At 40.4% G+C, this 128,698-nt stretch overlaps 3 protein-coding genes and 1 long non-coding RNA gene across 6 annotated transcripts; 3 read left to right on the forward strand and 1 right to left on the reverse strand.

Annotated features, from left to right (window-relative positions):
• The first annotated feature begins 8,498 nt into the window (after positions 1-8,498).
• LOC145534503 (uncharacterized) lies at positions 8,499-16,704 on the forward strand. The gene is made up of 3 exons (XR_014074669.1): positions 8,499-8,638; positions 9,113-9,245; positions 15,198-16,704. It is a non-coding gene; the product is annotated as an uncharacterized LOC145534503 (long non-coding RNA).
• A 6,163-nt stretch (positions 16,705-22,867) lies between these two features.
• ME2 (malic enzyme 2) lies at positions 22,868-74,551 on the forward strand. Of its 2 annotated transcripts, none has more exons than XM_081562119.1 (16): positions 22,868-23,110; positions 31,543-31,666; positions 38,079-38,212; positions 40,795-40,944; positions 43,313-43,388; positions 45,043-45,204; positions 45,496-45,599; positions 48,202-48,311; positions 48,409-48,506; positions 48,802-48,915; positions 51,282-51,396; positions 53,778-53,920; positions 59,513-59,615; positions 68,791-68,861; positions 69,339-69,437; positions 74,124-74,551. In XM_081562119.1, the coding sequence occupies exons 3-16, from the start codon at positions 38,082-38,084 to the stop codon at positions 74,289-74,291; spliced, it is 1,644 nt and encodes a 547-aa protein (XP_081418245.1). In that variant the 5' UTR covers positions 22,868-23,110; positions 31,543-31,666; positions 38,079-38,081; the 3' UTR covers positions 74,292-74,551. The 2 variants fall into 2 exon arrangements, with proteins under 2 accessions (XP_081418245.1, XP_081418244.1); XM_081562118.1 differs by having other exon boundaries at positions 31,543-31,662.
• LOC145534502 (uncharacterized) lies at positions 67,901-85,340 on the reverse strand. Its single transcript, XM_081562131.1, has 4 exons — positions 85,111-85,340; positions 83,603-83,901; positions 77,096-77,175; positions 67,901-68,224 (listed from the first exon to the last, which is right to left on the reverse strand). Exons 2-3 carry the CDS (start codon positions 83,887-83,889, stop codon positions 77,127-77,129), a joined length of 336 nt encoding a protein of 111 aa, XP_081418257.1. The 5' UTR covers positions 83,890-83,901; positions 85,111-85,340; the 3' UTR covers positions 67,901-68,224; positions 77,096-77,126.
• Positions 84,864-100,954, forward strand: ELAC1 (elaC ribonuclease Z 1). 2 transcript variants are annotated; one of them, XM_081562121.1, is made up of 5 exons: positions 84,864-84,916; positions 86,378-86,649; positions 91,596-91,760; positions 97,477-97,944; positions 99,569-100,954. In XM_081562121.1, exons 3-5 carry the CDS (start codon positions 91,604-91,606, stop codon positions 100,033-100,035), a joined length of 1,092 nt encoding a protein of 363 aa, XP_081418247.1. In that variant the 5' UTR covers positions 84,864-84,916; positions 86,378-86,649; positions 91,596-91,603; the 3' UTR covers positions 100,036-100,954. The 2 variants fall into 2 exon arrangements, with proteins under 2 accessions (XP_081418247.1, XP_081418246.1); XM_081562120.1 differs by lacking the exon at positions 86,378-86,649.
• Positions 100,955-128,698: the final 27,744 nt, after the last annotated feature.

The following is a 128,698-nucleotide window of genomic DNA, read 5'->3' on the forward strand; positions in this document are numbered from 1 at the left end:
GAGGGCAGAAAATACTGGACTTCAGACTTTTACAAAACCTCCCTTATCTCGTTTGATCCTCACAGTAAGTACCCTAAGAGTTGAGTGAGATAAAAGGACGGTGAGCAGGTTCATCTACAGGTGAATAAAATATTTCAGGACCCCACCCCAACAATAAAGTCCTCGAACCAATCTTGACAAGCCCCCTTCTGCACCTTTAGGCTCCTGTAATTTGTACTGGCTTGCTGCTGGTGCTGGCTTTACTCGGCGAATGCCTGGATTCCAGAAAGATGAAGAATCTAAAAATAACAAATAAAATATTTGCTAGATTTATGGCTTGAAGTTCATTGCTTCTTCCCACTACCCTGACATGGGGGCATAATGTGACAAAAGTGTTGATTTTGGAAGATATATTAGACAACCTTTAGTGAGATGGAGGAGCTCTGGGAGAGAAGGGAGACAGAAATGTGACAGGGTGGGAGTTGTGGCAATTCCTGAAGGCTAGAGAAGGCAATATAAAGAGAAGGAATTGGGTCTTAGTGATAACTGGATTATAGGAGATGAAGGAAAAATAATATTCAGATTCCACTGTTATCTATTGAGCCTTGATTATATTTCTTGTTTTACAGTTGGGTAGGTGCTTTCACATGCCCATTTAATTTGCTCTTCAGAACAACCCCACAAAAATAAGTTTTATAAGAGATATTGAGGAAATCACCATGGTCCACGGCTAGAAAATGATAGAATTTGAATCTTGGTGTCTTAACTCCGAGTTCCATGTTTTTTTTAAGACATTATGGATCTATGGGACTTCCCTGGTGGTCCAGTGGTTGGGTATCTGCCTGCCAGTGCAGAGGACACGGGGGTGATCCCCGATGCCAGAAGATCCCACATGTCTCATGGCAACTAGGTCCATGTGCCACAACTACTGAGCAATCCGGAGTCCACATGCCACAACTGCTGAGCCTGTGTGCCGTGACTGCTGAAACCCATGCACCCTAGAGCCCATTCTCAGTAATATAAGAAGCCCATGCATCGCAACTAGAGAAAGCCCTCACATGAACAGAAGCAAAGACCCAGTGTAGCCAAAAATAAAAAACAAATAAATTTGTATAAAAAGACATTATGGATCTAGAGAAGCAGGATTTACAGCTGGAGGGGCAGCACACAGAAGGGACACACGCTGGGTTTGATTCTGGATCCATGAATGTGAGCTGTGGTGGGACATTCTGGAGATGTTCAGTGCTGATCTGGCTCACAATCTTGCTTTCCATCCCCACTCACTTAAACTCAGCCCCTCCCCAGAGCCCAGGGCTCCACTGCACCTCTTCCCCAGGTCACATTGGATGCAGCCATTTCAAGCAACTGCTCCACCCAGTTACCCTATCTGCTGCCATGACTGCTGAGCCTCCCAGGTCTGCAGTTTTCTCATTTCCATTCAGTTCAGTTCAGTCACCCAGTCAGGTCCAACTCTTTGTGACCCCATGGACTGCAGCATGCCAGGCTTCCCTGTCCATCACCAACTCTGAGAGCTTGCTCAAACTCATGTCCATTGAGTCGGTGATGCCATCCAACCATCTCATCTGCTGTCATCCCCTTCTTCTCCTCCCTTCACTCTTTCCCAGCATCAGGGTCTTTTTCCAAGGAGTCACTTCTTCGCATCAAGTGGTCAAAGTATTGGAGTTTCAGCTTCAGCATCAGTCCTTCCAATGAATATTCAGGACTGATTTCCTTTAGGATGGACTGGTTGGATCTCCTTGCCATCCAAGGAACTCTCAAGAGTCTTCTCCAACACCACAGTTCAAAAGCATCAATTCTGTGGCGCTCAGCTTTCTTTATAGTCCAACTCTCACATCCACACATGACTACTTGAAAAACCATAGCTTTGACTAGATGGGCCTTTGTCAGCAAAGTAATGTCCCAATACATATGCTTTGACTTTCTGGCAACATTGGTCCCTTGATCTTTTTAATTTATTTTTCTTTTACTCTTCTTGGCTCTTCCATCTCCTTAAATCACCCCAGACTCCTTGGCTGATCATTTAGACCCTGCGCTTATCAGCACCTTTTATTCCCTTGCACCCCCTTCCTCTGTAGCATCTCAAACAACACTTCAAGCCTGGCTCAGTGTTACAATCTACTTTCCTGCTTACTTAATTACTAGAGAAAAATGTCTCAATCTTGCAGAGAACACTTAAAAATCCTCCAGCTTCAGCTGGGCCCTCAGCAATAGCCTCAATCCTTTCCCTGCCTGGTTCCCTGTCAGTTGTTGTTGTTATTTAGTCACTAAGTCATTTCTGACTCTTTTGTGACCCATTGGACTGTCGCCTGCCAGGCTCCTCTGTCCATGGGATTTCCCGGGCAAGAGTAACTGGAGTGGGTTGCGATTTCCTTCTCCAGGGGATCTTCCTGAGCCAGAGATCAAACCCAAGTCTCCTGCATCGGCAGGTGGATTCTTTCCCACTGAGTCACCAAGGAAGGCCCTCCTTCTCGCTCGCGTCCTGTGTTACAGAGAAAACCTTAAGAGCGCCGTGTGTGCTCTCCCTGTCACCCTCCCATCTAGAAATGTATCACCACCCACTCCCTTCCTTACTGTGTTTCCTCCCATGACAGAGAATGGACTGTCCCTTCTGCCCAAGGCCAGGCCCCAGCCTCCTCTGCTCCCTCACAAGCTACCCGCCATCTCTCTTCCTCGGCCAGCTCCTTTCTTTCGGCTTCTAAATGTGCTCCAGCTTCTCCTCTTAGACCTCCCCTGTCCCCACCGTCCCCTTAGCTGTTGCCCAACTTCTCCGCTGCTCACCCAGACTGCTCGAGAGTCAGTCTCCACTTCCTCACCTCACACTTGCCCCTCAACCCACTACAGCCTTTCACCTCCAACCACTCATAAAACAACGTTCTGAATTGAGAGAGAGAGAGTTTTTATCTTCCTGGACCTCTCTGCTCTATTCTGTGTGTGTGCGTGTGTGTGTGTGTGTGGCAAAACACACATAACATAAAATGTACTGTCTTACCATCTTTAAGTGTATAGTTCAGTAGTGTTAAGTAAATGCACAGTATTGTGCAACCATCTTGTAAAACTGAAACTGTGTAACCGTGAAACAACTCCCCGTTCCCCTCAGCCTCTGGCAACAACCATTCCATTTTATTTCTTTAAATCTGACAACTCTAGACAACATATATAAGTGTGTGTGTGTGTGTGTGTGTGTGTGTGTGTGACTTATTTCACTTAGCATAATGTTCTCAGAGTTCATCCATGCTATAGCATGGGTCAGAATTTCCTTTCTATTTAAGGCTGAATACCATTTCACTGTGGGCTTCCCTGGTAGCTCAGATGGTAAAGAATCTGCCTGCAATGCAAGAGGCCTGGGTTAAATCCCTGGGTTGGGAAGATCCCCCGGAGGAGGGCATGGCAACCCACTCCAGCATTCTTGCCTAGAGAATCCCCATGGACAGAGGAGCCTGGTGGGCTACGGTCCATGGGGTCGCAAAGAGTTGGACACAACTGAGCATCTAAGCACAGCACAGCACACCATTTCATTGTATGGAGAGACCACAGTTTCTTGATCCATTCATCTGTTGATGGACATTTCAGTTGCTTCCACCTTAGACTACTGTTTGTTGCAAATACAGGTTTAAAATTTCTCTCTGAGACGCTGCTTTCCATTCTTTCAGATACCCAGAGAAGTAGGATTGCTAGATCAGATCATCTGCTCCATTTTCAAAGCCTGTCCTTTCCTCCTTCCTGAAGCTTTCTGCTTCAGTGTTTCTGTGAGACACCGCCCTTGTTCTCACATCCAGTTCTCTTTGTACCCTTCTTTCTCCATTTCCTTTCTGGCTCTCCCTCTGCCTGCCCTCGGGGTCTGCACCCATCAGAGTCCATTCAGAAAAATAGAAACTGCCTTTCAAAGAGAGGGTCTTTGATGCAGAAAGATGGTCGGTTACACAGTCAATGGAAAGTTGAGAGGATGTGAAGGGGGATGTCGAGGTAGCCCAGCTCAAAAGCCACAGGAAGGCACTCCCACTCTCAGAACTGGGGAACAAAGGAAGAGATGAGGTGAACCCTCATCATCATTGGGGTTCAGGGTGGGCCACCCCAAAATTTGCCACCGTGGCATATTATTTTGAATTAAAATTACTTAAGAAACAGCCTATGGGGACGTCCCTGGTGCTCCAGTGGTTAAGATCCATGCTTCCACCGCGTGTGGGTTCGATCCCTGGTCAGGGTACTGAGATCCTGCCTGCTCCAATGTGTGGCCAAAACAAGGACGGAACAGCCTATGAGAGACACTTGGACACTCCTCTGTCTCTCCCTAAAAGCAGGAAATGAATCTCCCCTGTGAAAGGTGCCCTCTTTGCACCTGGAAGAAGAAGGACACCCTCGTTGCCAGAGCTGGGAATTCAGGCAGACAGGTCTGTATACACAAACCCTATTACTTCTTTAATGTACTACCCCAAGCCCAAACTCTGTTTAGATTCTTCACTAATTATGTACCTGAAGTCTAGGTTTCTTTGTCCTGTCAATTCTTCGCAAATTTATCATTTATCTAAAAAGTATAAAAGTGTTTTGACCATGTCTATAAGACCTCCATTTATAAACTGAACCTGTTTTCTTTTTTTTCCTCCTGTTAAACTATGTTATATCCATTTTAATTATTGGATCAGCCGAAAGTGCACAGGAAGAGTAAGGGAGAAATTTCCCCTCCCCCACCTCCCCAAGGGGCAACTAGAAGTTCTCAGAAGGCCCCTTCCATGCAGTCCAGCTGGTACCTGGACCCTCACCCGGGGTGCTCAGTGCTGAGACTTGAGTGACAATGGTAACAATTATAAGCAGGAAGAAACTCCATTCTGCCCCCTTCATGCCTCCCTGTCTCCCTTTAGTGGTCTCCCTAGCAGAAGCCAGCAGGAATCCAGCTGGTAAGGGAGGCGGGGGACCGGAAGTCCCAGCTGCAGCCTCAGCAAGCAGAGTCTAGAGGGTGGATGTGGAGCTGGAGACATTGTTCAAACACTGAGCCTGGGGTTCTAGCCTGGACCCACCATTCTCACTAAACACACTTGAGAGGAGGGTTTTCAGTTTTCTAGGAGTAAACTCTTAAGTGCTGTCATGCCAAGCTAAGTTGCTTCAGTCATATCTGACTCTTTGCAACCCAATGAACCTGTAGCCTGCCAGGCTCCTCTGTCCATGGGATTCTCTGGGCAAGAATACTGGAGTGGGTTGCCATGCCCTCTTCCAGGGGATCTTCCTGACCCAGGGATCTAACACGCATCTCTTAAGTCTCCTGCATCGACAGGAGGGTTCTTTACCACTAGCGCCACCTGGGAAGCCCCAGTAAACTCTTATGGTGACACCCAAACTAGTATCTTTCTACTGAACTTCAGACATGTTTTTTCTTCAGTTGCCTGGTAGAAATCGCCAGTGCGGTGGCTCACAAATTGAACAGGCTACAAACTGGACTTGTCATCTTTCCTCCTCAGCCTGCTTCTAACCCTGCATTCTTTGCCTCCACCAGGCCCCACCTAAGCCCATTAGCTCATCCAGAAGCCTGCAGGCTCCTTCTTTCAATAGCTTCTTTGCCTCTCAGATATCTCTTCAGATCCTCCCTCCCTTCTGCTCCATCTCTGCTCCATGGTCCCAGTTTAGGCCTCCATTCGGTCCCCCTGGAGGATTCCATAAGCTCCTCAATGTTCTGTTTCTTCTTGCCCCCCTTAAACTCACACAGCTGCCTAAGTGGTCCATTCAAAACCCATGCCTCTCCCTTCCTTTAATAAACTCTTCGGTAGCTCCCACTGTCCTTCCCTCCTCTGGCCCTGCCTCCTCTCCAGCACCATCTCTTGCCCCTCCCCATCCTGTACTCTGCTCCAGCAATTCTGAATTGCTCGAGCTATGCTGCTTCTTGGGCTTCCCAGGTGGTGCTAGTGGTAAAGAACTGCATGCATGCTATTTCTCATCTTTTATTTCCTCTGCCTGGAAAACCTTTCCTCCTCCATGGCCCCTTGGAGCTAAGGCTACTCATTTAACACTCACCGCAAGCAAACAAACTCAGGGCAGATGCCTCCCCCCGAAACCCTTCCCCAGCACTCAGAAGATGCTCGAGTCGTGAGGCATGACAAGTGGCGAGGCAGGCAGAGAGGTATCTCCACCCCCCAGTCACTGGTCCCCAGGCTGCTCCACCCCCACTGTCAGAGCCGGAGCCACCACTGGACTCCCTGGTGGCCCAGTCATGCGGAGGTAGATGGACAGGCCTGAGGCTGAGCAGCTGCTGATGCTTCAAGATGGGATACCAGCAGGAGCACTGGCCCCGATTGGGTGCAATCTTGTGGATTTCCCTGCCCAACACTTGTGCAGAGAAGCCATCAGTATAGGGGAAGTTCCTAAAGGAGGGGGAAGATGCTAACTGGAAGCCATCTTGGTTGACAGATGCATGCTCACACCAGGGCCAAACCTGGAGATGACTGGCTAGAAAAAAACTCAGAAAACTGCCCCTATATAAGCAACCTAAGCCACCCTTATTGCAGGCAACTCACTCCAAACTCACTTGTGTGCTCTTCCACACGTATTTTGGGTTTTTTCCACACGTACGTCGCTTCTTCCACACATACTTTGCTTCTAACAAATGCTTTTATCATTTTCACAATTTTAGTCTCTTTGCTGAATTCTTTCTTCAAAGAGGACAAGAGCTTAGGCTCCTCTTTCAGTTTTTCACCTCCAGAATCACGGCACCCTGTCCACATCCCTCTCTGTACCCCCAGCATCCCAGCTCTTCCAGGTTGTTCCTCTACCTTCTTGTCAAAGCAGATTCTCCTGTGAGGTTTTCTATGTACACCTCTACCTTACCAGCAACATCCAACCTCCAGACTCTAGAGTTTCTCCCTCCGACACACGTCTCAAATCTGAACAGTTCTCCAGGAACAATCTAGAAGACTGTTAATAGCCTCTCTTCTCACTGGTTCCTGCCTCCCTCAATCTCTTACTCTCTGCGGTCAAACTGACCTTTTCAGAATGGAAATCTGATCTTGTCAACCAGCTGTTTAAAAACTGTTGGCTGGTTGATCTTTGTTTTTATATAGTAATTTGTCTTTAAAAATTTAAAGGCTAAATTATTTAACTTCAAAGTCCTGCAAATCATCTTGGGCTTGTCCTTCTCATCTCATCATCTTCGTATCAACCAAACAGTCCTCCTTCAAAGTCTCCTTCTGCTGGGTCATCATACACCCTAAATACTCTTTCTTCACTTTGCCCATTTTCTACTCCGCTTCAGGCCTTAGCATAAATGTTTATTTCCCCAGGAAAGCCTTCACTGATTCTTTTTAATTTTGGGGGGGCCACACTGTGTGGCATGAGGGAGCTTAGTTTCCCAACCAGGGCTGGAACCCGTGCCCCCTGCATTGGGAGCATGGAGTCAACAGCTGGACCGTTAGGGAAGTCCCTTCACTGATTTCTAAGCCAGTTTACCTCCCCGTCTTAAACACTCTCTGGCACTTTGTGCTTCTCTCTTTGGAGAAAATATCTCAATTATAAAATTGTATGACTTGTTTAATGTCTGTTTCTCCCACTTAGTAGATGGCAAGCTCCACAGAGGCAAGGACTAGGCTTGTCTTGCAGTCTTAGTGCCTGACTTGATAACCAGCACGTAGTAGGTCCTTGCTATGGTTTGTTTCTTGCTACGGTTTGTTGAATGAATGTCAATTAATGTTTGAATTACAATTAATGTTTTCCTTTAATTTAATCTCTATATGAGATGATGGATGTTCATTAAACTTATTGTGGTAATCATTTCATGATGTATGTAAGTCCAGTCCTTATGCTGAATGCCTTGAACTTATGCAATGCTGTGTGTCAACTATATCTCAGTAACACTAGAATAAAAAACAATACGACACAATTAAATGAAATTAGTTTCCTCACCCTTATCCCAGATGGGTTAGGTGTGTCCTCTCTGTGTCCCCATTATACATGGTTGTTGTTCAGTCACTGAGTCATCTCTGACTCCTTGTAACCCCATGGACTACAGCACATCAGGCTTCCTTGTCCTTCGCTGTCTCCCTTGGCTTGCTCAAACTTGTGTCCATTGAGTCAGTGATGCCACCCAACCATCCCATCCTCTGTTGTCCCCTTTTCCTCCTGCCCTCAGTCTTTCCCAGCATCAGGGTTTTTTCCAGTCCCTGGGATCACAGAGAGTCCGATGTGACTTAGCGACTGAGCACACACACAGGCCCTCAAGAAAAATGTTTACTGAATGAATGGAGCCTCTTGAGGGGAAACGAACAGGATCAAAAGTGGGAATTCATCGTAGGACCCAGATCTGTGCCTCATCTCAATGGGTTACACTTAAGATTGAACTTTGGGGGTCAACCTTCATTGAGGGCCAGGAGGCAGAGGAGATAGCAAAGGCAAGGCCAGAGATCCAGAGGATTACTGTGCCAGGGACGTTAAAAAAAAAGTTTCAAGAAGGAAGGACAGGTCTACTGGGTCATATTTTGCTGAAAGAATAAGGAAGTTGAGGACTGAAAAAAAAAGGGGGTGGGGGGTTGAATTCCTCTAACAAGAGGAAGTTCTGCACAGTTTTTAATGGAAGCCAGATTTATGAAATGAAGAAGGGAATGGTTTCCCAGGAAAGAGCAGAGACGTGGGCTGTTTCTTGAAAGGGCTTGGCAGCATGGAGGTGAGTCCGGCTCCCCTATTTGGATAAAGTAAAAGGAGCTCCAGAATACTCCTTCTCATGTTTTCTTCTCACTTCTCCTTTCTGCCCTTAGAAGTACAGACTGGGTTGAATTCATGACAGAGAGTTCAATTTCCCATTTCTCGCTGTTAGCATAATGTTTATTGAATGTTATTTTCACAGCTGGCATAAAATAACATTCCATTCCTTCCCCAAACTTACATAAGGACTCTGGTGGCTTTTCATGTCTATTCAGAAATTGTGAATGAAGTCTAAAAGCATAAAGTCATTTTTTTTTTCACAAAAGGCTTTAACATACATTTTTCTACCAAGAAAAAAAAATTGAAAATGCTTTTTAAAAATATCTTCATGGGCTCTTTCAAAAACATATTCTAGAGCAATTTTACTCCAAGAGTAAGAATGTCGAGGATAAATTACTTTCTTAACATGTCTAACAGTATGTTCCTCTGGCAACAGGGAGATACGTGAACAAATGCCTCTTAAGAAGGATCAGAAGATGACTAACAGGAGTTTTCTAAATTACTCACCTTGGAGGCTGGGAAATTTAGCCAACTTTCAACCTGAAAGCAACCCCTGCAACGCTAGCCAGGTAAATCTCCTTTGTGTCATAAGGCTGAATCACCAGACTAAGGGAAAGCCCAGGCAACACTGTTCCAAGCAATGCTCAACAGGTTAAAATGGAGGGAAATTTACTGAAAGTCACAAAAGACCTTTTGACAGAGAATGTCTCAACATAACTGTGAAATTGGAGCTCTGATGAAAGAAATTGCTACAGGAGACTATTTTCCAGTAACGAGAGTTGAACTCATAAATTGCCAACAGGTGGAACAAGGTTCTTAGCTGAACTCAGACAAAAACAGCCTAGTACAGGGAGTTGTTACCCGCAGGTCATATGTGAACTTGGACTGCAAAGTATTTATTCATTTTCAGTAAACTCTACCTGGAATTTAGTATTCTCTTCAATTATGGATGTAGGTAACAAACTGCTAGGATTATAGAAACTATGAATTTTTGTACTACCTTCCAGTTATTGCAGGTACTATGTAACATGATTTACACTCATCACTACTAGTTATTCAGCCTATCACTAGATTTTTATTTAATGCATTATAAAGTAGCATATGTATCATTATGCCAGAAATTTAAGGCTTAAAAATATTTTGTAGCTTTATTTCATTATAATTAGATCTTCAGTGATTCCATGTATTTTATGCATTAAAAAAAAAACATTCAGAGGAGTCTGTAAACTTCACCAGACTCTCAATGATGATCATTACACACAAAAGATTAAGTACCCTGGTCTGGTACTTTATGAATAAAGCTTATGGTTCATCATTTCTAGTTGCAGGCACAAAGATATGAACAAGGTTTATACCATTTGGTGCCTTAATAAGTTAGAATCCAGATATAATTTTTGCAAGGTTGCGTTGTTTAGGACTAATCATTTACTCCATGTTGTTCTGTGAAACTTAATTTTGATTCAAGTGTAATAAAGGAAAGATGTTCTACCTCCCTTTGGATGCCTGTTAAAGCAGAATGCTCCCAATTAATTGCTGGAGCTGGTGTAGACCCTGACATGAACCATCAGAATGGAATCAAACCTCCAGAGAGGTCCTGGAGTCCCCCCAGACATTCCTAAGGCAATGAATGGCTATGGAAAGAATATCTAGAATTCTCAGCCCAGGATTGCAGCTTGGTGCTGGTGGTGATTTATTCTGGGAAGCATTTCAGAATGCTAGTAAGTCTAAGGTCTAAGCACTGGAGGAGAGGCAACTAGGTTTCCTTTGTGGTTAGACCACATCTTCTTGATGTAAAAAAGGTGAAATATCCAACTTAACAATGTCAGAGCTGTTTTAGGTTTCTGATATTCCATGTACCGAGTACTCACCATTTATTGCTCAGTAGGAAAACATATTGGATAATCAAACTCTCTTTATGAATTCAGGTTCTGTAGTTACCCTCTTGGCCAGAGAAATCTTAAGCACTTCATAGAAATATGTCGCTGTACTGTCCCCAAGAGATAGAACCGCAGAGCTAGCTTTTCATCCCATGTAGTCAGAGAAACACGAAGCCTGCCTGGTCTATTAAGGACCTGTATACAGAGTTATACTCAAGATACCAGGAACACTATTTGGATAATCAAGGCAAACATTCCTAAGATTTTGTTCCTAGACATCACTCAGAGCTTTTGCATGCGTCCTATTCCGTGCAAACATTCCACCTGGTACCTAGCTCATAACTACACATCTGGAGAATTAACAAAAAAATTGCACTGCTCATGATTTATGCATTACAAATCCTCACTATGAGAAGGAAAGAATAATTGTGTTTTCCCTGGCTCAGGAAATTTTTGAAGGTATACAAAGTAACACAGGCTTATTCTTCTATACTTAGAAATAGAAAAGCTATGATAAACCTGGGCTTCCCAGGTGGCACTAGAGTAAAGAACTCACCTGCCAATGAAGAAGATGTAAGAGATGCTGGTTTGACCCTGGGTTGGGTAGATCCCCTGGAGGAGGGCATGGCAACCCACTCCAGTATTCTTTGCCTGGAGAACCCCATGTTCAGAGGAGCAGGGTGGGCTACAGTCCATAGGGTCGAAAAGAGTCGACGTGTCTGAAGCAACTTAGCTCGCATACATTCATGACAAACCTAGACAGTGTATTAAGAAGCAGAGACATATCTTTGCCAACAAAGATCCACATAGTCAAAGATATGGTTTTTCCAGTAGTCATGTATGGATGTGAGAGGTGGACCATAAAGAAAACTGAGCAGCAAAGATGTTTTCGAATTGTGGTACTGGAGAAGAATCTTGAGAGTCCCTTGTATTGCAAGGAGATCAAATCAGTCATTCCGAAAGGAAATCAACCCTGAATATTCATTTGGAAGGTCTGATGCTGGAGCTGAAGCTCCAATGCTTTGGTCACCTGATGCCAAGAGCCAACTCATCGGAAAAGACCTGATGGTGGGAAAGACTGAAGGCAAAAGAAGAACGAGTTGGCAGAGGATGAGATGGTTAGATAGCATCAACAACTCAATGGACGTGAATTTGAGCAAACTCCAGGAGATAGTGAAGGACAGAGGAGCCTAGCATGCTACAGTCCATGAGATTACTAAGACCCCCCATTCACAGCAACATGAGTTCACAGGATCTAGGACTTTAGGAGTCTTCTGTGCTTCTCAAGTGCCAATGTGCGTGGAACCACCTGAACCTGTTCTAACAAGCTCCCAGGTGATACAAGAGTTGCTATTCCTAGAGTCCTCCCTTAAGGGTTTATAGACAATGATGGTGCCAGGACTAGGATTTAGAATAAGTAACACCAAGCAGCCCGTTCAGGAAGATCTTAGGGGCAGCCTTAGCAAGACAGAATCACTTTGGATCACTCAGAGGGTATTTTCACAATGACAATAGTGAATTTTTGCCTTACTCTTTCCAGGTTACTTGAAAGCCCTAGAGAAAAATCAATTGTGATACAATATCATCCATAAGCATCAAAATGCTACTTTTCCTTGGGGGTAAAAGTTCTTCTATTATTAATAAGCCTATGATATTAACCTCTCTGTTCTTCACAAAAATTTCCAGAACTTTCCTTAAAATATTTTGGTAATGAAGACACTGCTTATTATGGTATTAGTTGACTCTTTCAGACAGTCTGCAAAGTTATATTTATTTTAATTATGTAAGGAGTTGTTAGCACTTTTTTGGAGGTAATTATCATCATTAGCATGTCACTGTCTTTTGGGAATAACAAAAACATTATTGTTTCTTAATGATAGTATTTACCTTCACCAAATGTTTTTATGTCTCACTCCCAGACTAGGCTAACAGGTTTGTTGCTACAGTGTCTAACACAAATATCTTTTGTGTTATACTGTTTACTTTCTCTTGTATTTTTAAAGAGTTTGCATTTTTAATAACCTTGATTTATTGAAGGATAACTCCCAGCGCCACAGTCAACATTCATTATTAATACTTCCTATTCTAAGGCAGATAGAGTTGTGTAAATCTAAATATAGTGATTAGGACAGTCTGCTTTTGCTATAGATAATGTGCCAACCTAAAACCAATGATCCTGCTCATGTACATTCTCATTACAAAGAGACTGATCTTCCATAATTCTCTGGAACCTCAATAACATGGATTTCCATTACGGAAACATGGGCTTCCCTGGTGGCTCAGACAGTAAAGAATCTGCCTGCAATGAGGGAGACCCAAGCTCAATCCCTGGGTCAGGAAGGTCCTCTGGAGAAGGAAATGGCAACCCACTCCAGTATTCTTGCCTGGAGAATTCCATGGACAGAGGAGCCTGACGGGCTACAGTCCATGGGGTCGCAAAGAGTCAGACATGACTGAGCAACTAATACTAACACTATGGAAACACACTGTGGTGTTTGGATGAAATCAAGCTGCTCTAGAGAATACCCTGGCAGTCCAGGGTTAGGACTCGGTGCTTTCACTGCTGGGACCTGGGTTCAATCACCACTTGGGGAAAGATGCTTGGCATGGCCTAAAAATAAGTAAGTAAATCAAGCTGCTCTATTTTCATGGCATATTTTTCCAAGCATTTTTCATTGATTTGGAGAAAGTGGGCAAATGTGTATCCATCTTGAGACAACTGGCTACACACCTCCTTAAACTCTGCCTAAGGAAGAATTTTACAGGAAAGTCATGTAGCTAGGTGTACACCAGCAGCCTGTCCCTTTATAGCTCCTCCCGCTTCACAGGTTAACCAGCCAAACCAAAGGCAAACCCTGAGATCCCAGCCTCAATTCCCAACAGCGCAGGACTCACACAAACCAATCCCCACCTACATCCTTCTCTATTTGTTCGGTGACCTAGCCCAATAACCTATTTCCTCCTCCTTGTTTCCTGTTGATTTGGGCCTTGGCACCTTGTTTTACCTGATCATCTGCTTTGTAATTTACCCTTCCATGAAAAGCTTGTGCCTTCTTTCCAGGCTCAGCATCTTTTCTATTTTCTGCATGACTACTTTTTTCCGGCTGCTCTGCAAATCTTGTGAGATCTCATTTCCCCTACCAGGGACTGAACCCAGGCCAAGGAAGTGAAAGCATGGAATCTTAACTGCTAGGCCACCAGCGAACTTCCCTGCACGGCTATTTTGACAACCCCACAAGGCCTGGTGAGCCACATTCTGGGCAGCCAAGAATGGTCCCTTCCTTTTTCTCAGCGCGTCCAGTGGAGGACAAGGAAGAAGCCTAGAAGAAAGGTATTAGATCCACAACAGAGTTTCCATGGGGAAAGTCTGCTCCAAAAGAAACAGCAATGCATAATGCAAATAGTTTATTTTATGATCCCCCGGAGAAGGGAATGGCTACCCCCTCCAGTATTCTTGCCCAGAAAATTCCACAGACCGATGAGCCTGGCAGGATACAGTCCATGGGATCACAAAGAGTCAGGCAGAACTGAACGACTAACACTTTCACTTTCATTTTTTTGAACATGTATTTGTTGGAGTGGATATAAAATTCGTGCAGTAAGGTGTATAAGTTATGTCATTCAAATCTGACAAATGTTTATACATGTATACACTTGTGTAGCTCCTGCCCAGACTGTGATAAAGAATGTTCCCTTGTGTCTCTTTTCAGCCAACCCCCGTTAAACCTGTTTTACTGGCTTCTATCATCAAAAATTTCTCCTTAAGGAATTCCCTGGAAGTCCAGTGGTTAGGACTCCATGCTGTTTCTGCTGTGGGCGTGGGTTTGATCCCCAGTTGGGGAACTAAGAACCCATAAGCTGCATGGTGTGGCCAAAAAAAAAAAAAAATTCTCCTTAAAAGCTAATTTCTTACAGCTCATTCAATCAGTCATTTCTGTGCTCATAGCACCAAGTAAAGTGTCATGATTGTTTCTCACCCACACTAAGTCTAGCTTTTTAAGTATTATAATAAGCAGTATTAAAGTAAAAAATTATTTGCTTAATCCCAGCAAAATCGAAATTAAGAACTACACACAGCCTTTCCCTAATTTCTTGTTCCATAAGAAGGATTGCACTTTGAATGAAGTGCTTCGAGCCAGCTGTGTCTCAGAATCTAGAAACTTTGGGATTTGGGAAAACATCCCAAGGAGCATACACTGTATGTTTTATAATATCCTCAGTGGGATCTGAAGTAGTGCCATAAAAATATTCATATTACTGAAGAGAAATATATGAATACTTACATCATGTTGGTGAAACAAAGACTATAGACAGATGTGACAATTTCTTATTTGTCACCAAATAAATTCTGACACCACCAAAGTAACAGAATCCCCCCAGATGGGGAAAAAATGTTTTGGGTTCTAGAATTATGGATAAGAGTTAGTGAACTTGTATGTAATATATTAAAAAACTTCTCTGCTTAAATCAAGATTCGCTCTTATGTTGCATCCTCCACCAAGCCTTCTAGGTAACATAAGTTGAAGAAATAATTACTTCTGGGAATACCTCTCTGTTTGCCAGATGAGCTGCTACCTGATGCATGAATAAAGCCAATTAGATCTTCTAATTAACTCAGTTTTTTTTTGTTTTTTTTTTTAGCAGATTGGAGACAGTGATGGGCTCCAAAGTGAATTTCCAATGGCCTTTGGAGACAAGCAAGGAGAAACATATGAACGGCACCCAAGAACTCTGAGTTCACTGTCTTTTTCACCGTTCATGAGAGTTGTTGAAGGAAAACGTTATTTCCTAGTATAGAGGAAGCCAGTCAGCAGTAGGGGCAAGAGGATGTGCGCAGGGTGCGATGGTTACCCTCAGAAGCTTCTCACACTAGCAGCCTATCTCTCCCACCAAATTAAGTCAGCCCTGCACACATGACCTCTGCTTGATCATATGGACACATGCAAGAGATCTCATGCTAGAAGTTGCCTGCTTCAGAGCTACATTAGGCTTCCCTAGTATCTCAGACAGTAAAGCATCTGCCCACAATGCAGGAGACCCAGGTTCAATCCTTGGTTCGGGAAGATCCCCTGGAGAAGGAAATGGCAACCCACTCCAGTATCCTTGCCTGGAGAATTCCATGGACAGAGGAGCCTGGCAGGCTACAGTCCATGGGGTCGCAAAGAGTTGAACACAACTGAGCGACTAATACACACACGCGCGTGCGCACACACAGAGAGCTATATTACACAATTCCATCGATGGTAATGTCGATGAAAATAATCAATGAACAATTTATGAGAAGAACAAAAAAAGAACTTCATCTGAGCCAAGCTGAAGACTATATCCCAGAGACACAGATTTGAGAGGCACTTGAGTTATGTTCTGCCAGACTACAAAATGGGGGAGGCTTATAAAAGGCAAAGCCCACAAAACTGATAAGTTGTTTGTCAATAATTAGGGTTGGAGCTGGCAAAAATTTAGTTTGCTTATTCAGCGAGGATTGGTTGGGGTTCAAAATGGTGACATAGTTATGGGGGAGGCGTTGAGACCATAAAGTTGCAGCTGGAAGCTGCTAGCAGCCATTGTTTTGAGAAAGGCGGGTGGTGTCCTTGAGTCTGATTACAGTTCCAAAACCTCAGGTTCTCAGTAACGCAGGCACGTGTCTGAAACCACATCCACAATGGCCATCAGACTTCGTTTTGAACGCCTGAACCACAGTTATCCCATTTTGATTTTTCAAATGCATTGTTTTCTTTCAAGGTTAAAGCATATGTTCAATGCACATTTAATAGGCCACAAAATAGGCTGTTCTAGGTAGCATAAGGTTTAAATTAAATCAAGTTCAAGCCAAAATGACTTTCTCATACCTCAGTGTGAACATTTCTTCCATCAGTAACAAAAAGGAAATATTTTTTAAAAGCTCTTCATTGTGTTTAGATAAATGTGAAAGCACTTTTGTTTAAATTTATTACAAAAGTCTTCAGAAGGGAAGTCAAATTAAAATTGCCATTGCAGAAACAGACAGCTGGGATGTTATATTTTGGAAAACTTAGAGAAGCAGGAAAAGAATTTTAAAATGTTCATTTTGAGTTAACATCTCAACATTTCAATTTATGAGGTCATGAATGCAATTAATGAAATAAAAGAAGTAATCACTTCTTTGAACTACTACAATGCTTTGAGCTTATTCTTTACATATTGCCTTTAAACTTTTTTATAAGGAAATGTTCAATTACACACAAAAGTAGAGAACATAGTATAATAAGCCCCCTTAAAGACATGACTCAGTCTTAACAAATGGTGACATTTTGCTAATCTTGTTTCAACTATCACCATTTTTCTCCCTAGAAAAATGTAAAGGAAACTCATGACATCATGATTATGTCATTTCATCTGTAAATACACACCTAGCAACAAACTTCTCTTTGAATTCACCCATGTGAAAAAATGCTTTATTTCCATATTATAAGGTAGACTCCTTGAGGGCAAGCAGTGTATCTTTTTCATTCCTGTTTCCCAATTAGCTCATCTCAGAAGAAACTTTTTTAATTTAATTAATTAATTAATTTTATTTTTCGGCTGCACCGGGTCTTCATTGCTGCTCTCGGGCTTTCTCTAGCTGCAGCAAGCAGGGCCTACCCTCTCGGTGCAGTGTGCAGGCTTATCGTTGCGGAGGCTTCTCGTTGCAGAGCACGGGCTCTAGAGCCTGCGGGCTTCAGTAGTTGTGATGCGCAGGTCTAGTTGCCTTGAGGCATGTGGGATCTTCCTGGACCAGGGATCGAACACGTGTCCCCTGATTTGGCAGGCGGATTCCCAACCACTGGACCATCAAGGAAGTCCTCACCAGAAACTTATATACACACAAAATAAACTGTACTCTGAGGATTGCTTAATGAACGCATGGCCTCAGACAGTGGTTCTTAAACTTGAGTATGTATCCAAATCAACAGGAGGGCCTGGCAAAACACAGATTGCTGGTCTCCAACCACAGAGTTTCAGCTTCAGTTGGGTCTGGGGTGGGGCTTGACTACCTGCATGTCTAACAAGTTCCCAGGTGATGATGAGATGACGATCCAGAACCATGCTTTAAGAATTCTTTCATTAGAACAAAGACAACGTCAATGGTCTAAACCTGCCCACTAATTATTCAAACATTAGTCATATGTGAGGACTTAGGAATACAAGGAGAAATGATTTTTATAAATCCCCACTTTCATGAAGCTTATATTGGATGAACACTACTTTAAAAAGAAATATAGGCATGAGAACTATTAAGAAACACAGGCGCTGAAGTCTCACATCAGAAGATTCTTATGTAATTATTATAGTGAAGGCAATGCACTTTTCTTTTTTTAAGCTCGAAGGTAATTCCATTGTGTATTTACATACTATTACACCAATGCTCGGGCTTCCCCGGTGACTCAATGGTAAAGAACCCCACCTGCAATGCAGGAGATGCAGGTTTGATCCCTAGTCGGGAAGATCCCCAGGAGGAGGGCATGGCAACCCAGTATTCTTGCCTGGAAAATCTCATGGACAAAGGAGCCTGGTGAGCTATGGTCCATAGGGTCACAAAGAGTCGGACATGACTGAAGAGACTGAACACGCCCACACGCACGCACACCAGAACTCACTGAAGAGACTAGAGTTTGAGTTATGAAAGAGATTGTAATAGTTTAAGTGGGGAGAGCCTTCCAATTTTCCAGGTTGGGGGTGGGGGTGCCATTAGTTCCAGATGCTCTTTCTGATCTTTCCAAGACAGTGAACTGCACATAAAAATACTCAAGAGTATTCAGACTGTACACAGCATAATTTGTTTCTCTCTTCCACTTATTAGTGGTACCCTTGGGCAAGTCAACCTGTAACTCCTGGTTGTAAAATGGGGATAATAATTATACCTACATCATAGTGTTAAGACAATTAAGTCATTTTAATATATACACAGGGAGACTCAGAGCCATGCTTAGCAGATCATAAGTGCTTAGTGAATAATTATTTATTGAACATCATCTACATGACTGGCAGAGAGCCTGAGAGAGAGTGCTGCACTTCTATCAGTATCCTTTTAACTTTACAAAGCCCTTGCTTATTTTTCATCACATTTCCTCCATTCAGGGGCCTTTGATACAGGAAGGGGGAGTTTAATTTTGTCCACCTGACAGGAGAAAGATGTTGAGTGATTTTTCAAGAATGTGATAGATAGAATCGTGTGTTCAAACCTCCTGAAGAGTACTCTTTCTTTTGCTATAAATAAGCAAACCAAAAACAAAAAAATTGAAGAACTGAGGAATTTGTTCAACTACTTTGCAGCTACACCTTCCTGTACACACATACATGATCACAGGGATCTCGACCATGTTCTATCATTCCTAGATGATCCATAAATGGGATGTCTAATCTATCGATAATCTATATTCTACTTGGAGTTCTATTTCTCATTCAGCTGTATTTCCAGTCAAGGACTGTCAGCTCCTAACTCCATTTTCTGAAGAGAATTCTACACTTCAGAGAGGTCCTTTCATTCTCTCAAGGAAATTCAGAAAGTGGAAAACGTAAAACAGGTTTGAGTAAGAAAGTCCTCTTCTGCGACACACACATGCATACTGAAAGTTAATATAGCAACTAACATGTTCCTTTCATGTCACAGGTACTTGGAGATAGGTTAGATATATTCTGCTTCTAGATAATGAAAGCATAGGAAAAAGACAGATGTAATTGGAAAACATGAGTAATCATTAACAGAGACATAAAATCTAAAACCTTCCAAACTTTCTCTGATGGTTTCTATTAGCAAGGACCACACCAAAAGATACAACTCCTGTAATACACTGGTTGTTATTCTGTAATATGTTGTTATTCTGTAATACACTGTAATACAGTGGTTGTTATTCTGCAACCAGTGGGGAATTTTCTGTATGACTGCAAACAAATATGTGGAAACTCATTCCAACACTTTAAACACAACAATCCTCTTAAGCTTTGAAAAACACTGTGCTCTTTTGAATTTACCTTTTTAGCCTCTATGCAACATTCTTGCTTGAATTAAGCTGTTTCATCTGTAAGTGATGCTATTTTGATACAGTAACAGTTAAAGTGAGACACTAAGATGTCTCAGTTCAAATTTAAAAGGCTAAGTGCGATCACATACCACATCCCTAGGTCTCCAGAAATAATTTAAGCGTACAAACAAATTTCAAGTATAGAATTATTTTTAAATGAATTTAAAGGTCCAGTATCTAATATAGTAGGTTAGTGGCACACAAAATCAAAGCAGTAATATTATCATTATTAATACAGTAATAAAATTTTAATATTAATACAGTAGTAAATATTAATACAGTAGTAAAATAGCAACTTTAGATCTGGGATCCTCAATTTGACCTAGTGGGAACTGTGAGCTATCCTAAAGAAGCAAGTATAAAATTAAAATAATATGACAAGACTTCTGTGTATTTTAGCAGTAACTGGTAGATGTTATTGTTAGTCCAAACAACAGAAAACCTTATTTGAGGTGATTCATACAAGCAGAGGTTTATTTCACAGAAAAAAAATATGGAATAAGAATCAAGGCGGAATGTGGCTCAGTAATACTATTGGGGATCCAGGTGCTTTGATCCTGCCAATACACTTACAGGCCTTCATCTTCTTGCTTGTCATCCTATGGGCCAATAATGGGTGCCAGGACTTCAAACATTTCTGGTAAGAAGTGGGTGTGAAACAAAAGGTACATGCCAATTGAGTCTTTCTTAAAAAGCCTTTCCTTCTTTTAAAAAGGGCTTTTCCAAAGTTCCATCCAACATATGTGTGACTCTAACAGGGTCCTCTTAGACCAGCACTGTCCAACTGAAACATAATGTAAGCCACAAACTGGAGTTGTACATGTAGTTTTAAATTTTATGATAGCCATGTTAAAGAAGTGCAAAGAAAGAGATGAAATTAATTTAAATAATATATTTCACTTAACCCAAAATATCCAAGATATTATTTTGACATGTGATCAATATTTTTAAAATTGAGATATTTCACCTTTTTTTTTTGCACTGTTTTGGAACTCAGTGTGTATCTTAATTTAGAGTTGCCATATTTCAAATGCTCAATAGCCATATATCACTGTACTGGGAGGAAGCCTCAAACCATTCCCCAAAGTGACTAAGGAGAAGAAGTGAATTGGGGTGGACCAGTAAAACAGCACTGCCTGCTTCTTTGACATTAACAGACATTTCATTTACTAAGGAATGAGTTGATCTCAATTTAACCAAAAGAAATCCCATCCATGATAAGCTCTCTGCAACCCTTCAAGCTGGGATGATTCTACTGTAGGATGGACTGTCTTTCAAAGACAAAATAATTTTACCTCTACTAATGAAGCATTTATAATGACACATAATTTTTAAATTTTCTGAATTCAGCTTGAAGCAGCTTGACAGTTTCTGGCAAGCAGGGTTATTTGAGGTCATGCTTATTTTTAAAATAATTTTATCTATTTATTTTTGGCTGTGCTGGGTCTTCCTTGCTGTGCGCAGGCTTTCTCTAGTTGCAGAGCGGCAGCTACCCTGTTGCAGTGCACAGGCATCTCATTGTAGTAGCTCCTCTTGTGGAATACAGGCCCTAAGCACGGGGGCTTTAGTAATTGCAGCAGGCAGCCTAGGTAGTTGTGGTTCGCAGGCTCTAGGGAACGAGCTCAGTAGCTGTGGGACACCAGCAGAGTTGCTCTGAGCCATGGGAAATCTTCCTAGAGCAGGGACAGAACCCGTGTCACCTACATTGGCAGGTGGGTTCATACCCACTGTACCAGCCAGGGAAGTCCCATGTTTTTTCTAGTCTCTCTGTTCCAGAGGTGGTTACTATAGCAGCCATAGTTACCATTTATCCTCTAACTACTAGGAAATGGCAACCCACTCCAGTATTCTTGTCTGGAGAATCCCATGGACAGACAAGCCTGGCGGGCTACAGTCCAGGGGGTTGCAAAGAGTCAGACATGACTGTGCCTCTAAGCACACACTGTTTCCCCAACATGCCCCACCCTTGGATGCTCAGAGAGGCAGGGATGCTCCAAATTTTACAGAATCGTCAGAGTTTAGGAGGCGAGAATCCACTTTTCTCTACTTCTGCTCACTATCCTACATTTCTATCACTTAATGTTCTCATTCCATCTGCCTTGCCTCTTTTTGACCCTTTACATCTTTAAAATTTTTATTACTACACTTTAAAAGCACGCAAATTGGATTACAGTAAAGCATTTTTGGTGACCACATTTTCTGAAGTAAGGATGAAGAACTATCCTCCAATATCATAACCATGGGTGAATTATACATATATTAAGGTAGGATCACGCTGCTTTCACCATGACCATTTAGGGTACCAGTGCCTTTTTCTGAGAGAGAATATTCGAATATCAATTTATGGGGATGGTGATGACAGTAAATTCCCCACGGTCAAAAGTTGTGTCAGCCCATGGCTGATTCATGTGAATGTATGGCAAAAACCACTACAATATTGTAAAGTAATTAGCCTCCAATTGAAATAAATTAATTTACAAAAAAAAAAAAAAGTTGTGTCAGTAACCAGGGAGAGCAGCAAAGAATTTGGCAGAAGAGCAACTCGAAGGCAGACAAAAATTGCTCAAAAATATGAAGATGTTCCTCAAGGGCAGAGGCTTCACATTTCCCAGGCCCGCTTTCTTCTGCGTGTCCATTCTCCTGGCTGGTATCCTGATCTTCGACTCTCTGCTTTCCTCTCCCTGCCTCCACAGGCAGTCCTGGAGGGCACGCCCAGCCTTCGTCGCTTCCCGGGTTCGGGTCCTGGTACCCCGCGACCCGTCCCACCCCGCCCCATCCCCCCCATCCCCCCCCACCCCCCATCCCCCCCCACCCCCCCATCCCCCCCCACCCCCCCCATCCCCCCCACCCCCCCCATCCCCCCCACCCCCCCCATCCCCCCCACCCCCCCCATCCCCCCCACCCCCCCCCCATCCCCGGCCTCGCCCGCGCCTGCGCAGAGCCTCTTCTCGCGCGAACGCGCGGCCATCTCCCCCGACTGACCCCAGCGCCCGCCGCCGGGATGGCAGGTCTGCGGTTAGCCAGCCCCAGCTCTTTCCGTGGGGCGGCAGCTGTCCTCTGCGTGTCCGGACTCTTCCCACCCTACACGCCTGCGGGCTCACTCCTGGCGATCGGGCCCCTAAGGGCACCCGCCAGGGCCCCAAACAGTTACCTCAGGCTACGGGGCAGAGGAAGGTCCTTGGAGGCTGGGACGCGGACGCGCCGGCGGCGAAGCCCCGCCCCTTAAGGCTGGCTTCCTGCCTCCGCATTGGCCTGCGCGCCCGTCAGTCTCACCCCCTTCATGGGGCCGCGGCCGCGGTCTTCCCCGGTCTGTCTCCTTACTGCGCGGGTTTACTGGCTGCCTCGGCTAGAGTCCAGCAGAGCCGGCCAGTCGGAACCTGAGCTGGCGCCGGCTCCCTTTGGGAAGCCTCGAGAAGGAGAGGGCCGCACTCGGCCGGAGCTGAGCATCGTCCGGGTGACCTGCGGGGCCGCGGCCTCTCCGTCGGCAGCACCACCTGTCGCGGGGCGAGAAGCGGGGTAAGGGCTTCGCGCGGCACGTGCCCGCGGGCCCCCGGGGCCGGGAGTTCCGGGATGCGAGCGGACGCCGGCCTCCTCACCCCGGCGGGCGGAGCCGCGCGTCCGGCCCGCGAGGACCCGCTGGGCGGATGGGAGGGAGGGGTGGAGGGAAAGGAGCTCGCCGAGCTCGGGCTGAGAGCTCGGGGAGCGGCGACACCCTCTCTGACCAGGGACACCTCTTCCCTTGCGCACGGTTTAGGAACGCGGCTTAACCGAGCGAGATTCGCTGGTCCCAGGGCGCCCCCCTTCCCGACCCGGAGAAAGGCCCGGTGGCCTCCTTAGCGCGAGCATCTCTTCTACCCTTTATTCCCACTTCCCTTAAAGACCGATTCTGTGGCTCTGTATCCCTTTGTCAAATAGTTCTCTTTTTCTTCAGGGATGGATTAATGGCAGGAGTGAGACACTGTGTGTGTGTTTGGATCGTTCCTCGCTTTAAAGGAAGTTTGCGGCAGGCTAGAAAGTTCTAAGATTGAAACGATTCTGACCGTGTGAAATGACATTTGTGGACTAGGATTGGCAGGTGTTTCTTTGACGCAGGTGATATCCATTTCTGCTTGTGTGATGTTACACAGTGAGGTCCTGGATTTGACTTTCTTGGCTCCGAAGATAATTCTAGAAAATTTCCTTTGCCGTTTGGTGAGAAGAAGCTTAATCCAAATAACGAATCTCGACAGAAGTGCTTCCTTACAGAACACGTTCTCTCCTATCTGTTTATCTTCTTAATGTTTATGGCAATCACTTCAAAGCAAAACAGTTGATAGCACTGTAATTTGTTTTAGTGTTGCAATCGATAACAATGGAAGCACGTATTAATTGTTAATTAATTGTTAATTAGAGGCCGGCGCTGTTTTTTGCAAGAATTATCTCAAAATAATGCCCTGAGGTTGTTACTCTTTATTATCTCCGGTTTAGAAAGGAAGGGAAGCTGGTGGCTCAGTGGTAGAGAAGCCACCTGCCGATGCAGGACCGCAGGAGACACAGGTTCCATCTCTGGGTCCGGAAGATTCCCTGGAGGAGGAAATGGCAACCCACTCCAGCATTCCTTCTTGGAGAATCCCATGGATAGAACAGCCTGGTGTCCATGGGGTCACAGAGTCCCACGTGACTGAGCAACTGAGCATGCATGCATTACAAAGGAAGATTAGGAAGGTTAAGTAACTTGCCCAAGATCCCAGGTTTTAAGTGGCAAAGCCTGGATTCAAACTCAGGCAGTCTGACTTAATAGCTTCAGCCTCCTCTTAACCTTGTATGCTCCTGAAACCTTGTTCATGTTGTAAAGCTAATTGCAGTGTTGTGCTCCTAAGTTTTGATCTTTAGTTGCCAAACTTTCTGGATATTAGAAAACAGCCGTTTCCTTACCCCTCCCCATATACACGTACACTGTAGTAGTTACACAAATGCTAGGTAAATATATATTGTGTAACTACTATAACTAGTTAAGTTACATGTTATATTACATGGTTTGCAGAAATAAAGGAAAAAAGTTTAGCATTTTCTTCTAGAAGTGGACCTTTAAATAGTCAACTTTGAGCACTGCTTTGTAACCTGTATCTGATTCTTTTATGGTAGCAATAAAGACTTGAAAGTTAAGCATAGAGGGAAGAAATGGCGGATATATCTTTACCATATGTTAGAGAGAATGTTGGGCTATGCTTTTGTAGAAGTTTTGCATTCTCTTGAGAATTAAAACTTCTTCGTCAATGGTAGTGATTTAGTTGATAAGTCATGTCTGACTCTTGCGACCCTATGGACTGTAGCCTGCCAGGCTCCTTGGTCCTTGGGATTTCCCAAGCAAGGATATTGGAGTGGGTTGCCATTTCCTTCTCCAGGGGATCTTCCCAACCCAGGGATTGAACACGGGTCTCCTACATTGCAGGTATGTTCTCTACCACCTGAGCCACCAAGGAAGCCCAATAGTTATTCTTGCTTAATAGTTACTCCTAAAAAAGAACTGCTTACAGGTTTCACTCTTAGAAAGTGTTTGTGTATAATGTTTTTGTCTTTCAATATATTTGTTATGAAAACACTTTAAAATTCATAAAGGAAATACCCATTTACCACTTGAGAATATCTTTTGTAAATTAACTCTTACTATGAAGCTGTGCATAAATTGTATTTAATTTCATATAAAAAATAAGCTATTTTAAACTACATTACATTTTATATTAAACTAAAATTATAATCTTTTGGTGAATTTCAGGCCAACTCAACAACCATATTTTAAAACATAACACTAAAATGTGTAGTTGTTTACTAAGGATCAATATTGGAGAAAATTCATACTAAATATCAAAGTTACTCCACATTTGATTTAATGAAATGGTAATCATTTTATTAAAAGCTATTTGAAAGTAACCATTTTGATTATTATACCTGCCTATTACACCTGCCCTGATCAATGTATACAAATTTTTTAAGTTATCAAAAATATATTGATTATGTAGATATTGTTTAGGATAACATTTGATATTTGCTGGGATCTGTATGCCATCCAAATTCTCATTCTTGACCTAATGATTTCATTTGAAATAGTTTAAATAAATGTTAGCCATGATTATCCTCACAGTGGTCATGTATGGATGTGAGAGTTGGATTATAAAGAAAGCTGAGGGCAGAAGAATTGATGCTTTTGAACTGTGGTGTTGGAGAAGACTTTTGAGAGTCCCTTGGACTGCAAGGAGATCCAACCAGTCCATCGTAAAGGAAATCAGTCCTGAATGTTCATTGGAAGGACTGATGCTGAAGCTGAAACTCCAATATGGCCACCTGATGCGAAGAGCTGACTCATTTGAAAAGACCCTGATGCTGGGAAAGATTGAGGGCAGGAGGAGAAGGGGACGACAGAAGATGAGATGGTTGGATGGCGTCACCGACTCAGTGAACATGGGTTTGGGTGGACTCTGGGAGTTGGTGATGGACAGGGAGGCCTGGCATGGTGCAGTCCATGGGGTCTCAAAGAGTCGGACACAACTGAGCAACTGAACTGGACTGAACTGATGATTATCCTCATAGCCTCATGTTTTTAAAGTTATATAGGGGTTCTTTTTTTAGACAACTTTTTATTGAACTATCGTTAATATACAAACTTTGTATCCTCTTAAAATGGATTTCACTTTGGAAGATGATTCAGAAACAGCCTTTTAGAAGGCACCTTCTGACCTCCTTAGTTTATTACTACTAATAACAATAATACTTAAATAAATAACATAGAGCACTTAGAGGGCACTGTGATAAGCATCTTACATGGATTATGTAATTTTAATCTTAAAATGGCCCTATTTAGTAGATCCTGTTGTTTATCATCCCTATTTGACTGATGAGATAACTGCAGCTTGAGGAGATTGAGACTTAACTGTGACCTAGTCAGGATCATGGAGCTAGTAGTGTCTCAGGGGCAAAGCTAGAATTTAAGTCCTGTGGTTTGATCGTAGAGCTTACTTTTGACCACTCTGCCAGATTGCCTGGGTGTGGATCTTATTGAATGAACCAAGTGAAATAGTCAAGCTCTTTATGTTGATGATAAAGCTCTAAGGGGTTGATGCTACTGCTGCTGTTTAGTTGCTCAGTCGTGGCCGACTCTTTGCAACCCCATGGACTATAGCCCACCAGGCTCCTCTGTCCGTGGAATTCTCCAGGCAAGAATACTGGAGTGGATTGCCATTCCCTTCTCCAGGGGATCTTCCTGACCCAGGGATCGAACTTGGGTCTCCTGCACTGCAGTCAGATTCTTTACAGTCTGAGCCACCTGGGAAGCCTTGAGTGCTTGATACTATATTTAAATATCATCATAACTGCACACAGCTGCATAATAGTTTCCCTTCCCTATTTTGTTGATGAAGGTTAGGGGTTCCCAGACTTTTGGACTTCATCAGCAAGTTTAAAAAACAACAAAAAAGAAGTGTGTGTGTAGGTGGGCAATTGGGATCAGATGTAAGATCCCCAACTTTTAATTCCATCGACGTTATGGACCTTTTTTAGAACTATTACAATCTACCATCCCCATCCTTTAAAAAAAAAAACAAGTTTTTTTTTTTTAAACCACGAAAAAGGGAGGAAGATGATAATTACAACATGAAAACAGACAATAAATTCAGTGTTGTGAAAAACTATATCGTCCTAGTTTTTCTCATTTGGTTATAGGTCAGTGAAAAATGTGTTCCAGATTGACATCAATTCAGAGCCCATTTGGGAATGCTTGGGTGACACAATGATTCCAGACTGGTAATTAGCTGAGTCCAGATTCAGACTGACTGCAGAGCTTTTGCTCACTGCACCTGGTCATGAGGCGAGAGGGTATGCTCAGGAGCGTCCGCCTCTGCGACTGCATGGGCTGTACCCACCCAGGCTCCTCTGTCCATGAAACTTTGCTGGCAAGAATACGGGAGCATGTTGCCATTTCCTACCTAAGGGGATCTTCCCAACCCAGGGATCAAACCCTCGTCTTTTGTGTCTTCAGCCTTGTCAAGCGAGTTCTTGACGACTGCACCATGACTTCTCTCCAATTGAGGTCTCTATTTCATTGAACTTCTGCTTTTTACCCCTAGCTAGGGAGCTGGGGAGAGGAATCTTCAGCAGTCAGTGACGTAGCAGTTTCAGTCCCAGTCGAGTTTAGAAATACTTGTGAACTCACTGCCTCCCCACCCCCACCCCCGCCCCCCACAAAGCAAGGTAAATGACACACCGGTGGAAGAAACCACAGGCAGACCTCAACATCCAGGAAACTCGTGAGTAGTAAGCAGCTTGATTTCTCATGTTTATTCAAAACGGGAAGCCCCACGTTCTTTTGTTTCCTGTTTTTACTTCACTCATTCTTACAGTTCTTTCATCCTATCTTATAATATGAGGAGTTCAGGTGTGCATTTTCCCCCTTTTATCTTGTTGCCTCCAGCTGGTATTAAGCCTATTGTCTGTCTCTCTCTCTCCTTAGTCCTTAGTTCTATTTTTGGCAGAAATGGGATTTTTTTCCTTAAATTGTTTTTTGACTGCTGCCTACTTGTTTTAAAGACATTATTATTAAAGTTACTTTTTTATTTTACTCTCTATCACTTAGTAATAAAGTAATAATTTGAGTGCTATGACACCACTCTGTAAGTCTTTAATACTTTTCTGCATCTGTTCTCTCATTTGATCATTACAGTTATCTATGAGGTAGATTTGACAGGTAGTCTTTATTTTACAGAATAAATTCAGTATTTGATGGAAGCAAATTTTTAGCCAGGAGCTGAAGATAGAAGATTTTATAAGTCAGAAGGTTGATCTTAAGTACTGAAAGGAAAAACTGTTGTTTCTTCCTACTCACAGGTTCAGTTCTTGTGGCCACCCAGTGTGTTTTTCCCCACACCCAGAAGTTCTCCCCTTCTAGGCAGACACTGCCTGGGTGTGCTTCAGCTGATTTCTAACACTCTCTACCTGGAGATAGCTTCCAAGGCTCACTTCAGAAAGACTGCCCTCACTTCAGATGCCAATCAGAAGTCCCAGGTTTTGACCCATACATCTGACCAAATGGCTGTAGATCAGGGCTTCCCACACCCACCTCCTCAGGTTAGATAGTTTGCTCTCCTGGCTCACACAACTCAGAGACATTTCATTTGCAATTACTGGTTTATTATAAAGGGATACATCACAGGAACAGATAGATAGAAAAGATGCATAGGTCTAGATATTGGGGCTGGATTCAGGAGGGCATGGCGCTTCTTTGTCCTCTGGGCTTGTCAACCCCCAACACCTAGATGTGTTCACCAACCTGAAAGCTCATCACCTCTCCGCGTTCAGCAGTCTGTATGGATCTTCATCTCTACTGGTCCCACCCCATTTCCCCAGGGACTTGGAGTGGCACTGCAAAGTTTCCACTCTAATAATTACTTGGTCTTTCTGGTGATCAGCTCTGTTCTGAGGTTATGCAGTGGGCTTATCCTAAGTGAGTTCAGTAACATAAAGTCAGGTGTGGTCAAAAGGGTCTCCCTATGAATAGCACAAGATACTCCTGTCACTCAAAATTCCAGCGGCTTTTAGGAGCTCTGTGCCAAGAACTGGGGACCAAGACCAACTATATTTTATTATACTTGTGGTATGACAAAATGTTTCTTTTTTTTTTAATAGTCTTTGATTTTAAATTTAAAAGTTTTTCAAACACTGTTTTAGATTTGCCTACATCACCAAGTAGACTGCAATACTAATCCAGTCTTTTGGTACCAAAGTTTTAATTGTGATAAATAATGCTTTCTCTCCTGGAAGACCTACTGAAACATCAGTGCTACAGTTTCAATTTCTGTCTTTTCAAAATTTATTTTCTAATAATTTGAAAGACTTGGTTGTATACATTATACTTCATTATACTTCACTGTATATTTTTAGAACAGGGATACCTCTAAATATGGTTATGGAACTCAGAAAGTTTTAAATTATGCAATAGTTATAAAGTTATAGTATATTTTCCAATTATGCCAGTTATCCCCAATCATGTCTTTGATAGCATTTTTTGGGATCAGATTTTGCATTTAGCTGTCTTATCTTTTTAGTCTTCTTTGAATTGGAGTTGTTACTTAGTGTTTTTCATGACATTAATATTTTTGAAGAAAACTTGTCAGTTATTTTATGGTATGTCTCTCATTTTTTAAATTACTATATTGAAATATATTTGACATAAAACACTTTGAAAGTTTAAGAGGTACAACATGTTAATCTGATACATTTATATATTGTAATATTGCCATTGTACTGATAATTAGCACCTCTGCATGTTACATAATTATAATTTATTTTCGGTGATTGGAATAATTAAGCTCTAGTCTCTTTGCAAGTTTGATTGTTGCCTGTGTTCACTAGGCATTAGATCTCTAGGACTTCTCTCTTAGGACTCTTGTTGGAAGAGTCCGACATTTATACCTTTAAACAACATCTGTCCTGTCCCTTACCCTCATTCCCCTCTCTCATGATTCTTGATCATTTAGATTGCTTGTTTCTGCAGCCATAGTTAGATACCACGTTTATATAAAATATCCAGAACAGGTAAACTCAATACAGAAGGAAGATTGGTGGTTGCAGGCACTGGGGCAGTGGGGAACACCGCTCATAGGTGTGGTGTTTCCTTCTGGGATGATAAAAATGTTTAGGAACTAGATAGAGGTGGTTGTGCAACATTATAGATTTTCTAAGTCCCTCTGAATTGTTCATCTTATGTGATGTGAATTTCTGCTCCGTAAAAATTAACTTAAAATCCTAATGTAGATGATTTTGCTGCACTCCCCATATACAGCCTGGATTTCTCCACAAATAGAAATTCCATTAAAAGCTGTTGCATGGAGGTTTCCCTGGTGACTTAGTGGTAAAGAATCTGCCTACCAATGCAGGAGACACGGGTTTGATCCCTGGTCTGGGAAGATCCCACATGCCGCAAGCAGCTAAGCCCGTGCACCACGACTATTGAGCTGTAGAGCTGTAGAGTGCCGGAGCCGAAAGTGCTGAGGTCCGAACCCTCTAGAGCCTGTGCTTCGCGATAGGATAAGCTGCCGCAGAGAGAAAGAAGCCAGTGCACTGCAACTGGAGGGCAGCCCCTGCCCACCGTAACCAGAGAAAAGCCTGCACAGCCAAATAGATAAAATCATGTGAAAAAGCTGTTGTATGATAATTACAAGGGTTTATGATGATGAAAGAAATGAGCATGTAAATAGATTTTTAGTAGAAGAATTGATACACAGAAGACTCTTATTATATATTCTCATCAGTAAATATTTAAGATTTAATGTATTATGTAGTTTTCCATTTTGAAAAATTCCCATAATGTTTGTGATGAATGTGAAAGGACAAAAACAGGTTTTCCAGCCAATTTGCATGATTTTAAAATAGTCAGTAATAGGTTTTCTAAAAACAAAAAACACTTTAGTACATTGAATTTAAATATTGACTGTATTTAGTACCTTAAAATTTGAAGTCTAGATTAAGAATTGGATAGTTTCTCTTCCTCTGAATGTATGTATTCCAGGCTTTTTTCTATTATTTACTTTTCTACCTTCAACCTAAATTCTCCCACACCTATTTACATTGAACTTCTATGTAAACACTCACTGTTTAGATGTTTCATACCCTGCCACACTTGTGTGAATTAGAGAAAGGGTAAATATTTGGCTCACTGTAGTAGGTAATATGTAAAGAGTAGCAATGATTATTGTCATCAAAGGACTTAGTTGTTGTCAGAAAAAATAAATCTTTGCCTTCACCCTGTTGCTTACTCTTTTACAATCCCTTCTATCTATAGAAACATAAATGTATTTTGAAAGACTTTTTCATTTGTGGAAAGTGAAGCTTTCTAAATCTGCTTTTGAAAACTCATCCCTGATATACCTACAGTTCTATAATAGGTTTCTCATTATCTTTATTTGCTTTGTTTTTCCCAGGTGAGAAAAAAGATGTTGTCCAGGTTTAAAATAGTTGCCACTCCTTGTACTCTGGCATGCCGCCATTTGCACACAAAAGAGAAAGGCAAGCCACTTATGCTGAATCCAAGAACAAACAAGGTTAGTAACATTAACACTGTCATACATTTTCTCTCTTCCTGGTAAAGGTTTGATATATTTTAGACAGATAGAGTATGAAAGATTTGTATTGTGTGGCTTTATATTAAAACTATTCGGAAGTGGGCTTTTTTTTTTTCCCCTCTTTTCAGGGTTGCTTTATACCTTCCAAATTTCACCCTCTCAATTTCTACCACCCGGAAAGAGTTGACTTGATTTCCTAGTTCTAGCTTAAAAAAAAAAAGCCAAGAATAGCAGATTGATGAAGACTTTTGGCCAAATGCAGTATATTTAGATTGACTTCATTTAGTCATATTATTGTTTTTATAAATAAATGAATGAATGTTCTATAATTTCCTAATCCCTGGTGGATCATTCATTCTTACTGTACTTGGAGGCCTTTTCTTTTCCCCCTACTATGCTTACCTGCACAATGAAGAGTCTCGTTAAGGGATTTTTATCAATATTGTATCTGAAGGAAGATAACTCAGGATCAGCTGAAAGGGGTGCACTTCTACTATGTAAATCAGAAGGGCATTGTTGTTGTATCGATGAGCAGAAGACAGGTTTGGTGAAACAAGTGGCGATGAAAGACAGAAAAGAGTAGAAGGGCAGGTGAGAGGGAGGTTGTTTCTGCTTTCAGGGCATCCGTTTTAGACTATGTGACGTTCACTTACTAACACCAGGCCAGCAAATTTAAGAATTTTATCAACTCTTAACATAAATGCTCAATACGTAAAATTATTTCTTTAATAATCATTTTGATTTCTCCTGTGCATTATAAATAAAATGGCTTTGAGTGTCCCTTAAATCTAGGGGCAGATTTAAGGTAGAAGATAGGCGGTAAAACCTTGTGTGGCCAACTCATTTATCTTTAGCAATAGGATAAACATTTTTAAATGAACTACACAGTTCATTTAAAACTACATAAAAACTCAGGGGTTTTAACTCCGTTACATTTCTCAGTCTTAGATAAAATCTTATAGGGAGGAACATGACACACAAAGAATTTTGTGATTTGACTTTTTTTTTTTCTTTCTCTAGGTTCAACAATTTTATAGGTCTTTTTCAAAGAACCAACTTTTGGTTTAATTTTTAATTTTTCAGTTATTTTTTCTATTTATTTTCACTCTAATCTTTATTATTTCCTTCTTTTTTGCTTCAGGTTTAGTTTGTTCTCCCCCGCCACCCACTTTCTTAAAGTGAAAGATTAAATAAATAATTGATTTGAGATCATTCTGCTTCTTTCAGCTACATCTACAGCTACAAATTTCCCTCTTAACATTATTTTCACTGTATACTATAAGGTTTGGTGTGTGTTTTAATCATCTTAAGGTATATTCTAATTTGCCTGTGCTTTCTTCTCTGCCCAGTTGGTTTTTTTAGGAGTGTATTAAGATTCCCCAAATAACCGTTTATTTTTAATTTCTAATCTTGTTACATTGTGGTTGGAGATCATACTTCGGAAGACTTAAAACCTTTTGAATTTATTGAGACTTGTTGTATGCCCTGACGAAGGGACTGTCTTGGAGAACATTCCTTGTACAGATGAAAAGAATGTGTAGCCTGCTTCTGACGATGGAGCGTCTGCTAGGTCTAATTGGTTTATGGTGCTCTTCAAGTCTTCTTTTTCCTTGTTGATTTTCTGTCTAGTTGTTTTCTCCATTGTTGAAACAGATATTGAAATTTTCAGCTTGTTGAATTATCTTTCTCCCTAATTCTGTCAGTTTTTGCTTCATGTATTTTGGTCCTCTTTTGTTACAAAAGTATGTTTATATACTTAATGGAGTGTATCTTCTTAACTGGAGTGACCATTTCAGCAAAAATGGTCTCCTCTAGAAATGTTTGTTTCAAAGTGTATCTTCTCTGTTACTAATGTACCTCTTCTAGCTCTGTTTTGGTTACTATTGGCATCCTGAATCTTTTTCCATTCTTTTACTTTACACCTGTTAGTATCTTTGAATCAACATGTGTCTCTTGTAGTCAGCATATAATTGGATCATGTTATTTTATCCCTTCTGCCAGTCCTTTTAATTTTAGAATTTCATCCATCTACGTTAATATAATGTCTAGTAGGGTATGATTTATGTCTGCTATTTTGCTATTTGTTTTAAAAGTCTTATGTGGTTTTTGTTCCTCTGTCTTCCATTGTTCCCTTCGCTTCTGTTAAATATTTTCCATTATACTATTTAAATTCCCTTGTCTTTTACTGCCTATTTCTGAGTTATTTTCTCAGTGGTTTGCCCTGGGGACTACAATTACCGTTTTTATCACAGTCTAGTTCAGTTTGATACCAGTTTAATTAAATAGTACACCAGAACTTTGCTCCTGTAGAGGTCTATCTCCTTTTGTGCTGCTTTTTCACACAAATTATATTTTATGCATTGCATGACCGTCAACACAGATTTATAGTTATTAGCTTATGTAATTGTCTTTTAAATTGAGTAAGAGGAAAAAACCTACAAAAAATACATTTACACCGTTTTTTATATTATGTAGTCATCTTATCCATGTTCTTTATTTCTTTGCATGGATTTGAGTTACTGTCTAGTGTCTTTCATTTAGGCCTGAAGGATTCCCTTCAGTATTTCTTGTGAGACAGGTCTGTTAACAGTGGATTCTCTGTTTTTATTTATCTGGGAATGTCTTAATTTCTTCGTTTTTGAAGGATGGTTTTGTAGGATTGAGAAGTTCTTGGTTGACAGTTAATTTTTCTTTCAGCACTGCCTATGACTTCCATGGTTTCTAATAAGAAATTAGCTGTTACTCTTTTTGAGAATTCCCTGTATGTGATGAGTCACTTCTCTTTGCTTTCAGATTTCTCCTTTTGTTTGGCTTTTGACAGTTTGAATAGGATGTGTCTGGGGTAGAGCCCTTTGTGTTTTTCTTGATTGGAGCTATTGGGCTTCTTGTGTGGATTAATGCTTCTCATCAAATTTGGGAAGTTTTTGGCCATTGTTTTTTCAATTATTTTTTATCCTTTTCTCTCCTCACCTCTGGTACTCCTGTTATGTATATGTTGGCACTCTTGATGGTTTTTAGGTCTGTTCATATTTATTCCTTATTTTTCCTTTCTCAGACTGGATTATCTCAGTTGACCCATGTTTAATGATTTTTTTTCTTCCACCACTCAAATCTGCTTGTTGAACCTCTAATGAAATTTTTATTTCAGTTGTGTATCAATTCGAGAATTTGTTTGGTTCCTTTTTATAGCTTCTCTGCTTATCAGTATTCTCTGATAAGTGGGGTGTTGTTGTCATACTTCCCATAGTTTGTTAGACAATGGTGTTTTTTAGTTTTTTTGATATATTTATAGTAACTAACTTTTTTCTTTTTTTTTTAGTTGAAGTATTGATTTACAGTGTTTCAAGTGTATAGCAAAGTAATTCATGTTATACTTTATACATATATATACTTTTTCAAATTTTTTCCTTATAATTCCCTGTGATATACAGTATGTCCTTGTTGTTTATCTACTTTATATATAGTAGTGTGTTAATTCCAACTTATCCCTCCCCTAGAACAACTAATTAAAAGTCTTTGTCTAGTAAGTACAATACTTGGACTTCCCCGGGGGCAATTTCAATTAACTGCCCTTTTTTCTTATATACGAGTCAGACTTCGTGTGTTTTTGTTTGTTTGCCTTTATGATTTTTTGCTGAAAAAAATCATTCCTCCCAGGGTTTGTAGTGTTGCTGTTGTCTATTTAGTACCATTTTTGAATTCTTTCTTGTTATATTTGCCTACTAAAATCTCTGCTTTGTTAACTTAGTAATCAGTGGATGATTAAGCAGAAACTTAGGTACCTGGAACCATTCTTTGCCAAGGAGCTCTGTGTATCTGTGGGGGTGTGCCTTTAATTTTCTTTCTTGCATTCTCAGTCGTGTCCGACTCTTTGCTACCACATGGACTGTAGCCTTCCAGGCACATGGACTGTAGCCTTCCAGGCTTCTCTGTCTGTGGGACTTTATTAAGGCAAGGAGAGGGTACCCCAAGGAGACTCCTCCAGGGGATTTTCCTGACTCAGGGATGAAACCAGTATCTCCTGCATCTCCTGCATTGGCAGACAGATTCTTTACTGCTTGAGCCACCTGGGAAGCCTGGGGCGTGCCTTAAGTACTCAGCTAAGCGGTTTACAGGGCTTCCCAGGTGGCGCTGGTGGTAAAGAACTCACCTGCCAGTGCAGGAGACAAGCAGGTTCCATCCCTGGGTTGGGAGGATCCCCTGGAGGAGGGCATGGCAACCCACTCCCAATATTCTTGCCTGGAGAATCCCATAGACAGAGGAGCCTGGCGGGCTACAGTCCGTGGGGTCACAAAGAGTTGGATACCACTGAGGCAACTTAGCACAGCACAGAAGCAGTTTACAGCTATGTGTCAGCCTTCACTTCCTGTTTACACAGAGCCTCAAGGCTAGCCAGAGGTCTGTCGCAAGTCTTTCCTGCACATGCTTACAGCTATGCATATGACTGTCTAGGTTCTTAAGAATTCAAGTCTTTCCTGCACATGCTTACAGCTGTGCATATGACCGTCTAGGTTCTTAAGAATATGTCTCAGCTTTTCAAAGTTCCCCCTGAACTTTTCAGTTTTCCTTTTCAGTTTTTTGGTTAATCTGTTGTTTGCCCCAGATGTTATTATCTACTGCCTTGGGGAGATGCTGTGTTAAATAATTACCTCTGTTTACAACAAACTGTTCTAGGGGCTGGGGGAGAAGGCTGTTCACACTGCCTGAGCTGCAAGTCAAGTCAAATAAAGACAGCCTTGCAGATAGGGTCTTGAGGTCAAACAATGACAGTTTCCTGGATACTGGGCTTTAGAAGACTCTCCAACCCTTCCTGCCTTTCTCCAGTGACAGCCAAGCTCTAATTTTCAAAGTGACTGCTTCACAGTGTTTGCTTTTTCAAGGTTACTGTGGAGCTGGGGAAGGGAGAATAGGAAGAAGGAAAGTTAAAATGCCATGAAGCTTTCTGTTCTTACTGAAACTCGACAGTTTTTCTTGAATAAATGCTCTCTAGTTGCTGAAACCTTTGGTTAATTTCCAGAATTCTGAACTTTTGGCCAGGTCTTGTTGCTTTTATGGAGGAAAATATCTTTTTAGAAGTCCTTACTCTGGCATTTTTACTGACATCTCTTTGATAACAAAATATTTAACCCATAACTGAATACCAGAAATTGAAAAATAGTTTATTACATAGGTTAATTTTTAAGTATCATTTCTTCTTCCCTCCTCCCTCTGTTCAACCTCATTCCTGTCTAGTCATGGTAGCCTCTTAGTTTGGTTTGTATTCTTTCAAACTGTTGCTTTCATTTTTAATGTGTGCGTGCATCTGTACATAACATGTAGTTTATGGGGGTTTTCTAAACATAATAATAGGGAGTTTGTTTTGATTCTCAACTTTTTTTCCTAACTGTGTATCTGGCAGGTCTTTCCACTATACACTTAAAGGTATATGTTTAACTGTATGGAAGTGTCATAGGTTCATAATTCTTCCATAATTGATGGACTTTTAGCTTGTAATAGACAAGAGAACTAGAAACAGTGCTACAACTAATCTCTTCATATGTACCTCTTTGTTTATGAATATTTCTCTAGAGTAGGTAGAAGTAGAATTGCTATATGTGCATTCAAGATAGGGAAGCAATCTAAGTGTCCATCAATAGATGAATGGGTAAAGAAGATACACACACACACACACACAAAAAAACAATGGAATAGCACTCAGCCATAAGAAAAGAATGAAATTCTGCCATTTGCAACAGTATGGATTGACCTAGAGTATTATGCTTAGTGAAGTAAGTCAGACAAAGACAAATACTGTATGATATCATTTATGTGTGGAATCTAAAAAATAAAATAAGTAAATGGATATAACAAAACAGAAACAGATTCACAGATATTGAGGACAAATTAGTGGTTACCAGTAAGGAGAGACAAGGAGAGAGGGACAAGGTAGGGATAGAGAATTAAGAGATACAACTACTTTGTATAAAATAAATAAGCTACAAGGATATATTGTACAGCACAGGGGAATATAGTCATTGTTTCATAATAATTTTAAATGGAGTTTAAAGAAATTGAATCACTATGTTGTATACCGGAAACTAACATATTGTAAGTCAATTATACTTCAGTTAAAAAAATAAAATATGTGCATTAAAAAAATCTTAAAATACTTTAAAATTGGCTTTCAAAAAGCCTAGAGCAGTTTATATTCCCAGCAATGGTATGAGAGTAATTCCTTTACTATATTCTTACCAGTACTGGATATGATCAATCTTACAAATTTTTGAAAGTCGGGGCCAAAATGTTATCTGGCTGATCTTTTTAATTTTATGTTTAAATCACATTTGGTAGGTTACATTATGTTTGCTACCCCTGTAATTAATAATTTTTAATTCTTTTATTTTTTTCCTTTTTAGGGGATGGCGTTCACATTACAGGAAAGACAAATGCTTGGTCTTCAAGGACTTCTACCTCCCAAAATAGAGACACAAGATATTCAAGCCTTACGGTTCCATAGAAACGTGAAAAAGTTGAATGGCCCTTTGGAAAAGTGAGAGTTGATTAGAGTTTCTTTTTTTTTTTTAATTGATGTTTTGATCAAAAAAATTGGGAGTACTATTACGATGGCATGAGAAATAAGTCTCATAATGAAACTTGTACTTTAGTTGATTTATTTTATAATGATTATATTTCCTTCACTTCAGTGAATAATTCCCTTATTTTCACTGTAGTAAAACTCAGCAGGAATCAGTTTTTTATAGTTAAAATCACAGAGCTTTAAGGTTTGAATTGAATGGTAGAAGCAGAGACACCCATTCTGTTCAGCTTTTATTGATCACCTACTTTGTGTGCTGTTGCTAGCCATTGAGGATATTAAGTGAGGAGTAGATAGGGTGGCCATATAATATGTCATCCAATCCAGGACACTTTGGGGAGTGAAAAAGAGGTAAATGAAACTGTCCCAGGCAAACTGGAATGTATGGCCACCCTGGTAACTCACAGCCTGCCTCCTAGGAGCGCATCCATAGAGAGTTATGCTGTGACTGTCATTGTAGCTGTACTGCAATGTGCAGGACAGCGAGGAAGAGGGACGTGCAGAGTATGTTCTGAAAGCATGAAGAGGGATGCCTTCTGCAGCCTGGGAAAGCACTTCCTGGAGGGAGTGATGCCTTAGTTGAATTTGAAACAGTATGTTACAGGGAGCAGGCAAAATGAGAAAGAAGGGCAGGGTATTCTGGGTAAAGGGATCAGTCTGACTATAGGACTAAAATATTCATTTGGTTTGTAAAGTATAGGGGATTATTGGGTACTGGTGACAAGTGAGACTGGTTTCTTTGACATTATGGGGCATAATGTCAAATGAGTGAGTGAGTGAGAGACTATACGCGCGCGCACACACACACACACACAATACATACACACGTGTGTGAGCTGTGCTTAGTCACTTCATCTTTGTGTGACCCCATGGACTGTAGCCTACCAGGCTTCTCTGTTCATAGGATTATCTAGGCAAGAATACTGGAGTGGGTAGCCATTCCTTCTCCAGAGGAATCTTCCCAACCCCAGTCTCCTACATTGCTGGAATCTTTACTGTCCAAGCCACCAGGAAAGCACATGTACGTACGTAGGTACATGTGTACGTGTGTGTATAGTCTCTCACTCATCGTGGAGGGGAGAGAAAGTCAAAAAGTGTTGTGAGGGTCACAGAGGGAGTAGGGGGTTATGGGACCTGAAAATCGGAAAATCTAAAATGTATATATGTGTGGTGGAGGGCGGGAATGACAGACCCCAGAGAGTGTGCCACCTCAGCTGCATTTGGAGAGCAGGGGTAGAGAGGACTCTGCCTGGATAGGGGGTGTTCCAGGCAGCGGGTGTGTCACCGTGTGCTGCAGTGCCAAGGTGCGAGTTCTGGTGCGTTTGAGGAACTGAAGCGAGTTCAGCACAAAGATGAGGCTGAAAAGTAGTCAGGGAAGTCCACTTAACTATTCTAAGAGCTTAAGCCTCTTAAACTGGTGGTTGAAAGCCATTCAAGGAGAACAGAACTGATCAGAGGTGTGTTTTTAAGAGAATAGATTGGAGCAGGGGAACAAAGTTGTCTGTAAAGAGACTTGTTAGAAAGGGAGGAAACAACTATGTGAAGGGTGTTTAGCAAATAGTCTCTGTGGGATCTGTGGATTTATTAGGTTGGGGTAGGGGAGGGTGGGAGAGGAAGAATTCGGTAACGGACTCCAGATGGATTCCCATTTGATCAGATGGTAGCAGGAGGAGAAACAAATGAAGGGAAAAAACGAGTCTATTTTATATTTAATTCAAGGTGATAACTGATTTTTCAGCCCAACATCTCCCTGTTTTCTAAACTTTATTCTTTAAAAGCTGTTATTTATAGGTTTATATGAATTAACCATTGCCTCCTTCATGCTACTTCTGTGCGCTATAATAGACTTAAATGCTTCTAAGTTTCCTGGATTATAAACTCCATGAGAACAGGAACACTTCTTATATCTCTGGAGTTTACAACAGTGCCTGGCACATATTTAGTATTTAGTGAATATTTGAATGAATGCCAGTTTATTTTGTTTTCTTGTTTACATGTCAATCACCTTGAAGATTAGCTCCTTAAGGGTGAGGTGTGGTTTAGTCACTCAGTCGTGGCTGATTCTTTGCAATCCCATGGGCTATAGCCCACCAGGCTCCTCTGTCCATGGGATTCTCCAGGCAGGAATACTGGAGTGGGTTGCCATATCCTTCTCAAGGGGGATTTTCCCAACCCAGAGATTGAACCCAGGTCTCCTGCATTGAAGTCAGATTCTTTACTGACTGAATTATGAGGGAAGCCCCTAAGGGTGGGGGCCTCATGGTAATTTTTGCATTTCCAGTGCCTGGTTCAGAGCCTGACTCACAGAAAGGGCTCAATAAATGTTAGCTGTTGCTTCCGTTATTATTCTTTTCATCATCATCATCTACCATTTAAGTGCATTTTTATTTTTTAGTCTTCAGTATTACATAAGGATATATAGAGTTTTGTTTTCCAGGGGGAGGGGATCCTCAATTGTACATGTGTAGATTTCATTTCAAAGGCTAAAATCTTTAATGCTGTCTGATGTAGACATTATTTACTGTGCTCGATTTCAGATACATCTATATAATGGGAATACAGGAAAGAAATGAGAAGTTGTTTTACAGAATACTGCAAGATGATATTGAAACTCTAATGCCAATTGTATATACACCAACAGTTGGTCTTGCCTGCTCCCAGTATGGACACATCTTTAGAAGACCTAAGTAAGGCTTATTTTAAAAATATATTTGCAAGTTACTATTGTATAGGAAAAAAAAATCATAGCACCGATTACATTTCTATTTTTTGTGTTGCAGTCTTATCTAACCACAGTTCCCTTCCTCACAAAAATGTAATTTGGACAAAAAAGGATTCATAAAAATCTAATGTGTCATATTCTTTATTTTGTGGAAATAGCATCATTCATTCCTAACCTTCTTTAAGTTTTGATTGTTAGAGGAATTGTGCATTTTTGTACCAAAAAAAAAGTATTCTCCATTTTGGTAGCATATTCTGCAGAATAATCATAAAACTTTTTGACAGTCTGTCTGACTAAGAGTAAATCTCATTTTTTATCAGCTTTATTTCTATTGCTTGTTCATTTTTATGATCTTACACAAATTTTAATTTCAAATAGTTCGAGCACCTCCAAATATTTTAAGTGGAAAGGATGCTGGGGTGAGTGTTGGCACAAGCCTTTGAGTAAGTAAGTTACTTTATCCCTCTGAATCCATTTATCATAAAATAGGGATGCCAGTACCTTTCAAAGAGCTGCTGAGAAGGTCAGGTGAGGAAATTGATGTGACAGTTGTTTGTAAACTTATAAGCGTTGTGTACGTGCTATTTTTACTTAATTTGAGTTTTCTTGTCTTGTTCCTCTAACCTGTAGTCATTTCCCACCATCCTTATATCTTTCCAACGTCCTGCTTGCATCCTGATACAAATGTAGTGATTCAAACACCGTGTGACAGCATTTGTCCTCAGTCTCCTCTCCTCTGGTCTGGTGGCTCTCAAACTTTGACGTGCATATGGAAACACCTGTGGGACTTCCTTAAAGTGTTGATCCTTGCCAACTTTTCCTCTCCTTCCTATTCCCAAGATTCTGCTGAAACAGAGAAAGGTCTGGAGGTCCGGATGGTAACGAACGCCGTCGGTGACGGTGCTGCCGGTATTTCCCCGAAGACACTTTTGAGAGCACTGTCTGTTCTGTGCCATCAGTTAATGTGTCTAAACATTCCTGTGATATGGCCCAGCTGTTCAGCTCTTTTCTAGTTTCATTTTCACTTAGAGTAGTAGCATTTCTCAGTTCAGACTAAAGGACAGAGGGAAAACAAAAAGATCCTAATGCCCTGCTCCCCTCCACCATACACACAGAGGTTCTGACTCCTTTAATCTAGAGTTGGGCCCAGGTACTGCTGTGTCATTAAAGCTCCTGGTGTGATTTTGTTTTGCACCAGAATTAAGAACTCACATGAAACATAAAGAGCTTTTGGATGAGGCAGATACTGTGTATCATTTATGCAGTGACAGTGGGTTTTTTTGTTTTCTTTTTTTACATAGGAAATGGTCAGTAAGTCTTGGTTGGTTAATTCCAGGCCAGTTAAATCAGAATCTCTGGGGTAGAACCCTGGCATTTTTAAAAAGCTCATCAGATGATTCTACTGTACTAGGCAGCTATGGTTGAGAAACTGTTTAAACTGCTTTGGGCTAGGATAGTAATGCCAGAGTTAAGATGTCAGTGAGAAGAATGGATAAACAAGGTCCTACTGTATCACTGAGGGAACTGTATTTATTGTTCTGTGATAAGCCATAATGGAAAAGAACATCAAAAAGAATGTGTGTGTATATATATATACACACATATGTATTTATATAACTGAATCACTGATGTACAGCAGAAATTAACACAACATTGTAAATCAGCTATATTTCAATAAAACAAAAATTTTTTAAAAAGATGTCTATGAGAAAGTTAAATATACGAACCTATTGGCCCTCATCTCTTCTTGCCCTGTTGTCCAGAACCTATGTTTCTTTCTCTCTCTTCTTTCCCTTCTCTCTTCCTTTTTTGAAACCTGGATTAGTTATCTCAATTGGATAACAACATACTGTATTTAGAATAACTTTTTCCTTTTTCCTAATGCTTCAAGGATGTATTTTTTATTTGAAATTACTTTAGTTTTCTTCTCTCCCTTCCTGCTTCTTCAGATTTCAAACTTTCAGTGACTTTTAACAGTAGTTTACTTAGTGCTTTCATGTTCTATTGCATTGATGGGATGTCTGTATATTGATTTTTATGGAGGTATATTGAGTTTATTTGAGCAGGAGATATGGATACATTTCTTCTTGGGTAAAATGATCATATCATTTAGTAGAATCTTTGTTGCAGCTACTGTGTGGGCAGTGCAATTACAGCTTCAAGTAGCTGAAAATATTTGAAAATAAACCAGTGTCACTTAGCTAAACCTGCTTGGAAACTACACTGTGTCTTAATGTTTTTATTAAAATATCTAAATATTCCAGTTATGAACAAAAACTTAGAAAAAAACAAAAACTGTCGTGAAATGCAAAGGTGTTTTTGTTCTGTTGCAGGGGATTATTTATTTCAATCTCAGACAGAGGTCATGTTAGATCAATTGTGGATAACTGGCCAGAAAATCATGTTAAGGTACTAATAGCACAACCTTCCTTTCACAATGTTTTTTCTTTCTATGTAAGTTAACTTTCAATTTCCAAGAACAGTTTTTTTCATTGTTGCTCTGTTTTACTTTATACTTACATACATGCAGATTTAGTGCTCTGAGAAAATCATGATGGTCTTTACAAGAGGGGTTGGTATAGAGTTTGCCGTGGGAAAGCCATTGTAGTGAGTAAGGTGAGCTTGCTCACTTCAGTACCACTGGTACCTCCTGCCTTCAATTAATATTGTTCTAGGTAAAGAAAATACATTGAAACGCCCTAAAAACTTCTATTCTGGTGGGTGACGAGGAGGATTCATTGTGTCTTTTTTCATATAAATCCAGTAGATTTAGATCCTTAATCTGGCTGTCTTTCATAAAACAAAAACTAAGGACTTATTTAAGATCTTTTGGTAGGCTTTAGTGTTTATTATAGGCAGTAATCTTGCTTGCCTTTGTTGCATGTCTTCCTCACCAAAATAATCTTTGAATTATCATTTGTTCAAAGAGCCTAGAAAAAATTCGGTCAGATCATTAAGTTCACAGTATCATCTTAAAACTTTGTAGGTAAATTTTTTATTTTAGATTTTTTTTTTTCACCATTGCTGAGGTTTTTCTTGTTTGGCTTCAGTTGTTGTTTGGAGTAGCTTGTGATTTCTAAACTCCAAATGGCAACCCACTCCAGTATTCTTGCCTGGAGAATCCCATGGACAGAGAAGCCTGGTGGGCTACAGTCCACGGGGTTGCAAAGAGTCAGACACGACTGAGCGACTTCACTTACTTACTTATTTTTCTCTTGGGATTAATCCTTATTAGAAGTTTGTTCCTCCCTCCCGTTTAGTCATTGTGAACATACTTAAGTTGATCCTCTAGTCAGGGGGCTTCCCTGGTGACTCAGACAATAAAGAAAGAATCTGCCTGCAATGCAGGAGGTCCAGGTTCTATCCCTGGAGAAGGAAATGGCAAACCACTCCAGTATTCTTGCCAGGAGAATTCCAAGGACAGAAGAGCCTGGCGGGCTATAGTCCATGGGGTCGCAAAGAGTTGGACACGACTGAGCAACTAACTAACACACAACACTTTCTAGTCAGAAACATTCTACTCCTAAACCAAAGATGGGGAAATCAAATCTAGTTAACTCTCCTTTTTACATCTAGAGTCTAGAAATCCTAGAATTTTAAGTATTCTTGGTTGGTTTATTTTGAAAGTTAGTTAAGAAACAATTTTATTTTTTAAAGTGAGAGTGAAAATATGTGAAGAAAATCTTTTTTTTTTTAGTTTCTTTTTTGTTTTAATAGCTTTTTTGAGATATGATGCACGGACAATGCAAATCACCAGCTTAAAATGTAAATTCAGTAATTTGTAGTATATTCGGAGTTGTGCACCCATCATAACTTAGAAGACTTTCATCACAGCTCCCTCATCCCCACCCGCCAGAAAAGCCCTGTACCCATTAGTGGGCATTCCCTTCTCCCCAGCCCTAGACAACCACTAATGTACTTTCTTTCTCTGTAGATTTACGTATTCATGTGAATGGAATAATAGAATACGTGCTATTTTGTGATGAAGAGAGTCTTTTAAAAATGCTTTTGTTTAGTGCTCCATTTTGGACAACTTTTAATTGATACTTTTTTTGTGATTAAGGCTGTCGTGGTGACTGATGGAGAGAGAATTCTAGGTCTTGGAGATCTGGGTGTCTACGGAATGGGAATTCCAGTAGGAAAACTTTGTTTGTATACAGCTTGTGCAGGAATACGGCCTGATAGATGTCTGCCTGTGTGTATTGATGTGGGAACTGATAATCTGGTGAGTAAAGTTACTTTCCCTCTCTGATCCTTCTCCCACAGCTTTATTGCATCCCTCTTTTAAAGATAAGAAGAGAAAATTCTGTGATTAGATGTTAGCCTTTGTCTTAAACTTCTTTTAATATCTGTATGAATAACAGTAGATTAATACTATTAAAAGTTTTTTGGAAGAAGAGCAATACAGTTTTTACAGTTATTAATTTTTTTACTTTACAATTTCTGTTTTACACAATATGTTTACATTGGTTATGTAATAAAAAGCTTTCACATTTATGTTTGTTTTGTTTTATAGGCCCTCTTAAAGGATCCATTTTATATGGGTTTATATCAGAAAAGGGATCGATCACAGCGTTATGATGACCTAATTGATGAGTTTATGAAGGCCATTACTGACAGGTATTTTTTCTAAAGTTTGAGTATATGAAAGCATCTTAAAAAAAAGGAACCACAGTTTTGTTTTCCTTTATCTCTTGTGAAGATAGGTAGAGGAGCTTAAATGTTTGAGAACTTTGGTTGTTTCCTGCCCAGTTCGATGTGGTGATATGTGGTAATGCCCTCTACTTTGCTTTCCTCAGTTATCTGCCATCCTGAGCACACTGAAATCTTGAAGTCTGCACTCACTGCTCCTAAGTAATACCCTCACTGTGCAGTTCTTTTAGCCCTCGGCATCCGGGCTCACTTCACCATTCCAGTGAAATTCTTGTGCTGCTTTCATATTTTAAATTTTGGTCTTCTCTCTCCTCCTCTCTGCAGCATGTGACCAGGTTTTCCACCGCTACATCCTTGAAATTCTCTCTTCTCTTCTCTTAAACTAAAAGACTTTCCTGACTTAGTCTTTCTCCAACCTTTTTTGTTTCCTTTGTCATCTCCACTGATTTTTTTCTTGTTCTCTTCTGTTAAATGCGGGTGAGTATATAGTTCTTTTCTCTTTTGAGTCATGTAACCTATGACCTTTATGCTTGTGACTCCTCAGCCCATGAAAACCTATCTCTGTAGTCCCACCTTCCTCTGAGGCTTGCATTTCCAATAGCTGGAATCCTCCCTTTAGAGGTTTTGTTGCTATCTCCTTCCCTTTCTAAATTTCCTGAAAGTGAAAGTGAAGTTGCTCAGTCGTGTTGACTCTTGGCAACCCCATGGACTGTAGCCTACCAGGCTCCTCTGTCCATTGGATTTTCCAGGCAAGAGTACTACTGGAGTAGGTTGCCATTTCCTTCTCTGGGGATCTTCCCGACTCAGGGATTGAACCCAGGTCTCCCGCACTGCAGGCAGACGCTTGACCCATTGCCTATCCTCAATAAATCTAGCCTCTGTAGCATAGCTCTGGCAGTAGCATGCACCCTCATCACCAAACCTTTGATCTTGGTCTAATCTTTGACTCTTCCTCCTCTTCTGTCAACCTCATAGAGTGTCATTCAGTCCTCACATCCAGTTGATACCCCTTATAAGCCTCAGAAATACATCTTTTCTTTTCCATTGCCACAGCCTCTCTGCAGATCCTCATGTCTCTTTTGGATTCTTCAGAACCTTCCTCCACCTTCTCTCCTCTCCCTTTCCTTTCCACCTTACCACCAGATTAGTCTTTTAAAAACATGCTCTTTGTTATGTCATTCTTTTGCTTAATTTCCTATTGCTGAAGGGTAAAGCCTAAACTTTTTATGATCTAGACCTGCACTACCCTTTTTTTTTTTCCCTGGCTGCCCCTGGTGGCATACAGGATCTTAGTTCCCCAACCAGGGCTCATACCTGTGCCCCTTGCAGTGGAAGCATGGAATCTTAAACACTGGACTGCCCAGGAAGCTTCCCTGCCCTACCTTTTAGATTACTGGTACATGGAATATCCTAAAAATTAACTCCTTTTCAGAGTCAAAGTTGTAGACATATCTAAAACTAAACTTTTTATCATCCCAGACGTTGCCACCTCCTCTCCTTCCCCTTTTTAGTCATCCAGGCTGCCTTGGCATTTCAACAGCTTTTCCCTCTTCCCACGTATGGTCCTCATCATCAAGTTCTGTTTGTTCATTCTGATGTCTTATAATTGTCCCTTTCACTTCCTGTGGCTTCTGCTTCACGTCTTCTTGTCCTCATGCCTCAGTACCTTCCTGGCTATTTTCCCTTCTGTCTCATCTCTCCATGCATTTGATATGTGCACCGCCTCACTGGCAGCTTTATCCTTCCTCCAGGGAGTCTTAGATGAATTTTTCCCTTCTCAAGCCTTCAGTGATTCTACATCAGATACAGAAAAAAGTCCCCTTCCCCAGTTTTGCTTTCAGAATTCTCCCTTATCTGGCTCCAACCTCCTTTAACCAACTTCTCCCTTATACTTTCATATAAACCCTGAAATATGTAGCCAGATTTGAAAATTCAGGGACAGCAAAATAGACCTTGTATTTCTTCCTACCTACTTTACTTTCTGTTGTTCTTTTGGGACCCAAATAAAGTTCCACCTCCTTTCATGCCTCCCCATACTTCACCTCACCAAGATGATTGATATCTTTTTTTGAACGCCAGTGAACTCATACAGCAGTTTGTTTTTTTTTTAACTGCTTATTTAATATATACTTTACTGTGTTGCTGTTTAACTGTGAATGTAACGAAAATTCACATATCAAATACATTCTTTTTGAGACTCAGAGACAGAAATCTCTTCCTTTGTAGGAAGTTATTTGCATATATGTGCTGGGCACCTTCCTGAATGTGAAAAGTGAAAGTAACTCAGTCGTGTCCAACTCTGCAACCCCATGGACTATACAGTCCTAGGCACTTGGAAATAGTTTGTACAGATTAGTATCCCTTTGGTCCATCATGGTGCTACATTCGTTTTAAGCATCCCATAAATTTTTCAGAATGAATAATAGATTTTTCTATATTTTGAGTCTTGTCTTTCACAGACTCTAAAAATTGTTAGTGTGGCCTTAAGTGAACTAACTTAGTATATTATTTTAAAAATGTTTCAAAGTGGTGTTTCTTCACAACCATAACGGGCTTTGCTGTTTTTTAGATATGGACAGAACACACTTATTCAGTTTGAAGACTTTGGAAATCATAATGCATTCAGGTTCTTGAGAAAATACCGAGAAAAATACTGTACCTTCAATGATGATATTCAAGGTAAAGCAAAAAAAAAACTTAGGTTTTTGATTCCTACTTAAAAAATTTTTTTTAGTGTGCCCATTTTTTACTTTACCATGTTTTACTTTTCTCACAGGGACAGCTGCAGTTGCTCTGGCTGGTCTACTTGCAGCACAAAAAGTCATTGGTAAACCAGTCTCAGATCATAGAATCTTATTTCTTGGAGCAGGAGAGGTAAGTTTCTGTGAGCTTTTAAGTTTGAAAACCAACACTCTCCTTTAGACTGGAAAATGGGGCATAATGAACTTCTAATTTTGTTGAGATAGAGGGCATAAATTCAAGATCTCTGTTGTGAAATAGGTAATTTAAAATCTTTGGAAAGAATATCACAAAGAATCAAGTTTTTTGTGCTTCATAAGGGAAGAATAGACCCAGTATTTCTCATACCATATAATTCTCATATATAAAGTAACTTAATATCGCATCACACTCTAATCTTTGTTTTTGAAATTTGTGTTTTGTTGGACAGGCTGCTCTTGGAATTGCAAATCTGATAGTTATGGCTATGGTAGAAAATGGCCTCTCAGAAGAAGAGGCACGAAAGAAAATTTGGATGGTTGACAAGTTTGGTTTATTATTTGAGGTAAGGTATTTTAAAACTTGGAGAAGCAAAAGTATGTTGTTATAGTGATATTTTTAGAGTTTTCTTTTCATATTCAAATCATAATGTCTGTGTTGGCAGCAGATGTATTCTTTCTTGCTTTGTTTTCTGACTCCTGACTCTTCTAAACCTAGTGGCTTTTAATGGGTAGTCAGAAGTTCCTAATTAAATTGTTAGCAGGACATCTGATATTTGAACAGAAATCCTTTAACCCTTTGGAGATCATAATCTCTTGTAGCATTCTAATAGAAATCTATAGACCTTTTCCCCAGAAAAAGACATGTATTCCTAAGGTGAAATGATGGATGATAGGTTTATCCCAGGTCAACTTGTTATCCTTTGTTCCTGCCCACCTTCCTATCATCGATCGCCATTTCTAGTACCTTAAGAAATGCCTTGTATCTTATACTGTGTAACACATCAAAGCATAGGTAAACTGTTTCATAGTTGAGCTTATGCAGTATACAATGCTGTTATATTTTTGTGGTGTTTATTGATATATATAAACTCTTGTCATTTACATCTTTGGAGTAAGCTTATGTCATTTACTTTGCTCTAGTTCCTGAAATCTTTTCTTAGTTAGTACCAGTATTCTATTAGTACAAAAAATGAAATAAAAAATTGAAGTATATGAGTGAAAAATCTTGAATGTTTAAATTTTAAATAATTTTTTAAGTATTTAAAAAATGTACCACACATTGTGATTAACTTATTTAACCTTTTTTTTTTTCAATCTCATTTGATCTTATCAAAAATTTTATGAAATTTTACAAATTAGGGAAGAGGTTTAAAAAGGTCAGGTCATTTTTCCAAGCTTGTAAGTCATGGAGGTGGGATTCCACCCAAGTAGCCTGACTATGAATCCTATGCTGTTAGTCATTCAACTGTGCGTCCTCCCAAAGCTATAACTGCCATATTTGCTTGTATGTCAGACGCAAGGATTATTAAGACCTTGTACCTGGAAGACCATTGGAGAGTGTATATATTTTTGCTAGTACACAATGAGTTTGGTGCTTCTGTTTGTGATGTTTGTTTTCATAAATGTTTTGATTCTTCATCGTGTTTGCAGTAATCAAGTCTAGGATGAATGTATGTGCACCTGCAAGTTCAGGGTATGTTTTTCCTTTAGCATGAGTTTTAGGTTTTGTATCTCTTCTTGGGACCCAAAACCCTGCCCTCTTTTTTGAGACTTGGAGAGTTTCCCATTGAAGCCCTCATGGAAGAGCTGTGGTCTTCTTGGGAGCAAGCATGTGAAACCAGTCTTCTGAGAACTTGGATCTATTGAGGCTGTATTTAAGTCTTTCAGTTAATTCCCCAGCCAAGTGATGTTTTGCTTTTCCTAGCCCCTGCTGGTCCTCACCTGGGGCTTGTCTGGAACTCTGATGTAAAAAGTCACCTTTGCTGGGGGAGGTCTTCTCTTTTGCCGAAATAAGGATATGGATTTGTCATCCTGGTTGGTTTTTGCATCCAGCATGTTTTTGTTTGCTTTAAACTATTGAGAAATTCATCGCTGTTCTAACATGTCAGTGGTACATCTCCCACCCTTGTGACACTAACAAGGAGTTTATTTTGAATGGGTTTTGACCTGGGATTTGGTGAGGAAAGCATATTACTTCATTCAGCTATCTTAAACCAGAATTCCCCTTTCCTCTTGTTTCTGAACTCTTGGTAGTGTAAGTCCATAATGTTTATCTGAAATTCTGAAATCCCTCAGTTTTTCCTGAAATTCATTTGGTAATAAATCTGACAGACCTGAAATTACCTACTAACTTTAGTAGCAAGACCAAAGATGTATTTCTGATTTTCACCTTTTGTACCTGATGTGACTATTCATAACTTCCATTCAGTTGTGGAGTGCCCACTGGGAGGGTCTTTGTGATATATTACACACTCTAGTATTCTTGCCTGGAGAACCCCATGGACAGAGGATCTCGGCAGGCTACAGTCCATGGGATGGCAAAGAGTCAGACGTGACCAAGCAACTAGCACTTGTAATATATTATCTTAAGACATTTCTGAAATATGAAATTCTAAGCTCTAAAATGTAGCTAGCCCACATAAGGAATTGTATGCCTTTGTGCCCTGTTGGATTTAGGAAGACTTCACAGAGTAAATGAGTTTTTGAATGGGATTAGAAATTTTCGGTTATAATGGAATTTGATGCATGTTTTATATTTAGGTTTATGGGCAATATGAAGAAAGAATTGGAAGATAATGAGTTGAAGAGAAATGTAAATGAAAATGAAATATTCTTAACTGTAGTAACAATATGTGACTTATAATGATGTCTTCTCAACTAATCCTCAATAAGCATTTACTAAAAAATTGTATTTTACCTAAAAATACAGGGACGGAAAGCTAAAATAGAAAGTCATCAGGAACCGTTTGCTCACTCAGCTCCAGAGAGCCTACCTGATACTTTTGAAGAGGCAGTAAATATACTTAAGCCTTCAGCTATAATTGGTGAGTAAAGTTGTTGCCAAATCATTCTGTTACTTACCTGTATAATGCCAGGCATAACTTCCATGCAGGATTACTAAAAATGAAATGACATATTTTACCTAGCTTTCTGTGATAGCTTTGTTTTTTAAATTGATCTTTATTGGAGTATAGTCGGTTTACAATGTTGCATTGGCTCCTGCTGTACAGCAAAGTGAATCAGCTATATGTATGCCTATATTCCCCCTTTTTTTGGATTTCCTTCCCATTTAGGTCACTATAGATGTGATAGTTTTTTTTTAACTGAAGTATACTTGATGTGCAATATCATATAAGTGACAGCTGTACAGTGTAGTGATTCACAAATTTTAAAGGTTATACTCCATTCATAGTTATTAGAAATGTTGGCCGTGTTCCCTGTGTTGTATGTGATAGCTTTTAGGTACAGTGTATACAGTTCTGTTAACAGATGTTGCTTGTACTTTTAACTTCTAGAAGCTGTGTGATTGCTCATGCTTTGCTTTTAGAGTTGGTATGACTGGTGGGCTCAAAACCTGAAAAAGACCAAGGTTATTTGACAGACTGTACCAAGAAAATCCTATGCAGAGTCAAAGATTTTCATTGACAACAAAGCTGAAAGCTTTTGGTATGTTTTAAGAGTTAGGCATTTAATAGCTAACATTAGACTGTGTAACATGGCATTAACAGAAAATGTAGTCTTTAAAAGAGGGACTATTTCATTTCCTATACAGCTATAAGATTTGAATGTATCATTTTTCTTGTATTTTACCAATTTCTTGGAGGAGCCCTATGGAATTTTAAATAGTAAGCTGTTTTAAGTCACGAACAGTTTTTATGGTTAGGAAAAGGATATCTGTATTAGGTTCTTTACTGATTGAAACTCACAGTTTTTTAGAGTGGGAAGTAATCTTTAAGATTGTGAGTACATTTCTGTCAGAACTCAATTTTTTGTTGTTGTTTAGTCGCTAAGTTATGTCCGATTCTTTTTTGATCCCCACAAGACTGTAGCCCGCCAGGCTCCTCTGTCTATAGGATTTCCCAGGCAAGAATACTGGGGTAGGTTGACTCAATATGGAAACCTAAGAATCTGTCCATTGACTCCAGCCCTGGAGGATGAAGGAAATGAGAAAAAAAATGTTTCATTCTTTTAGAACTCATGGATTCCTAAGAATATGTCCACATACCTCATGTGACCACATGGGAAAACACTGAGTATACATTCCTTTTTTACATGAGAAAAACGAGCACAGAATTGTTAAACAACTTGCCCAAGATTTTGTGAGTATTTCATATATATAGCCAGGCGTGACAGAGGAAGCACTAAAATTCTGGTCTCCAGATCAGTATTGCTCTTTATTACATGTCAGTTTATAAAATGGAATTTAAAATTTCTTTGACTGTTGAATTAAGTCTTTTCATTGGATGAACTACATAAGCGTTCAGCTGAGGCATTACTTGTCACCCGCGGTTCCCGCTCTGGGCTGAGTATTCTTCCTTCAGCCACGCCTCTGCACACTGCACACTGGGCACCTATGACCGGTCTTCTGATTGTCTGTTTACTCTGTTTTTTTCCCTCTCAACTTGTAAGCTGCCTGCATTATACTCAGTTTATATCTCAGTGACCTACATACAGTGTCTGAGACATTGTAGGAGCTTACTAAAAGTTCATTAAACTGATCTCTATCAAGAACGTGGATGACTATAGTGAAGAAGATCTTTTTTTTCCCTTCTAAACTCCTATTATTTTATAATGAGTAACATAGAGTTTAACAAGTTAACATTTAGAGATGCAAGTTTTTCATTTAAAAAAGAATTTTAATTGTGGTAATATATATATAACTTAAAATTTGCCATTATATCCATTTAAAAGTATACAATGAGGTAGTGTTAAATGCATTCACATTGTATAGCCAGTTTGTGGAACTCTTCCCCTTTTAAAACTGAAGCTCTGTGCATATTAGACAACAATTACGTGATGGAGGTAGTCTTTTTTTTTGTTCCTGCTGCACCGTGCAGCATGCAGAATCTTAGTTCCCTGACCAGGGATCAATCCTGTGCCCCCTGCATTGGGAGCATAGAATCCTAACCACTGGACTGTCAGGGAATTCCCTGGAGGTTGTCTTATACTCTTTTTTTTTTTTTGCTCACAATTTACTATGTCTGGGATAGATAATAAATATTTAAGTAGAAATTTTAGTGTTTTTATCGTTTCTCTTTTCAAATGTAAGATTGGAATTATCTTAGCAATGCAAAAGCTTATCTTTGTAATGGGAGTTTACCTGTGCTTTTGTTATGTTAAACCTATTGTAGAAATGCTGTTGATGGGAATGCTATATTTTACTTGTAATGAAGTTGCTTTTCTGTTCCCCCTTTATTTATTATAGGAGTTGCAGGAGCTGGCCGACTTTTCACTCCTGGTGTAATCAAAGCAATGGCTGAAATCAATGAAAGGCCTATAATATTTGCATTAAGTAATCCTACGGCACAGGCTGAGTGCACAGCTGAAGAAGCATACACACTTACAGAGGTATTAATAAATATGAAATGGTTATGTCAGTTATTTTCCCTCTATTAGGGAGAGTTTAAATTTTAGTCTGTTGAATTCTTTGCCACTGCCACTGGTTTATATCCCGGTTACAGGTATCTGCTTATATACCATTGGAACAGTTGGATTTTTCCCCTACTCTTCCATAGGGATATAGTTGTAATCTCCACAATGTAATCACTTTCTGTATTGTTCTTGCAAGTGACCTTTAAGAGGCTCTAGGAAGTGGGTTTTTTTCTTTTTAATTTGGTTACAAAATTGTGTTAGTTTCAAGTATACACCAAAGTGATTTGGGGTTTTGGTTTTTTTTTTTCTTCAGTTTTTTGTATTCTTTTCCATTATAGGTTTTTACAAGATACCGAATATAGTTCCCTTTGCTATGCAGTAAATCCTTGTTGTTCAGGAAGTGATTTTTAAAACCTTGTTTAACAGTGATATATAGCAGTAATTATTGAGTCATGCCCTTAAGAATAATTCATACATCTTAATTTTTAGTGTTTTGTCTCTATTAAAAGTTTTTTTATTATGGAAAATTTGAGGTATATACAGAAGTAGAAAGAATGATGTAATTTAACTCCCATGTACCAATGTTGTTGTTATTTAGTTGCTAAGTCATATCTAAATGCTTTGTGACCCCATGGACTGTAGCCTGCCAGGCTCCTCTGTCCATGGGATTTTCCAGGCAAGAATACTGGAGTGGGTTCCCTTCTCCAGGGGATCTTCCCAACCCAGGGATTGAACCCAGGTCTCCTGCATTGTAGGTGGATTCTTTACCAGTGAACCACTGGGGAATCCCATCATGTACCAATATTCTGCTTCAGAAGTGGTCAGCTTATTGCCAGTCTTGTTTCTTTGACATCCTACTCACCTTAGATTAGGAAGCCAGCCTCAGGTGTATCATTTTATTATTAATATTACAGTATATCTCTCAAAAGTTAAGAATTCTTTTAAAAAATATAATCACAGTATCATTATCACACCTCACAGTTTTTTTTTTTTAATTTTAATTGTTTCTTTATTTTTGGTTATGCTGGGTCTTCATTGCAGCTCATGGGCTTTCTCTGGTTGTGCAAATGGGGGCTACTCTGCGGTATGCGGGCTTCTCATTGCTGTGGCCTCTCTTGTGGAGCACAGGCTCTAAGTGCATGGCCTATCACACGTCACAGTTTTAACAATTTCTGAATGTTTATTTGATGCTTTTGTATAGCTCTTGGTTCTCTACTAAAATTTTGTCTTGTCATTTAATTTCTTGAATATATGAATTATAATTAAAATTAGTATCTGATGGTAACAGATATCTCGCTCTCTATCAATCCATTTCTATTATGTGTTTTGTTTTCTTCTTGGTTATCCAGTTCTTGTCTTCATAAGCCGACTTTTGCTTTTCACTTCCTTGTTGAGTGCTAGGTAGTGCAGATAAAGAATTGTAGCAATAATTTGAGGCTCAAGATGAAGTTAGCTTCCTGCACAGGGACTTTACCTATCCTTCTGGAGACTGTTTGTCTGGGGTGGTGGTTGTTGGTGGTTTAGTCACTAAGTCATGTCCAGTTCTTTGTGACCCTCTGGGCTGTTGCCTACCAGGCTCCTCTGTCCATGGGATTCTCCAGGCAAGAGTACTGGAGTGGGTAGCCATTTCCTTCTCCAGGAGATCTTCCCGACTCAGGGATCGAACGTGTTTCTCCTGTGTCTCCTGCTTGGCAGGCAGATTCTTTACCACCAAGTCACCTAGGAAGCCCTCTTTTCTGGGGTAGCTCCCCATAGTTCATTGGGATGTAGTCCATGGGAGGCCTCATCTGTTTTCACAGTTAACCTTTTCTCTAGAATATGAGTCAGAAACCCTGGGGTATTTATTGGCACCCCACCCCCACCCCTAGTGGTCTCTAAACTTTACTTTTTCTCTCTCTGTCATCATGAGACTCTTGATATCTTTGCTGTTCAGGCTCTCAGACACAGATTTTCCTTTTGAAATCACTCACCTGAAGGAGGAGAGCTTCAAATGCTGAGTTCGAATGTCTTGCTCTCCTTTTTTTTGAATCTTGACCATCTCTACCTCCAAACCTTCCCTATCAAGGTAACACTCCTACTTCCTTGAAACATATGTTTAATATATTTAATAGAGTTTTTCTCACTGTTAGTAAAGGGAGAATTGGTGTGAAGCAACCTAGAAGACTATTCCCAAAGTAGAACTCTGTCTCAGAACTTTCTGAACTTCATATTCATGCTCTTGATATATTTAGCATTATTTTTCTCATTGTTATAAATTTTATTTTGACACATATATTCTCTCAAAATTCCTTCTGAGTCTGTATTGCCATTTTGGTTCAGTTCAGTTCAATTGCTCAGTCGTGTCTGACTCTTTGCGACCCCATGGACTGCAGCATGCCAGGCTTCCCTGTCCATCACCAACTCCCGGAGTTTACCCAAACTCATGTCCATCGAGTCAGTCATGCCATCCAACCATCTCATCTTCTGTCGTCCCCTTCTCCTCCCACCTTCAATCTTTCCCAGCATCAGGGTCTTTTCCAGTGAGTCAGCTCTTCGCATCAGGTGGCCAAAGTATTGGAGTTTCAGCTTCAACATCAGACTTTCCAATGAATATTCAGGACTGATTTCCTTTAGGATGGACTGGTTTGATCTCCTTGCAATCCAAGAGACTCTCAAGAGTCTTCTCCAACACTACAGTTAAAAAGCATCAATTCTTCGTTGCTCAGCTTTCTTTATAGTCCAACTCTGACGTCCATACATGACTACTGGAAAAACCATAGCTTTGACTAGATGGACCTTTGTCGGCAAAGTAATGTCTCTGCTTTTTAATATGCTGTCTAGATTGGTCGTAACTTTTCTTCCAAGGAGCAAGGTCTTTTAATTTCATGGCTGCAGTCACCATCTGCAGTGATTTTGGAGTCCAAAAAAATGAAGCCTGTCACTGTTTCCATTGTTTCCCCATCTATTTGCCATGAAGTGATGGGACAGGATGCCATGATAATTTTTGAATGTTGAGTTTTAAGCCAGCTTTTTTACTCTCCTCTGTCACTTTAATCAAAACTAAAGGTTATCATCCTCCAAATTATCAATTAGTCTTATACAATGCCTATTTGATACGTATACTACATGTATTATGGGCCTTGGCATTTGCAAAATACAAAAAACTTAAATGTTTTGGGTGATAGTAGTGTATCAGTAGAAGACTGTTCAAACATTTAAGAATTTTATTTTTTAAGATGTACACTGTTTGAATGAGTGAAAACTCCCCAAGGAGACTGGTTTGATATAGTCTATTCCGTTAGTTCTCAGTTGCAAATTTTTACATAATTTTTTCCTTAGTGTTACATAAAATAATGATGTAAATATATATATTTGTAGTTACTGCTTAAATTTTTAGTGTCCTTTTGTTTTTGGTGGATGGATGTTTTGGTGTTCCTCTAACTCCCTCTGCTGCTTAGTGAGAAAAATTCTTAAAAAAAGTTTTTCATATTTTATTGGTCAGTTGCTGCTAGAACAAAGAATAGGATAACAAGGACTTCAGAATGAGAGTTCTGTTAATAAGTTCTTGCCACTATAGGTTGATTATGAAAGAAGAATTTTACAAAGATGGCCTGGAGAAGATGAACTGCAGTTGAATCTTGCCATTCTAGAGAAGATGCCCAAGATCTTTCTAAATCTCCAATTTACTGATGCCTTGAGGACATAACATTTTTACCATGAAGAGCTATATTGTGTAGCCCACTTTATAAGTCTATTAAAATTAATAGTGGCACAAAAATAACCTATTATACACATTATGGTAACACATATGGCATTAGCCATGAACTAACCTTAATCTGGTTTCCTTTGTGGCTCAGCTGGTAAAAAATCCACCTGCAATAAGGGAGACCTGGGTTCGATCACTGGGTTGGGAAGATGCCCTGGAGAAGGGAAAAGCTACCCACTCCAGTATTCTGGCCTGGAGAAGTCCATGGATGTCACCCCACTCCATGGGGTGACAAAGAGTCGGACACAACTGAGCGGCTTTCACTTTCACAACCTAAATCTTCAAAGAAAAAATTTTTTGTCACAAATAAAGCTATGCTTAGAACAGGTAGAGAATGGGCATAGCTATAGCTGTCTGAATTTGTAGGTCCAAGACAGTCACCTGGGCCCACCACTAGCACAGTTGACTTGTTTCTATACCTAAACCTGAGATCATTGTGAAACTGCAAGTATGTCTTGTAAAAGTAATAATTACTACACATAGTAGATCTTCAGATTGTCCAAAGGGTCAAATTCTTGAGTGCTAAATCCACTAGGGTCCACTGTATTTCAAAGAATACTAACTCTTGGTAAAATACACATCTTTGTGTGTGCTCGTCCTCAGTCATGTCCGACTCTTTGCAACCCATGGACTGTAGCCCACTAGGCCCCTCTGTCCATGGAATTTCCCAGGCAAGAATATTGGAATGGGTTGCCATTCCCTCCTCCAGGGAAATCTTGCCAACCTAGGGATTCAACCCACGTCTCTTGCACCTCTTGCATTGGAAGGTGGATTCTTTACCACTGCGCCACCTGCGAAGCCCAATACACATCTTGTAGGGAGAAGCAGACAAAGCATTATCTAAACACTTAATGTGTTATGGACTTGCCTGGTGGCTCAGACGGTAAAGCGTCTGCCTACAACATGGGAGACCTGGGTTCGATCCCTGGGTCGGGAAGATTCCCTGGAGAAGGAAATGGCAACCCACTCCAGTATTCTTGCCTGGAAAATCCCATGGACGGAAGAGCCTAGTAGGCTATAGTCCATGGGGTCACAAAGAGTCAGACATAACTGAGCAACTTCACTTTCACTTTTAACATATGACATGACATTATAGAGCACAGTACTAAAATTGATGGATATAACAATTTTGGAGATTTCCTTTTCTTCAGAAGACAATATGCCATTGTTTTTGGAGTGACTGTGATTATACCATATGCCTGTTTTATAAACTGGGGGGCATTGTGTAGCATAATAGAAAAACCGTGCGTTTTAGAGTTATGAAAATCTGGGTTCAATGGCTACAGTTGGGATGTGTGACTTTTTACAAAGTATTTGGAAATATTTAAGCCTTAGCTTTCTGAGATTTTTTTAAAAATACATATTAGTGAAATAAGATGATGGTAATCTTATAAGCCTTTTGTGTGGGTTAAATTAACTGAGTTAACACATATAAAGCACCTGGTACAGAGCCCAAAACAGCAGATATACGGTAAATGGTAGCGATATAATTTTTGATGTTTCCTCCTCATTCACAGATGTTTTTATTTATTATTAGGGATGATGTTTTCTTGCCATCTACATTTTTAAAGTTTTAAGGGAAAAAGGAGTATCAGGTTTTAAATTTATTAATGGACATTTTTCAACTTTATTTGAATGCATGCTGTGCATAAAACAAACCTCATTCTAATAAGAATTTTAATAAAAGGATTGTGTTCTAAAGTAAATTGTGCCTTTTGCAGGTAATTTGTTGGTCTACTACAGAGGTTAATTTTGTTTTCATTCACCTCAATTTTCTAGTCTACATAAAGGGACAAAATTGAGGTTATTTCATTTCTCAACAGGGAAGGTGTTTGTTTGCCAGTGGCAGTCCATTTGAGCCAGTGAAACTCAGTGATGGGCAAGTCTTTACACCAGGTCAAGGAAACAATGTATATATTTTTCCAGGTAAGTGCCATCATTATGTTAGAGTAATCATTAGTTACAGAAAAATTCTTCTTGAAATTCTTTAGAAATTAATATTTGAAAAACAACAGTATTTACAGGATTTTGCTATAAATGTACAGGAAAAGTCAAGGAATTCAGCAAATCCATTGTGCTCTATTTCCCCTGAAAATTTATTTAATCATCCTGTTCATTAAATTTGTTTTTATTATAGAAATAAAATAGTACGTGGTTCATAAAAATGCAGAAGGAACAGAATGTTAAAAAATTAATTAACCCTCTTTATCTCCCCTTGATACCTCCTTATCATACTTACAAGCTATAACTACTGTGGTTTCCTTTGAGTCTTTCTGATGGTTACCATCATAACTGGCACACGTATCTTGCCTTATCTTGATTCTTCCAACTCTAGACTGATACATGTGAACTTCCAACTGTGACATCTAAGTAATAGTCCACACATACCTCCTATTACCTTGCTTTCTCTCTACTCTAAATTTCTGTCACTACTTTCAGTTTTCCTAGTAGTCAGCTTTATCTCTACATAATGAACTTAAAGAGCTTTTGTAAGCAATTTAAGATAGTTTTTATTAGCTTGCCACAGTGAAAAATGAAAAAAAAAAATCTGGTATTTAGCTTCCTTATCTCTTATTTCATCTCTCAACTGTAGTTGGATAATATTTCTATTGTAGGGAAATTCTTGAAATTTACACTGTATCTTGTTTTCCATGTTTTGTCTTTGGATTGATTCTGAAATTAACTGATTATATGTTCAGTTCAGTTCAGTTGCTCAGTCATGTCCAACTCTTTGCAACCCCATGAATCGCAGCACACCAGGCCTCCCTGTCCATCACCAACTCCTGGAGTTTACCCAAACTCATGTCCATCGAGTCGGTGATGCCATCCAGTCATCTCCTCTGTCGTCCTCTTCTCCTCCTACCCCTAATCCTTCCCAGCATCAGGATCTTTTCCAATGAGTCAATTCTTCACATGAGGTGGCCAAAGTATTGGAGTTTCAGCTTCAACATCAGTCCTTCCAATGAACACTCAGGACTGATCTCCTTTAGGATGGACTGGTTGGATCTCCTTGCAGTCCAAGGGACTCTCAAGAGTCTTCTCCTACACCACAGTTCAAAAGCATCAATTCTTCGGCACTCAGCTTTCTTCACAGTCCAACTCTCACATCCATACATGACTACTGGAAAAACCATGGCCTTGACTAGATGGACCTTTGTTGGCAAAGTAATGTCTCTGCTTTTTAATACGCTATCTAGGTTGGTCATAACTTTCCTTCCAAGGAGTAAGCATCTTTTAATTTCATGGCTGCAATCACCATCTGCAGTGATTTTGGAGCCCAAAAGAATAAAGTCCGACACTGTTTCCACTGTTTCCCCATCTCTTTGCCATGAAGTGATGGGACCAGATGCCATGATCTTAGTTTTCTGAATGTTGAGCTTTAAGCCAACTTTTTCACTCTCCTCTTTCATTTTCATCAAGAGGCTTTTTAGTTCTTCTTCACTTTCTGCCATAAGGGTGGTGTCATCTGCATATCTGAGGTTATTGATATTTCTCCTGGCAATCTTGATTCCAGCTTTTGCTTCTTCTAGCCCAGCGTTTTTCATGATGTACTCTGCATAGAAGTTAAATAGCAGGGTGTTATATGTTATTCATGTCTAAACAAGAGTGTGGTTTGATAAATACAGTAAAACATGCAATTCTATATCACAAAATTTTTGACATTCACAGTCTTTTAAGTGTCAGGTGTAATGAATCCTCCTCTAATTTCTTGCTTGCTTTCTTCATTTCAGCTAATCCTACCCACAGTAAATCATTTCTGTAGTGGTTCTCTTGCCCATGTACACTATTCCTTTCTATTCCTTCGCTGATGTTAGCCTGAACTATTTAAATTCCACTTGGTTTTCTTTTAAATTCCTTTGTTGTTCAGTTGCTAAGCTATGTCCTACTCTTTTGTGACCCCATGGACTGTAGCCCACCAGGCTTCTCTGTCCATGGAATTTCCCAGACAAGAATACTGGAGTGGGTTGCCATTTCCTTCCCTATGGAATACATCTTTGAATGAGTTTTTGTTTTTGTTTTTAATACAGCGTGGATGAAAACTGAGTTTTTATGTATATGAAATGTCTTTATTTTTTTCTCTCAGTTGGTTGGGTAAAGATTTGCAGATTCAAAGTCTTTTTCTTTTTAGTTGTGCTGTGTGGCTAGCTGGGTCTTAATTTACTTCCCCGACCAGGGATTGAACCCAGGGCCCCAGCAGTGAGAGCACTGAATACTAACCACTGGACTGCCAGGAAATTCCCTCAAAGTCATTTTGTCAGACCTTTGAAAACATTTCTTCATTCACTTTTAGTGGCCAGTGTTGCCGACGGAAAATCTGGTGATGAGATTCTCATTCCGTTATACATACTAGCTTTGTGTCCCTGAAAATGTTTCAGTGTTCTCTTTACCTTTAGGATTTCTGAAAGATTAGTAAAATGCATTCAGGTTTGGGCTTTATTTCCGTTTATCATGCATGTCTGCAAGTGAGCCAATTCACTATATCTTCTTTTCCAAAGGATTTTTTTTTTTCCTGTTTTTATTTTTCCTCATTAATTTCCTTCCATTATTATTGTTCTTCCCTTATGGAACTTGGGTTAGACGACCATGGTCAAATCCCTCTGTTGTCCTTGACTTGTAAATTTTATCCATATTTTCGCCTCTCGTCTTTTTTGTTCTGTAATATGGGGGATTTCTGTGGTGTTCATTCATTCATCTGTATCTATTTTGGTTTTTAGCACTTCTAGTGTATGTTTTGTTTCAACAGTCTTCTTTTTTTTTATTATGGAAAATTTCAAGCATATACAAAAATAGAGGGAAGAATGAAGTCCCATGTTGCCTTCTTCCACCTTTTGGCAGTTATCAACTGGTAGCTGGTATATTTAATCTATATTCCTACCCATTCCACCTTCACTGGGTTATTTTAAAGCAAATCAGAGACATCATATAATTTCATTAATAAGTACTTCCGTATGTGTCACTGAAAAAGTGAAAACATTTTTTTACTTAAACATAACCATAGTACTGGTAACACATCAAAGAAAATAAACAATAATTGCTTAATAGCATATCAATTCAGTAGGGTCAAATATTATTTTTTTATTCCCAGTAACCTTTTATTCATAGAATAACTCTTTAATGGCCACTTTTCTTTTTAAAGCTAGTAGTGTCCTTTCAGATCGCTTCTAGAGTTATTAAGATTCTTTTAAATATTTCTTCCTTTGTGTTGTTTTATTTTCCAGCAATTTCGGGTGATCCTTCATTTATTCGTTTTAATGAAAGAATCATGTCGAGTAAAATAGTGACTTGGCATGAGTTTCGTTTGCACCCGTGTCTTTCTCCTTGTGGGGCTCTCCCTGAGGAACTGCAGCCAGCTGTAAGATTTTATGACAGGTAGAGCTATAGCATGCAAAGGCTGGCATCAAGGCAGCATGTTGTTATAACTCTTGCTAAAATAAAGATTTGGGACCTGTGAATATTCTGGTGCTCTGTCCTCCTTTTCCCCCATGTAGTTGTGGTTGTCTTAGAGTTCCACTCTGCTTGTCTCTTGAGAGACAGCATCTGTACCAGAAATTCTCCCATCATTGATCATCTCTTTCTAGAACTTGATAATGTTCAGAATCAGTCTGTTCCATCCAACAGTATTTCTCTAGCATAAAGCCTTAAAAACATGAATACTTTTCTGTTGACTTACCAAAGCCATTTTTAATATTGCATTTGACCAGTAGAGCACTTGACAGTTGATTACTTTTATATAACACTTCCCTGTCCTAACTTAACAATAACAGTTACTAGGACTGTAAATATAGACATAAAAATGACTTGGTAGCAGAGGTTAAAATGGATTTAAAAACAAGATTGGCCAAAAGAGTGTTCATGAAGCAAGTAAAAACTTAAGGCTCTGTTTGAATTGTGTACTCTAGTAGCTGTAATTGGATGAACAACAGAAATAAATCCTGAAAAGGGACTGAGGTTTCCCAGTGAGGAAGTGGCCGAGAGGTAAAGCTGTGCTTCTCAGAGAGTGAGGACAAGAGCTGGAGTCTGGCGCCTGTGAAGGGTGGGCTGCTAGTGAGCCGTCTCCTCCTCTGGGCCGAAACCCTGAAGGACTATACCTTGGAGTGTGGGTATAGTTTACCTTAAAGTTACCTGGAAAACCTCAAGCCTTTGTTTTGGCCTGCCAGTGCCCAGAAGTGCCCAGCAGAAACAGACGGAAATCTTCTCTGGTACAAGACAACACTATCCTGCTCCTCAAGTTACAAATAAATCTTCAACTTCAACCCCAGTTAAGAAATAAAAAAGAAATGAGGCACATGAAGAGACAAGACAAACATAAGCCAAAAGTAACAGATACAACAACAAAAAACCCTCTGGAACTCTAGATATCAGACAAGTGCTGTGAAACAAATAACGCTTACTATGTTTGGAATAAAAGCATTCAGCCAAGTAACACTAAATTCTAGAATTGAAAAATACAGTAAGTTAGCTCAGTTAATGAGGCTTATAGAGATTAGACCAAAGAAAATTAATAAACTGGAAGACCAGAAGAAACAATCAAGAGACAAAAAAAAGATATAGAAGAACAAGCTAAGATATATACCTTTAATTGAGGTACATTTAATTGAGGTACATTTAATTGAGGTCCAGAGGAAGCTGAGAGTAAGAATGAAGAAGAGGCAATATTTACAGGCTTCATGGCTGAGAATTTCTTAGACCTGACAAAGAACATCAATACACAATATTCAGGAAGCTCGGTGAAATCCACATGGAATAAATAAAAAGAAATCCACATCTAGGGACATCATCATGAGGCTTCAGAAAATGACAACAAAGAGAAGACTATGCATGCAGCCGGAACAAAAAAGTTTCCTTCAAGGGAACAATTGTTAGACTAACAACTGACTCCTCAATAGCAGCAAGATGCCAGAAGGCAGTGGAGTGATCTGTGTAAGTGGCTTTTACAAAATACTTGTTAAGCTCAAGCTCCTTACACAGTGTAAAGGTCTTTCAAGAATGAAAACAATGAAGATTTTTTAGAAGGAAAAAAGAAAAAGGATTCACCATCTGTCTGCAGACGTGTAAAAATGTAAAATAAATTCTAAAGAGTATTCCTTAGACTAAGGAAATATAATTCCAGCTAGAAGTGCAGAGATTTAGGAAAGAGTGAAGAGTAAAAAAGCTGTGATTATTTGAGTTACACAAAAGGAATGTCGTATATATAGGGGAAAGCAATAATGATATACGGGATTTTGAAAAATACATAGACAAAATACACAATAATAAGAGCTTATCGGTTACATAGAGTTAAACTGTTAAGGAGATACTTCCATTGCCTGGCAGGAGGCTAAATTAAAAATTAGCATGAAACTTTTGATCAGGATGTATGTTACAAATTTGAGGATAACCACTAGAAAACTAGGAGAAACTTCCAAGCTATGATAAGAGAATATGAGGGGAGAAAGTGAAATGATTTTTTTTTTAATTGCCAAGGCAAGAAAGAGGAAAGGGAACATGGAATAGACAAAACAATATAAGAAGACAACAGATTTACCCCAAGAAATTTCAAGGAGAGAAAAGAGAAAAATGGAGGGAAGGAAATTATCAAAGACTGTTAACATTTCCCAGATCCAGATTTCCAAATGGGAAGGGCCCACCTACCAAGTGCCAGATATGGGGGGTGAGAGTAACACACCTCAGGGCACATCATTGTGAAATTACAGAACATTAGGTACAAAAGTGTCAGACTTTATTTTTTTGGGCTCCAAAATCACTGCTGATGGTGATTGCAGCCATGAAATTAAAAGACGCTTACTCCTTGGAAGGAAGGTTATGGCCAACCTAGATAGCATATTTAAAAGCAGCGACATTACTTTGCCAACAAAAGTCCGTCTAGTCAAGGCTATGGTTTTTCCAGTGGTCATGTATGGATGTGAGAGTTGGACGGTGAAGAAAGCTGAGTGCCGAAGAATTGATGCTTTTGAACTGTGGTGTTGGAGAAGACTCTTGAGAGTCCCTTGGACTGCAAGGAGATCCAATCAATCCATCCTAAAAGAGATCAATGCTGGGTGTTCATTGGAAGGTCTGATGTTGAAGCTGAAACTCCAATACTTTGGGCACCTCATGCGAAGGGTTGACTCATTGGGAAAGACCCTAATGCTGGGTAGGATTGGGGGCGGGAGGAGAAGGGGACGACAGAGGATGAGATGGTTGGATGGCATCACTGACTCGATGGACATGGGTTTGGGTAGACTCCGGGAGTTGGTGATGGACAGAGAGGCCTGGCGTGCTGCAATTCATGGGGTCGCAAAGAGTCAGACACGACTGAGTGACTGAACTGAACTGAGGTACAAAAGAAAAAAAAGATCTTACGCAATTCCAGAGATGCAAAAAAAAAAAGATAATCACAGGAAAAGGATCTGGAATCACATTGTCACCAGACTTAGCAACAACAATGCTGGAAGCTGGAAGGTATTGAAATCATGTGTCACAATTCTGAAGGAAAATTACTTCCAAACTAGAATTCTAAATCCAGACAAACTATCAAAAAAGTGGAAGGTAGTAAAAGTGTGCATGTGTGTGTGTGTTGAAGGACCGGTGGGGGCTCTTCAAAAATGCAAGATTTAAAAAAATGTATCTCCCATGCACTGTTCTTTAGGAAACACTGGAGAGTATAGTCTACCAAAAAAGGGAGGAACAAAAATACTAGGAAGAAGTGAGATTTAGGAAATGGACTCAACTTAGAAGCAAAGGGAATTGCATGAAGATGAAGAGTTTCCAGGAATAGCTCCATATCTAGGATGGAGAGCACCTAGGCCAGATAGGAGCTTCAGCAGATTTATTCTGGGGATGAAATGAGAGAAATATGAAGTAGCTGAAATTACTAGATGCCTGAGACAACTAAATGAATGAGAGTCTCAGCATAAAATAATTTTAAGTGCTCAAAAATCAAAGGGAAAGCAAAAAGACAGTCACTTCAGGGAAAACAAAGTTATGAAGAAGAGGAAAAGTTAAGATACAGTGTTAATATGTGGCCGAATTGTTAATAGCACTTATAAAGGAACTCATAATAATATAAACACTGAATATTGATTCAACCAAAATTACGCTGTAACTCTATTTGGAAGAAGACTGGAAATGTGCCAGAAAGCTAAATATTTCTCTGTCACAGGAAGGAGTCCGTGATCTCCAAAACTAAAAGTCAGTCAGAAGAAATAGAGGCAAGCTGTGAGAGAGAGCAATCTTATTAGGTTAGTGAGAAAGCAATTGCGATTTCCGACCGTGGATTTTAAATCATTGTAACTAGGCTCATCATGACTTCCCTGATGGCTCAAGCAGTAAATCGTCCTCTTCCAATGCAGCAGCAGACATGGGTTCAAGCCCTGGGTCAGGAAAATCCCCTGGAGAAGGAAATTGCAACCCACTCCGGTATTCTTGCCTAGAGATTCCCATGGACAAAGGACCCTGGCGGGCCACAGTCCATTCGGACACAAAGAGTTGGACACGGCTGAGCGCACATGCACATAACTAGACTCAAGTACATATTTATTAGTCAAAATAGAAACCACTACAATAAACACATTTTTGCCAGTGAGAAGTTTGTTTATTCTTACAGCATAAAAATCTGTGCTTCAGGATTTGACAAACCCTTAGAAAGCATTTTTTGCCTCCTGCTGGTTATGGAAGCTGGCTTTCTCTGCAAAAAGTTATTGAGATGCTTGAAGAAGTAGTAGTCAGTTGGGAAGAGGTCAGGAGGATATGGTGGATGAGGCAAAACTTTATAGCCCAATTCATTCAACTTTCGAAGCATTGTCTGTGCAATGTGCAGTTGGGCATTGTGAGAAAAATTGGGCCCTTTCTGTTGACCAAGGCTGGCTGCAGGCGTTACAGTTTTTGGTGCATCTCATTGATTTGCTGAGCATACGTTTCAGATGTAATGGTTTCACCAGGATTTAGAACCCTATACTGGATCATACAGGCAGCAGACCACCAAACAGTGACCATAACCTTTTTTTGGTGCAAGTTTGGCTTTGGGAAATGCTTTGGAGCTTCTTCTCTATCCAAGCACTGAGCTGGTCATTGCCTGTTGTATAAAATCCATTTTTCGTGACACGTCACAATCCAATCAAGAAATGGTTTGTTGTTGTTGCATAGAATAAGAGAAGGTGACACTTCAGAGTGACTTTTTTTTTTCATTTTTGGTCAGCTCAGGAGGAACTCACTTACTGAGCTTTTTCATCTTTCCGATTTGCTTCAAATGCTAAATGACCATAGAATGGTCGACATTGAGTTCTTCAGCAGCTTCTTGTGTAGCTGTGAGAGGATCACCTTCGATGATTGCTCTTTGTTGGTCGTTGTCCACTTCTGGTGGCTGGCCACTGTGCTTCTCATCTTCAAGACTCTTGTCTCCTTTGCAAAACTTCTTGAACTAGCACTGCACTGTACGTTCATTAGCAGTTCCTGGGCCAAATGTGTTGTTGATGTTGTTGTTTCCACTGCTTTACGACCCATTTTGAACTCGAATAAAAAAATCACTTGGATTTGCTTTTTGTATAACATCATTTCTGTAGTTTGAAATAAATATAAAATAAACAGCAAGTAATAAGTCATTAGCAAAAAAAACATAAAGCAAAAAATGTACATTAAAACGATGTATAACATGACCACATTTATTTAAGAATGTATTCCAGTATCAAACAGCAAAATTCAACAATGCAAAACTGCAGTTACTTTTGCACCAAACTAATAATCAGCTAAGAGAATTAAAAATAGTCACCTCTGTAGAGCAAGAAATAGAGGATTAAAGATGGACGGGGAATTAATGTTTTTGTAACAACTGTTGATGAATTATATGCATTTGTAAATTTGATAAATGTGAAAACTAAATTGCAAAAAGCCATTTGATATTTCTAAAATTATTTCTTCTAGTAAATGAGAATTGTAATAGTTAAAGATCATTTGATTTTAGTGCTCATATTTCTGTTTTCTCTTGGCTGCTTTTGTTTTTTCAGAGAGGCTTTTGGGGGGAGGGATGGCTTACCATTAATTTGCTTTAAATCTAGGAATTTACTTCACTCCTTTCATAATTTGAAGTGACCTTCCTAAAAAAACTATTTTAAATGTATTTCAGGTGTGGCTTTAGCTGTTATTCTTTGTAACACCCGGCATATTAGTGACCATGTGTTCCTAGAAGCTGCAAAGGTAAGTGTTTTAAATATTGTTTGGTTATGTTATAAAGGATGAATTATAAAAATGAATGGATCTTAAAAACAGAGAATGAGTTAAATCTGCCTTATGAATGGAAAGGAAATGACTCATCCATTTTTTTTTCTTTACCTTCTCCTTTTACATTAAATTAATTTACCATGATTTTTCCAGTGTGAATCGTTTCATATATACTTTGCCTGTATTATACATATCTAAAGGTTACATAATTGTGACAGCACAGATAAAATGTCTTTAAATCTGATAAAAAGTCTTTAAATAAATCTGATTATTTATTTACTGTTTAGTGGAAAGCAGTTTTAATTTCTGCAGTGGATTAAATGTATTCCTGCTAGAAATGAGAACTACGTTACCTGAATTATTCTCTGTTTCCCCAACCCTTTTCCCATTTCATTAGTCCTTATTACTCTGTTATTTAAGCAAACAAAATGAAATTCTTTTTTCTCTCTTCAGGCTCTGACAAGTCAGTTGACAGATAAAGAGCTGGCTCAGGGGAGACTTTACCCGCCACTTGCTAATATTCAGGAAGTTTCTATCAACATTGCTATTAAAGTAAGTAATAATTTATACCTCTTCACAGAAATTTTAATGGTGTTTTTACACAACTAATACAGGTTTGAGAAAAATTGGGAACGTTTAGAGAGTGCAAACAAGAAATTATAGGTTGCTCATATTCTTACTACCCGAATGTAACCCTCTGATGCCTTCTAGTCTTTTCTTTCTTCCCACACACATATAAAATGCACACATGTGCAGTCACCTGTGCCTATTTTTAAAACTGGTTTCTCACTGCATTTTTTCCACTTAATATATTGTAAGTGTAGTATGTAAATCAATAATAATTCTTATGAGCATTAATATTTGTGGAATTCTCTTTTTTGTTAGATCATAATTTGTTTAACCATTTCTCTGTTTTGGGGGACATTTAAGCATCTTCTGTTTCATTAGAAATAATATAGTGAACATCCTTAGATAATATTATAGTGAACATCCTCAGATAATATTACAGTGAACATCCTCAGATAATATTATAGTGAACATCCTTAGATAATATTACAGTGAACATCCTCAAATAAGTCTTTATATGCATTTGTGATCATTTTTTCTTAAGGTAAATTTCTCATCATAAGAACAAAAGGATTGACACGTTAAGGCTTCTGATAAACATTGTCAAATGATTTTTCAGAAAAAAGTATTGATTTATACTGCCCTATTAGATAGGAATGTATTCTGCCAATACTTAGAATTATTTTTTTAATTGCACATGTTATTTTCATTTAAAGCATTTACTTTATTAAATTGAATATTTTTGTTTTTATTGAACAGTAGTATTCCTTCTGTATTTGTCTTCTACTTTCTAACAGTAGGCTCTTTTAAACATTAAGGGTAATGATCCTTCTGTTTTCTGTGGTATAGGTATTTTCCCCTTTGTCATTTATTTTAACTTAGTGCCATTTTTCACACTTTTTTAATGGAATGATCTGTTTATTTAATGGATTGTTTTCTTAGCTCCTGTGGATGTTAATGCCTTCTCCCTCTCCAGAGTCATAAACATCTACCTGCATTTTCTAATAACATAAAACTTTTTAATCCCTCTGAGATTTTAGTGTATGATATGAGACAGAGAAACATTCTTTCCTGAATAGTTAACCAGTTGTCTCAGCGCCAGCTTATTGGGAATGCTACTCTTGTTAACATAAAAACATTGATTCCTTTACTAGGAGTCTGTTCCTGACCATATTTGCCTATTATTAGGCACTGTTTTAATTTAATAATGTATGCTATTTGATACTACACATTATACATACGAAACCATCATTATGGTTTTTTCAGGATTTTCTTTCTATTCTGACCTTTTTATTCTTTTGGATGAATTTTTGAGTCAGTTTTTTAAATTCAAAACCCTGCAAACTGTGAGACTATGTCATATTTATAAATTGGTGAAATTGAGTCTTTCTGTATTGACTTTTCCCTATTTGGTATCTCTCTCTCCATTTACTAAGGTTTTTCTCTAAGTTTTTCAATATAATTTTGTTTTCTTCATCGAAATGTGGCATGTCTCCTATTACTTATTTTCATAGATATTCAAAATTTTCATTATCCTTTAAAATAACATTTTCCCTTTCCATATATATTTCTTCACTGGTCATTTCTAATATATAGGGAAGGTATTTTGATAAATTTATTTGATAATAGGGTTCTTTGTTGAACAAAGTTAACTCTTTTGGAATTGTTGAGTTGTGAATATCTGAAAATGACTTTTTTTTAATATATATAACTCACTTTTTCCCTATTTTACTAAATTACTAGCTATGTAAGAGCAGTTTTAAACAATTGAGTTGATAAGGGCACACATCCTTGTATTTTAATAAGGATTGAAATAACTACTTTTAAAATCTTTTTGAAGAGGTAGGCTTCTGTTCTTACTATTTACTAAGATTTTCTTTTTTATTTTTGGCTGCTCTGCATGGCTTGCGGGATCTCAGTACCCCAACCAGGGAGTGAACCTGGGCCTCAGTTCCACTAGGCCACCGGGAAGCTCCCAAGATTTTTGTAAATATCAGGATTAGATGTAGAATTTATTAACTGCACTTTCAACTTAAATACTGATGATCATAAGATTTTACCCCTTTGACTATTAATGTTATTGTTGCCTTATATTAATACTCATAAAATAAGCAAAGATTGGGAATAGATAAAGAATGATATGCCTAGGAAATAATTCAGTTGACCTGGAGGCTGGAGTATACATAGGAAAAAGGCATTAGGTAAGATTTGAAGTTAAGACAGGCTGTACAGATACACAAATGCCAGACTTAGGAATCTGAATACCTTACTATTGTAAAACAGCTGAAGAACTTAGAGCCCAGCATTTGGATGAATAGAGTTCAACTTTAGAATGTTACAGGTGGGACAGATTTTGGAAGATAGCAGTCAATTAGATTACTAGTATGTCCACATGAAAGGTAGTATGTGAGGGAAAAGAAGATCTGTGCTTGGGGGTGGTATGGGAGCAGAGACCCCAGGATTGTGTCTCTTCCCCCTCCTCCTCCTTCTGTGCCCTAAGGTTTTTCTTTTTAGGAGCCAAGGGATCAGGAGAGTAGACAGTGCTTTGTGTCTGTCCCGCAACACTACCCACAGCCACTGGGCAGCTTCACACAGCTGCTGGTCACCTGCTGGATATCTGTGCACCCAAGGAGGACTTGATCTCAGGCCCTGCCCCCAGTCTTTCCAGTGGATACAGACGTGTTTCCTACCATAGACTAGACAATACAGGTGACCCTTGAACAATGCAAAAGTTAGCTGCTGACTCTGCACAGTTGAAAATCTACATATTACCTTACTGTTGGCCCTCAGTGTCTGAGGTTATTCATCCACAAATTCAACCAACTGGGGATCACATGGTATATATTTAGTAAAAGAAATTCACATATAAGTAGACCTGTGCAGTTCAAACCCTTGTTGTTTGAGGGTCAGCTGAGTTGGACACATTTTCCATCACAAAATATCATGAGAGAGCTCCTAAGACCAAGGATTACCTTTAATAACCATCATTTTTCCTTGTTGTGGTCCTTTAATGGACCAGAACCTGGTGGTCCGGAGTCGAAGATAAGAAAGTGAAAGAGAGAAAGACTGATATTCCCTGGTTTACGCAGAGAATCAATAAAACCCTAGACACAGGGTTTGCACTGCTCACGAAGGCACAGGGCGCCCTCTCGAGGAGGTCTTGAAAGCCCGGGCAAGAAAGTGAGCTCAGTGGATTTCTACACTCCAGAGAATTAGCCTGAGGGAGAGAGAGAGAGAGAAAGACACAGGGACCCAAGCCTCTGGTGGAGGAAGGGTGCTTTAATGATCTCTCTGTGAGTATATATATGCTATTGTACAAGAAATTTCTTTCGACAATGATAAAGATCAGAAAACCAAATGTACAGCAACCGTTAACAAGGGAACAAGGGATTAATAATGGTCACAAGGTCAGGAGACAATCCATATCTCAAGAAAGAGGATCGAGACTAAGCAGTTTTGTCTTAAGGAGAATGTTTACTGAAGGAGATTCAAGCCTGTCTCATCCTATGACCTCACTCCTGGGAGCAGCATGCAGTTCCACTGATAAGGAACAGAGGATTTACGAGAAACAGCATGTAGGAATCCTCCTGTTAAACATTCCCCGATAATTCCTTAAATATTTCTTTTAGAAAACTGAAAGAACTAATAGTAATCATCATTTAGAAGAGGTGACATAATTGTTTGAAAAAAAAATTTTTTTTCTACCATGTATCACTATGTTCTTTTTAAAGTTAGACCATAACTTGAGAACTTAACTATATGACAGACACTATGCTACCCTGTGAGGAAGCTTTTTAATTCTGCCTCATTTTACAACATAACCAAGACTCAGAGGGTTTATCTTCACCACCAGTCATGGTTTGTGGCTTGCTACAAAGATCAGAAATTCATTCAAGCCAGTTTAAGTGGGAAATACCTAACTTAACTTTTTAGGGTGGTCTGCAGTCTAGTCTCAGAATGCTTTGGGTTTGAAACATATTTCTCACTTTAAATACCTTGGGCAAGTTACTTAAACTCCTCAGACTTTGTTGTTATCATGTATAAAATGAGAATAATAATAATAGTACTTACTCATAGGTTTCTTGGGAGGATTAAATGAGATACCCATGTAAAGCACATAAAAACATGCCTGACACTCTGATGGTGGTGCTGAGTTATTACCATGTACAGGCTCCAGCCCTTACTTTACTTGACCTTATAGTTTTGGTGTCCAACACCTGATCTGTAATAATTTCTGTGTCCTTTCGTCGAAATTGTAGAGCAAAAACACCTGGCTCACTTGGGTTAGATTTTCACCCTAGCCCCGTCAGCTGTGACCAGGAAGTTGAGTCTCCAGCACACGTCTCAGCAGGGCTGTGGGGAAGGACACAGGCAGGGCAGGCCACCCAAGCAGGTCTGCTGGACCCGTACACAGTAAAGCGGAAAGTTAGTGCAGTGTCAAGGAAATGTTGGTATTTCAGGGTGAAGGGGACTTTACAGTCACTTTAAAACATCAAACTTATGGTGAGAGTGCAGATACTTTTAATAGTAGCTGAATGTTTTGAAGTGAGTCAAATTTATTTTGGGAAAAAGACACCATCCTTCCAAAGTCATTACTTTGTGTTTTAATAATACCTTTTCTCTTAAATAGGTAAATATTCAGAGCCATACAGTAATCTTACTATTTTTCAGGTTACAGAATACCTGTATGCTAATAAAATGGCTTTTCGATACCCAGAACCTGAGGACAAGGCCAAATACATTAGAGAAAGAATATGGCGAAGCGAGTATGATTCCATGCTGCCGGATGTGTATGAGTGGCCAGAGGCTGCCGCGCGCCCTCCCCCGATACCAGAGTAGAAGCGCACCACTGATACTTCCCATGCATCAGGGAGCTCCTTTTTTCAGACAGAGATAATGTTCTCAGATTCATGTTTTTTTCTGTGTTTAACCCCCCCTCCACTTTATTTTTGCCCATGAACCTACACTTCTGTACGGAGGTGGATCAGTTGACTCTGTTAATGCCCACCTGCACCCTACAGTCAAATGACCATAATGCTTTCATTCTCATTTGTAGCTCATGTCACATCAGAGATATTAAAAATGTTCTTGTGAATGTCTTCACTTGTGCTCTTGTTCACTCTTGGCAAAATATTTGCTAGTTACTATACTACTACAGCTAAAAATCTCTCGTCCAGTTCTAAGGCTACTAAAATAGAAATTTACTTCTGTGGATGTGAGTACAGAATTTTGAGAAGAAGCCAAATTTAACCAAATTCTAAGGACAAGTTGTCAATATCTAAAAATATCCTTTTATATCTGCTTTATTTGACCTTCATCCTCTGAAATGCCTTTCCAGTAGACAGACACAGAAAAATCTACCCTATTACTTATTTTCTGGGACTAAACTGAAGCTTAATTGTAAAGTGAAACAGGAACTATTGGTGCCTTTAGACAAATTAAATAGTCATTGTTTTCAACAGTGTGTGAAAATCACAGTGTAATTTTGTAAAATAAAGGTAATATCTTAAATTTAATTGCTTTAATTATGCTATTTTTATTGCATAACTAGAAATTTAGGTTTGCTTATTATGAAAAACACATTTTCATTTTCTCCTGGATGATTCTAAAGAACGGGGTATAGGTAGACCTCATAAGTTATGATTTTTGACAGATTTTTAACAAATTGACCATATATTTCCCATCTAAATGAGTCACATTTAGACTCATCTACATGAATCTATACCCTTATTCCAGTAGTGATGGTCTTTATTGAGATAATTTTGGAATGTTCCTATGATACATTCCTTTAAATATCGTTAGTAGTAATAACTAACTCCTTCTTCATTGAAGATGGATTTAATTTTTTGAAATCACCAAAATTAATTTAGAGCTAAGTGGGAATGAATAGGTGTTCAGACCAGTAAATGTCATTTTTAGTCCTAGTAACATGGGTAATAACTAGCTAGTGAAATCAATTTTCTTATGTGGCTTACACACTGGAGAATTGTAAAGGAAAATACCAAACATTTTGAGAAGTAGTCTTGCTATATATAACCCTAGCATAGTTGCTTTGGGGCAACAAACAAAACTTTAAAATGCCCATTCTACAAGATGAACTATAAAAAATTATTCATAGCCGCCTATCAATGTGCACATTATTTGATGTTTCCCTCCACAGTCCTTGATACGTGAGATGATATTCTGGAGGGTGATAAAAGGGCTTCATTTTTGTGTTCCTGTTTCCTGTTACCTAATAGGTAGAGATTGATTGATTCATAGTGATTTTGAATATAATTCAATGTTTTAAGAATGCTCAAAATGGCATTGCCATTTGGAGTATGGAAAAATGCAGTTGGTTAAATATACTTAACAGATGAGTAAAATCAGAGGTATGTTTTATCTGTTTGGTAAAATAAACAATCAGATCACTGTTTATTTTCCTCAATTAAAGATGAAAGGCTTACGGTTTTCATGTTACCTTTGTCAAAATCATCCACAAAAATACTCTGTGTGAAATCTTGATTTTAGTTTAACATTACAAGTCAAATAATTACAAACCTGTTTTTTCACTCAATTCTTCTTGAAGACAGGAAAATGCAAAATTAATTTTACTCAGATGTTTGCTTATTCAAATGTGTCTAATACAGTATACATGGAAATATTTTAAGGAAAAAACAAGGCTAAATGGCATATAGCCTGCTTATTTAAATAAGACAGAATAAAAGCTGTCTACTCTCATTATGTGTTATTTACCAACCAGAATTTCAACATGTAGCAATTTTTGGCTGTAAATTAAAATGTTTTATTATTTAAGCTAAGAATACAGGCAGGAACTATCATCATGGTGGTAGGGGGAGGGGTGGCATCATGGCAGCAAATTGGAAAAGAAACAACATTTGATCCTAATAGCAATGGACAGTTAATTTTGTTCTTTTGAAGAGAGAAGAAATTCTGTAGATCAAGCTGTCAAATTATTTAGTAGGGAAAACTTGAGAATATGTGTTTTTCTAATCTGGAACTACCTACCACCTGTACTGTGAAACAAATTGGATAGCAAGTGAGGGTAACAGTTTATTGACTATAATGGGAAAAGTGTCAAAGATTTTAGTTAAAAAAAATTTTAAGGGATGGATTCTTAACCAGGAGTGGCCACTAAATTACTGTGAAGTTTTAAAATGCAGATGCCTCTGGCCCCTCCTCTAAGGGCCCTACACCACCACCACCACCAGGAGCTGGGTTGTCGTGGGGAGCTAACCGACCCTCCTGCTGTTGCAGCGGGCCTGAGATTCTGCACGTCTGATAATCTCCCAGGTGTGCCCATGCTGCTGTACAGAGGACACACATGTGTGACACTACTCCGGAGTCCTGAGTGTGGTGTGTGTTTAAGTGCTCAGATGGTATGTGCTCTCTGTGGAAAAGAAAACTGAAATTCTGTTCTTACACCAAATTTGTTTCATCTGTTTTTGTTACGTATAACCTATATAGGATGCTCATAAGAACAAAAATACAAAACTTCTTCTGAAAATACGTAACTAGAACACTGTTCAGTTCTTAATTAGATTAATATACTTTGTTAAGTAAAACCTAGCAACTAGTTTTCATTTATAAAAGATTATCAAGTAGATATTTGTTCTCATTATTTTTTGTCTTATATAACTTACCCTATCTTTCGTCTTTTTTTTCTCTAAATTATCAGCCTCTGGAGAAATAAGATTCCACATTTTCCTTTGCAAAGGAGTTGCTAATGAATTAAGACCAAAGCATAATCGTTATTGAGGGGCATGGAGCATCATTTACTCTCATGTTACTGAGAAAGCCTGGGGGCGGATGGCAGGGTAGTGGGAAGACTCTTGCCTTAGGAGAAACACTTCATCTAGATGCTGCTCTTGCTTTCCCCAAGCCCATTCAGTATCCCTCAAAAATAACCTCTTCAAGCCCGGAACAGCTCCAGGGTTCTGTTAAATTCACCGAATCAGAATCAGCTCTGCTGAGCATACAGAATACTGGAGAACATTAATATAAAGCTCAAAGCTCTCTACTGGGATTCCACTTAAAGGGACCGTCCTAATGAAGTAGCACCAATATCATATTTCCAGCCAAGATAGGTACACGCATATTGCTGACTTTATAGAAAACGGCAGAGATAACTCCTTGTCTACTTCGGCTCTCAACCGATTTATGACTGGCATTTCGATGTTCATCCAGATGTTAAAAAGAGATCAGTCCTCCACAGACAAGCTAAATAAAGTAACATACATAATATTTAAAATGGTCACGACAGTTTTACTACAGAAACCTTACCCCTCATCTGAAATTAAGATGTTTTAATAGAAGTGGAGAAGAAGCTCAGTGCTTTGTTCCAAATTTTACAAATTCAACTGGGCCTAATTAGGACACGATTCTTATTGCATAATTCCCTAATCCTTGCCAGGAGTTACTCAGATAAACCAATGATTAGATTTTAAAACAATAATTATTTTCCTTACATGGATACAGAAGACAGTGCCTCTCAAGGAGAAAAAGGTCTGGAAATGTGTGCGTAGTTCAGTGATAGAAAATACACAAATTTAAGTCACGTGACTTGGATGCTTTGCATCTTTCTGTAACAGCTTTTTGCCAGTAAACTGACTCTTTGATGTGGCTATTTAATCAACCCTGTTTTTCCCAAATAAAGATGTATTTGCTACTTTGCTTTATGGGAAATTACCCCTACATTCAGCACACTTTTAAGACGAAGGGGAAATTAATGGGTATTTATTCCCCAGTTTTCAGTATGTCCTTTTATGTTCTGGGAAAACCGTTCTCCTTGACTTTCCTAATTTTAAGTGTCATTCTAGCAAATCGTTGATTCCTACATAGTCACTGAATTATCACCAACACATCAGATATGTTCAGTTAGCAAATGATGATAAACTAAATTTTATGGATAGCACCTAGTCTGCTGGGCATTGTTCTAAGCGTCTTACATGAGGCAGCATACTTAATCCTCATGACCACCTTCTGTCACTAGCCTCTTTCTCAGAGGACACAGATGCACAGAGAGATTAAAAGATTTGCCCAAGTTCTCTGCTGGTAAGAGGCAGAGCTATGCTTCACTTCAGCCCTTTGTGGGGAAGAGGGGCCTCTGTGACAGGCGATTTTATCTGGATCTTAAATACTTTACCTTTAAGAATTGTTATTTCAAGTGAAAAATTTTCACCTATTCTCGTAAGATTAGTCTTAGGTCCTTTTTAATGTGTTTTACTGGTTCATGTGATTTTTTTAAACTTTGTTCCCATTTATAATTCAAATACAGTATAAACCTATTTAATCCATTAGTCTTAAGCATTTTAAGTACTGAATGTAAACAAAAGATCTGGTTTTGAATTTGATAAATTATACCAAAACTTCCAGCTCACTAACATCTTTTGATTTGGTAATCTTCCATAAGGGCTTCCCTTGTGGCTCAGCTGGTAAAGAATCTGCCCGCAATGTGGGAGACCTGGGTTTGATCCCTGGGTTGGGAAGATCCCCTGGAGAAGGGAATGGCTACCCACTCCAGTATTCTGGCCTGGAGAATTCCATGGACTGTATAGCTCATGGGGTTGCAAAGAGTCAGACACGACTGAGTGACTCACTTTCATTCACAATTTCAGCTGCCAATCTTCAAAAAACTACCAACTGCTATCACTGTTTCAGTAGCACTTAAACACTCTATCTTGTTTTAACTTTCTTTTTTAAATTGAAGTATAGTTGCTTAACAATGCTGTGTTGGTTTCTGCTGTACTACACTTTGTATCGACATCTGCCAATGTCAACATGAATTGGGAATTGTAAGATGTATTTTTAATGATATCTATTATATGCATGTCTATAACTTCTTCCATTAAAATGTCATAATGGAAAATATTGATAGTAGCATCAAATGTATGCGGAATAAGGACTTTAGGAATTTCTGAAGCCTATTTTAGTTAAATATTTGACACTAACATTTCTGCCTAATGTTTTATTAAACTTTGCCTAATCACCTTTAAAATTAACTGAAATTAAAACTGTTTTTGCACTGATATTATATTTCCTTTGGTAACATGTGAAGCATTCATTATTGATTTGAAGAGAGCTGCACGTAGCAAAAGTCATTGCTTACCCTTTCTCACCTTTGTATTTGGAATAAGCAGTGTTGTGGTAATAGCCTATGGAAATACCAGTTTAAGGAGAAAGCCTGTGTAGAGTGTATTATACCAGATTGACATATTCCAGATGCTTCCAAGAGTCAGTCTAAAAACTTCCTAATGGTATGAACTTTTTTTTCTCATTTGTGATATATAAGTTCTACTGAGATGTGTGTATTTTCTTTTTTAAATTGAAGTATAGTTCATTAAAATGTGTTAGTTTCAGGTATACAGCACAATGATTCAGTTACATATATATATATATTCTTATATATATATATATATATTCTTTTTCAGATTCTTTTCCCTTAGAGGTTATGACAAGATATTGAATATAGTTCCCTGTGCTATACAGTAGGTCCTTATTGGTTATCTATTTTACATATAGTAGTGTGTATATGTTAACCTAAAACTCTGAGATGTGTGTATTTTCTTAATAAAATTTTGCTATGTATCAAAAATGTGTTATGATCTTGTTTTTAAAGGCAGCTATAAGGTATTATCTTGGTATTATCTTAAACCTTAAAACACACATACTTGGTATTAAACCTTAAACGCACTCCAAAATACTTGATCCCCTGGGAATATGCTATTAGACTGAAGTTCACTGTAGACCTAGTGAGTCTCCTCATCTTCTCATTTCCTTCTGTTTGTTTCCTTACCCTCTTTCTCTCCTTATTTTGTTTCATCAGAGGAGTAAAAGAATGATTTCTCACCTCTTCCCCCACCACATACACCTTCCCAGGCCTTAGTGTTAAAATACTAAAGCAGAAAGGCTGTTGATTTTGTGATTAAGGGAGAAGATGGCATTAGAGCTCATACATGTTCAGTTCAGTTCAGTCTAGTCGCTCAGTTGTGTCTGACTCTTTGTGACCCCATGGACTGTAGCATGCCAGGCCTCCCTGTCCATCGCCAACTCCCAGAGTCTACCAAACCTCATGTCCATTGAGTCGGTGATGCCATCCAACCATCTCATCCTCTGTCATCCCCTCCTCCTGCCCTCAGTCTCTCCCAGCATCAGGGTCTTTTACAATGAGTTGGCTCTTTGCATCAGGTGGCCGAAGTATTGGAGGTTCAGCTTCAGCACCAGTCCTTCCAGTGAATATTCAGGGTTGATTTCTTTTAGGATGGACTGGTTGGCTCTCCTTGCAGTCCAAGGGACTCTCAAGAGTGTTCTCTAGCACCACAGTTCAAAAGTGTCAATTCTTCGGCGCTCAGCTTTCTTTATAGTCCAACTCTCACATCCATACATGACTATTGGGAAAACCATAGCTTTGACAATATGGACCTTTGTTGGCAAAATGATGTCTCTGCTTTTTAATACACTGTATAGGTTTGTCATAGCTTGTCTTCCAAGGAGCAAGCATATTTTAACTTTGTGGCTGCAATCACCATCCGCGTTGATTTTGTACCCCAAGAAAATGAAATCTGACACCGTGTAGACTATCATGTCTATACACGGGCAAAACCTGAGTATCATCCAAACCACAGAAATGACCTCCCTCTGCACTCAAAGTGATCCTTTTGTTAAAAACTAATAAACAGGGGCTTCTCTGGTGGTCCAGTGGTTAAGACTTCAAGCTCCCAATTCAGGAGGCCTGGGTCTGAGCCCTTGTCTGGGAACTAGACCCCACATGCCATAACTAAGACCTGGCACAGCCAAATAAATAAGTAAGAATAAATATATATTTTTTAAAAAACACATTGAGGTATCACTTAACACCTTTTAGAATTTGTTGTTCAGTCATTAAGTCATATCCAACTCTTTGTGACCCCATGGACTGCAGCATGCCAGGCTCCTCTGTCTTCTACCATCTCCCAGAGTTTGCTCAAATTCAAGTCCATTGAGTTGGTGATACTATCTAACCATCTCATCCTCTGCCACCCTCTTCTCCTTTTGTCTTCAATCTTTCCCAGCATCAGGGTTTTTTCCAATGAGTCAGCTCTTGGCATCAGGTGGCCGAAGTATTGGAGCTTCAGCTTCAGTATCGGTCCTCCCATGAATATTCAGGGTTGATTACCTTTAGGATGGACTGGTTTGATGTCCTTGCAGTCCAAGGGACTCTGAAGAGTCTTCACCAGCCCCACAAGAAAGCATCAATTCTTCAGCACTCAGCCTTCTTTATGGTCCAACACTTTCTCAACGGCCGTTTTTCACCTTTCAGAACAGCTATCATCAAAAAATCTCAAACAACAAATGTTAGCAACAGTGTAGAGAAAAAGGAACCCTCCTATACTGTTGGTGGGAATGTAAATTAGTGCAGCCACTGTGGAAAACACTGAGAACTGTTGTGAGAAAACAGAGTTTTCTCAAAAAACTAAAGAAAGAACTACCATATGATGCAGCGATTCCACTCCTGGTCTTCATCCAAAGAAAAGTAAAATATTAATTAAAAAGATACATGTATGCCTTCAATTAAAAAATAAATTAAAAAAAAAGACACATGTACTTGTGTTCACGGGAGTATTGAGAAATCTCCATATTGTTTTCCATGGTGGCTGCATCAATTTACAATTGCCAAGATATGTAAGCAACCTACATGGCCATCAACAGATGAACATACAGAGAAGATTCGGTATATATGATGGAATATTTGTTGCTGTTTAGTGTCTGACTCTTGTGATCCCATGGACTGCAGCCCAGCAGGCTCTTATGTCCATAGGATTTCCCAGGTAAGTATACTGGAATGGGTTGTGATTTCCTTCTCCAAGAGATCTTCCCAACCCCGGAGTTGAACCTGAATCTCCTGTATTGGCAAGCAGATTCTTTACCACTGAGCTACCAGGGAAGTCCCACTCAACCATAAAAAGAGACGAAATTTTGTGTTTGCAACATGGATGGACTTGGAGGTCATCATGGTAAGTGAAAATATCAGAAAAGACATGTAATGTATGATATCACATGTTGAATGTAAAAAATAAACTAGTGAATATGACAAGAAACAGAACTCACATATATAGAAAACTAATAGTTACCATTAGAGAGAGGGGATGAAGAAGGAGTGAGATAGGGTTAATAGATTAAGATAACTGTATAAAATGAATAAGTTACAGGATATATTGTATAACACAAGGAACAAAGCCAATATTTTACAATAACTGTAAATGGTTAGTTAAGGGCTAGGTTACATTTGGGGGGGCAGGGTTCTGGGTGAAAAAACTGGACATAATAACTATTGAAGATGAATGATGATTTTATATAAAGGTTCATTAAACATTTTCATATGTTAAAGATTTCCCATAAAGTTTTTAAAATGAACATAAAGCACTATCTAGAATTCTCTAAAGCTATAATAACCTCTGAGAAAAGGGGTTGTAAGAAGTCTTGATTGGGGTGGGCATAGGGGATGGTAGGTTTAAGCCAGGAACATCTGGAAGGGGTAGATCTATTGGGGGTATCACTGCAGGGAACCCCTAGCTGAGTTGTGGTCAAGACCTAGCTGTAGAATGTGTCTTCCTGAGCACTTCTCAGCTAGGCAAGTGTCAGAATAAATAACATTCAAGGTCCGGTTTTTAAAATTTTCCTAAACTAGTCCCCGCTTAAACAAATCCACCTTATTTCCTTATTTTTCCATTTCCAGGAGATTAATCCAAGTCTCAACCTTCCCACAACACCCAGTTCAAGGCTAACCACCCCCCACTTTTTTTTTTTTTGCAAGGCAGTGGGGTCTTAGTTCCCTGACCAGGGATTGAACCCACCCCTGGCAGTGAAAGTGCAGAGTCTTAATCACTGGACTGCCAGGGAATTCCCTAACCCTTCCTTAATTTAATGATCTCCCTATTTTTGTCACTTCCTATGGTTTCTCCTTTGCTCCCTCATTTTGTTAGTGACTTTCTGCTACTTCTTCCAACCTTGGTGTATGCTCCTAAAACCAGGAACCATGACATATATTAAAAATTCATTATCAAAGTCGGATTCTCTCTCCACAAAGGCGGAGCTTAATTAACACTTGCATAAATAAAAGCTTTGAAGAGGGTTCAAATAAATGATCCCATTCTCCAGGTAGTGTTAAAAACCTTCCATCCACAGCACTTCTAATCCTGTTATGAAGCTGCTGGATACTTTGACCACCTCGAGCATGTGAGCAAAAATCAGTGCATCTGACACAACACAAGAGCGTGAAGCTTTGAAAGATGGCGTTTGACCGGAATGAGTTTTTCCACTTGGGCCACGTGCAGTTTCGGCCGAGCTCCTCATCCTGCGTGTCCAGGAGGCGATGCTGTGTGCTCTGCTCAGCAAGTGAACACACTCGCGACGCTCCTGCGGGCACAGCACCCGCAGCTGAGGATTTTTCAGCAGACATTCCGTGGTATCCCTGGAAGAGCAAAGTGCAATGGAAAGAAGACTTGGGATCTAGAAAAAGGCTGCTATGAACTCTGATTCCAAGACACTGCACGCTTCAGTTTTTAGTGCTTAAGATAGATTCATCCCCATGAAATCACAGACTTTACGCAGATAGATATGCCAGAGCAAAGCATCTGGGAGAACACTCTAGTTTGAAAACGTTCAGTTCAGTTCAGTTCAGTCGCTCAGTCATGTCCAACTCTTTGCGACCCCATGGACTGCAGCACGCCAGCACTCCCTGTCCATCACCAACTCCCGCAGTTTACTCAAACTCATGTCCATCGAGTCGGTGATGCCATCCAGCCATCTCATCCTCTGTCGTCCCCTTCTCCTCCTGCCCTCAATCTTTCCCAGCATCAGGGTCTTTTCTAATAAGTCAGTTCTTCACATCAGGTGACCAAAGTATTGGAGTTTCAGCTTCAACATCAGTCCTTCCAATGAGCACTCAGGACTGATCTCCTTTAGGACGGACTGGTTGGATCTCCCTGTAGTCCAAGGGACTTTCAAAAGTCTTCTCCAACACCACAGTTCAAAAGCATCAACGTTACGAGGCAAAAAAAAAAAAAAAAAAAGCCATACAGCAGGGACTTCTCTGGCGGTCCGAGTGGTTAAGACCTTGGGCTTCAAGGGCAGGGGGCGAGGGTCTGATCGCTGGTTGCAGAACTAAGATCCCACATGCCTCAAGCAGTGGCCAAAAAAAAAAAAAAAGCAACCCACACAGCAGACATTTTTCACTTCGGGCGCTCTGGTCCTCACGGAATACCGCAACCCTCTTAGGGACCGTCCCACTCGCTGCGGGACGAAGCGGACCGCCGGACCGGCCGCCCAGCCTCACGCCGGGGTCGCGCTCCGCGGAGAACCACCGAGCGCGGACCTCCGGCGCCTCCTAGAGCGGCGGGTCGCGGGCTCGGCCGGCGGCGCACTTCCGTCCGCGCGCGTCGCCGCCCCGCGGACGGCCGGGCCTCGCCGCGGGCCTCGGGGAGTGGGTGAGTGGGGCAGGGCGCGCCCGAGATGGGGGGCTGGCCGGGGTCTGCGCCGCCGAGGCCTCCCCCGCGCCCGCCAAACCGGTCGAGCGCTGGGGCGTCCCGCGGAGCCGCGGGCTGGGCCGGGAGCCGAGGACCCGAGCCGGGGAGCGAGGACGCGCCTTGTCCACCCACCGCCCCTCACCGCGCCTGCTTACCCCGACCTGCGGGCGGAGGACCCCCTGCCCCACGCCTCTGCCGCCTCCGACCCTCCTTTTGCTCGACAGGCGTGGAGGAGCGGCTGGGCCGGCCGGCGGTCGGAGACCCGGCCTCTGGTCACGGCTGGCTAGGCCTTGGCCTCGCAAAGGCCACTCTGTGCAGCGGGCCTCGGCTCTTTCATCTCTGAAATGGAGGATGGCAGGACCTGCCCTGCCTGCACCGCTTGGGCGGATTGCAGGCTTGGCACCGCCTCTGCGTGAAAACTCCTTCCGAGCCCGACAGTCTTTAGAATCTTCCGGGGAGCTTCCCCAGTGCTGAGAACCCCAGAACCACCAGGCGATTGTAGTCTGCAGCCAGGACTGAGAACCACTGGCCCAGAGTGTCAAGTGACCCTACTGAGATCGAGCGTGTGTTGTGTTCTCGCTAGAAATGTGTACTATGAGAAAGCAAACGGCTGGGTTTTGTTTTGTTTTGTTTTTGTCCAAGAATACAAGACCCAAAATCTGATTTGCTCACTTATTTCCTAGTGGTGCATAACACACACCAATGATTAAATTTCTGGTTACTTCCCGACCTAGTGGAAGAGTTTTGGTTATTTGGCTTGCTTTTAAGCTTTTTATTATGAAAACTTTCAAATCTATACAAAAACAGAATAGTGTACAGAATGTACCAACTCATGTACTAATCGCTAGTCGATCTAGTTTCATCTGGCACCCTCACCCCCAATGGATTATTTTAAAGCAAATCAAAATGTACCATTTCATCCATTAAATACTGGCTTATGTTTATACAACACAGTAACTCCTTGAACATAACACCATTATCAGTCTCATAAAAATCTCCTGTTACTATCTATCCGGTGAAGTTTGCATTTCCCCTGTTCTCTCATTTTTTTTTCCCCTCCCATCATCTGGTTGTCCAAATCAGGATTCAAACAAGCTAGACATGTTACATTTGGTTGATGGCTCATATCTCTTTGTCTCCTCTCTCTTGATTATTTTTCCTAGTATTTAGGTTGTTGAAGAAGTCAAGTCATTTGTCCTGTAATGTTTTTTACATACTGAATTTTGCTTTTTCCTTCCCTGTGGTGTGGTCTAATAAACTGGTGTTTAGAAGACAGCCTTTTCCAGATACAGGTTATATTTTTTGGCAAGAAAACCTCCTTGGTTACTGTGTGCTTCATATTGCATCACATCAGGGGTTGGATTAGGTCTTGTCTCTGTTAAGATTGATCACTGGCTCTTTTCCATACAAATTGTATTGCAGGGTGACTGATTGATCAGGGAATTACAGAACGATACTAATAACTACAGAAGGAATGAGAGAATATCACCTTTTGACAATCCCTAATGAAATAACGGTTCCTGGAAAGGATCATGAATGGTTGCTAACATCAGAAAAAGAGGGACAGACAGACAGTGTGTGCTCCCTGGTGGAACCTCCCCATACCACTTGTTACATATTCTTAGAAGATGGATGGGGGATAAAGAGGAAACAGGATTGACCTTGAGGTGATAATTGTTGAAGCTCAGTGATAGGTATGTGACAGTACATTATACTAATCTCTCTCCTTTTGTGTGTGTTTGACATTTTTCATAACAAAAGTTTTGGTGTGTGTGGTTTTTTTTTTTAATTGGTTTGTTGACTAGTGAGTTCAGGTTGGCCTGATCCATCCATTATAGTTCTCCACTAGCCTTTCACTAACTGATTCTCAAAACTGACTGCATGTTAGGATCACAGGGGAAGAATTTTTCTTTTTCAATTCTAAAACACATGTCTCTTGTGGAATTTCCTGTTGATAGTTCTGGGATGGAGCCCAATGGTTGATATGTTTTAAAAGATCTCTAGGTGATTAGTACTCCAGGATTCTGTACCACTGGCTTAGATCTACTATCAGTTACCCATGCAAAGTGTTTATATTGTATTATACCTTCTGCATTTATTACCTTAAATTTTTGACTTTCTGTATTCTCTTTACTCTTCTGGCTCTTGCAAACTGCAGTCCAATCAGAAAACCTTGGCAAATTAAACTATAGAGTTATCAGAGGAAGTCTTGATCTTGGAAGTGAAAATGTGGAGTAAGGCATGGAAAGGACACTAGCAATAACGCAAAGACTCATGTGTGGGGTGGAGAGATGTACCACCCACCTGCTGTCTGAGGTGTGGGGCGGGGGGTGGGGAGCTGACTGTTCCCCCAGTGGAAAGGGAGATGAGGTGACACACAGTCAGAAAAGCATGTTTAGCATTATGACACGTTTTTTTTTTAAGTCATGAAGTAAATTAAATGCAAAATAAAATCAAATAGGTAAATAAAATGTTGCTTATTGCAACCAAAAACAATTCAAAGATTTTTTTAAAAAGTTAATCTCCACCATCATTTTAATCACCCCCGAGATAACCAGTGTAGCAGTATGGTGTATACCGTTCCTCACCAGACTATCTCTGTCTTGCATAACATAGATGTTTGGACATTGTTATAAAAATGAGATTATGCCATAGCCATCTGTAACTTTTCTCATTGTCATCCCTTCAGTAGAGGAGTCACAGACCTGGCTGAACTGTAGAACAGATAGTTCATGATATGAATGTACAGTAAAATACTCGGTTGTTTCCATATTGGTATTTATCTATCTATATATTCAGATGGTTTCCAAATTTTAGCCACCTTAAAAGTTTCACAGTAATAGATAAACTAATTTAAAAAAAAGAAAAGTTTCACAGTAAATATCATTGTACATAGGTCCTTTATTTCTATAAGGTAGATTCCCAAAAATGGGATTGCTGGATTCAAGTACGTTGCTATTAGCAGCCTCATTATTATTGGTAATATGCATTGCCAGATGACTCTCCCAGAACAAAATAGCAGTTCATACTTCCACCACTAGTAAAATGTAGGTGCCCGTTTTTCCTTGTCTGGGTTAGCACTGGATAGCATTAATATTTGCCAGCCAACGTGTGGAAAATGATGGCTCTTTTTTCTTTAATTTGCATTTCCTCTCACTACTGGAGGACTGAGCATTTTCATGCTTATTGGCCCTTTGGATTTCTTCTGTGAATTTCCTGTGTATATTCATTGTTTAGTTTTCTATTCTGTACTTTTCTTTTTTAATGCGTTTGCTTGAACCATTTCTTAGGGGCATTAACCCATTATCAAACAGTACAGTTTTTTGCAGATGGTTTTTTTTGGGGGGGGCGGAGGGAGGTCCTTTGACTTTAAGAGTCTTTTGATATATGAAAATTTTTATGTAGTAAAAATGTCTTTTTAAAAGCTTTATGTTTCATGTCTTGCCAGTAAGGGATTTTCATCCCCAAATTTGTATACATATTCTCCTAATTTTTTTGAACACTTTTTTTTGGACCTGAAAAGTCCAAATTTAAATGTGAAACATCTAAATTTCTAAACCATGTGGAATGTATTTTTATATACGATGCAAGATAAGAATCTTGCTTCACTTTTTCTGCGAAAATAACCAGTTATTGTCAGTGTCATTCATTTTAAAAAGTCTCCCTTTTTACATTTCTGTTATATATTGATTTGTGTGTACCTGGGTTTATTTCTGGAGTATCCCTTCTCTTACTTACAACTTTATGTTTGTGCCAATAATATATCTTTCTGTTGTGCCTGACTAGTGTCTTGTTACTACCTAGAAAAGTGAATCACTACTCACTACTTTGTGTGCTTTTCTTGCCCGTTCTTAGTCGTGTACTGTTTTTCTCTCATGTGATCTTTGGGTTACGTTTGTTCCAAGATGATTCCCACTGGAAATCTGATAGAATTTGTGCTAAATATACATGCATCCATTATGAAAAGATAGGCATTTCTGTGATAGTAAATCTCCTATCAGAGAAGCTAATGTGTTTCTCTCTTTGAGTCTTTTAGGGCCTGTTCCTTTCTTGTTAACTTTATTTCTAGCTATTTGATAAGTCTGTTTTTTTTGTTTTCCTTTTCATTTTTGCAAGGACTGAGAGAAGTTTTTGATAGGTTTTTTTCCCCCCTGTAGATAGTACATTTATCCAGCTCTCTGTCAAGTTTTCCTGTTTTAGTAGTTTTTCTTAAACTTACGTGTTTGTTTCCTTCCTTGCCATCAATGTGGATAATCTGTAATTGGTTATATATAACTTTGGCAAATAGATGGGGAAACAGTGGAAGCTGACTTTATATTTTTGGGCTCCAAAATCACTGCAGATGGTGACTGCAGCCATGAAATTAAAAGACACTTACTCCTTGGAAGAAAAGTTATGACCAACCTAGACAGCATATTGAAAAGCAGAGACATTACTTTGCCAACAAAGGTCCATCTAGTCAAGGCCATGTTTTTTTCAGTAGTCATGTATGAATGTGAGAGTTGGACTATGAAGAAAGCTGAGCACCGAAGAATTGATGCTTTTGAACTGCGGTGTTGGAGAAGACTCTTGAGAGTCCCTTGGACTGCAAGGAGCTCCAACCAGTCCATCATAAAGGAGATGAGTCTTGAGTGTTCATTGGAAGGACTGGTGTTGAAGCTGAAACTCCAATAATTTGGCCACCTGATGTGAAGAACCGACTCGTTGGAAAAGACCCTGATGCTGGGAAAGATTGAGGGCGGGAGGAGAAGGGGATGACAGAGGATGAGATGGTTGGATGGCATTACTGACTCAATGGACATGAGTTTGAGTAAACTGCGGGAGTTGGTGATGGACAGGGAGGCCTGGCGTGTTGTGGTCCATGGGGTCGTGAAGAGTCGGACACGACTGAGCGAATGAACTGAAGTTTGAGTTTATTTTATTTGATGCATATCTCCTGTCACAGAACTGTATCACAGGGGTTTCCCTGGTGGTCCAGTGGTTAGGAATCTGCATTGCAGTGCAGGGGACACCGCAGTGAGAAGCCTGCACACCAAATGGAGAGTGGCCCCCACTTGCTGCAACTAGAGAAAGCCCGAGTGCAGCAGTGAAGACCTACTGCAGCCAAAAAATAGATCAATAAGTAAATCTTTAAAAAAAGGAACTGTATCAGAGATAGATATGCCCAAAAATAGTGAAAGGAAAAGGAGCTATCAGGAGTTGGCAGAAACCTACACACTCAACAGGTTGTTGCCCATCACTTGTAAAAGAGCTGAGGCCCAAGCGCTCACCCCTCATGGACCCTCTTATCAGGGGAGAGACATTCCCTCAGCATTACTGTGTGTTATTCACATTACTGTCGAGCGCTGTAGCGCTTATTGTGGTTTCTGATGGTTCAGAGAAAGGGCTGCTCACCATGAGCTGCTCGCCAGAGAGGGATGACTTGGTGAGCACAGTTAAGTTCTCTGTCTTGCCCAGAACCTCACTAGAGTTGTTTATTGTTTATTAGAAGGACTTTTAAAAAAATTAATCAGCAGGAAGTAGAGTCCTTATATACCCACTCCCCGCCAACCCCCCATCAGTTTCCCCAAATGTAAACATCTTGGATTAATGTGGTACAATAGTCGTGGGCCAATATTGATACACAGTTTACATTAGGGCTCATTCACGTTTTGTGTTGTATATACTGTGGGTTTTGACCAATGTATGATGACATGTGTCTGTCTGTACTGTATCACACAGAATAGTTTTACTGCCCTAAAACCCCATCCCACCCTCCCTTTCCCCCCAAACCACTGTCTTTTTACTATCCCCATAGTTTTGCCTTTTCCAGAATGTCGTGTGGTTGGAATTCAACTACAGTTTGGTTTTATATATATATATATATAATTTATTTTTTTATTTTTTATTTTTGGTTGCGCTCGGTCTTCATTGCTGCACAGGCGTTTCTCTAGTTGAAGCGAGCAGGTTGTGGTTGCTGTGCGCAAGCTTCTCATTGCGATGGCTTCTCTTTTTTCCGTTCCCGGGCTCTAGAACACAGGCTCAATAGTTGTGGTACACAAGCTTAGTTGCTCTACAGCACCTGGGATCTTCCCAGACCAGGAACCGAACCTGTGTCTCCTGCATTGGCAAGTGGATACTTTACTACTGAGCCACCAGGGAGGACTTCCCAGGTGGCTCAGACAGTAAAGAATCCACCTCAATCCAGGAGACCTGGGTTCTATCCCTGGGTCAGGAAGATCCCCTGGAAGAGGAAATGGCAACCCATTCCAGTATTCTTGCCTGGAGAATTCCATGGACAGAGGAGCCTGGAAGGCTACAGTCTATGGGGTCACAAAGAGCTGGACACAACTGAGTGACTAACGCTTTCAGTTTCACCAGGGAAGCCCTCAACTATAGTTTTAAATTAACTGAGTTTGGCTTTTTTTTTTTTTTTTTATATTTGTGTGAGCAGTCATACAAGGTTTGGTAATTTGTAGTTTTAACTGATTAAGAGTTACTAGAATCTTTCTTTAGATTTCTGTGGAAAACTATTAGAGAACAGGAATCCACACTGTTCTCAATACATAGAAGTTAGGTAACGGTGAAACTCACAAGAAGCTGTTTTTGGTGATGTTGAGCAGTGAAGTGTAATAATCCCTCAGTGACCCTCTCTTTGCAGGGTGGAAGATGTCTATGGATGTGACATTTCTGGGGACAGGTGCAGCATACCCATCCCCGACCCGGGGCGCCTCTGCCCTGGTCCTTCGGTGTGAAGGCGAGTGCTGGCTTTTTGACTGTGGGGAGGGAACCCAGACACAGCTTATGAAGAGCCAACTTAAAGCAGGTAAGTGTGCGCTCTGCTTTCTCATTAGGGCTGTCTCTTGCTTGTCTTCATTTTCTTGGCTCTCCTTGGGCCTTCTGCTCAGAAGCAACCCCGGCAGTTGTACCTCATTTCAGTGCTGGAGCCCTGGCAAGACTTGGAAGGCACTCAGGCATCTGGCTACACCCAGATGCCTAGATGAACTAGCTGACTGACTACCCAACTTACTTCCTCCTTCTCCTTCCCTCCCTTCAGTCCTTCACTTTTCGTTCCTGTAAATTGAAGAGCAAGCATGTACATAGGGTTAGGGCATGGAGGATGGAATGGAATACATCAGACACATTAAAAAGACACTACTCAAGCACGGGAACATACTTACTGCCCCCAGGAGATGGGTGTAAGTATCATGAGAGGGCAGTAGGTGTTCTGGGGAGTGAGTTGTTCTTTTCTGCTTGGGGTCATCAGCGAAGACATCTGAGAGGGCGTGATATGTGAGTTGTTGAAGGAGGAGGAAGGGCTCCCTGGGCTGGGGAGAAGAAGGGCATTCTGGCCAGAGGGAACAGAGCGAGCCTCGCACCAGGCCCATCGAAGAGTCCAGTGTTCACAGAGCCTTGGCCCAGAGTCGGGTAGACCAGGATTCCAGTCCCAGCTGTGTCTCTGCTTATCACCTTAGCAGATCAGCAAGCTTAAGCCTTTATTTTCTCATCTTTAAAATGGGGTTAAAACCTCCATATCAGGGCTTCCCTGATGGCTCAGCTGGTAAAGAATCTGCCTGCAATGCAGGAGACCCTGGTTCAATTCCTGGGTCGGGAAGATCCCCTGGAGAAGGGATGGGCTGCCCACTCCAGTATTCTTGGGCTTCCCTTGTGGCTCAGCTGGTAAAGAATCTGCCTGCAATGCAGGAGACCTGATTTCGATCCCTGGGTTGGGATGATACCCTGGAGAAGGGAAAGCCTGCCCACTCCTAGAGAATTCCATGGACTGTATAGTCCATGGGGTCACAAAGAGTCAGCACGACTGACTGACTCACTTCACTTAAAACCTGTACTTAAAAGGGGTGATGTGAGAATTGTATATAATAATCCCTTCTCTGCGTGGTTGTCTCCTCCTCATCAGTTAAATCTCAACTCAAATGCTGTCTCCTCAAAGGCTTTCCCCAAACCTCTTGGGTTAAGTAATTTCTCCCTTACCCCAGGCATTCGACTGCTTTGTACTGTTTTTATTGACTTTTTAGCATCATCAGTATCTAAAATTATGTTATTTAGGTAGTTGTTTCTGTGTTCACTGTATTTCCCTGTACGACTAGACTCAGTGAGCATGTGCATACCTAGGAGATGCCTAGTAATATCTGTTAATGCATGAGTAAGATGTTCAGCACTTAGTACAGGGCCTCTCACGTGTTAGATCTTGATAAATGGTAGTTATTGAAATTATTCCTACGTCTCATCACAGTACCTGGCATTTAATGACTAAAAGAAAGATAGCTCTAGCATCCAAGGATCCCTTGGTCTAGTGGTGGAAACTGACATGCATACAGTCATGGTGTAATGTGACAAGTAAGAATAAAGAGGTGTTTTCTAGTTACTTTTGAAGCACAAAGGAGGAGGATACTAACTTATCTGTGTGTTCAGAGAAAGCGACTCAGAGATAGTAACATTTGAGCTAGAATATAAGAGATGAATAGAAGTTTCTCTGGGAGGAGAAGCAGGGATGGATATTCAGGGAACAGATGACAGAGTAAGCAAGAAGTAGGGGAGTTTCCAGGAGAGACAGGACATGTTTGGGGAATCCTAAGCCATCCAGCACTCTGAGTGCTTGACTGGAGAGATGAGAGACAAGAGTGCTTAAAGTGAGGGTCGACTCTGAAGACTTCTGTGGTACTCTAAGGTATCTGGACCTTATTATTTATTCTGTTGTCAACAAGAAATCATTAAATACATTTTAAGCCAAGAAATGACATGGTCTGGTTTGTGTTTTAGGACAGTTTTCCAATAGCAAATGTATTGGGAGAGAGAGAGGCATCAGGAGGCCAGGCCCAAGGCCGTTCCATTCAGCTGGTGAGAGAGAGAGAAGATGAAGATGCTGGAGCAGGAAGCAGGAATGAGGATGAAGACGAGAGCCTCGGAGAGATCCGTGTAGAGCCAGCAGGAGACGGGACTGAGTGAATGTCTAGGATGTGAGGAAGTGCAGAATTACTGCAAGTTATAGGTGGTGATGTCCCCGACCTAGATAGAGAGTTAGGTCGAGGGTTAGAAAGAGAACTGTTGGAGGAAGGAACCAGGCATATCACTTGGGACAGGTGTACACAGTTCAACCCTAATTATATGCTGTCTTATGTTGAAACCCTGTGGTCAGAGCAGTGCTATGCCCTACTTCCCTGGGATCACACAAGGGTTCCTTTCACGAGACCTGGCAGGGTAGGCACACGCCAGAGTGGTGGCTGTAATGTTTAGAGGGTAGGGGTTGAGGTGGCAGGGTGATTAAAATAGAAACAAGTGACTGTTGTATTAAGAGATTTGGGTGTAGGGATAAGTCTCCGGTTTTTACTTAGTACCTGTGCCAGTTATCTAATGCTGCATAATGGATTAAAAATTTAGTGGGTTACTTGCATTTATTATCTCATAGTTTCTGTGGGTCAGAGACTTCAGGCCAGGCTTAGCTGGATTCTCTATTTCAGGGTCTCAGTAAGCTGCAGCCCAGGTCTCGGCCAGTGCTGGGGTCTCATCAGAGACCCCACTAGAGGAAGAATCGATTTCAGAGCTCACTCAGATTGTTGGCAGAATCCTTCTAGGTGTTGAACTAAGGCTGCCTGCAGCAACTCCAGGCCTGCTCTAGGTCCCGGTCATGGGGAGTTTCTGCTGCAGGCCAGCTTGCTTCCTTTTACTGCCAGGAAGGGAGAAAGAGACTTAAGAGCAAGTTTGCCAGCAAGATGGACTCTTAGAACATAACCTTATTGCACCCTTGTGCCATGTTTCACTGGTTAGAAGCAAGTACCCAGTCCCACCCACACTCAAGGGGAAGGAATTATAGAGGGATGTGGACAGCTAGAGGCAGGGGCCATGGGTACCGCCTTAACTCTATTTGCCGTAATACCTTCCTCTCATATTTTATATTTTACAGTTATTTTTCAACAGATCACAAAGCTCAAGCTTTTTAAAAAAGAAGTTTGCCCCCAAAATAATAATACTAAAATAAAATCTAAAGGGAACCTTTAGTTTACTAAATTTTTATTGATTTATAAAAAGAATTCCTGGCCACAGAGAGGAGGGTTGTATGGTAATCCCTGAATATCAGCTAAGACACTCTAGCACATCTAAAGCCTCAGTCTCAACCTGGAATCCTCAATACATCTTGGTTTCTCTCAGTAACCAAATATGGACCCATCACTGTTGGAGTCTTTGAAACCCTTTTAGCTTATATTACCTCCTGGGGTAATAATATTTTATGGGTTTCATAAGGAAGTACTTTCTATCTAAATATACTTCTTTCAGCTTTCCATGGTCCTGATATCCAAACATCTGATTGAAAAGTGTAGGTTTGTCATAACTATTTTTTTCATAATTTTAAAGGGTGACCTTAAGCTTTTTTTTCCCCTCAAAAATGATTACAAAAAAGTATTATAAAAGTATAATTTTAAAATGATTATAATAAGTATACAACCTCATTGTAAAAGTTCAAACAAAGCAGAAAACTATAAATAAGAAAATCCCAAATCTCTCTCTCTGGTCAGTGAATTTTCTATACATATAGTTATGGTAATGGTACAGGTATATTTGTGTGTGTGTTTGTATGTAATTTTGCATAAATGCAATCAAACTAGATTTGGTATGACTTGGTTTTTTTTTTTTTTCAACTGAATAGTATGTATCAATAATGTAGTACAGACATTTTCTTACAGCAGTAAATATCAGTACATCATTCCTTTGGATGTAGAGGATGCTTAGTCTTCTGCTCCTATATGGATGACATTTTCCTGGTAATTTTCGTGTTCTTAAGTGAAAGGGAACTCATGCATTTTTCTTTTTTCATTTGATAGCTTCCTCTTACCTTTGATAATTGTGGTTGCCATTCCTTCTCCCTCTGAAATCAAGTTTCTTAAAAAATGAAATGCTTGTCTTCATGAAACTGTGATAACTGTGGAAAGTTACTTTTTCTTACCTAATGTGTCTCACTTGCTTTGAGTTCACTGATTGTTTGGTATTCAGTTTTGGCTGTGCTTTCCAGTAAATAGGGAGAGGCCCGGAAAGTCTGACTTGGCAGTTTTGAGGTCAGTGTGAGACCAGGACTCAACAACTGATGTAGTTCTTTTGTCTGCTGAGTCTTTAGGTCCCACTTGGGAGGGTGGGGGGCTGTTGGCAGCCCAGACAGCAGAAAGGGGGAAGTGAAAGGGTTCTTGAAATCAAAAAACAGCAAAAACAAAGACTAAACCGAGAAAACAAAAAGAAGCATGGTGGGGAAACTTCTAGCGTGCCTCCTGGCTTCTCAAGGTTCAAGATCAGACCCTACCTGGTCCATTGTTCTGTGCTACAGTGCCTGGCTTGATGTAGTAACACTGAGAAGACTCGCTTGGAGCACACTTGTTACCTGGATGTCACAGGACAGATCCCATCACAATAAACTATTCTTGTTCTTTTATGGTATCAAGTGTTTGAAATACGTGGGCCATGAGCTCAGACTAGAAGCAACTGTTATGTAAAAATATGTTAATTGTGATTGTTACTTCCAAAAGGCTTTGTGGTGCATCTCTGAAAAACTGCCACGTACCAGGAGTAAATTCAGTTTGTTGTTCAGTCACTCAGTTGTGTCTGACTTTTTTGCGACCCCATGGACTGCAGACCGCCAGGTATTTCAGTCCATGGGATTATCCAGGCAAGAATACCAGAGTGGGTTGTCATGCCCTCCCCCAGGGGATATTCCAGACCTAGGAATCGAACCTGCATCTCCTATTTTGGCAGGCAGATTTTTTACCACTGAGCCACCAGGAAAGCTCATACAGTTTACCATTAGCTAAATCAAGTTACAGCCTAAGTCAACATGCACTGGAAGAGCTGCTGTATTAGTTCAGACCGAAAGGAAGGGATGGACCCACGTGCCTTTACATAACACCAAGGGGGGTTTACCCTTGGATATGCACTCTAGCATCTATTGCCTGCCGCCTCCTTCTTGGTCCTTCACCTCACTCCCTTTCTCCCTACCTCTTTCTCCCTCCTCTCTGTCCTCCCCTCCCTCGCCCCCCTTGCTTTTTCTTCTTCTCCTTCTGTCTCATCCAGGCAAGCAGGCTCTGGCTTGGTTAGTTAGTCTCTGGCCAGTGTAGCATCCTTAAAAGGCAATTTTGGTTTCAGGCACTGGTCCAGTCCCTTGGAGCCAGAGGAACGTTTGTTGGCATGCTGGGAGTACATACTTGCTGTTCTCAGAGGGAGCAGCAGGGGGCAGTGTAACTGCCAGATACTTTCACACTTAAGGCCTAGCTGATTACTTAAGTGAATCATTTTGGTACACATTTTCCTTTTTTTTTTTTTTCAGTAAAAGGATATATAGGAAAATACTCTTAAAACTGTAACACTGTATAGTTTGAAGATGTTTTATGAAAAAAGTTATATCTTATTAAAACCTTCCAGTGAAATACTTGTCTTTCTTGCTTCTGGAATCATGTAGAAAACATACATGCATGTTTCAAGTAGCTTTCTATGGGTTTTATTTCTGAAAAATTCACAAATTTATTTCTCTGCTTCAATCAAAGGGAGAATTACCAAGATCTTCATCACGCATCTTCATGGAGACCATTTCTTTGGCCTTCCCGGCCTCCTCTGCACAGTCAGCCTGCAGAGTGGGTCCATGGCCACCAAGCAGCCCATTGAAATCTACGGCCCCGTGGGGCTTCGGGACTTTCTCTGGCGAACCATGGAACTCTCTCACACGGAGCTGGTCTTCCCTTACGTGGTCCATGAGCTGGTGCCTACAGCAGATCAGTGTCCTACAGAAGAACTAAAAGAATCTGTGCAGGTGAATAAAACAGACAACCCTCCCAAAGAGGGACAAGGACGAACTATCCTGTTAGACTCAGAAGAAAACTCGTACCTCCTGGTTGATGATGAACAGTTTGTTGTGAAAGCGTTTCGCCTCTTTCATCGAATACCCTCCTTTGGATTTTCAGTCGTGGAGAAGAAACGCCCAGGTAAACTCAACGCACAGAAACTGAAAGACCTGGGTGAGTGAGTGTTTGTTTTTTCCCTTTCTCCTTAGTTGGGTTGTTGTGAACTGAAGCAGTTAGAAGTGTCATAGAAACCTTCCTTTATTGCTTCCCAGGCCTAAAACTTACATTTTCTCCACTTACTTCCTTTTCCCAAAGTTTATTTATTAAGGGAAATCTTTAGGGCCAGAAGACGCTATTCAGAGCAAAAATGAAGTGTATATTTGATGTCTCTCTTCAGCTCTCTAGAGGCACATCCTTGATCTGTCTTATCTTCAGCTTTTACTATCTTGGTTGGTGGAGTGATGGTAGTTGTCTCAGGTCTAGGCTTTTATTTTCTCATGTCATCTTTTGAAATATGTTTGGGTGGCATCTTTGGTCAGATACTTTTCACCATAGTTCTTAACCATGCAACTGCAACCAGCCGCTTTCTGAGTTTTCCTTCTTTATTGACTTTGCCTAGTCAGTCAACTTTGATTAAGTTACTAATAATTTGGTGTTTGGAACACTGCCCCAACCAGTTTTTGTTTTTCTTGACTGTGCTGGGTCCTAGTTGTAGCACGTAGGGTCTAGTTTGCCGGGGAACGAACCCAGGCCTCCTACATCGGGAGCATGGAGTCTTAGTCATTGAACCACCAGGGGAGTCCCTCAACCAGCTTTATATACCTGGGTTCGTCACACTTGGCCGCAAGCACTCAAAGATTGGCTCAGGGCCCGACTAAGGCCTCGTCCCTTCTCCATGCTAGGTCATCTCCTGCTCAGGTCCGTCAGCACCTCTCCCAGAGCAGCGCCAGGTACATCATCCCTCTGGTATCACCACCTTCCTTGCCGTGCCTACGACAGAACCTGTGAAAAGCATGGCAATGGTTTTTCGTGTGTTCTTTTTCTTTATTTACACAATCTCTTCTTTCTTCCCCAACTAAAACAAAGTACTAAGTCATGAGGAAAACTGCGTTAGACCAAAGATATTTTTATTATCTACAAACCTGTGAAAATACCAGTGTGTTGGGAAATTGTAAACATGATCCATGTTGGAATTAGTGAACATACTCTATGTATTGCCCAGAGTGATGATCAGGTGTTATTCTCAATTAATATGAGATTTAAGCCCAGTTTGGTAAGCATGGAACTGCCTCTGTTTACAATGAAGATTGATTATGTGTAACTACCTGAAATTCTCCTTGACGTTGTGATCCAAACAGTCCCCTCTAACAATTTTTTTATTACGTTAATCAGTTTGTCGGTACCTTGTCATTTAAATGGGCTCTTTAACTTTACCTGAAGATGAGCTTATTAAGTATAGCACTCAAAAACTTTTATTCCCATGCACAGCAGAGGATCACAGCTGTTACCTTGACTATAATAAGGTTTTAGTGGGACTTAAGAGTTTAAACTTATCTGAAACGTGTGCTTGGAAATGTTTTAAGTACTTGGACGTTGCTAATATCAATAGCCAACAGTGAACTTTTAAAAAATGTATAAATATCCCAGTTTCCCACAAGTAATAAAATATTTATAACAATTATGAAAAGAATTGGATGCCTTTTCCATTTGCTATTTTCAGTGCTGTTGAAACAGACGCTCTTTAACAAGTCATAAATTCCATTCCTATGATGTGATGTTATCTGCCTCCATCTTTTAGGTGTTCCACCAGGTCCTGCCTACGGGAAGCTGAAAAATGGAATTTCTGTTGTTCTGGAAAATGGAGTTACAATTTCTCCCCAAGATGTCTTAAAGAAGCCTATTGTTGGAAGAAAAATATGTATTTTGGGTGACTGTTCTGGAGTTGTGGATGATGGAGGTGTAAAGCTGTGCTTTGAAGCAGACCTGTTGATCCACGAGGCGACCCTAGATGACACCCAGATGGACAAAGCCAAGGAGCACGGCCACAGCACGCCACAGATGGCGGCGACGTTTGCAAAGCTGTGCCAAGCAAAGAGGCTGGTTCTGACTCACTTCAGTCAGAGGTACAAACCAGTTGCCTTGGCCAGAGAAGGAGAAGCAGATGGGATTGTAGAACTTAAAAAGCAAGCTGAATCAGTGTTAGACCTCCAAGAAGTGACTCTCGCAGAAGATTTCATGGTGATCGGCATTCCCATCAAGAAGTGAAACCAGTATTCCTGAATGCATTCTGGTGTGTCTGTAAATATGTTATTGAACCAACAGTCACATTTGGGTTTTTTTGTTGTTGTGATGGTGGTCTTCATCGTTTTGGTCTACAATTATTTGAGTCCTCATGATCCTGAAAAGGATGGAGCTGCGTTGCTGAACTAACTCAGCATTGAGAGGGAGCAAGCTTTTTGATAATAAATCACTTTAAAAAGAATGAAACCAGCATCCTTCTTAAAGTCCACCTTTGACAAAGTGATAGGCTGTTCAGGTATACATGCTTTGTGGCTGCTGCCTCAGAGATTAGCCAATGCGCCATGCAATCCTGGGCTTAGCTTCTATCCAGCTTTATTGCTGTTGTTGGCAAAGTATGCAGGACTTGGCCCTCCTGGCTAAAAATGGTATTTTGGCAGTTTGTGTTGAATCTGTTCATGTTATTAACAAAAGAGAAATGTAATGAGATATTGGCTATGCAGAATTGAAGCTGGCATGTTAAATCTTGAATTCTTTGCTAGAATACTGAATGCAGGGTCAGGGTAGGTGTTTAGCCTTCAATTAATATTTTATTAAACTTTCCAGTTTGCTCTAAACCCAGGGTTCTCAGATGGAATTTTGAAGTAGTGGGATGTTTCTTGTCAAAACTAGGAGGGGTTACTACCAGCAGTTAGTCAGTACAGGCCAGAATGCTAGATCGTAGAGAATTTTGGTCAATCCTAAACAATGAAGAATGATCTCATCCCACAAGGCATACTGCAGGTCTGTTGAAATACACATCAAGTTAAAACTTATACTCCTACTGTGAACATACGTTATAAATTTCAGTGACATAGGAGTTCGGGTGTTTTGGGGGCATGAACCACCTATCTCCTTGCATGGCCCTGCAATAAACCTTTCTCTGCTCAAAAAGAAAAAAAAGAAATAGTGATGTAATGAGTTGAACTACGAGGTAGGTCAAATTCTGCAACAAATCCTAAAAAGCTAGCTAAGTGAATATATTGAAATGTCACATCAAACATTATTTGTCAGAAATGAGCCATGGGCTGGAGCTTGTGAATCTGGAGGTTAAAAAATGACTGTCTATCCGACTTGGGCTTAATTTGTGTGTTCTGATAAATAATTCTTTGAGTACCATTTTAGTAAAGTGTTCTTTCTAGAATAGCTTTTCCTGCTGAGTTGCCTTCTATCTCCCTTCTGTCTGTCATGGGATATCTCTGACTCATTTGCCCACAGTATTTCTCAAAATGTATTACATGGAAAGGTAGTCTCAAGTACTGATTCAGTCAAAAAGTTTTCCTAATCAAACTGGTTTGGGAAACCCTGAATACTGTGTGTCCCTCTGGCAGAGCTGTAATGCCCATCAATATATTAACAACAGCACTGCTTCAGTGATCACCAGCTAGTCTGTGATGCCAGAAAGACCTGATTTCAGAGTCCCATTCTGTACCTCATGACGGTCCCTATGTTCTCTGAAGCAGGTTCCTTAGATCTGCTGATCTTTAGCTTGCTCATCTCTAAAAATGAGGAAAATAATAATAAGACCTACCTCTAGGAGTGCTGTAAAGATTAAATAAAGACAGTGCATAAAAGGAGCATAGCACATTGGTTCAAGGCATGAAGTCCTAACGTACAGAGGCTTGACAGCTGAACCCCTTTCTGAAGTCATATTTCACCATATACTGTCTATTAACATCTTAAGAACCTAGAGTTTTATAGTATACTTACTCAGAAATACTGTCATGGTGTATAGTATACTATTGGATTCCTCTAGTCCTGGGGCTTTTCTAGTAAAAATTGACTCCTGGAGGGCTCTGGAATCCCTGAAGTAGTACTCAAGATCTCAGTCATTCTGAAGCAGCCTCCAGAATGGGCTGATTCAGCCCTGCTTTAGGCTCCTGGCCTGCCAGAGTACCAAAGTGGACCAGAACTAAAGTGTATCTTGATTTCTGCTGCTGCTGCTAAGTTGCTTCAGTTGTGTCCGACTCTGTGCGACCCCATAGACGGCAGCCCACCGGGCTCCGCCGTCCCTGGGATTCTCCAGGCAAGAACACTGGAGTGGGTTGCCATTTCCTTCTCCAGTGCATGAAAGGGAAAAGTGAAAGTGAAGTCGCTCAGTCATGTCCGACTCTTAGCAACCCCATGGACTGTAGCCTACCAGGCTCCTCCGTCTATGGGATTTTCCAGGCAAGAGTACTGGAGTGGGGTGCCATTGCCTTCTCTGATCTTGATTTCTGAACTCAAGTCAAACCTGCATTTATTAACCTACTGTGTGCAGAATGGGCTTTCCCGGTTGCTCAGCAGTGAAGAATCTGCCACAGGAGATATGAATTCAGTCCCTGGGGTTGGGAAGATCCCCTGGAGGAGGGCATGGCAACCCACTCCAGTATTCTTGCCTGGAGAATCCCATGGACAGAGGAGCCTGGCAGGCCATAGTCCACAGGGCCACAAAGAGTTGGGCACGACTGAAGCGACTTAGCACACATGCACTCAGCGTGTGCCCAAACCTGTACAAGAGGGAATGGCTGGTACTAGTACCTCTAGTGCCTGGAGCTCTGCTGTGTAAAGATTGTAGTTTGGTCACCTCTACATTCTTGGAAATACCCACCCATACTATGCACTCAGAAATGTATATTGAATGCAACAAGATCACAAAATTTAAGACCTAAAGTTTAGAACCTGTGCCTGGGCCATTTTACTGCTGGGTTTGTCCAAAAAAATGTAACTGCCTGATTGGTGGTATTCCATTTACTGTGTTGGGAGTAAATGAATATAAGACAAAATTTCAGGCTCACTGTCTTAGTGGTAGAGACTAATAGGAAAACCCAAAGTGAATATGCAGTTCTTTGAAATCTTTCTGATCTTACCACCTATCATTCAGTTTTGCTGTTCCTGAGCATTATTTGATAGCTGACTTGAGCTGTGCCCTTAGAATCAGGCTCTATTAATATATATGGGCTGAGCCCTCAGAGAACATGGGAATGTGGAACAAATTGATGTGTTGGATTAAGTGTGGGGTATCTGTTCATGGCGAGAATTCTTTCTTGGACTCTCTTCTGGCCTAAAATTTGTTCTTAATGGCAGGACACATTCTAAGAATTTGTGGAGCTAGAATTGAGTGAATTTTCTTTTTTTTTCCTGTTAGGCTGGGCCATACAGCTTGAGGGATCTTAGTTCCCCACTCAGGGATTGAGCCAGAGCCAAGGCCATGAAAATGCCAAGTCCTAACCACTGGCCTGCCAGGGAACTCCCAAGAGTGAACCTTAAGTTGGACTTCCCAGAGCCAGTAATTTGTTCATGGTTATATGACTCTAGAGGAAAGTGGAATATGTGTTGTGCCCCAAACTTATTTATCACTGAATTCTCTTTTGCCAGGGAGCATCTTATAACACTGAGAAATGGGGTTCCTTAATACTGTTGAAAGTATTAATAGTCACCGACTATGTCCATCACCGACTCGATGGACATGAGTTCGAGCAGGCTCTGGGAGTTGGTGATGGACAGGGAAGCCTGGCGTGCTGCAGTCCACGGGGTTGCAAAGAGTTGGACACGACTGAGCGACTGAACTGAATACCGTTGAAACGTATTTTATTTATATTTTTTACCTGAAACTTTATTGAGGTAGTAAATTCCATGTCTACACCAAATACAGTATTTTCTTTCTCTTAAACCAACTTTCCAATTGTCAGAAATTCATATTCCTGCTTATATAGATAAAAAATAGGCACTTTTCTGTTTCTCAAAAGGTATTCAGACTTGCCCAAATAGACCCCAAATCATCTCTGTTTTCAAATACTCATGCTTCATTAGTATACTTTTAATAAACTTTTAAACATAAAAGCAGCATATGCCCAGTGATTTTTTTTTTTTAAGATTCAAGAAAAGAAGATGATTACTCATAATTCTGCTGGGGGCTTCCCAGGTGGTGCAGCTGACAGGAGATGCAACAGATGTGGGTTCGATCTCTGGATCAGGAAGATCCCCTGGAGAAGGAAATGGCAACCCACTCCAGTATTCTTGCCTGGAGAATCCCAGGGACCGAGGAGCCTGGTGGGTTACAGTCCAGGGGGTCACAGAGAGTCGGACACAACTGAGCGACTGAGCGTGCACACACTCATAGTCGCACCTGCTCTGGTCCAGTGATCCTGAAACAGACGTGAGCATCACTCAAGGCGGCACACAGGTGGACAGGTGTGCATAGGTAGACACAGATACTTGGGTTCTACTTCCAAAGACTCATTCAATATGTCTGGGGTGGAAACCAAGAATCTGCATTTTTAATAAACCCTCCCAGGTGATTCTGAAGTATGTGAGTGGTAGCCCACATATGGAGAAAAAACTGTATTTATGCACTTAGAAAAACTGAGGTGTACATAAATAGATTTTTAATTTAAACATGCTTATAGATGTATGTATATTACACACATGCATATTTTTACATGTAGGTTGACCTCAGCTGTTTTTCTCATGTAACATGAGCATTTTCCCACAACATTAACTGTTCTTTGAGAGCATGACTTTAATGATTTTATATTATCCCATTCTACAAATGTAATATATGTTTTCATACTTTTGAGGCATTTGAGGTTGTTTTCCTTTGTTACAAATAATACTGTCATGAATATTCTGGGGCATAAATCTTTGTATCTCTTGAGTATTTCCTTAGCATTGATTTCTCTGGAGGTCAAAATATCTAGCTTATTTTTCTGGACTCCGGTCAAGAATCTCTCACTTGTTTTCTAGCTCCCACTGTGCAGCTGCAGGAGAGAGGCCTGTTTTGCTGCTCCATTGATAGATGATATTGAATATCTTCAATTAATGACCTTTCTAACACTTCTCTTCCCAAACATTTGTCTTATAAAGATTATTTTTGCCCGCTAGTGAAAACAATTTTGTTATGTCTTGCAACTAGCACGTACAATTCAACTGTGATTTCCTAAATATTCTTATGCCACCTTAAAAATGCAGCAATTCTTACTTAAAAGGTAAAAATCCTTACTACTTCAAATATGCTCATGACGGATGTACAGTGAAGGTACTTTTGTCTTCACAAAGGTATATATTTATGGTGAAATATATTGATCCTGTCCTCACTGATTGGTGGATTTTTTAGGTACTGAATGAGTCAGAGTATTTTTTTTTTAACTTGGGAAAATTAAAAAGAAAATGCTGGTGATGCTCTCACTCTTTGGCAGGACAAGGATAGAATTTGAGGGGTCTGTGGTGGGATGTGAGGTGAGATTGAGAAATTCTTTTAAACAGTGTTTAAAAACTAAAAACTAAAAAGTACATTATCCATACTACGTTTTTAAAGGGGGGGGGGAGTGTGGGATGGTAGTGAATACCAGATGCATGGTTAAGAGTGGAAGAAGGGATCCTTAGCAAGGGCTATGGGAAGAACAGTGAAGAGGACTGTCTTATACAAACCTAATGGCACTAGTGGCTTCTCCGCTGGCTCAGGTGGTAAAGAATCTGCCTGCAGTGCTGGAGACCTGGGTTCAATCCCTGCGTCTGCCAGATCCCCTGGAGAAGGGAATGACTACCCACTCCAGTCTTCTTGCCTGGAAAATCCCACGGACAGAGGAGCTTGGCGGGCTACAGTCCATGGGGTTGCAAAGAGTTGGACTTGACTGAGCAACTAACATATGAGGTATTTTGAACTATTTGTGTGTGTGTATGTGTGTGTGCGTTCATTTAGTTAAAAAATTACATTAAAACATCTACACAACAGATGAAATGCTGCTTCAAATAATTATGTCAATTGGGGTTTCCTTATGGGTGCTCTAGGCCATTAAGTTCCTTTCAAGACTTTTTAACACTCCAATCCATTCCCCATACTGCAAAGAGGTTTTTTCAAAATGCAAATCTGAACCTAGTACCCAGATCTGAATGACCTTGCCCTACCCCCCTTTCCAAGCTAATCTTATTCCACTCATTTTTGCAGCCCCAGCCATGTGGGCCTTTTAGTCCTTTGTCAGAGGTTTCTGTTGTTGCCCAGTCTTGGCACAGACTGCTCCCTGGGCCTGGACCCTGCTCCCTGGGCCTGGAATGCTTTCTCCTCTCCCCAGATTAACCCTCCCTGAGCCTTCTGCTCACAGCTCTGCAGCCACATCCTCCTGGAAGCCTTCCCAGACTTCCCCACTAGGTAGCATGTGACTGCACCCCACATTCCTGTTGCTTGTCACTTCGTATTCTCATTTTGTTCCTGCGACTATCCAATTAATGTTTCTCTTTCCCTCCAGCACTGTAAGCTTCACAAGAGCAAAATGGTGTCTGCTTGTGTTTCCCTTTGGGCCCCAGCTCCTAGGTCAGTGCCTGGAATATATTAGGCACTCAATAAATAGTGGTGATTGGTTCCATTTTCCTTGCCTTCCTGTTATTCTATACCGTGTTCTCCTAGGGATTTTTCCTGATTAATATTAAAACAAAAAAGCAAAAATCCTCACCCTAATCTCTAAACTAAAAACAGGGAGGAAGAGATTGGTTGCCTATAACCTTCATGGTGGTGGTTTAGTCGCTAAGTCATATCCAACTCTTGCAACCCCATGGACTATAGCTCACCAGGCCCCTGTGTCCAAGGGATTCTCCAGGCAAGAATACTGGAGTGGGTTGCCATTTCCTTCTCCAGGGGATCTTCCCAACTCTGGGATCGAGCCCACATCTCCAAATGAGGCAAATTTTTGTAAGTACTAATTTTAAAGCTTTAGCTTGGTATCCTAAGGAATGCAGGCAGATACCTAGAGTCGGAAAGGGCTGGAAGAAGGAGTTTCTCTGTCTAAGAAAGTCGGATGTTGGCTTTCACTATGCATAAGTTGTAGCCACCCGTTCCGGGAAACACATTCATTCAGAAGGACAATGCAGTCAGAAGGACAGTGCAGATAGTGAAGTGCAGTTTATTACACCGGGGGGCCCAAGGCAGAGTCACCTCTTAGCCAAGGACCCCGACCAGTTTTTGTGAAGACCTTATATACCCTAAGTGTTCATGCCCAAACCCACCTCCCCAAATTCCCTGAAACTAGTCTGAACAAAGAAAAAGAAAGGTACAATCAAAGATAACCCGTGATTCATATGCCTTAAGCCTAGGTAGTTAACAGTGGACAATTATCAATAGATCTGTGGTCATACCCCAATAAGCATAATAGAATGCATGATTCGATTCGGTTACACAGATAATTAGGGTATTCTTTTAGGCTGAGAGTCTAGGTACGAGCTCTGGGGTTCTTCCTTCTTGGGGGCCTGGTTTTCCAGTTGGTATGTCGTTTCCATAGATACTGGGCATATAGCTCAAAGTCCACAGTCCAGCCCAAGATGGAGCCTGTTCTGACTGTTTCCTCCTTCTTAAGAAAGTCAGGAAAAGGTATAAAGAATGAGAAGAGAAGGCCAAGCAAGCCCATGCGGGAGTCTGGAGCCCCATGCAGGGTAGGGAAATGGTGGTATAGCCTAAAGAACACAAATGTCTGATGTTCAGTCTTATGGTGGCTGTGTGGATTGAAAGTAAGTCCCTCTATTTCCCTCAAATTTTCTTTGAAGTCTGCTGGACACATAGGATTTTGGGATCTCTCCTCAACCCTTGACACCACCAAACAAGAAGAGGTTCTGAACCCCATCACTGGGTTGACCTGGGTAGAAACTGGGACAGCAGGAGTGAAAGAATGAGACAATCCCAAACTAAAATGGTTCAGAGATGTGGAGTCAGGTGACCACAAGGACCTAAGTCTCGCAGGAATTTTCAGGAGTCTGTAAGGAGGGCACTGACCCTATGTCACCCACCAAATGGGGAGGTAATAAGAGTAACTCTAGGTGACATCTGGACACAGATATTTATGTGCCCTTGACATATTTTTAAGGATTAAAAAGCTGTCATATTCAGGATAAGGAAGTTGAAGGGGGTGCCTAAGTTTATCCAAAGTAACAAATCTTTCCACTCCAAAATAAAGCTAGCTGAGAAACACTGTCGCTCTGATGTCAGCATGCTAATTATCAGCAGACATGGCAGGTACAAAGATTAAATTCGTCCATGAAAAAGTAAAAGGGGAAAGGTGAAGGATCAAGTTTCCCTGCTATATAAATCCCCCTGTAACTGACGAAACTGTGCAGGCAGACTCAGGTAGAGCTAAGCCACACTGAGCTCAGTGTCACGGAATGAAACCCTGGCTATTTTGTCTAGCTCGTTGTTGTGGCTTCCAGATCTTAGGCTTGTCTGAATGACACCATATCTCCATCAAACATCCTGGACTGGAGCTGACCTTGTAGACGTACCCATGTCTGGGGCAGCAACCCAAATGCTGTTCCTGACTGGCTTACAAAGGGGCTTGTGTGGAACACATCTTCATACAGCTAGTAGATACTGGAACGTGACTGATTTCCTCCCTCACATGTCTACACTGAGAGGCGGTATAGCCTACTGCAGTGATCTTCAAACTAGCATATTTGTGCCCCTGAATAGCTGCAAAGACTTTTCTAAGGATATACAGGCATGCATTCATATGAAATATTTCCTAAAATCAATCTCCCTGAGAACTAGCATAGGCAAAATGTCTTATTGGTTCCATCGTACAATGCTCCAGGATTACAAAGAATGGAATAGTTGAACTACTGGTATTGGGGTGAAAACATGGATGATTAAGTAATAAATTCTCTTCAAGTTGGGTAGTTTCCAATACGTTACTTTGACAAAATTGAAGGATGATCTAACCAAGTTCAGATCAAGGAGTAGTTATTCTGTCCAATAATAGATTTTAATTGCTTTCTTGAGATATAATTCACATTCAGTGGGTTTTCATACAATTCAATTTCACACACAATTCAATGGGTTTTCACATATTCATGGAGTCAGGCAACTATCACCACTATCAATTTTAGAACACTTACATTATCCCCAAAAGAAACTATGGTGACTTCCCTGGTGGTCCAGTGGTTAAGACTCTGAGCTCCGAATGCAGGGGGCACAGGTTCCATCCCTGGTTGGAGAACTGAGATCCTGAATGTCATGTGTGCTGTGCCAGCCAAAAAAGGAAAAAAGCTCTGTACCCTTTGGCAGTCACTCTTACTTTCATCCCAAACACCAGGGCCTTAAGCTGCTTTCTACCTACTAATGTACTTTCTGTCTCTATGAAAGAAAGAGCAAATGCAATTGTTAGTTGCTCAGTTGTGTCCAAATCTTTGTGATCCCACAGACTATATATAGCCTGCCAGGCTCCCCTGCCCATGGAGTTCTCCAGGCAAGAATACTGGAGTGGATAGTCATCCCCTTCTCCAGGGAATCTTCCTGACCCAGGGATTGAACCAGGGTCTCCCACATTGCTGGTAGATTCTTTACTGTCTGAGCCACCAGGGAATTTGTCTATTCTGTACTTTTCATACAAATTGAATCATAGAGTATGTGGTCCTTTGTGACTGGCTTTTTTCACTTAATGTTCTCAAGGTGTTTCCATGTTGTAACTTATATCACTAGTTTGTCCTTTTTATGGCCAAATAATATGTTATTGTATGGACATATCAAATTTTATTTATCCATCTGTCAATCCAATAATAGATTACAAAAGTATTTGTTTACAATATGCCTATAAAAGAATGCAAAAGGAGACATTGCTATAGATCTTTTAATAAATCAAAAGATGATAGTATAAATAACTTTAATTTTAAATAAAATTACTAAAACAACTTCCTTAAAAAACACAACTTTCTATGACTGATTGACACAAGAAAAAAGTATAGGACTATTCATGTTTTCTATTTATTAAGGAGATTGAATTTGTAATTAAACTCTCCTTACAAAGAAAAACAAACAAAACTCCTGGCCCAGATGGTTTCACTAGTGAATCAGTCTAAACAATTAAAGAAGAAATATACCTTTCTTCCACAGACACTTCCAGAAAATAGAAACAGAGGGAACACTTTCCAACTCATTTTATAGGATCAGCATAACCTTGATGCCAAAACTTAAGGACAGGAAAATCACAGGCTAATTTCTCTCACAAAAACCCCAAAGAAAATAGCTAGTTGAATCCAGTGACATGGAAAAAGAATAAAACATTTTGACAAAGGGAGTTTTGTTTAACATTTGAAAATCAATGTTATCCACCACGTTAACAAAATAAATGGGGAAAAGTGGTAAAATAATCTACATAGGTACAAAATTTTCTTTGGTAAAATTTATTACTCATGTGTTAATATAGTAAGGACACTTAGTATATTAAGAACAAGGAGGGGACTTCTCTTGGGGTCCAGAGCTTAAAAATCTACGTGCCAATGCAAGGGCCACGGGTTTGATTCCCTCTCTGGGAAGATTCCATCTGCCTCAGGGTGATTAAGCCAGTGTGCCACATTTACTGAGCCCATGAGCTGCAACTACTGAGCCTGCGTGCCTAGGACCTGTGCTCTGCAACAAGAGAAGCCGCCGGAATGAGATGCCCGGGCCCTGCACCTGTAGAGTAGCCCCCTCTCCCAGGAACTGGAGAAAGCCTGAGAGCAGCAGCAAAGACCCTAGGCAACCAAAAATAAATACTTTAAAAAAAGAAAATCAATTTTATTTCTATGTTTCAGCAATAAACAGATCGAAATTTTTTTTATGTAACACCATTTATAGGAACATTGAAACCATCAAAAAGCTAGGAATAAATCTAATGAGAGGTGTGTGAAACTCCTCCATTGAAAACTACAAAACATCGATATTTATTAAAGGAGACTCAAATACACAGAATGGCATACCATCTTAATGAATTTGGAAGATTCAGTATTGGAAAGATATCATTTATTCCTAAATTTAACTGTAATAATCCCAGTCAAAAGCTCCACAGCATTTTATGTGTATGTATATATGATGGAATTGATAAGTTATTTCTGAAGTCTATATGGACCTGCAGAGGACCAAAAATAGCCAGAAAAATCTTGAAAGAAGAAAAAAAATTTAAGACTTAACACTAGCAGATATCAAGACTTATTGTAAAATTGCAATCATTAAGACAACGTGATATTGTTTTAAGGAGGACAAATCAACCAAAGGAGTATGAATATTACAAAGCCCAGCAAAAAAACTCCTCACATATATGGTCATTTTACTCATGACAAATATGGAATTCCTACGCAATGGGGAAAGGATTGTCTTCTCAATAAATGGAGAGTCAATCAGATATCCATAATGAAAAATAGTTTCCTTTGATGCCTACCTTAAACCACTCTACACAAAAATCAATTACAGGTGGATTTTATATATAAATGTGAAGATAACATAGAATAGCTCCTTGATCTGGGGAAAGCAAAGATTTCTTAAGCAGAATACAAGCACTAACAATAAAGGAAAAGATTGTTAAACTGGACCTTAAAATTAGGAACTTCTAATTATAAACAATACTATCAAAAAAGTGAAAAGGCAAGCCACAGAGTGGTAGAATATATTTACTGATACCTATAGCTGATAAAGGATTTGGATCTAGGATTTAATAGAGGTTATATGTTGCTACATAACAAATTACCCCCAAACATTGTTATTTAGTATCTCACAGTTTGGTAGGTCAGGAATCTGAGCACAGCTCAGCCACGTGCTCCTGATTCTTGATCTCTCATGGGGTCATAGTCAAGCTGCCAGTTAGAGTTGTGGGTTCATCTAAAGACAGCTGATGGGGTCCATAGTTCCTACACAAGGAAGCTTGTCAGCAGACCTTTGTCCCCTGCCTCGTGGGCCTCTCCATGGGCTGCCTCATGACAGAGCAGCTGGTTTCCTACAGGGCAAGCAACCTAAGAGAAAGTAAGCACTCAAGACAGAAGCCATGGCTTTTTTCACAATTCAACCTTGAACATGATATCCTATTACTTCTTCCATATTCTATTCATTAGAAGTAAATCAGTTAAGTCCACACTCAAGGGAAAGGCATTACCCGGGGCATAAATACCAGGAGGCAGGGGTCATTTTGGGGGGCCATCTTAGAGGCTGCCTATGACAACAATACATTATGAAACTCTTTAAAGTCTTGTGTTAGACGGAGGTTATATGGTGTGAAAATAATCAAGCTATTCAGTTGTGACTTGGGCATTTTCCTGTACGTAGGTTATACATTAATGAAAAGTTGACCTAAGAACATTTTTGAGTTATATGTCAACTATCTCCAATAAAGTGGTAAAAAAAGAGAACATTTTTGTTGAAAAACTCAGGCAGAATTCTAAAGACTTTTATTCTCTGGCTATGCAGTCCAGCACCAAACTTAGGCTTACATGGATTTTGCAAATAGAATTAAAGTCCAAAGTCAGTGGACTGTAAAATACATATAAAAACTTTTTGCTCCAGAAAAATATGATAGAGTGATCAATAAAAGTATGAAAAAAAGGAAAGTATACTATTAATAAAGAGAAGTAGAATGGAAAACAAGTGCAGGAAAAATGGAAGAACGAAATATTTCACAGGGAGAATTACTGGGATAGTAGACTGCAGCACAAACTCTGAAATTAGACCATAGTGTGATCTTGGATGAATGATTTCATCTCTCTTTGGTCCTAGTTTTTCATCTGCGAATCTGGAATAGTAATAGGATTCATGAATAAATTGTTACTAAGATGAAATGATTTAACATAGATAAACAATTAGAACTCAAAGTGCTATATACAAGTTATCGTCGTGAAACCTCAAATCTGAGCCCAGAGTGTTCCCTTATCATCCACTTCAGCTTTAATTCCCAAGGAGTTTGGAAATTGCCCTCCGAGTACTTCACTAGCCCAGAGGGTGGAAAGGGAGTGCCGACAACCCCCTAGTTTGGGAAGATTGGGGTCAGGGCACATCGCTCTGGACTTGTTTAGGCCATGAGCCATATGAGTACCTGAAATGTGACTAGTGCAAAATGACCAGTCCATTTTGCCTGAAAATATTCCCTGGATTTCAGACAAAATGAGAAAAAGAATGTAAAATATTTCAATCATTTTGATTATGTGTTGAAATGATATTTTGGACATATTAGGTTAAATGTAAATAAAGTACATTATTAAAGTTAATTTCACCTGTCTCTTTTGACTGTTTTGTATGTGTAGGGACTTCCCTCATAGCTCAATCAGTAAAGAATCTGCCTGCAATGCAGGAGACCACCTGCAGCATAGGAGACCTGGGTCTGGAAGTTCCCCTGGAAAAGGAAATGGCAACCCACTCCAGTATTCTTGTCTGGGAAATCCCATGGACAGAGGAGCCTGGTGGGCCAAAGTCCATGGGGCTGCAAAGAGTTGGACACGACTTAGCAATGAAACCACAACCACAATAAGCAATTTAAAATGACATGTGGCAACAATACAGTATACTAATGCATATATATGGAATTTGAAAGATGGTAACGATAACCCTATATGCGAGACAGAATAAGAGACACAGATGCATAGAACAATTTTATGGACTCTGAGGGAGAAGGTGAGGGTGGGACGTTCTGGGAGAATAGCATTGAAACATGTATATTATCATATGTGAAACAGAACACCATTCCTTGTTCGATGCATGAGACAAGGGCTCAGGGCCGGGGCAATGGGATGACCCAGAGGGATGGGATGGGGAGGGAGGTGGGTGGGGGGTCCAGGAAGGGGAACACATGTAAACCCATGGCTGATTCATGTCATTGTATGGCAAAAACTATTACAATATTGCAAAGTAATTAGCCCCCAACTAAAATAAATAAAAAAAAATAAAATAAATAAAAAATAAAAAAAAAATAAAATGACATGTGGCGCTCATTGCATTTCAACTGGATAGTGCTTCTTCTCACAGTCTGCCTCAAGGTCAGCAGTCAGAGTGCTCCTTTAGAAAGATAATTCAGGCCACATTGCTACTCTGCTTAAAAATTCCCAATAATATTGTATCTCACTTTACAGTAAATATCAAAATCTCAACCAAGGTCGACTAGGTCCTTAGTGACCAGCCCTACCCATTGCCACCTCCAATCCCTCTGGTCTCGAGTGGGACCCAGGTTTTGCCGAACCTGAAGCTTCCACCATAGGTGAACAGGAGGGAAGGTCAAGAGGGACGTGGGTCCTCTATAAGGAAAAGAATACAAACTGTAAATATAAAACTAAGTACAGAATTGAGAGCTAATTTAGAGTGAGAGAATAAATCTCAACAGTAAGTCCCTCTCCTTTGATATTCCTTTAGGCAATTTATCAGACACAAGTACACAGAAATGCTTCCAGATTGCAGTCTGGCTCACCACCCCACCTAAAACTCTCCACAACTCCAAAATCCCCGGCAGGAGCAGAGGTCCAGGCAAGTGTTATTGGCCTCACGGTAAATGCCACTCCTCATATCCTCCACTCTCTCTGCCTCCTTGCTGTTCTTCACACCAAGTGTGTGCCCACCTTAGGGCTCCCCACTTGCTGTTTCCTGAGCCTGAAACATTCCATCACCAACTACCCTTGGAGCTTGCCCTCTCATTTCCGCCAGGTCTCTGCTCAGACGTCATCTCATCCGAGCAGCCTGGCCCCACGCTGCTCTCCTCACTTCCTCTTCTCTTCACCCTGCTTTGTCTCCAAAATACTATCACCAACTGGTGTAGTATGTATTTGCATGTTTATTTGTTATCAGTCTCCCTCCTTTAGAAAGCAAAATCCTGGAGAACAGGAACTTTGTTTCTGATAGGTATACTGAGTACCGAGAAGAGTGCCTGGCCCTTGACAGACACTCAAAAAAATTTGTTGAATGAATGAACATATATAAATTGAATGACAGGGAAGCCCTATCATTTTTCAATATGAAATCGTTTCTTCAAGGAAATAATTGACTCTGCACTCCTAACCCATATCCTCAATCATCACTGGTGGTGATTTAGTCACTAAGTCGTGTCTGCCTCTTGTGAACCCATGGATTGTACCCTGCCAAGCTTCTGTCCATGGGATTTCCTAAGCAAGAATACTGGAGTGCGTTGTCATTTCCTTCTCCAGGGGATCTTCCCGACCCAGGAATGGGAACCCGGGTCTCTGGCACTGCAGGCAGATTCTTTATCGTCTGAGCCTCCAGGAAAGCCCCTCAATCATCATTACTTAGGACCTACTAGGTATATGGTAGCTTTTGGTTTTTGGCTACCTGGCATGCTTCCTACTCACATCATCCTACTCCCAGTGCTACACTCAGCTTCTGCTTGGTAGCCTACTCCCAGGCATCCAAGGATACGCCCACATTCTAGGTCTGGCCAATGGGAGTGCTCCAGAATGATTGGTCAGGGATGAGTTTGTGACCTGAACTCAGCCAATCGGAGTCTTCCTCAAGATTGCTCTCACTGGAGCTGAGGGAGAGGAAGTAAAGAACTCCAGACTGTTGTGTCACTTAGTTCTGCTAGAAGGCTGTGAAGTAAGGGCCCTGGAGGCTATATGCTCTCCCCAGGCAGAGAAGAGATGAATTGAAAGGCAGTGAGCTCCGGCAGCATGGAGTCCTGGCTGATCCTCTACTTCCGGCAGCTCACGCTTTCCTCTGTCTTCAACCCACAAGCTCCCCCAGCATCCTTCCAACACATTTCTTTCTGCTTTAACAAATGCCAGTTGGGCTCTGTCACTCACAATTGCTGCTGCTGCTGCTAAGTCGCTTCAGTCGTGTCCGACTCTGTGCGACCCCACAGACGGCAGCCCCTTAATAACACAGTGTATCAGGCACTGGGCTGCTGGCTGAGGATGCAACCACGACTTGGACACTATCCTTGTCCTCAAGAGGCTTACAGCCTCCAGGGAGAGACAAGGAGGGAAAATAACTCGCAAAGAAGTACAAACATCATGGGATTGGGACTTGCCAAAATTCAAGGCTTGGACACATCTTTCATGACATTGGTCAGATCCTTTAAGTTCTTATGATGATTTTATGTTGAGAGCAATCTAGGTATCTAAGATAATAAAGCCCATGATCAAATCAATAAATACCACCCGAGCTCCTACTATCTGCAAGCTCAGCGTTAAGTGCTGCAATATAGGCTTATAAAGCATTCAAAGAGGGTTAGGAAGGTGCACTTGCAAAAACAATAAAGAACATATAGTAGAGGAGATTAAGGAAGAAGGGGATATATGTATATACCTATGGCTGATTCATGTTGACGTATGGAAGAAACCAGCACAATATTGTGAAGTAATTATTCTTCAATTAAAAATAAATTAGTTTAAAAAAAAGAATATATAGTAAATATGAAGTGAAGTCATAGAATGTTTTATTCCTTCCTATCTGTGTCTTTGTAAAAGACCAGTTTAGCATGGTGGCTGAGAGTGTAATCTTTAGAATCCTTGCTCTGTCTCCTGCATGAAACCTCGGGCAAAGACACTTTGTTTCGGTGAGATTCAGTGTCCTCCTCTGTAAACTGGATAATATAACAGTATCTATCTCATAGGTTGTTGGGAAGATTAAGTGGGTTAATATGAGTAAAACACTAAGAATAGTACCTGGCATATACTAAGTCCTCAAAAAATGTTAGCAAACAATAATATATGTAAACTACATAGATGATAAGCTCCCGAAAAGCAGAAGACCTGGCATTCTCTGTGCTCAGCTAACACGTAGAGCCCACTCAAGATTTTTCCACTGCTTTGGCTCAGCGATATTAATTTATTAGCAGACGCAGGCATTGTCTTGCTTGTTGGTCTCTCCATCTGCTCAAAATTTATTACTAAATAAAGACAGTTGTAGGGTGGAGGAGATTTTAGACATCTCTGGTCCAAATCCACTGGGCTTTTGTTTTGTTCAAAAGCTGTAATCTAGAGAGAATTTAGAAGCATCTGCCGAAGACTGTTTTTAGGTATATTTTGCAGAAATTTGTAGCATCTACTTACATTGTTATGTGCATCCATACTTGGAATCTTCAACCATTTACATATGGTAATATCCTAACTGATGTTCCAAATTTGATGCTACTCTGTGTATGAGCCTGCATATAGTTCCTAACTCTTTATAAGCTATGGATGTTAAACCAAGTTGATTTATGAGAAGCTATACACTTTTTCACTCTTAGAATAGTCACAATTCTACAATCCCAGGTTTGAATATAGATGTCCAGGAGTAGGGCCCCAAGATTAAACTTTACATTTGTTTGGTGCATGATAATATCTTATGTCCATATTATACCTTGTTGAATGGTTACCGTCACTCCGTGAGGCAGGCAATAGGGGAGTATCATTTTATAGATGAAGAAATTCAAACCAAGAGGTGTTAACTGACCTGCCTAAGTTTGTTACTTAGCAATTCACTTTTTCACTCTTAGAAGCAGAATAATCACAGTTCTACAATCCCAGGTTTACTAAGTGGTAACAAGTGGCAGAGCCAAGACTATGCTGTTTTCTAACCACCAGCCAGTGCCCTTTTCCACCCTGCTGGCAGAGGGAAAAGTTAGGAATTCTTCCACCAAGTTTTACAGCCAACTGTTCAAAGGACCTGACAGTACTTGCCAAGAGTGGTCTGTGTGTGAGCCTTCAGTAAATCCTGGGCCTCCTCTGGTTAGCCCTAATAGGTCCCAGCCCCTTGACAACAAGGATTTATCCCAGGCAAATGTTGCAGATAACTGCTTTTGTTGGTTTGTTTGTTTTGTTTGGAAAGATTTATTTTTTAATGTGGACCATTTTTAAAGTCTTTACTGAATTTTTTACAATATTGCTTCTATTTCATGTTTTGATTTTTTTTAGCCATGAAGCACATGGGATCCTAGCTCCCTGAAAGTGAGTCGCTCAGTTGTGTCTGACTCTCTGTTACCCCATGGACTATAAACAGTCCATGGAATTCTCCAGGCCAGAATACTGGAAAGGGTAGCTGTTCCCTTCTTCAGGGGATCTTCCCAACCCAGGGATTGAATCCAGGTCTCTCGCATGGCAGGTGGATTGTTTACCAGCTGAGCCATCAGGGAAGCCCCCTATCTCCCTGACCAGGGATCAAACCCACACCTCCTGCATTGAAAGCAAAGTCTTAACCATTGGACCACCAGGGAAGTCCCAACAATATTGAACTGCATCTGCTAGCACTGAGGAACTTTGGAATTGAAAGATCAAAACCAGTCATCGAAGAAATAACTTGAATAATGGCGGAGAATCTTCTAGTCAAGTACTCAACCTCTTTGCGCCTCACTTGAAGCTAAAGCAGCCCATAAAACCCCACATAATGTAGCAGCAGAAGATATTTTTGGAGACAGAACTTTTGAACAAAAGCAATCATAGTTTTGCAGAGTCTGTTTTCATTAAAAGAGAGAGCCACCACAGGAGAATTTTTTGTCACTAAATAGATGGGAGGCAGCAGGATTGGAAGTCGAAAGGGGGACTTCCCTGGTGGTCCAGTGGTTAAGAATCTGCCTTGCAATGCAGTGGATGGGATGCGGGTTTTATCTCTGGTTGGGGAACTAGGATTCCACATGCCTAGGAGTAACTAAGCCCACGAGCCACAACTAGAGAGTCTGTGCACTGCAACGAAAGATCTCACCTGACACAATGGAGATCCTGCGTGCTGCAACTAACACTCGATGCCGCTAAACAAATTAATTAATTAAATAAATAAATAAATAGAAAAAGAAGTAGCCTGAACCTACAGTTGATGGGGTCTGACTCTATGCAGTTTATGATGTAAAGGGGTTAGCGAGAGTGGTAGAGACAGAATGACTGAAATCTCCATGCAATTATTATGTGAATTCTGACCAGATGAGTGTAAACTGGCGTAGACCAGTGTAGAGCATTTGATGTTAGACGTAGAAACCGGTGAAGAGAAAGCCAGACAATGTAAAGGATCTATTACATACAATAACCCCCTTTTTAGAGAAAATGTTCCTACTCCCAAATTCCCAATAATATTCTTCTACATTTCCATCTACTGGCATTATAATATTGCTTTTCAAAGTTAGGACTTTAATCTCCTCGAGGTTTTTTTTATACCTATGTTGTGAGATTGAACTTGATTTTTCTCCTTAAAGTGAGGCAACTCTCCCAACTGTGCACTGAAAAATTCACTGATTTCCCGCTGAGGAGTGATGTCTCAGTCCCCTTTGTTACCAAGGTTTTGCTTCCAACCTCCTTTGGTTCACTGCTCTACTTGCTGTTCTTGCATCAGTACCACACTGTTCTGATGATTCTAGATTTGCAGTATATCCTGTTATTTGGAAGGGCACGCACCTCTCTGCCCTTCTTTTGAGAAGTGTCTTAACTATTGATAGATGTGCTTTTCCCACATAGAGTTTAGAATCAGATTCTCTTCAACTAGGATTTTGATGCAATTACATTTAATTTGTAGATTAATTATTGTGAGAATTACTATTTTTACAATGTTAAGCCCTTCTACCAATGAACATAAAATACGCTCTTGATTATTCAGGTTTTCTTTTATGCATTTTAATAGGCTTTTACATTTTTAATCCAGATAGAGTCATCCTTCAGTATCCATGGGACACTGATTTCAGAAGCCCCTCAGATACCAAAATCTGCAGCTGCTCAAGTGTCTTATATCAAATGGCATAGTATTTGCATATAACCTATGCGCATCCTCCTGTATACTTTTAATTCTTTCTAAGTCACTTATAATACCCAATACCGTGTCAAAGTTATGTAAACAGTTGCCAGCATGTGGCAAATACAAGTTTTGTGTTTTGGATCTTTCTGGACTTTTTTTTCCAAGTATTTTTGATCCGGAGTTGGTTGAATCAGAGGATGTGGAGCCCAACCATATTTCATGTGCATTCAATGTTTTTGTTTTTTTTTTTGGTTCTATCAGTTTATTGCTAGCAACCCATCTCCCTCCACGCTCATGCATGCATGCTCAGTCATGAAACTCCATGGACTGCAGCCCGCCAGGCTCCTCTGTCCATGGACCCCCAGGCAAGAATACTGAATTGGGTTGCCATTTCCTTCTCCAGGTCAACATATGTTTAATTTCAACATATGCTATAGTTTCATGATACTATTAAATGATTATTTGATTCATGATACTATTTCATGATACTTGAAACTATCAAGATACTATTAAATGTAGTATCTTATTTACTGGGTTTTGAAGGTGTACGGGAATACTATTGATTTTTGTATATCACCTTGCTATCTAGCAACCTTCCTGAACTTTGGTGGTGGTTTAGTTACTAAATCGTGTCTGACTCTTGCAACCCCATGAACTGTAGCCCACCAGGTTCCACTGTCCATAGGATTTTCCAGCCAAGAATACTGGAGTGAGTTCCCATTTCCTTCTCCAGGGGATCTTCCTGACCCAGATTTCGAACCAGGGTCTTCTGCACTGCAGGCAGATTCTTTACTGACTTGAGGTACCAGTGAAAGTGAACTTTATTTAGACCTAATAATTTATTAATTCTCTTGGGTTTTCCAGGTAAATGGAAATGACATTTAAATGACAAAAACAACTTCTCCCTTTTCCTCCAGTTCTTAGTCTCTCTCTTTCTCATGGCAACATATTGGTAGTCCTCTATGATAAATGGCAGTGGTGGTAGCAGATTTCTCTGTTTTCTTTCTGAATTAAAAGAGATCAATCTAAGGGCTCACTGTATATAGTCTCTGACTTCTAGATACTCTTTTAAAGAGCTACTTGATTAGGTCAGACTCACCCAGGATAATCTCTCCTAATTTATTTAAAGTCAACTGATTAGGAACTTTAATTATATCTGCAAAATCCTCTCCTATCCTATCCCTTAGATATAATAAAACCTAATCACAAGAATTGCATCTCGTCAAAGTCACAGGTCCTACCCACACTTAAGAGAAAACAATTATACAAAGGCTTGTCCCAATGGGAATCATCTTAGAATTTTGCCTACCACATACTTTCAGTTCAAATTCAGGACCACCTAACTTCTTCCATCTTCCACCATTATCTCTTTTCTGCCATGTCAAAATCTCAGTTCTCAGTAACACCAATACACTTATTCCTTTTATCTTGCAATACACACTAACAGTCTCAGAATGATAATAAAACCAAAACTCCACCACCAATATGATTCCAAAAAATATTTTAAGGACTTACTTGGTGGTCCAGTGGTTAAAGCTGTGCTTCCAATGAAGGGGGAGTGTGTTTCATCCCTGGTTGGGGAACTAATATCCCACATGCCTGTGGTATGGCCAATAAGTTAATAAGATAAAATAAATAAAATAAAATCACTTAGAAATGTTTAAGGCTTTATATGTGTGTGTGTGTTTGTGTGTGTGTGTGTGCACACGTTACCATTCTTTCATCTTTTGGGTATATCCCACAGGGCATGTAGAGTCCAATTATTTGTTTTAAAGTCACTTGAAATAGTAGCTCCCTGTGAGTAATCAACTTGATGCACAGTTAGGTTTTATTTGTTTCAATTTGTTTTCACTTTTTAGGGATTGCCTTTTAATATAAATTGAATTTTATTATGTTAAATGTTTACATATTTCTACAATAAAATCTGCAGAACAGATATATTTAGAGAATTCTAGCTTCTCTATCATTGGCTCTTCCTCGTAGGCAGCTTTTAAGTGTTTTTTTTATGATTTAGTCTCCCATTAATTTTTTAATATAAGCAAGTATGTATATATGTTTGTATCTGATGGAGTGAGGGAATCACATTATGATTTCAGAATTTTTAATGGTTATTTTTCTATTCAAACCTGTTTGTCCTTGCGTCATTAAGTATTTTATGTTTTTCCAGCTTTGAATTCCTTTCATTTGGATTTTCCAATTTATTAGCATGCAGTAGTTCATAATCTTTCTAAAACTATTTTGACTGTAAATTATTTCCTCTTTATTTTTTTCATTCTGTTTACTTGTATATCTTTCTACTTTTTCTTGGTCTTACTACAGAATCATCTATTTTAGTAGTCTGTTCAACAAATTAGTTTTTATTTTGTTATTCATATTTATTGCTTTTCTTCCCTCTCGCCCACCATCATCAAATATCATTGATTTTTGCTCTTATCTTTTGCACTGAACACTAAGCTCTTTGGTTTCAATATATTTTGTTTGTCAAATAAATGTGTGTGGCGCTATAAATCCCTTTTAAGTACTATCTTACACACACTTCGACACTTGGTGCTTTCATTGTATTTTGCAGTTTCCTTTATTACAATTTCTCTATTCTAGTATGTAATAGTATTTTTTACATTTTCAGATTTTTAGGAATTTTAAGCTACCCTTTTGTTATTGATTTCTAAATTTATTGCATTATGGTCAGAGAGCATGGGCTGCAGGATGTTAATTCTTTGGAATTCATCGAGAGGTATGACCAGTACATGACTGATCTTTGTGACTGTTCCTTATATTCCTTGGAAATATGTATCCTTTATCTGTTGAGTATAAAGCTCTCTATTAGAGTTAGCTGACTAATTGAGTCATTAAAATATATTTTATCTTCACTTTTTATTTATTTATTTATTTTTATCTTCACTTTTTAAATATAAACTATTCAGTCTATCAGCTTCTAAGTTCATACACACAGTTCCCAACTTACGATGGTTCAACTTGAGATTATTCAGCTATACGGTGATGGGAAAGGGATACACTTTCAGTAGAAACTGTACTTTGAATTTTGATCTTTGATCTTTTCCTGGGCTATCAGTATTCAGTACAGTATTCTCTCCTGATGTGGGAAGTGGCAGTGAGTCACAGTTCCTAGTCAGTCACAAGACCACCAGGGTGCACAACTGATGTATTTACAACCATTCTGTATCCAAACAACTGCTTTGCTTTTCACTTTCAGTACAGTATTCAATGGGTTTCCAAGGTGGCGCTAGTGGTAAAGAACCCACCTGCCAATACAGGAGACATGAGACATGGGCTCAATCCCTGGATTGGGAAGATCCCCTGGAGGAGGGCATGGCAACCCACTCCAGTATGCTTGCCTGGAGAACCCCATGGACAGAGGAGCCTGGTGGGCTACAGTCCACGGGGTTGAGTTGGACACAACTGAAGCGACTTAGCATACAGCACACGGTATTCAATAAATTACGTGAAAGAGTACACACTTTAATAGAAAATAGGCTTTGTGTTAGATAATTTTACCCAACTGTTGGCTAATGTAAGTATTCTGAGCATGTTTAAGGTAGGCTAGGCTAAGCCATGATTAATAGATGAAGTGTATTAAGTGTCTTCAATGTTTTAATGTTTCAATGTTTTCAAGATAAAACTCCTTAGTAAGTCAAAGAAGATCTCTATATTAAGTGTCCAGTTATGCTTGTTGATTCTTCTATCAGTTGTTGCTTTATATTTTTTGAGGTGATATTGTTGGGCGCATATAGTTTGTAATCGTTATAGCTTCTCAGTCTGTACTGCATATGAAGTCCTCTTTGTCCCTTATGAAGGTTTCTACTTTAGTGCCTATTTTGAGTGATATTAAATGGTTTCTTTTGATTCATATTTATCCTGTATCTCTTTTTCCATATCATAATATTCAAATAATGATTCACTGGGCACTCTCTTTGGCAGTGTCATACAATAGGTGACGAACATCAGGATGCCCCCAAGTTCAGCTCCTCAAGTTGCAATAGGTGACGAACATCAGGATGCCCCCAAGCTCAGCTCCTCAAGTTGCAATGCGTAGCCTCAGCTGTCTCTGATCCTGCACTGTACCCTGCTCATTCTCTCATCCTTTTCCTCTCCCACAATGGTCTTGTTCATTATTATATTCCTATGTTGTAGCACTGTACCTGACATTTAGTAGGCACTCAGTAAATGTTTGTTCAATATGAATGCCCTCAAAGAACATGCAGCCTTGTTAGGGAAATGAGATCCCTTTAAGAATAATTGATGGAACACTTACTATCTGTGAAATCTTTCCCACACATATCACCTCTCTGATCTCATCTCCAACCTTCCCCCTCCCTCTGACTCTGTTCCACCAGCACTGATTCTACTGTTGTTGCATTTACCAAGCTCATTTCTGTTTCAGGATCTTTATACCTGCTCTCCCCCGACTTTTCATAGCTCACTCCTTTACACTTCAGGTCTGCTTGGATGTCATATCTTCAGACAACCTTCCCTAATCATCCTATTTAAAATACCACCCACTCTTCCAATCTAGTCATTCTCTGTGGTCTTTTTTTTTCTTTTTAAGTAACAGTTATCATTGTATAATATTACATTTTTTTTTGGCTACATGCTTATTGTCTCTAGAATGTAAGCTCTTTAAAGACATCTAGAGCAGTGCCTGGCAAGTAGGGACTTACTAAATTTTTGTTGAGAATTTTCAGTTAATTCTCAAGGAAAAAGCTTTAAAGAAGTGTGAGGGTACCTATTTTTATGGATGAAGTAAATAAAGCTGAGAAGTTTCAATAACTTGCCTAGGAATACAGCGGTGGAGCAGGATTTGAACATAGGTCCCTTTGACTCCACAGCCCATCCATACTCCCCACCACCATGTTGCTGTCTCCTAATGAAGGAGATGCAAACACACAAGACGGTAGGGAATCAAGTATGAGCTGGGGGCTTGCGGTTTTTCCGATGAGATCAGCCGGGATGAAGTCATTGCTCGGCAGAGGGCTGGGCGCTTTGGATGACTCACAGTTGGAAAGGTGGGGAAGGGAGTGAGGGCAAACCCCTGGCTTGGTCCATGATTGCCCACTGTAGCCTTTTCCTTGGCTGAAGAATTGGTTCTGATTTGCTCCCTGGGGGAGCAGGGAGGGTGGAAGGTAGGTTGTAGGGGAGAAGGGCATGAGCCTGCCTTCCGGGGCCTTTGGGTCAAACACTTCAACAAAGAACCCTTACCAAGGAGCCTTGTGGACTGCGGTTAGGAGGGCGGTACAGATGCGAATTCTAGAGTGCAGCCTCGGGTTAAGTTCAGACCAAGTCTAAACTTCCCTTTGAAGTCGATTATCTGTGTGTTGGGGAGAGCAGTTGCGGGGGAGGCATCCAGGCTGGAGGGGGCTCCTGAGCCAGGGCTTTTATTTATTCATTTATTATTTTTGGCTGCGCTGGGTCCTCGTTGCTCCATGTGAGCTTTCTCTAGTTGCAGCAAACGAGGCTACTGTCTGGTTGCGGTGCATGGATTCTCATTGCAGTAGCTCCTCTTGTTGTGGAGCACGGGCTCTTGCTGTAAGGGCTTCAGCAGCTACGGCGCACCAGCTCAGTAGTTGTGGCCCACAGCCTTAGTTGTCCAGCAGCATATGGAATATTTCCAGCTCAGGGATCCAACCTGTGTCCCCTGCATTAGCATGCAGATTCTTAACCATGGGGCCACCAGGGAAGTCCCAGGGTGTCTTATTTAGAGAGGATAGGGGTTACTGTTGAACCGGGTAGGAGCTGACCTGATAATCAGCCTCCCCTAAAAAGGATGAGGGCGAGGAAACAGCTTCGACTACAAGTGGCGTCCAGGGCCTTCTCATTTCCAGCAATGGAAGAGGCTTGCGTGGCATGGGAGAGGGCTGTGGCCCCTGCACATCTTAGGAGCAGACCCTGGCTCCTGCTACGCTTCCTCACCGGTGTCACCTTGCAGGCCAGGCTCCAGCCAGTTCTGAGTAACCAAGGCACGGAGAAAGCAGACGGCAGGAAATATGTAGGGACAGTGCAAAGGCAGCAGCTGGGGGCAGCTTATCAGCTATGCCTGGGAAGTGAAAGTCAGCCAGGCAAAGGAAAAGGGAAGAAGCAAAAGCAGAGAGGCATCAGCCACCACAGGGAGAAAGGAAAAGAAAACTCTCAGTGGGCTCAAAGTGTTCTGGGAGCCTCAGAGAGTGAGGGTTCTGCTGGCCACTTCTTTTTTTTTTTTTTAATTTTAATTATCTATTGGCTACCCTGGGTCTTTGTTGCTGTGTGTGGCTTTTCTCTAATTGCAGAGAGCATGAGCCATGCTTCAGTTGCAGTCTGCAGGCTCCTCGTTGTGGTGGCTTCTCTTGTTGCAGAGCACAGGTTCTAGGGTGCAGCGGGCTCTAGAGCAGTTGTGTGCATGGGCTCAGTTGCCCCACAGCAAGCAGAATCTTCCTGGACCAGGGATTGAACCTGTGTCCCCTACATTGTCAGGCGGATTCCCAACCACTGGACTGCCAGGGAAGTCCCTGGCCACGTTTTCTTGGAAGAAGGGGACTGAAAGACTGAGTCTTGGAATCAGGTATCCTTATCCTTCTCAGGGCTCCTTCCTGAGAGGTAAGTGTGAGGTGTATGCTGCTCAAATGCTCATAGCATCCTTCTCCTTCAAACTGTTGTTTAGTCGCTCAGTTGAGTTCGACTCTTTGCGACCCCATGGACTGTAGCCCGCCAGGTTCCTCTGTCCATGGGATTTCCCAGGCAAGAATACTGGAGTGGGTTGCCATTTCCTCCTCCAGAGGATCTTCGTGACCTAGGGATTGAACCCACATTATGGCTCCTAAATTGGCAGGCGGATTCTTTACCACTGAGCCACTAGGGAAGATCCTTCTCCTTCAAATACCTCTTCCCTAAAAGGTGGCACTTGATTATCCTGAAACCTCTAAAAAAGTAGTAACTTTGGTCCTAGGTAAAATCAATTGTTTCCCTCAAGGTTGTCTCTGCAAAAAAATGCTTTAAAAATAATAAAAGATGTTGGCGATGTTAAGGTAAGATAGTCTCCCCCTCTGGGCTGAAAGCTGAAAGTCCTTTGTACAAACACTCATTATAAAATTCTTATGTCACTAAAATGATGCCACAGCACAAATGCCAACTGTTTTTTTAAATGTTTTGTTTTTACTTTTGATGAAATCATCATTTACAAGGCTCCCTGCCTGCAAAGTTCTCTCTTGTGCCTGTGATGCTAAGTGAGACTGTTGGATGGCAAGTTCCCTTGTTGGGCTAAAAACTGTCTAGATTTAGGCTGATTTGGAGTCTCCTATGACAAGGAAAGACTGGATAAATCATAACTCTTTCAGTTAATGTTACTTGTCATTCAGTTCCTTACCCTAAAGTATGGTGCCCCAGTAGGCTCACTCTGTGTCTTTACTGAGTGACAGGTTGTTTGAAAAACGAAAGCTTTTGGTTGAAAAGCATTTGAAGTACACAGAATCACAACTGTGGACCGGCTCCTAAACTTCCTTTCTCTTACTCCCCTCCCCCATACATTTTGCATTTTAGGCCCTAGAGTTCTGGGTCCTAGAGTCTAGGGCCTCGCCTTTGGAACTCTGATCCAGGGACCAGCAGTATCTGCCTCATCTGGAAACTTGTTAGAAGCATAGACACTCCAGCTCCACCTTGGATCCACTGAATGAGATTCTGCATTGTAACAAGACCGCCGAGTGATTTGTGTGCGTGTTCAAAGTTGGAGAAACACTGCTCTAAGGCACCTGAGCCCCCTCCTTCCTGAAGCATCAGGTCAGGAGGCCTGCTGGGGCCTGGCTTCAGCATACAGCTATTAGGGTCACGGGGGAGCTCCACAAAGCACAGTGTGTGGAAGGCTGGAGGCTACAGAGGGTTCAAATTCCAGTGGTATTGCTAAAGAAACTTTATTACGTGGGCAAGTGACTTAAAACATTTTAATCTTACAGAAAACTTGCAAGAATAGTACAAAGAACTTCCACATAGCCTTTATCCCTATTCACCAATTATTAACATTTTGAAGGATCCACCTGCCAATTCAGGAGATGTGAGCTCAATCCCTGGGTTGGGAAGATCCCCTGGAGAAGGCAATGGCAACCCACTCCAGTATTCTTGCCTGGAGAATCCCATGGACAAAGGAGCCTGGCAAGCTACAGTCCACGGGGTTGCAAAAGAGTAGGACACAACTTAGCAACTACACAACGACAGCACAATATAATACTACTCAACAATAAAAAGGAACTAGCTACTGATACATACGATAATATTTTGGATCTCAAAAACAACACGCTGAGTGAAAGAATGTACTTATAAAAAACTGCATACTATACGATTTTATTTATATGAAATTCTAGAAAAACCAAAACCTTAGCAACAGGAGGCATATCAGGGGTTACCTGCGGTCTGGAGTATGGAGGTGAGGACTGACTGCAGAGGGGTAGAAGGGAACATTCTGGAGTGATGGAAGTATTCTAAAACTGGTTCGTGGTGGTGATTGCACGATGTATACATTTATCTAAATTCACTCTCTACTTAAAAAAGTTAATGTAGATTGTAGTCTAATGCAGATTATACCTCAATAAAACTGTAAACAAAACCCAAACGTATCCGTCTTCCACTGGAGTTCGACTCATGAGCGTGTCTTCCTTCACAGCCTGGCTCCGAACCTATCTTCCCAGTCTTAGCTCCCACCTCTCCCCTCTGCGCATTCATTCAACAAACATTCGAACATTCCACGAATGGCCCACTGTTAGATATTCTGCCCAGGGCCGGAAAAGAGAACCTCTGTCCTCAGAGAACTCACAGTCCAGTCTAGGAGCAGAAAGAAAGGGTGCCCAACCCGGACAAACACCAGGGATGCTAGAGGATCACTGAGTCTTAAAGGAGAGAAAGAAGAAGATACATTCTAGTCACTCTGAATTTCAAGTTTCAATTTAATCTTTTGAACAGAGACTATGGATTCACACTCCATTCACATTCCCCTCCCCACCTACCCCCACCCTCCACTCTGGTATTCTGTCAGATTCTGTCTACAGCTGCTCCTGTGGCCCCTGCTGGATCTGGCTCTTACAGCCATTTAGCAAGGAAAGAAAACAGAGAGGGAGGGAGGAAGGAAGGAAGGGAGGGAATGGAGCCTTGGCTCCGTCCGCCTACTCTCTTCCTCACCGAGTCTGGCTTTGGCCACCTAGAGAGCTGAAAGAGGGCTTCCCTGGTGGCTCAGGGGTAAAGAATTTGCCTGCAATTAGGAGACACAGGTTCGATCCCTGGGCT

This window comes from Giraffa tippelskirchi, chromosome 14 (assembly GCF_054371585.1).
Source record: "Giraffa tippelskirchi isolate mGirTip1 chromosome 14, T2T-mGirTip1v1.2.pri, whole genome shotgun sequence".
Taxonomy (NCBI): Eukaryota; Metazoa; Chordata; class Mammalia; order Artiodactyla; family Giraffidae; genus Giraffa; species Giraffa tippelskirchi.

Bases quoted from the DNA above. Each gene is read 5' to 3' on its own strand.
- ME2 (XM_081562118.1), top strand. From the start codon at position 31,555: ATGTTGTCCAGGTTTAAAATAGTTGCCACTCCTTGTACTCTGGCATGC. The intron at 45,205-45,495 runs GTGAGTAAAGTT...TTTGTTTTATAG, and splicing joins ATGTGGGAACTGATAATCTG to GCCCTCTTAAAGGATCCATT. The intron at 51,397-53,777 runs GTGAGTAAAGTT...TATTTATTATAG, and splicing joins TAAGCCTTCAGCTATAATTG to GAGTTGCAGGAGCTGGCCGA.
- LOC145534502 (XM_081562131.1), bottom strand. From the start codon at position 83,889: ATGTCTGCTGAAAAATCCTCAGCTGCGGGTGCTGTGCCCGCAGGAGCG. The intron at 77,176-83,602 runs GTTTTTAACACT...TTAATTCATTAG, and splicing joins AGAAGTGCTGTGGATGGAAG to CAACTCCTTTGCAAAGGAAA.
- ELAC1 (XM_081562121.1), top strand. From the start codon at position 91,604: ATGTCTATGGATGTGACATTTCTGGGGACAGGTGCAGCATACCCATCC. The intron at 91,761-97,476 runs GTAAGTGTGCGC...CTTCAATCAAAG, and splicing joins GAAGAGCCAACTTAAAGCAG to GGAGAATTACCAAGATCTTC. The intron at 97,945-99,568 runs GTGAGTGAGTGT...TCCATCTTTTAG, and splicing joins ACAGAAACTGAAAGACCTGG to GTGTTCCACCAGGTCCTGCC.